The following is a 128,944-nucleotide window of genomic DNA, read 5'->3' on the forward strand; positions in this document are numbered from 1 at the left end:
TACTTTGCCAACAAAGGTCCATCTAATCAAGCTATGGTTTTTCCAGTGGTCATGTATGGATGTGAAATTCGGACTGTGAAGAAAGCTGAGTGCAGAAAAATTGATGCTTTCTAACTGTGGTGTTGGAGAAGACTCTTGAGAGTCCCTTGGACTGCAAGGGGATCCAACCAGTCCATTCTAAAGGAGATCTGTCCTGGGTGTTCTTTGGAAGGAATGATGCTGAAACTGAAACTCCAGTACTTTGGCCACTTCATGTGAAGAGTTGGCTCACTGGAAAAGACTCGGATGCTTGGAGGGATTAGGGGCAGGAGAAGAAGAGGCCAACAGAGGATGAGATGGCTGTATGGCATCACTGACTTGATGGACTTGAGTTTGGGTGAACGCTGGGAGTTGGTGATGGACAGGGAGGCCTAGCATGCTGCGATTCATGGGGTCACAAAGAGTTGAACGCGACTGAACTGAACTGAAGAGAAAGCAGCCTGGCGTATCCCCTTGAGTGTAGACAGGCTGAGGCTGGGAGAGGTGCCTCTGGACCTGGTTTACACTTCCCACCTTGCCACCTTGAGTAGACAGCTTACCAGTGTTTGTGGATTTCCCAAGCATAAGTCTGTTGGTAGAGTCCTTGTCTTGGTCCCTGACCTTTGAGGTTGCCATATGGCCCTTCAACTTACTTTTTCCCTTAATTGAGTTTACTGGTCCAAACCTTAGCTCTACCCCCCCATCCCATCTGCTTGAGGCATTGTAACGGTTTCAGGGGTCTGATCCCCATCTTGATTGAAATTACTGCCTTCCAGAATAACAAGCCACTTCCCCGGTGGCTCAGACAGTAAAGCATCTGCCTACAATGTGGGAGACCCGGGTTCAATCCCTGGGTCAGGAAGACTGGAGAAGGAAATGGCAACCCACTGCAGTATTCTTGCCTGGAAAATCCCATGGACGGAAGAGCCCTAGGCTACAGTCCATGGGGTCCCAAAGAGTTGGATACGACTGATCGACTTCACTTTCACTTTAACAAGTACAGTCCCCAGCTCAACCAGGGGAGAAACAACTGTGGGGTCCGACTGTGGGCAGTATTTCCTCCCATGCTCTTAATTTCCAGCTCCTTCTGTAAGCATCAGTTCCACTGCTTCTGCTTTTATTTTTCCCTATCTCATGCCATTCACTCATCTTTAATGCTTTCATTTATTCAATCACCACATTTTATTGAGTTCCTTTGATTGTCTTTATTTTTCAACAAACAGCATTACAGCAATACACCTAGATGTTGCCTAACTGTTAAGTCAGGAGGTGTGAGAGTGAAGATACAAGGCCCTTACCTTGTCTTTGAAGGTTTATCAGTGCAGTTAACTTTCGTGGTGCAGTTATTGAACTGATCTGCTTCAAAATGAAGGCGTGACTTGTTCCAGATGATTCCTTCTAATTGAATCCCAGTGTGCACACAAGTCCGAGCCCTGCCTGCCTTGCTCTTGCGTTCTCTCAGGACTATCCTGACTAAAAAGCCTCACCTCCCTGAGGGGCTCCTAGGATAAGCACCAAAGCTGGTTGGAGTTACTCACTGAGACTTGCCAAGAGTAAGGTGGGGGAGGGCTCCCTGAGCAATGAGAAAGGGACTCAGAGAGCTGGGAAGGCTGAGCACTAAAGAACTGATGCTCTCGAATTGTTCTGGAGAAGACTCTTGGGGCTTCCTGGTGGCTTAGATGGTAGAGAATCTGCCTGCAGTGCAGGAGACCCGAGTTCAATCCCTGGGTCAGGAAGATCCCCTGGAGAAGGGAATGGGAACCCACTCCAGTATTCTTGCCTGGAGAATTCCATGGGCAGAGGAGCCTCGTGGGCTACCCATGGAGTCACAAAGAGTCAGACACGACTGAAGTGATAGCACAGAAGACTATTTTGAGAGTCCCTTGGACAGCAAAGAGATCAAACGAGTCAGTTCTAAAGGAAATCACCCTGAATATTCATTGGAAAAACTGAAGTTTGAAGCTCCGATACTTTGACCACCTGATGCTGGGAAAGATTGAGGGCAGAAGGAGAAAGGGGCGATGGAGAATTAAATAGTGGGATGGCATCACCAACTCAACGGACATGAGTCTGAGAAAACATCAGGAGATGGTGACGGGCAGGGCAGCCTGGCGTGCTGCAGTCCATGGGGTGGCACAGAGAGAGACACAGCTAAGGGACTGTCAAGCCGCAACAGCGAGCTGGGAGAGGGGCCGGAAAGGCTGGGCGAATCCGACCTGATGACGCAGTGACCGCCGTCCGCACCTCTTCCCCTTCCCTGGATCATCACCCCAGTGCCATCTCGGCAGAATCCCACTAGCAAAACAGCAGGTCTTTCTGTCCCCATACTTCACATGCTGGGAATAGGGATGGGGTGATATTAGGCAACCAGTCCCAGTTTTTAATAAAAATTGTAAGTGGTAGCAGCACCATAGGCAAAGGTCTGCAAAGAATGTAGGAGAGAGCGTTCTGATCTGAGAGACTTTTGAGCACTGTTCATACAGATCTGGAAACTGTGTCAGGAAGGATGGGAGTGAGTGGTGCCAGCGGAGGAAACAGCAATGGGAGTTTTCTAGGGTCCAGAGGTTAGGACGCCACGCTTTCACTGCAGTGGCGAAGTCCTGCTAGCCAAGCAGCCAAAATAAAAGCAAGAAAAGAAACCGCGATGAGAACTGCCTGAGAGCAGGCCATGCTGAGGCAGCAGGAAAGGGTGTGGGCTTCCAGATAAGGTCAGAAAGTCGCGCAGAGCTGGACCAAAGGCTGCCGTCAAAGTTTGAATGTTTATCCTGAAGGTTTTCGTAACAACTCTCATTAATCAAGCAATTATGGTGTACCAAGCACTGTGCTGGAAGCAAACTGTAAGCTCATTCGGCCTCATTCTAGTTCTGTGAGGTAAGCCTTTCTTACCTCAACACAGCCAGTGAGTTGGAGGGGGGGGATTTGAAGCCAGCCCGACCCGACTGGGTGACAAACATTTTTCACTTTCACAACCTGGCTAGGAATCCCAATGCCACGGGTCAGTGGGGAGCTGGGAGACGCACTTCCTCCGGAGAAATTGCAGTGAGGAGAGTCACGTCGGGTTAGCAGGGCAGTGAGAATGGAGGCAGGCGGCATTTAGAAAGCCGAGGCAATGTGGGCCCCCGCCTCAGGACAGCGGTTTGGAAGAGAAATGAGCATGAAGAGGCACAGATGGCTTAGAAAACTACGCAAGAGACAAAATGGACGGGACTATTTTCTAAAGGTTCTTATTTGACCTCCACGTGCCAAAGGAAGAGTGTGTGTGCCCGTAGCCCTCAGAGCCCTCCAGCAGTGGGAGCCTGATGGCTCCTTACTGAAGGAAGGCCTTCAGCTGACCGTCAGGTTTGAACGCAAGTCCGGGAGGCTCGCCTAAGGAGCAGCGAGGTTCTGCAGTCACGTCTGACTCTGCGACCCCGTGGATGCCAGACTCACCTGTCCTTCACTGTCTCCCGCAGTTTGCTCAGACCCATGTCCACTGAGTCAATGATGCCATCCAACCATCTCATCCTCTGTCGTCCCCTTCTCCTCCCGCCTTCAGTCCTTCCCATCAGGGTCTTTTCCAGTGAGTCAGCGCGTCCTGTCAGGAGGCCACAGTACTGGAGCTTCAGCTTCAGCATCAGTCCTTCCGATGACTATTCAGGCTTCCTTGGTGGCTCAGATGGAAGAAAATCCACCTGCAGTGCAGGAGGCCAGAGCTCGGCCCCTGGGTTGGGAAGATCCCATTCCAGTAGCCATGGCTTCCCTCTCCAAGAGAACGGCTATCCACTCCAGTATTCTTGCCTAGAGAATTCCATGGACAGAAGAGCCCGGCGGGCCGCAGTCTATGGGGTCACAAAGAGTTGGACATGGCTGAGCGACTATCACATCTGGAAAGGATGCTTCAGTTCAGTTCAATTCAGTCGCTCAGTCGTGTTCGACTCTTTGCGACCCCATGAATTGCAGCACGCCAGGCCTCCCTGTCCATCACCAACTCCCGGAGTTCACTCAAACTCATGTCCATCAAGTCGGTGATGCCATGCAGCCATCTCATCCTCTGACATCCCCTTCTCCTCCTGCCCCCAATCCCTCCCAGCATCAGAGTCTTTTCCAATGAGTCAACTCTTTGCATGAGGTGGCCAAAGTACTGGAGTTTCAGCTTCAGCATCATTCCTTCCAAAGAACACACAGGACTGATCTCCTTTAGAATGGACTGGTTGGATCTCCTTGCAGTCCAAGAGACTCTCAAGAGTCTTCTCCAACACCACAGTTAGAAAGCATCAATTTTTCTGCACTCAGCTTTCTTCACAGTCCAACTCACATCCATACATGACCACTGGAAAAACCATAGCCTTGACTAGATGGACCTTTGTTGGCAAAGTAGTGTCTCTGCTTTTGAATATGCTATCTAGGTTGGTCCTAACTGTCCTTCCAAGGAGTAAGCGTCTTTTAATTTCATGGCTGCAATCACCATCTGCAGTGATTTTGGAGCCCCCCAAAATAGTCTGACACTGTTTCTTAACAGGTGTTAATCTCCGCGGAGGGTCTTTGGCGCCACCTGGTGAGCATGTTGCCCATGACGTCCTCCTGAATTTCCATGCTGGGTACTTTTGTGTCCACCCTTCCAGCTTTAGGTCTGTCTTTCCTGCTCACCTCCTCTACTTCAGCTCTTGAAAGATGAGCCTTCTCTTTTCTGACCCGGAGATCCTTGTCTCCCTGTGCGAGCTCTCAGCCTCCCTGGTCCCGGGTTCTCAGCACGCATCCTCGGTAGTCAGCCCTACTTGGTCGTTTTCTCCAGAGTCTCGGCTTCAGTTTCCACATGTTGTTGTCCATCCTGTTACTTCCCTTTCCCTCTTCTTACTGGTGCAGTATTTCTAAGCAATTTCCTCCATTCCTCTGGAGGCAACTCCCGCTCATAAAGTCTATCTCTGTCTAGACCTTGTTCCAGAGTTCCAAGTCTGTTTTTCAACAGCCTCATAGCAATGTCCCGTAGGCTCCTGGCACTCTACACACATCCAGAAAAGATCCTGTCTTTTCCCCAAACGTGTCTCTGTGAGTTACCCATTTATGTAACAAGCACTTTGTACAGAAGCCCCTTGTTAATGTGCCAGACACTTAAAATCCCTTTAAAATGAAGTCCTGAGGGGAGGGGGGAAGGGATAGATTCAGAGTTTGGGATTGACAGGTACACATATGTTATATTTAAAATAGGTAACCAGCCTTCCCTGGTGGTCCAGTGGTTAAGAATCTGTTTTGCAACACGGGGGACACCTGTTCAATCCCTGGTCCAGAAAGATCCCACATGCCGAGGGGCAGCCAGGCCCGTGCCCCACACCGCTGAGCCTGCTCTAGAGCCCGCGCTCCCCAACAAGACAAACCTCTGCAATGAGAAGCCTGCGCACCGTCACTAGGGTACCCCCACTCGCGGCAATACGAGAAAGCCCACGTGCAGCAATGAAGGCCCAGCACAGCCAAAAATAAATAAATATTTAAAAACAAATAAAATAGATAGCCAGAGATAACCAACAAGGACCTACCATATAGCATGGGGAACTGCTCAATATTCTGCAATAACCTAAGTGGGAAAAGAATTTGAAGAGTAGATTCATGTAATAAGTGAATCCCTTTGCTGTACACCTCCCAAAAGTAACACAACACTGTAAATCAACTATGTACGTCAATTAAAAAAAATAAATTTAGAAATAAAAATGAAGTCCTCAACTTTAATCACTATAAAGACCTGTATAGGAAAACAGTCTAGAAAAGAGTGGATGTATGTATATGAGCACCTGATTCACTCTGCTGTACAGCAGGAACTAACAGAACATGTACATCAACTATACAGTCAGTCTTTAAAAAATACGTAAATAAAATGAAGTCCTCACAATAATCCCACAAATTGATATGCATCAGCCTTTTACAAATGAGGAAACTGAGGCTCAGAGCCATTGAGTAGCCATCCTGCAGCAAGTCAATAGCCGAGTCAGTGTCACTAACGCGCTACACTCCCCGGGACGCTCCAGCCAGACCGAGCCTGGTGAGCGGCCTGCCGCCGCCCTGCTCTGTGCAGCCAGCGAGGCCTCCCGAGCCTCCCTCTGTCACTTCTCCCCTTTCGGTGCTCCTCCAGCTGGACTGTCACAACTCTCTCTTTCCTAGTTATATATTTTTTTTGGGGGGGGGGGGCTCCATGGTTTGCAGGATCTCAGTTCCTGGACCAAGGACGGAATCTCGGCCCTTGGCAGTGCGAGTTCTGACCTCTGGACCACCAGGGAAGTCCCTTCTTTCCAGTCTGCAGTCTCAGTCCTGTTGCCACTGAGTCCACCCCGCGTGGGCCCCCACCTGCCCGCCCTGCTGCTGCCAGGGAGATCGCTGAGGAAAGAAATCCGGTCGTGTTGCTTATTACCTCTAAGGTTTAAACTCCTTTGCAAGGCCTCGCTCCAGCCCTTGCTACATCCAGAAATTTATGTCCCTCATCCACCCTCCTCTGAACCCTGTGCTCAACTCAGCCAAAGAGAGACCTTCCCAGATTCTCCCCAGCTTTTTGCTGCCACTGGATCTTGGCACATGCTGTTCTCTCTGCCCAGAAGATGCCCTTTCCACCATCAGCAAGTCCTACACAATCTCCACAAACAGCTCGTCATCTCCACTGTGAAGGTAACGCTGCCTGTCCATCCCCCATGACACGTCCATCGGCACACGCCTTCCAAGGGGCCCCGCTGAGCTTGCAGCCCCGTCCAGGCCCCTCCTTCATGCACTTTGCAGACCCCAGCAGCAGCGTCGAGCTCTGTGGCTCCTCACACAGTGTCTACGTGGCTGTTCCCACCAGCCTTCGAGGGCTCTCTCGGTGCACAGACGGCCACTTCCTCTTTCACTTCACACCTAGCTTCCTTCCCCCTTAATTTTGCCCCCTTGGACACGTTTCCCACAGCTCCTTTGTGAAGTAGGAACTATGTCTTATTCTTTAGATCTTTAACTTGCCCAGTGCCTGGGGAAAGACCTGAAGCATGAACAAACCATAGGGAACTTCCCTTGTGGTCCAGTACCTAAGACTCCAAGCTGCCCATGCAGGGGGCCCGGGTTCGACCCCAGGTCAGGGAGCTGGATCCCACATTCAGCAACTAAGAGTTTGCACTTGGCAACTAAAGATCCCGCATGCTGCAATTAACACCCAGCACAGTCAAATATATAAATATTAAACAAATAATAACGGTGATGAGACCACCTTGGTATCCGCATCCATCCCCATGCCCCAGCATAGATCCCCAAACAGTCTCCCTGGCCCTGCCTTAGGGCTGGCAGGTGGGGAGCTGACATTAAGGTGGGGTAAAGGTAGGGTAGACAACCCTCCTGGGTTTGCCCAGGGTTGAGGAGTTTGGTGGACATGGAACTTTTAGCAATAAAACTGAGAAAGTCCTCTGGGCAAACTGGGATGGGTGATCACATCAGGAATGGGAGACGTGGTCATCACTTGGAAGTGAAGGAGACAGAACTGGTCGACACCAGGCTGGACCACTGTCCAGGTTCTGCGCTCGTCCCTTACAGACTCCATCTCATGATGTGCCTAGCATTCGACTCCTGGTCGTTAGAGTCTATTATACCCACTTTGTAGAAGAGAAAACAGGTTCAGAGAGGCCTATTAACGTGGCCTAAACCCCTGGTTCCGTACACGGTGTCCTTCTGCTAGACACGTTGTCTCCGGGGTCCTTCAGCCAACTCCTTCCCTGGTGCCTGCGCCCTCCTCTCCACAACAGTGGCCTCCCCTGGTGGGGTACTGGGCCGATCACCCCCAGGGGGGCCTCACCTCAACCGAAGATGGCCAAGATAAGACTAGCTTCTTGTCAAAGTAAGAGGAACCCACTGTCCTTGCTAAGCTTCAATTATTTGTGTGTCCTTGTATAGCAAGTAAATGTTGATATGCAATAAAATATTTCTCATATGCGTCTGCCAGATGAGGACAGAGCTATTCTTGTCAAGTCACTTTTCACTTTCACGCATTGGAGAAGGAAATGGCAACCCACTCCAGTGTTCTTGCCTGGAGAATCCCAGGGACGGGGGAGCCCGGTGGGTTGCCGTCTATGGGGTTGCAGAGTCAGACATGACTGAAGCGACTTAGCAGCAGCAGCAGCAGCAAGCTAATGTTTGATTAGAAGTTAGAGGAGAAAAGGGATTTACGTCTCCCGTAATAAGATTTTTCTGCCGGGTGTTCGTTTGAAAAACCAGAATTACTAAAATGCTATCAGCTGTACTCACAGAATCATTGCTCTTATAATTTCTGAGACTATGAGAACACAACACTGGCTAGCCACCAATACTTTCTTCTCTTCTGCCTCTGCAATGGGCTTCCCCAGAAAGGCAGGTTGTAGAGACACTGAGTTCCTCCCAAAATGATGATTTCCTGTCTTCCTGACTAGACTTTGCTTTTCAGACTTGGCTACAGAAAAAAAGGAGACAGTTTCATATTTTCTCTCATCCTTTTCTTCTCTTTCTTAAAACCAACCAAACAAACAAAACAATGGTTTTTTAAGCCTGCTTGTATGTTTCTAACTCTAAGTAACCCCAGGGAAACGAAAGCTGTAAAGGTAACTAATAGGATGATAGTTCTAAGTGGTCAGAAAGCCCTGTATCTCCATCCGAGTGAAACTTCCTGCTCTGTGATGGGAAGTGGGGGTGGCTGTTCTCCTGGGTTCCTGGCCACCACGACCTGCCGTTCTACATTCTTGATTTGAGAGAGAACAGGTGCCGTCCAACATGCCCCACCCCGACACACTCACACACGCACTCATACACACTCTCACACACACACACACACTCACACACACACACACACACACACACACTCTCACACACACACACTCTCACACACTCTCACACTCACACACGCACTCATACACACTCACACACACATATACACACTCACACACATACACACACACTCTCATACACACACTCTCTCACACACTCACACACACACTCACATACACTCACACATACTCACACACGCACTCATACACACTCACACACTCACACACACTCACACACATACACACACTCACACACTCATACACACACACTCTCTCACACACTCTCTCACACTCACACACACTCTCTCACACACTCTCACACACACTCACACTCACACACACTCACACACGCACTCATACACACTCTCACACACACTCACACACACACATACACACACTCACACACTCACACACATACACACACACACTCTCACACACTCATACACACACACTCTCTCACACACTCTCTCTCACCCTCACACACACTCACACACACATTCACACTCACACACACACACGTCTCTTGGTTCCTATACTGGATCGCTTGCTGCACCTTCTGTCTTCCATAAGGAATTCCCCTGACTTGGCCCCTAGGTCCCTGAGGTCTGGTCAGTGACTTGGTGCTGATACTGGCCGTGAACCTTTGCTTATATCTCCACTTAAAATTCTGCACCCCATTCCGGATCTGACCCCAACCACAATGACCCGACCCCCAGACATGCTGTTCTCAAGCCCACCTCCCACCCCTCAGGCTGGTCCCAGGATTAGGCTCTTCCATCATTGCCTTTGATCTCACAAATAGACCCTGCCAAGCCCCACCGTGATTTAGGCCATGATTTAGCCAGGAAGAAAAATCGAATGAAATAAAGAATGATGAGCAACCGAGGCAGCAGCTTGGGGTCGAGAAGCAGGTTCAGAGAGCAGCTCTGTGAGTGGGAATAGCGGTTCGGCCTTACTTCAGAGCAACGTGGAAAACCAAGCAGAAAGGGCCTTGTTTCTGCCAAGTCTGGGCAAGCTGAAAGAGAAGGAGAAAACCAGGGAAAAGGAATTGACGCTTAGCTGAGACAATGCTGTCAACCTTATTGTAGTGATCTCTTTAGTCCACAGAACATCCCTATTATATATGTTTTAGAGGAAATACTGACTTGATGTGTGTAAGATCATGGAATTGGTGAGACAGGGAAATGCTGATTTCAAAGACAGCATTTTATACCCTTTTTTCTATGCCCATTGTTTCTGGCCATATTATAGATACAAGCAAAAAAGGAATTCAGAAGCGAAACTTTGAAAAAAGAAATTCAGATATTGTTAACTCCGCCAACCAGAATGGAAGAACAAGGCTGGACATACACACGCACATCTGTCTGGCTGGCTATCTGTCTATCTGATACATCTACTGATGTATCAACATTTTTTAAACGTAGCTCCTGCCCAAGATTCCACCATGCAGTAGAAAATTAATCTTTTATCACCAAGCCCAACTATGCTGAGCTTAGCAGAGGAAATATCAGGACAAGTGAAAACGCAAGAGAAGTCAAACAACTTGGCTCCAACAGTGCAGCTGAGGGGATCCCCAACGCTGACTCTTGCTGTGTGGAAAGGAACCGGGCTGAGCAGGAATTACTCACTTTGAGTGCTGTTTACCCAGTGATGCCACTGACTAATATCTGAGTGGTGACTGTTCATACCCACCATCCCTCCTAACCATTCCTTCAGGCTTGACTTAGAGACTGGGAGCTTCTTGAAGGAAAAAGGCTCCCAGGGAATAGGCGATGGATGTGAGGGGGTGAAGCTGTGGCCAGATGGACAGGGTCCATGAGAAGAAAGTGGGGAGGGGTATAGCTCACCTCCTTTTGACCGTGTAAGAAGTAAAGGCATGACAAAAATATAGACCAGAAAAAGCAAAAACAAGCCCCCCAAGCCTCTCCAAAATTTAAAAAACAAAAATAAGTAAGAATAAAAATTATATGAACTTTGTAAGATTTTGAAAATTTTGCATAATTTTTCTTCCTATCTTTATTAATCTTCTCTCTTTTCTGGTTGGGATTGAAAATAAAAATTTCAAACATGGATAAAACTACAAAATTTCAACCCATCTTGATAGTTTCACAGATGAACTTATTCTTGGTGTTCCCGAGATGCACTGTGATAATAACTTCTGACCGCAGAGCATTTTTCCAAAGGAAAAAATGAGGAAGCAATTGTAGAGCTCCCATGACAAAATGGAGAGTGTGCTTCGAACCTGAAGGTGAAAAAGTTGCTGGAAGAAATGGTCAAACTTGACGTATGTATTTAATAACCAGGTAATGGAACCCCAACAAGGCATTACATCTTCCGTCTTTATTTTAATTTTAAAGAAAAAACAATAGATTAAAATTATTTATATGTAAATTACAAAATTCAATTATTATCGTCCAGTCACTAAGTCATGTCCAGCTCTTTGCGAGAGGAGTAATTATTCAATAAGTGGCAATATAGTAACTCATGCATTGAGGAATCCAACGATCTAGCCTTTAATTTCCTGATATTTTCAAGAACAGCGTGCAAACATAGACACACTCACAAACACGCACACTTTATGATGCAAATCCCAAATAAGAAAATCCAGAAAAAGCACAAAGAATACTTGACTACCTGTGCACTGGTTTAACAACTATTAAGATTTTCCCATATTTATTGCCACTGTGTGTGTGTGTGTATCTACATCCTATTCAAAATAAAGACATCATGGCATTTTACCTTTAAATACTTAAAACTGTCTTGCTACATAACCACAGGAAAGTAATCGTGCTGAACAAAGTTGAAAATAATTTCCTAATATCATTGATTATCCGGTCTATTTCTTCATCTATCTCGAAAGTATCTTTATATCTGTTTTCCCCCAAAAGTGTTGCCAAAAATCACCCTCTAAATTTGATTGTAATGTCTATGCAGTCTCTCTTAATCCCCCCTTCTCCTTTTTTATATGATTTTTCAAGAGGTCAAGCCAGTTGCCTTATAGAATATCTCATATTCTGTGTTTGTATGGCGGTTTTCTTCCTGGCTTCATTTGACTTATTCCTGTATCCAGTGTAATTTCTGTAAACTAGAACTTTGAGCAAAAGGCTTTATTAGATTCCGATTAAAGATTTTTCACAGTAATTCTGCATACGTGATGCCGTGCACTTTTCCTCTCATCAAGACGTGTGTGATGACGGTGCTCTTTTCTCGTTATTGGTGAAGGCACGCTAGACTGGCGAGCCGAGGCCGTGGCTACCAGGGGTCTCCACTAGAAACACACATTTCCATCCGCAGCAAGCAAGCTGCAGGCTCGACACTTTGGCGAGAGGGGACTCTCCCATTTCAGGCCTCTGTTTCTTAACATTTAGACACCTTCCCTGAGTCGATTCTCACATTAGGGTTACAAAATGCTTGTTCAATCATTCTGTTATTTCCTGGCTGGACTTCATCTGAAAGGAAGACATTTTCTCATCCAGTGAACTATATGGTTCTTTCTGAAAAAAATCAGGAAATCAGCTAGCTTCCTTTACGTATCACTTATCTTTTCTAGGAATAGAATATCACCCCCAGTGGTCACAGAAAAGTTCTATGGTTGTTGCTTGCTTTACCTTTATTTTGATTATTATTAGGGACTTGTGCATTTTTATCCATTTTGTGTGCTTACATTGGTTACAGAAAAAAAATTTTTAAATCGTCAAATTGCCCCAAATTTGGCCAGTTGGAGCTCCTTCAAGCTGGCTGCTATTTTCTTTCATTTTTTATAAATATATTTTTATTTTTGAACGTATATATTTTTATTTTTTAAACATATTTATTTTTATTTTGGTTGCACTGGGTTTTCATGCGGCATGCAGCTGAGTTGCCCTGTGGCATGTGGGATCTTAGCTCCCCGACCAGGGATCGAACCTACGTCCCCTACGTTGGAAGGCAGATTCTTTACCTCTGGACCACCAGAGAAGTCCCTACTCTTTTCTTTGGATGTGATTCCAGTAGTCTCTGAGTACTTTCTCGCTTTCTGAAACACGCTTGCTTTGCATATTCCGTAATCCAGGCCTGAAATAAGTCACTTCTCGGAGACCCTCCAGTTCCTTTTATTGGGTGATGCTATTAAGAAGTCACAATCTGCGTTCTAGGAACAACCATCACTCCTGAAGGACCATTGCCTCCAAGTTCTATCACTTGTTAGAGCTAGAAAATATATATACTTGTAAATCATTAGTTTAAATTGGCCATTTCCAGTTCAAATTTAATATTCGTGTTTTAATGTAGCTACTTTTTTCTTTCCTTTTATACACTAAAAATCATGCCTCCCAAATACATTACCTCAGTCATTCGTGCATTGCTTTATCCTGTAATATATATAAACATAGTTTCAAAATAATAACACAATATTATTACTAACGATAAAACTACTGAACGACTTTCAATGTTTTCAGTAGTTCTTTTTGCCCTTGGAATATAGTCCACTGGGAATATACAGTATTGTTTTCTAATAGGAGTTAAAATAATTCTTGTCTCTCTGGTTCAGTCGTTTATGTCTGTTTTAAATTTTAGGGGGTTTTGTTTCATGTTTATAAAAATTATAAAGTACTTATTTATTTCCAAAGTCAGTATCCAGTTTTATCCCTGTTTCCTCAAGTGCCTTCCCTCTTTTCTTCCTTCCCCTCCCCATTTTTAACAATTTCTGGTTTATCCTTTCAGTGCGGTTTTTTGCAAACATCTCCCCTCTTTCTTACCCCAAGGGTAGCACATACTGTATGCCTTCTTCTGTATTGATATCTTGCAATTTTTCCACTACATCCTAGGGATCCCTGCATATCAGCTCAAAGAGACCTTCCCCATTCTTTTTAACAGCTTTGTGTTTCTCCACTGCATGGATGTACCGTAACTCTTTCATCTAGGACATTCTTACTGGACGTGTTTCCAGTGTTTTGCTATTAGCAAACATGACGTGTCCTTTTTGAAAGGCAGAGTACTACAAACTAACAGCTACATGTCCGGCATTTCCTTACCCATATTAAAATATGCTTTAGAAGAAAAAGATTACTTACATTGCTTTACGTTATTAACATCCTTCAGAACATTTGAGTTTCATGGAACAGTTTAGGAAACACCGTGGTAGGTGTGCAGACTCATAGCTCTGACGGATATGTGTTTAGACTACTGCTTGGCACACTGCAAGTGATCAATATGTGAAAATCTTCCCTGGTAGCTCAGACGGTCAAGAGTCTGCCTGCAATGTGGGAGACATGCGTTTGATCCCTGGGTTGGGAAGATCCTCTGGAAAAGACAATAGGTACCCACTCCGGTACTCTCGCCTGGAGAATCCCCATGGACAGAGGAGTCTGGCGGGCTCCATGGGGTCGCAAAGTTGGACGTGACAGTGACTAACAATACATAAAGCTAATAGTATTCAGAAAAGCAATAGTATTGATAACAGCAGAAAGCTTTTAAAAGTTTCCTTTGTTTGGGCATGTCATCAAGGAATCTGAGAGCTGAGTGGGCTACGTCTTACTCTTAGGTCAGTCATTTGAGCAACACGGGTTGAGTAACTGCTGCGTTGCATTCAGGGCGACAGGGTAAGAACTCATACCTGGAGCCAGAGCATACAGTGCCGGCCTGTGGGAAGGAATGAAGGACTACAGGGAGTCAAGCCAGGTCTCGGGAGTGGCCCTGAGGACCCAGGGGCGAGGCAACAGAAAGTTTCCAGGGGGCAGAAAGGCCAGGGGGCCTTCTCTTGGGAAGAGGAAGTTGACTCAAATTCAGAGCCTCCACTGGAGTTGGGATCCAGCCACAAGACACAGTCAAATCACAGAATTAGTGGCAATAGCCAGAGACAGGGGAGGGGAGGAGAGGGGGGAGGAAGCGGCAGCTCCTCTGCAGGCCTGGCCACTCAGAAGAGGAAAGGAAGCCTGGGAGGAGAGGCTGCGTGCTAGGAGAAACGTCTGTCCATGGAGAGCAACAAGTCACGTGATCGAGAAGAGCGGAAATGGGTGGTTTATTCAGCAAAGCTCATCAGGGAAGACTGAATTTTTACCACGGGACTTATGAATGGCTGGTAAGTTGGAAGCACTGATGTTAAGGTCACAGGCAGGAGGATTCTCAGGCAAGAGAGTGTGGCTGTAGCGTCATGAAAAAAGGACGGCTGCAAGGAGGTGAGGTTGGAGAACCTTGGCCAGGAAGGAATCGAGAGTCTAAGTGAGAAAGAAAGTCTGATCAAGGGGATCTACGTGAATGGTTGGCAGATGTGACAGCTCTGCGGTAATTTCTAAACGTGGTCATTCTGCGAGCTGGATGCAAGAAACAGGAAATGCAAGTGTCAGTCGCTGAGTCGTGGCAGACTCTGCGACCGCATAGACTACAGGCTGCCAGGCTCCTCTGCCCATGGAATTCTCCAGGCAAGAATACTGGAGCGTAGCCATTTCTTTCTCCAGGGATCTTCAAACCTGGGTCTCCTGCATTGCAGGCAGATTCTTTACAGTCTGAGCCACCAGGGAAGTCAAGGTCCAACCCAAAAGACAAGGATGGTAAAGGGTGTTCCCCAGATGACAGCTGTCTCACTGAAGACACTAGTTAAGACTGAAGCCAACAGAAGGTTCTTAGAGGTGTTTTTTGGGGGGGTGGATTTTTGTTTTTCTTTGCCACGCCTTGCAGGATCTTAATTCTGTGCACAAGGATTGAGCGGGGCCCTCGTCAGCAAAAGCATGGATCAGGGGCGGTTCTGGAAGTTTTTATCTGACAATAAAATGGACAGAATACCTGAAGCAGCTGGTTGTATTAGTGAAACTTGTGATTCACTAATGCTAGGTACCAAGAAAACCAAGCAAAGAGAAAGTAAGGCAATTATTTATCCTAGGGAGAACAAAAAGCTGTATAAGAAAGGAAGTTTGGCTGTGAACAGCCTTTACAAATTAATAATAACAAACACTGAACCTGGTGAAAAGTTACAGTATAACTATATTAAAGGAAGGAGGGCATGTGTGTGGTGTGAAGATGAAAAAAAAAAAAATTAAGTCTTCTTCCATAGCGAGAAGTAAAAAGGCCTAAAGCTGAAAAATCAAGATGGAGCTAAACAAACATGCTACTTACAGACAGAAGGTCAGTACCAACAGAATTAGTTAAAAACAGTTGAAAAGGAATTCCCAGGTGGTCCAGTGGTTGAGAATCTCCTTTCAGTGTGGGGAATGCAGGTTGGATCCCTGGTCGGGGAACTAATATCCCACATTCCACAAGGCCACTGAACCCACAGGCCACAGCTGCTGAGCCTGCATACCACATATGAGATCCAATGAAGCCAAATAAATAAATAACTAAAGAAAAACATTTTTTTAAGTTGAAAGTTTTCAACTCTGGGCTTCCTTCATAGCTCAGTTGGTAAAGAATCCGCCTGCAATGCAGGAGACCCCGGTTCAATTCCTGGGTCGGGAAGATCCACTGGAGAAGGGATAGGCTATCCACTCCAGTATTCTCGGGCTTCCCTTGTGGCTCGGCTGGTAAAGAATCCACCTGCAACGTGGGAGCCCTGGGTTTGATCCCTGGGTTGGGAAGATCCCCTGGAGAAAGGAATGGCTACCCACTCCAGTATTCTGGCCTGGAGAATTCCCTGGACTGTGTAGTCCATGGGGTCGCAAAGAGTTGGACATGACTGAATGACTTTCACTTTCACTAATCAACTCTGGGGGCAAGGACAGGATCAGAAGGGAGACAGTGACTAGAACTTTTTAAAGCGAATCTGGCAGAACTATTGGACTCTCTAAACTGTGTGGTAAACTTAGTTAAAAATTAAAATTTTAAGAAAGAAAATCCATCAGAAGAGGAGATATGGAGGCAGCTGCTGCAGAATGCTCCTTCAGAGAGAGTGGCTGGGAGGAGCTTGCAGGAGGGGGTGGGGGTTACGGGACAGAGAGGAGGCTTCCTGTTCTCAATATATGAAAGCGGTGGTATTTTTATTATGTGTGGAGGGGAACCCTGCGAAGGAGCAGAGTTTGAAAATACAGAAAAGAAGTTGACTATCTACTCTAAAAGAGACTGAAAGAAGTCAGATCAAAAATGCATAACAATATTTTTTTTTTTCAGAGACCCAAAGAGAAAGACTTTGAGACTAGAAGAGAATAATGTGAGTGTAAGGTCAAAATACATAAGCCTTTGGAATTACTCCACATTCCTTCCAAATTGCTTCCAGTGACTCCTGGGTAGTATAGGCATAGTGAAGAGTCAGACGCAACTAAGCGACCCAGCAACAACAAAAACCGAGTATCGCTCCTTGTGCCATACAGTAAGTAGGACCTTGTTGTCTATTCCATATACAAAAGCTGACATCTGCTGACCCCAATCTCCCACTCCATCCCTTCCCCAACCACCTGCCCCCTTGGTGGCCACCTGTCTGTTCAAAAGAGGACACTTTTAACAACTTTATTAAACATCAGGACAGAGATCAGGGAAACACTTTTCCAAGGATGCATCAAGTTAAGTTTTAAGTAAAACAGAGATCAGGGCACAGTGGAGCCAGACATCTCTCATGGTGTCTTCCGAGACCCTCTTCTTTCTCTGAGGACAACCTGACTCCTCACCCTGGGGGTGGGCGCCAGGCATCGTGTTTGTACCGTGGGATCTGATCCCCGTGGGCCGGGGTGGACACTTTCCCTAAGTTTGGGGAATCATTTGTTGTTTCAAAAAGTTTAAATTGTGACTGAGACAGTCTCCGTGGGTGGCTAGGGCTGAGGTGACATACACACACAGGACCCACAAGACTGACAGGTCGGCTGAAAAGGACAGTCAGTCCACACAGAGAGAACACGGCTGACGTGCTCAGGGACCTAGAGAGCAGGGGGTCTGCGGCCCGGAGAGGGCTGGGCGCTGGGCTCTGCTGGCGCTTCAGCTCTGAGTTCTGCTCCCTGCGCCCCTGACTCAAACTCACCCTTGGGTTCTGGGTACCACTCTGGCGTCTTTATTGTAAATACTCTCTCTTGTGTCTGTGATTATTCTAATAGCATTTCCGGGACTGACAGACAAACAAAAATCACACCTAGGACAACCCTCCCTCACTCCCACCCAAGTCCTCTTCTGGCCTGTGACTCCCCACCTCACTCTCTCCCGGGAAGCCCACAGAGTCCCCATAATCTCTTGGTTTCTTTTTTTTCCCAGGACAAAACGCTCAAATTCCAAACCCCTACATACCTATCTTACCCCTACATACCTGTATTACGCTCAGCTTCTTCTTTTTTTTTGGTGGGGGGTGCTGTGCCACCTGGCACATGAGAGCTTAGTTCCCCAACCAGGGATCAAACCCACATCCCCTGCGTTGGAAGGGCAGAGTCTTAACCACGAGACCACCAGGGAAGTCCCTTGCTCAACTTCTACGCCCTAACTGGCCCAGGGTTTCCAGAAAGTCTTCCCGAATCACTCAGACCTCAGGGATCCGCTCTTCCAATGACCTCCGATGGCACCAGCCAGTCTCCGTTCCCAGACCCCAGCCTGGGGCCAGAATGACTTCATCAGCACCATCTGGAGCGTGTTAAAAATTACAAAGTCCCTGTCACCACTCTCTCCACCCCAGAGATACCGATTCAGTAGATCTTAGAGTAGCCTGTACTCATCAAGGCTCCCAAGTGGTTCTTCTGTGTATTCAGTTTGAAAACTACCAATCTGTACCACTCATTTGGTACCTGATATAATAGCTCAGTTGGGAAAGAATCCACCTGCAGTGTAGGAGACCCCGGTTCAATTCTTGGGTTGGGAAGATCCCCTGGAGAATGGAAAGGCTACCCACTCCAGTATTCTGGCCTGGAGAATTCCATGGATTGTATAGTCCCTGGGGTGGCAAAGAGAGCAACTTTTTGCTCACAACTAAGCAACTTTCACTTCACTTCATAAACTACTTTGTAGAGTTGGTTATTGCTTTGGGTGTATTTTAAATTTTGTTCACAGTAAGCTGAAACCTTCCGCGTGCGTGCAGTCGCTTCAGTCGTATCCAACTCTTTGTGACCCTGTGGACCATAGCCCGCCAAGCTCCTCTGTCCATGGGATTCTCCAGGCAAGAACACTGGAGTGGGTTGCCATGCCCTCCTCCAGGGGATCTTCCAGAGCCAGGAACTCAATCTGCGTCTCTTATGTCTCCTGCACTAGGCAGGCACATTCTTTATCACTAGCACCATCTGGGAAGCCCTAGGGCACAGATTTAAAGAGGATTCAGACAGATATCTCCTAGACCTCCCTTCTCACAGGTCCCTTGAGAAGTACTCGATCACTACTCTCTACCCTCCTACCTGATGTGATGGACCTCAGACGGAGGATGTGGTCATCCTACCCAAGCCTTGGCCTCTGTTTGCAGGGCATCGAACTCTGGTGAATGCAGAAAAAGGAGACAGTATCTGGGTCACAGCTGGATACCAATGGCCTCTTCATGATGGTAAATCTGGAAGTTTCCATGAATGTTCCCTTGCCTGGTGTCCTTCAGAACTGTCGTCGGCTAGGGGAGTTGCAATGAACAGAATATTCTGCATCCCTTTGGGGGCAAATCTGAATTCAGGATATAAATTTCATGACGTCCATGTGAAGTGGTCCGTTCACAAGTGACACACAAGGGGCCCCACGCTGACAAGTCAAATGAAGCAAGACATAGCTAGATTGGCCCGTGAATGAACGCCAGTCCCCAGCAGCACGTCACGCTCAATGGCCATCACCAGAAAGCCCCTCTTCCAGACCCTGGAGTCCTTTGCACGCAGGCTCAGTCCCTTCAGTCATATCCGACTCTTTGGGACCACACGGACTGTAGCCCACCAGGCTCCTCTGCCCATGGGGTTCTCCAGGCATGAATACTGAAGTGGTTGCCATGCCCTTCTCCAGGGGATCTTCCCGATTCAGGGATCAAACCCATATCTCCTGCATGACAGGCAGATTCTTTACCCACTGAGCCACCTGGGAGGCCCCCTAGTGTCCCTTACACCCTTAGAGAATTGGCTAAGGCCTGGGAAGATGGACACTGTGCAAACATTGTTTAAAATTTTACTGCTGCTGGCCAGAGCTTTGGGTAAACCAATAAAGTGTGTGTGTATGTGTGTGTGTCTGTGTGTGTGTGTGTTGGGGCTGGGAAAGGGAGCGTGTTGGTTCCCCACAAGTCCCTGCCATGAGTATGGGGGCCAAAAAGGAGACCTATGGGACAGGGGTTGATCCCATTCAAAGTCGGCATGATGAACTTGGTGGAGTCACATTGAGCAGGCAAGGGCCGTCAGAAACTTGCCAGGGAGCTGAATGGTGTCTCACACTTGCTTCTCTCAGAAGGGTCATCACCTAAAGTAGCAAAAACCACGTGATCAAGCTTCAAGCTCACAATTCTGGGTCCTTCTCTGCCCACCTCCCTCCAACCTGACCCCCTTGCCTCCCCTCTGCTTGTCCCTGCTCCCCTCCCAGAATCTCTCGTCCTCCACCCCCATCCTGTGCAGAGTCCCCACCTTCCTCCCCCGAGACCCCCAATGCACCTGGGGGCGCTGGACAGGCACATGCCTGTGATGATGAGGGTGATGCCCCCGAGGAAGCCCCCCAGGCCGAGGATCAGGCCAAGGGCACAGACCAGAGTCCCTGTGGTGTCAGGCAGCACGGTGGGCACCTGGGGCTCTGGGAGAGAAAGGGAAGGTCAGGGGGTCCTGCAAAGAGATTCAGGGTGAAGGATGCAAGGGTCTGAGGTGGGCAGCAGGGAGGGGGCTCCGTACCCCAGTGCTGAAAGAGCGGCTGGTCCAGGCCCCAGTGCTCCACCTTGCAGTCATAGAAGTCGTCCGCCAAGGGCACAAAGGTCAAGTAGTGGAACTTCCGGAACGAGTGGTCAGGCTGGGCGTAGAAGCTGGTCTGGGTCACGCCCTGGGTGACGGGCTGGCCGTTGCGCAGCCAGGTGACGTTGATGACCGGGGGGAAGATGTTGTCCACGATGCAGATGAGGACGTTGGGCTCGCCCAGCTGCACGCGAGACTTGGGCAGCACAGCCACTCTGGGGGGCACTAGGAAGAAGCAGGCCTTGAATCCCACAGGACCAGCCTCCAGCTGGGGCCTCATCAGGGATGGATTGAGGGGAGCTTCCTGGTATTAGCCTTCTGAGGGCAGTGGAGGCTCTGGGCTGGTGACACTGGGGCAGAAGCGGGGAACAGAAGGACAAGAGAATGAAGGGACAGGGGGTGCCCAGGGGGTGCCGTATCTGCCAGGCAGGAGGGGTCATTCCTATAGGAAGGGGCTGTGGAAGGAATCTGAGGAGATCTAGAACCTCCCGGGAAAGAAAGGGGTTGAGAACAACAGTCTCAGATTTTGAGAGTGGGGCCAGGGAGCCAACAGAGGCCTGAGGGGTGGGGCAGAGGCTTCTCTGGACCTCCCCTGCTTGCTGGGGGCCTGGGGGGGGGGGGGGCAAGGGAAGGGCCCGGTACCGTTGGGGGCTCTGGTGCCATTGGAGCGCTCCACCAAGACCTCCAGATGCGCTTTGATCATCGCGATACTGACCAGCCCGTTCTGCGGGTCGAAGTAGGCGAAGTTGCCAAATTCAGGCAGACGCCACACAGCCTCCCTCTTCTTCAGGTCCACAGAGAACAGCTGTTCTCCATCAAAATCATAGGTGAACTGACCTGCGCCGTCATAGGACTGATAGAAGGCTGGTCCATAGGAGCCCATGTGGTCAGCTGTGTTGGGTGAGTTCAGGGTCAGGGGGAGAAAAGAAAAGGTATCAGCTCTCATCCATCAGGTGTGATGGGTTGAGTTCTGAGCTATGCCCCATCCTGGGCTCTGTGTGGGGGAAGAGTCCTGTTCTGACACTGAGTTGGTCCCTGGAGAGCAGAGGAGTTGCTGAGGGTTGGAAGGGAGAGGATGGAGAGGCTGGCCAGCACACAGGCAACGGTTCAGCCCAGCACACTGCGCTGGAAGAAGAGAGGCCACCTAAACTCAGGCTTTTGGTCCCAGAGCTAAATCTTGACTCTGACCTCCAGTCCCAGTGGGGTCCTGTGTGCGAGATGAGAAGAGTAGAGGTGGGACGAGGAGAAACTAACTGAGGCTAAAAGCACCCATGGAATGCAAGGATTCTTCAATAAATATATGCAAATCGATCAGTGTGATGCACCATATTAACAAATTGAAAGATGAAAACCATACGCTCATCTCAATAGATGCAGAAAAAGCCTCTGACAAAATTCAGCACCCATTTATCATAAGAACGCTTCAAAAAATGGCATAGAAGGCACCTACCTCAACATAGCAAAGGCCATATATGATAAGCCCACAGCAAACATTATTCTCACTGGTGAAAAACTGAAAGCATTCCCTCTAAGATCAGGACCAAGACAAGGGTGTCCATTCTCACCACTATTATTGAACATAGTTTTGGAAGTCCTAGCTACATCAATTGGAGAAGAAAAAGAAATAAAAGGAATCCAGATCAGAAGAGAAGTAAAACTCTCACTGTTTGCAGATGACATGATACTATACACAGAAACCCCCAAAGAAACTATTAGAGCTGATCAGTGAATTCAGCAAAGTCACAGTATAAGGTCAGTGCACAGAAATCACTTGCATTTCTATATACTAACAAACAATGAAAAAATCAGAAAGAAAATTAAGGAATCAATCCCATTCACCACCGTAACAAAAAGAACAAAATATCTAGGAATAAACCTACCTAAGGAGACAAAAGAACTGTATATGAAAAAGTATAAGACACTGATGAAAGAAATCAAAGATGCCATAAACAGATGGAGAGATACTCCATGTCCCTGGGTAGGAAGAATCAATATTGTGAAAGTGACTATACTACCAGCTGCAATCTACAGATTCAGTCCAATGCCTATCAAATTACCAATGGCATTTTTCACAGAACTAGAACAAAAAGACATCTCAAAACTTGTATAGAGACACAAAAGACCCCAAATAGCCAAGGTACTCTTGAGAAAGAAGAATGGAGTTGGTAGAATCAATCTTTCTGACTTCAGACTATACTACAAAGCTACAGTCATCAAGACAGTATGGTACTGCCACAAAAACAGAAATATAGACCAATGGAACAAGATAGAAAGCTCAGAAATAAGCCCACGGACCTATGGGTACCTTATTTTTGACAAAGGAGGCAAGAATATACAATGGGGCAAAGATAGCCTCTTCAATAAGCGGTTCTGGGAAAACTGGACAGCTACATGCAAATGAATGAAATTAGAATGTTTCCTAATGCCATACACAAAGAGAAACTCAAAATGGATTAAAAGCCTAAATGTAAGACCAGAAGCTATAAAACTCTTAGAGGAAACCATAGGCAGAACACTTGATGACATAAATCAAAGCAAGATCTTCTATGACCCACCTCCCAGAGTAATGAAAATAAAAATAAACAAGTGAGACCTAATTACACATAAAAGCTTTCGCACAGCAAAGGAAACTACAAACAAGGTGAAAAGACAGCCCTCAGAATGGGAGAAAATAATAGCAAGTGAAACAGCTGACAAAGGATTAATTTCCAAAATATACAAGCAGCTCATACAACTCAACACCAGAAAAACAAACAACCCAATCAACAAGTGGGGAAAAGACCTAAACAGACCTTTCTCCAAAGAAGACATGCAGATGGCTAACAAACACGTGAAAAGATGCTCAACATCGCTCATTATTGGAGAAATGCAGATCAAAACTACAGTGAGATACCACCTCACACCAGTCAGAATGGCCATCATCAAAACGTCTACAAAAGATAAATGCTGGAGAGGGTGTGGAAAAAAAGGAACACTCTTGCACTGTTGGTGGGAATGTAAATTGATACAGCCACTATGGAAGATGGTATGGAGATTCCTTAAAAAGCTAGAAATAAAGCCACCATATGACCCATCAACTCCACTCCTAGGCATATACCCTGAGGAAACTGAAATTGAAAAGGACACATGTACCCCATTGTTCATTGCAGCGCTATTTACAATAGCTAGAGCATGGACACGACCCAGATGCCCGTCGACAGATGAATGGATAAAGACGTTGTGGCACATATACACAATGGAATATTACTCAGCCGTGAAAAGGAACAGATTTGAGTCAGTTCTAAAGAGGTGGACGAACCTAGAGCCTCTTATGCAGAGTGAAGTAAGTCAGAAAGAGAAATATAAATATTGTATATTGATGCACATATATGGAATCTAAAAAGATGGTACTGATAACTTTATTTTCAGGGCAGCAATGGAGAAACAGACATAGAGAGCAGACCTACGGACAAGGGGGGAGGGGAGAAGGGAGAGGTGAGATGCATGGAGAGTAACATGGAAACTTACAATAGCGTATGTACAATACATGGCTGGTGGGAATCTGCTCTATGACTCAGGGAACTCAAACAGGGGCCCTGTGACAATCTAGAAGGGTGGGGTGGGGAGGGAGATGGGGGGGAGTTTTGGGAGGGAGGGGACATGGGTGTACCCATGGCCGATTCTTGTTGATGAATGACAGAAAACCACAAAATTCTGTAAAGCAATTATCCTTCAACTGAGCAACTGAACTGAACTGAATTATCCTTCAATTTTTTAAAAAAGGCAAAAAAAAAAAAAAAGAGCATCCATGGAACTGTGGGCACAGAGATGCAGTGAAAGCGGGTGTGAGGGAAAACAGGAGATGGCTGTAGGAGTAAGAATTAAGAAGGGCAGAAAAAGGCAGCCCAAGGTATTGCAGAGAGCAATGGAAAGGGGATTCGAAGTTCAAAGTTCACGTCCCATCTCTTCTGCTCAGAGCATTATGACTAAATGTGTCTCTTAACATGAAGGAGGCTCAGCTTTCTAGAAATTAGGGTTTAGGTGACTGTGGATAAGATGGCTTGATAATCCTATGAAATTAATTGCACAGCAGTCATGAGAAACCGCCGTGTGGGTAACACAGTACAGGCCCCAGGGGAGCATAGACAAACCAGCTGTGGGCCCTGCAGACAAGGAGCTCATGAACAGAGCAGGATAAAGACATAAACAACTCTCTATTGACCTGGTAAAAAATATGGTACTAGAGCTGGAGGTGCATGGGCACATTTCAAACCAGGAATTCTACAGAAATCAGGATGCTGGGACTCCCTTGGCCGTCCAGTGGCTAAGACTCCATGCTTCCAACGCAGGGGAGGCGGGTTTGATCCTTGGGCAGGGAGCTAGGATAGCACATGCTGTGCATCTTGGCCCCAGAATTTTAAAAATATAAATTAGAAAAAGAGAGATGGAGTTCCTTGGTTGTACAGTGGATAAGAATCCACCTGCCGGTGCAGGGGACACGGGTCCGATCCCTGGCCTGGGGAAATTCCACACGCCGTGGAGCAGCTAAGCTGGTGCACTGCAGCTACCGAGCCCTGGCCCCCTCGAGCCTGCGCCCCACAACGAGGGAAGCCGGGGCGCCGCAGCTAGAGAGCCGCCTGGCTTGCTGCAGCTAGAGAAAGCCTACACACAGCAGTGAAGACCCAGCACAACCAAAAGGAAATAAATGCATGAAAGTTGTTTTTAAAAAATCAGGACGCTGGGCAGCAAGATGGAGGTTTGGGTCTCAGAGAGGGGGGTAAGGGGACTTTTTTGGTGGTCCAGTGGTTAAGACTTCACCTTTCAATGCAGGGGTTACAGGTTCGATCCCTGGCCAGGGGGTAGCTACTGCTGCTGCTGCTAAGTCGCTTCAGTCGTGTCCGACTCTGTGCGACCCCATAGATGGCAGCCCATCAGGCTCCACCGTTCCTGGGATTCTCCAGGCAAAGATCCTACAATGCCGTACATCCAAAAAACCGAAACAGAGAACAGAAGCAATGTTGTAGCAAATTCAGTGAAGACTTTAAAAATGGTCCACAGTTAAAAAAAAAATCTAAAAACGGAAAGGAAGGAGGGAGGAACAGGAGGCACCAGAACATGGCTGGTGTGGCCAGGCTGAGCCTGTATTTTAGGTTCAGGACAGACCTGATCGAGGTGAGAGGGATGGGGAGTCTCTTCGCAACGGAAGTTGCCGTAAACCAGCAGAGAGGAACCGCTCACACTCTGTACCATCACAAGGGTAACCCCACGCCCGTAATCTCCTCTCCTCGCCCAGCGCCCTCAGCACTCACCCTTGATGGCCCCAACTTCCTGGGGGCTCAGGAGGGTCATCAGGGTGTGCAGTCCCAGGACCAGCCTCCCCCTGAGGACCATTGCCCTCTGGTGCTTTAACCAGATAAGTCCCGCTTGGTGTGAGGGTAAAGGAAGAAGGTGGAGGTAAAGAGGAAGCAAACAGATTCTGGGATGGGGGGTGGGGAGCCCCCTGCTGTGTTCAGCCAATCAGAGAAATTCTCTCAGTTGGGGTAGCTGTTGCTGGGGGAAGATTCGAAGGAAAGCGCCTGGATGAGAAGATGGAAGAGGTCACTGGGCCCACCTGCCCCAGGGAGGCTTGTCCACAGGAAAGTCAGGAGGGGTGGGAGGGACTTAGACCCAGGGTTCCTACATCCTCCAAGGGGGACCCTCTGAAGGCAGAGAAAAGGCCATCTGAGCGCAAATCCTCTTTGATCTGTGGGGTAGGGGCTCCTACTTACCTTGGAAGTTTTTGTGGACCAATTTGGAGTTAAAAAATAGAATAAATATGGGGGCACCTTGACGGTCCAGTTGTTAGGACTCCAAGCTTCCACTGTAGGGGACATGGGTCCAATCCCTGGCAGGGGAACTAAGATCCCACAAGCCACCTGGCGCAGCCAAGAAAAAAAAATTGCTAAGAAAATTTAAAAGGGAAATGTCGGATACACAGTTGAGAAAAATATTTAGAGGCTTTAAGTCATGTTTAAAATTATTACTTTATTTCATTATGTGAGGGAAAACGTATCATTGTTAGAGATGTTTAGAGTACAAAAGAACTCCAGCCGGCTGTTCTGAGGAGGGCAGAGAGTGCTGGGTGGCCTCCATGAGTTCATCCAGGTCCCTTGTGCCCCCATCTCAGACTGAAGGTTGACCTGAATGGACCAAATCACCCTTATTTTTGGCTTCTAATTGGGCTAAGCCAACGGGAGGCATGGGGTCCCCAGGTGGCACATTAGCAAAGACTCTGCCTGCCAGTTCAGGAGACGCAAGAGACTCGAGTTCGATCCCTGGGTGGGGAACATCCCCTGGAGAAGGAAATGGCAACACACTCCAGTATCCTTGTCTGGAAAATTCCATGGACAGAGGAGCCTGGCAGGCTACAATCCATGGGGTTGCAAAGAGTCAGACACGACTGAGCATACACACACACTCAATGGGAGGCACTGGCAGAATTCAGTCTAATGTAAAACATATATAAAGTTAATTCTCTGTCCTGGTAAACAGAAGTCTAGCCAAATATCTGAAGGCAATGTGTCCAAAATGATGAAAGAAATAATTTTCCACTTGGAAGTGATCTGAGAAATCGTCTGTTTCCAAACCTGACCACACAGGAGAATCAGCCTTGGAGTGTATTAAAGATACAAATTCTTGGGTTCCATCCTGACCTGAGTTAAAGTAGCCTTTCCACAGGTAGGGCCAGGGGACCTGTGTGTTTAGCGTGCTCCCTGGGTGATTCTTGGGCAACAGGTCTATGGACTGCTTTCTGGCACAAACAAATGCCGGCTCTGGTGTTCTTTTCTGCACCAAGTGGAGTAGATAGAGACTTCTGACTTCAAACTAACCAAATTATGAGTACTGATGGATTTTGGTGACACAGTTTATGGGGAACCCTAGCCTTAGTTCTCTTTGTTTCCACTCCCCAAGATCTAGACCAATGCCGAGCACAGAGTGATGAGCAATAGATATTTTTATGTGAACAGTGGTCCTGCCCTACCTTTCTCCTTTGAAAAGAGTTAGAACCTTGAAACAGTGAGATGATAGACTGTCAAACCCAGGAATGCTTGTGATAAAGAATGCTGCTTCTTCATTTTATAGCAGTTGGGTGTTGAATGCTTTTTATTTCTAAATATATGAAGATTGACAAGCATAAGAGTTCTGTTGTTGCTGTTATTTTCTAATTTAATGACTTCATAATCCAAGAATCTTGTCACTCTGATGGGTCTTAGAAATTTACTGAAACTTGCTTACAGCTTGCAGCGTAGACACTTCTTGTCAGCGCTCCACATACACTCTACCTGTTGGGCGAAAAATTTTGTAAATGTTATTGGACCAAGAGTGTTGATTTTGTTGTTCTAATCTATCATATCTTTCCTTTTCTGGGGGCTGATCTGTTAATAACTAAGAGTGACGTATTTAAATCTCTAACTGTGGCTGTAGATTTTTCTATGTGTTTCTATTTGGGGAATCATTTCTGCCCTGTTTATGTTTAGACTATTAAATGCTTACTTTGGGGATTTATCGTGTTCTCAGTGAATTGAGCTGTTTCCCAGACGTACTGGCAACCTTTCTGTCTTACAGTCTGCCCTGTCTGATACTGATACACCACACAGCTTTCTTTTTGTCAGCATTTGTTTGATATATCTCTTTCTAACCTTCAGTTTTTACCCTTTCCGATGGAGCTGTCCTAAATATCGTATAGGTTTTGGGTTTTCCAGTCTGACAGTCTCTGTCTCCTAATTGGTGATTCAATTCATATATTATTAGTCAACGTGAGCAAACTTACTTTTGCAACAGAAAAACACAGAAACTTCCGTGGTTTGACAAAATATGGGTTTATTTTTTAACCCATGTGCTTGCTGTTCAAGGCAGGTGAGACATTCTGTACCTATGAAAGTGAAAGTATAGTCGCTCAGTCGTGTCCAACTCTTTCCGACCCCATGGACTGTAGCCTCCCAGGCTCCTCTGTCCATGGAATTCTCCAGGCAAGAATACTGGAGTGGATTGCTATTCCCTTCTCCAGGGGATCTTCCAGACCCAGGAACTGAACCTGGCTCTCCCGCATTGCAGGCAGATTCTTCACTGTCTGAGCCCCAAGGGAAGCCCTCTACATCTATAGCGTTTCTTAAAAAGTGCCTCATGAACCCAGGCTGGCTTCCTCTTGCGTCTCACTGTTGAAAAGCCCTTTGCTTCCAGCTTTGCAGACAGGAGAGGGCCTCAGGAAGGTGCATCTGCTTTTGTTGCTCTGGACCAGAAACCCCGCGTTGCGTCTGCTCACATCCCATTGGCAAGAATTAGACCATGACCCTGCCAGGGTGCAAGGGGGCTGGGAAATGCAGTTCAGCCGTGTGTTCCGGAAAATAGAATGGTTTGGTGAATACAGGCACTGTCTTTGCTCCATTTCAGCCATACTTATTGTGATTATTGCTGTGTTTTGACTTGTTTCTAATACTGTATTTATTTCAATATTCTAGTTTTTCCTTTTCTAGTCTTCATCATCTTTACTCGTAAATTAATTTTATTGAAGTATAGTTGATTTACAATGTTGTGTTCATTTCTGCTGTAAAGCAAAGTGAATCAGCTACACATGTAGATATATTCACTCCTTTTAGATTCTTTGTGCATCTAGGTCGTTACAGAGTATTGAACAGAGTTCCCTGTGCTATCGAGCGGGGCCTGATGAGTTATGTATTTTGCGTAGAGTAGTGTGTGTATATCAGTCTCAATTTCCCAATTTATCCTCCCTTTCTCTCCCTTGGTATCTGTAAGTTTGTTTTCTACATCTGTGACTACTTCTGCTTTATAAATAAGTTCTTTTGTACCACTTTTTTAAGATTCCACATACAAGCAATATCACATGATATTTGTCTTTGTCTGACTTACTTTACTCTGTATGATCATCTCTAGATCCATCCATGTTGCAGCAAATGGCATAATTTCATTTTCTATAGCTGAGTATTATTCCATTATGTATACACACACACACACACACACACACACACACACACACACACACACACACACCACACATCACATCCTCTTTATCCATTTACCCGTTGGTGGACATTCAAGCTGCTTCCATGTCCTCGCTGTTGTAAACAGTGTGGCGATGAGCATCGGGGTACACACACTCCATCTTTTTTTTCAAGCTTTCTCTATACCCCTGCCTTCTTCCCTCTAACCAGATAAGCACCTTAGCATACTTCCAAATACATTCAAATACTTCTCCTTCACCAAGGTTTTCGATCAGCCTTATATCCCATACCTTTTTGGCATCTCCTAACGTCTTATCTTGTAATACTTCCTCCCAAAGTATTTTAAACATGAGTACTTGTGTGGCAAACCTTCTGAAGCTTTGTATGCCTGAGAACATTTTTTATTATAACATTTTATTATAATAAAAAAATACAGCTACATAACATTTAGCTGATGTATTAAATCCTGTTTGACTTTCTTCCTGTACTATTTTAAGTACTATTATTCCAATGTCTTTCTGCATCCAGTGTTGATGTTAGGAAATCTGATGTCTGTCTGTCTAGAACCTTTTAGAATTTTCTCATTTTTCTGCGACTTTTAAAATAACTGTCCTCATTTCTTTGTTTTAATTGCTGGCTGTGCTGGGTTTTCCTGGATGTGCAGGCTCTTCTGCAGTTGCTGCGAGCGGAGGCTGCTCTCTGCTTGCGGTCTGTGGCCTTCCCGTTGCGGGGGCTTCTCTTGTTGCAGGGCACAGGCCCTGGGGCACACAGGCTTCAGCAGCTGAGGCACACGGGCCCCATAGTCGCAGCTCTCGGGCTCTAGAGCACAGGCTCAGTAGTTGTGGCTCGTGGGCCGAGCTGCTCCAAGGCATGTGGGATCCTCCCTGACCAGGGATCGAACCTGTATCTCCTGCGTCGGCAAGTGGATTCTTCATCACTGAGCAACTGATGAAGCCCTCACTGTCTGCTATTTTAAAATGTCATTTTATGCATCTAACATGGGCTTGGCCTAATCTTCCTGCAGGACATTATGGAGCCCCTTTCTCTATCAATCCTGAGAATTCTTCCCTTTTATTTCTGTAACTCTTTTCTCCTCTCTATTTTTATCAATTTTTAAAATATGTATTTATATTTAATTGGTTCATTTATTTAGTTGGCTGTGCCAAGGCTTGGTAACGGCCCACAGGATCTATCATCTTTGTTGCGACCTGTGAGACCCAGTTCCCTAACCAAGGATCCCACTAGGGCCCGCTACACTGGGCGCTTGGAGTCTCAGTCCCTGGACTACCAGGTAAGTCCCTCAATCTTTATTTTTATGAAATTCGTATTATCCATATTGGGCACTTCTCTCATTTTGCCTTTTGACTGTTCTATTTTCAGGTTCCTTATCCTTCCATCTTTTACTCTAGGAGAGTTCTTTAGTCCTCCAACTTACTAACTGGTTTCCAGCTGCATCTCTCCCACCAGTTATTCTCGTTAACATGGTTTTCCATTTGACCACTATATTTTTTACACCTAGAACGTCTATACAGTTTTCCCCATATCCCCTAGGTTTTTTGTTTTCATGTAGTAACTTTTCTTGCTTTCGTAAACACATTGCTCATGCTCATTTGAAGTGGTTAGTCTGTATTTACTAATACTTCTTCTTTTAAGGACACCACAGGCCTGTTTGCTGTTTTCCTTTGAAGGCAGTGGTGCTTCCTTGAAGGGAGGGGGTTGTTATTCTGGCCTGTGAACCAGGGCAGGCCAGAGAAGACGTGGGAAACAGGACGTGGCCTCCCCCTCCGGGCGCCCGGATCCGTAACTTGATGTTCTGACTTTCAGGTTCCTGTATCAAATCCTCATAACACCTCCTAATTTCTGGTTCCAACGCACCGCCAAGACCATGAGTAAGAGAACAGTGAACTAACTAGTTTATGTGAAAATTCCCCAAACCGAGACAGACACTCATTCATATCCCCACATCTTGCTCTGGACCCTGTGGGAGAGATACGACCTTGACCCATGTCTGTGATTCAGACATGCGAAAGCCAGTTAATACACTGGGGTCTCCAAAGGCGCTCACAGATGCCCCTGAAAGAAGCGGGGAGAATAAAGTCAAGCCGGGGGAGTGGGCGGGGCTGCCAGGGGAGTAGTGACTCCCGTACGAAGTGGCATCAAAATGACACTGAATCACTGAGGGCTTGACAACATTTCTATGGGAAACTCCTGTGAAACAGGAGGTCTACTGCAGAGAAAGATAAATATCCCATGATATCGCTTTTATGTGGGATCTAAAGAAAAGACACAAATGAATTTAGAGACTCATAGATGTAGAAATGGAGAAGGCGATGGCAACCAACTCCAGTACTCTTGCCTGGGAAATCCCGCGGGCGGAGGAGCCTGGTAGGCTGCAGTCCATGGGGTCGCTAAGAGTCGGACACGACTGAGCGACTTCACTTTCACTTTTCACTTTCATGCACTGGAGAAGGAAATGGCAACCCACTCCAGTGTTCTTGCCTGGAGAATCCCAGGGACGGGGGAGCCTGGTGGGCTGCCATCTGTGGGGTCGCACAGAGTCGGACACAACTGAAGAGATTTAGCAGTAGCAGACATAGAAAATCAACTTATGGCTACCAAAGAGGAGGGAAGAGGGATAAATTAGGAGTTTATGCTAATATATAATAGTTTACACTATTATACATAAAACCGATAGGGACTTTCCTGGTGGTCCAGTGGTAAAGAATCTGCCTGCCAATGTAGGAGGCATGGTTTCGATCCCTGGCCCAGGAGGATCCCACATGCCACCGAGCGACAAAGCCCATGCGCCACAACTCCTGAGCCGTGTTCTAGAGCCTCGGAGCCGAAGCTACCGAAGCCTGCTCACCCAGAGCCCGTGCTCTCCAACAAGAGAAGCCACTCAGTGAGAAGCCTGCTGCTAAGTCACTTCAGTCGTGTCCGACTCTGTGCAACCCCATAGATGGCAGCCCACCAGGCTCCCCCGTCCCTGGGATTCTCCAGGCAAGAACTCTGGAGTGGGTTGCCATTTCCTTCTCCAACGCAGGAAAGTGAAAAGTGAAAAGTGAAAGGGAAGTCGCTCAGTCGTATCCGACTCTTAGCGACCCCATGGACTGCAGCCTACCAGCCTCCTTGGTTCATAGGATTTTCCAGGCAAGAGTACTGGGTTGGGGTGCCATTGCCTTCTCCGGAGAAGCCTAAGCAACAAAATAAAATTTTAAAAAATAAAATAGATAACCAACAAGGACCTACAGGATAACTCAGGGCACTATACTCAGTATCTTGAAATAATGTTAGAGAACATAAAAAGTATACTTATAAATGTATAACTGAATATATTTATGTGTGTGTGTGTGTGTGTATACATAACTGAGTCACTTTGCTGCTGCTGCTGCTGCTAAGTCACTTCGGTCGTGTCCAACTCTGTGTGGCCCCATAGACGGAAGCCCACCAAGCTCCCCCATCCCTGAGATTCTCCAGGCAAGAACACTGGAGTGGGTTGCCATTTCCCTCTCCAATGCATGAAAGTGAAAAGTGAAAGGGAAGTCGCTCAGTCGTGTCCGACTCTTAGCAACCCCATGGACTGCAGCCTACCAGGCCCCTCCATCCATGGGATTTTCCAGGCAAGAGTACTGGAGTGGGGTGCCATTGCCTTCTCCGGAATCACTTTGCTATATACCTGAAACTAACACAGAATTGTAAAGCAGTTATATTTGTTCAGAGTAAATCAGCCCCATGGTGAACAGCAAACATCCTTATTCCCTCTGCCCCATGCTCTCGGTCACGAAGCCCCCAGGATGGAGCCAACATTGTCTAGACCAGCCGCGGTACCTGCACCCACATTCCGGGTGTATGATATGTGCTCTAGGAACTTGAAAGTTTAGAGAGACCAGGAACAGGCCCTGGAGTCTCCAGGAAGGCACCGGACATGTCCAGCTCTGACACATAGGTATTTACTGGTCTTGGAATTTCTCAGGAAGGATGCTGTGTAGGGAGAAGTCCCAGAGGAGACTGGGGCTTATAGATCAGTGTGGGGCTCACCGTGTCATCATACTTCAGTTTCTGACCTGCATTAAGTGCTTTCTTTGTGTCAGGACCTCTGCAGGGAGATAAGTAGAGAGGAATCACGGATGGGCAGGAATTGGAGGGGTCTTTGGGGACACCCATCACTGGTGCTAAGGAGCACAGAGATTCAAAGGGACTGGAGATTTAAAGATCTGATACAAAGAAAAAAAAAAAGGTGGGATTTCCTAGTGGCTCAGTACTAGGACTCAGCCAGTTCACTGTGGTAAGCCCTGGTTGGGGAACTAAGATCCTGCAAGCCAGGCAGTGCAGCCAATAAATAAATAAAGTAGATTTGATGCTGGACTCCCTTCTGAACTCTTCTGTCGCAGAAAGGTTGTCACCCACAGTAGGACAAACATAGAGGAGTTAGGACCCCCTTCATCCCTTCACACCTGTTCCCTCCAGTGCCTCCCCTCGCAGGCCCCTAAGAAGAAGGCGATCTTTCCAGCCAGTGGAGACCGGTGAGAGGTCAAGAAGCACCCTAAGGAGAGGTCACACCACTCTCTCCAGCTCTCCACCTGCCCGCATGCTTGGTTTCCTCTTAGACCTGAAGGTTCCCTAAGGCAGGGCTCTTTATAGTTAATGCTGGAAAGGACCGCAGAGATGATTTAGCTAAATCCCCCAACTGTGGAGAAGGGGAACTTTGGACCAGGGAGGGTCTGTGATTTCTCCAATATCATACAACTGAGTCTAAAAACTCTGAATATTCCATCATTTTGCCCTGGAAAGTGATGGGTTCAGGGGTAGTCGTCAAAACACTTTACATCAGCAGGAATAACCAATACTCTGTTGATGTGTCGATGCTTTGAGGGGGACTGCAAAGAGGCTGGAGATGAGGTGAGGAGATAGAAAGAAAACACAAAGTTGTATAGCTCTGCTCTCTCAGCGCTCCCTGGACACAGGGCAGAGGCAGCCCTCCATCCAGACATTCTGCCGGAAGGAGGATGGAGACTTAAGGGAAGAGGCAAAAGACAGGACCCACACGGCCCTGGGTGCAGCCACTCAGCATCACAAAGAAAGCGGGCAGAGTGTCTCGGGGGCGTGGGGGTCTCTCCCAGGGCAGCCCTGCACTGGTCTCTGTCTCCCGCAGAGCAATACACGCACAGAGGAGTGACTGCTGAATCCGACAAGATGGATCACTAAAAGCGACACTTTTACAACAGAAATTTGCATCCAGTTTGACAGTGCCATGGGGGTGTTTCTAGCTGTGACCAAGAAGGCCACAGCGGTGCGTGTTCATTGCAGTGCTTTTTATGGTAGCCAAGCCATGGAAGCAACCTAAGTGTCTGCCGACAGATGTGGTCCACATATGCAACAGAATATTACTCAGCCATGGAAAAGAACGGAACCATGCCATCCGCAGCAACGTGGTTGGACCTGCAGAATAATACAGAAAGACAAATACCCTGATAGAAATGAACTTATTTACAAAACAGAAACAGACTCACAGACTTAGAGAACTAATTTATGGTTACCGGGGGCGAAGGGTGGTGGAGGGAAGGGATAGAGTGGGAGTTTGGGATTGACACGTACACATGGCTATATTTAAAATAGCCAGTGGACTTCACCGGCAGGCCAGCGGTTAAGACCACGGACTTTCACAACAGGGGGCACAGCTTCCATCCGTGGTCAAGGGGCTTAGACCCTGCAAATTACATGGCACAGCCTAAACAAATAACAAAATAAAATAGATAACCACAAGGACTTAATGAATAGCACAGGGGACTCTGCTCAATATTCTATAATAATCTGAGACAAGAATTTGAAAAGTAATAGATACATGTATATGTATAACTCGGAAAAGGCAATGGCACCCCACTCCAGTACTCTTGCCTGGAGAATCCCATGAACGGAGGAGCCTGGTGGGCTACAGTCCACGGGGTCGCTAAGAGTCGGACACAACTGAGCGACTTCACTTTCGCTTTTCACTTTCATGCATTGGAGAAGGAAATGGCAACCCACTCCAGGGCTCTTGCCTGGAGATTCCCAGGGACAGGGGAGCCTGGTGGGCTGCCGTCTATAGGGTCACACAGAGTCGTATATGACTGAAGGGACTTAGCATAGCATAGTATAGCATGCTATGAAAAAAAAAAAAACATAATGGAAAAGAATATGAAAACAGATGTATATGTATAACTAAGTCACTTTGCTATGCAGCAGAAATTAACACATTATAAATCAACTACACTTAAAATCTTTTAAAAAAAAATTTTTTTTAAAGAAAAACTGCCCCAAATTGGAATATCCAGAGTGAGTTCCTGGGACTGAGACAGAGCAGGATGGTCAGAATGCACAGACCCCTGGACAAGGGCCCCACCCTGCAGCGCAGAGCCGAGAGGAGGGTGGGGGAGGGGAGCCCCGGGAGGCGTGGGCTTGGCGTCACAGGAGGGGCGGGCTCTCTGCCCCATCTCCACGCCCCAGGAGGTCCCAGGCTGAGCGGCCTGAACCCAGGAGGCGTCACAGGGCGGTGGGGGAGACCAGCAGGAGAAAGGGCCAGACTTCGTGCTCGTTAAACACAGAAGGAACACCGGGTTCCTGACTCTTGCTACAATCTCTTGTTGTTGTTTTGGAGTTGCAGGAGGAAACTAGGAACCACATTGAAAGAAGAATGAATCAAGCTACTTCTTTTCTCCTTCTCTTCTTCTAATGAGATCAAAAGAAGGCTGTTGGGCTGATAATAGTCTAATGTCAAGATCGTATCTGGCAGGATGATACATCCTTTTGAGCAAAATGGGGAAATGTCAATTTAGGTAGCTTCCTAACAGGTTCAACATTTCTGTTCAAAGAATATTACTTACCAGCCTAGACGTTTCTGGCAAAAGTGTTGTAAAGTGTTACAGGGCGCCAGCTTTGACCCTCTCCTGGTCCTCTCTGCTCTCTATTATGTCTGACAAGGTCTTTCTGGGGAAATTTGCATGTTTCTTCTGTTTTTCCAACTCTTTTCCCCACCTTCTGCCTTCAAGTAGCTCACTGATGATATATTTATCTTTAGCATCTAAATGTCAGTTTGGCTTAAAAATAGTCACTGTAATGTACACCTGTAACTTATATAATCATGCGCATCAACCATACTTCAATTTAATTTTTTTTTTTAAGTAAAAGTCAGTTTGGCAAGAAAATCACTTAACATGCGCTTTATCTGTCTCCTTTGTCATAACAGGATTCTTTCCCACACTCCTAGTCCAGGCTAAAGTGAGTGTCACCCCTCCAAGCTGGAGACCCTGCAGGAACACAATCTGCTCGTCTAACACATGACCGATTTCTATCTGGGCCTCATTCAAGCCCGCTGGTCAGCTGGGATTGTGTCCACCACCTGGTCCATCATGGGGCCTGGGCTGCCCAGCTCCTCGTGATGCTGAAAACGGCCCATCAGCAGGGAGGTGTCTACACTTGCCAGTGGAGCACCCCAACCTGGACAGACTGTCATCTTGGGGTGCAGTGAGTTACTCCCTGATGACCTTGTGGACTCCAGGCTCTGGGGTCCACTCACCATGTGTTGAGATCACACCATGCCGTGCTTTTTCTCCTCAACCCCCTGACTATGGTCTGGGCTGGCAGATTCATGCTAGATCTGGAGATTCTAGCATACGTTTATCCCTGCCCTGAGAGAGCCTAGAGACTCTGTCCTTGTTAGAAAACCTCAGAAAAGTATCCCCTTCGTGCCTGGCCCTCAGTCTCCCTTCAGCCCCTGAAGCTGGGACCTGACCATCTGGCATTGCTTCCCATGAAGTCTCCACTCTGAGATACAGATCTTTGAGAAGAATTCCTTGTGCTATATAGTAGGTCCTTAACCTAGTTCAGTTCAGTTCAGTTCAGTCGCTCAGTTGTGTCCAGCTCTTTGCAACCCCATGAACCACAGCACACTAGACCTCCCTGTCCATCACCAGCTCCCAGAGTCCACCCAAACCCATGTCCATTGAGTCAGTGATGCCATCCAACCATCTCATCTTCTGTCGTCCCATTCTCCTCCTGCCCTCAATCTTTCCCAGCATCAGGGTCTTTTCAAATGAGTCAGATCTCCGCATCAGGTGGCCAAAGTATTGAAGTTTCAGCTTCAACATCAGTTCCTCCAATGAACACCCACAGCTGATCTCCTTTAGAATGGATTGGTTGGAACTCCTTGCAGTACAAGGGACTCTCAAGAGTCTTCTCCAACACCACACTTCAAAAGCATCAATTCTTCGGGACTCAGCTTTCTTTATAGTCCAACTCTCATCCATACATGACTACTGGAAAACCATAGCCTTGACTAGACAGACCTTTGTTGGCAAAGTAATGTCTCTGCTTTTCAATACGCTGTTTAGGTTGGTCATAACTTTCCTTCCAAGGACCAAGCGTCTTTTAATTTCATGGCTGCAATCACCCTCTGCAGTGATTTTGGAGCCCCCAAATAAAGTCTGACACTGTTTCCACTGTTTCCCATCTATTTCCCATGAAGTGATGGGACCAAATGCCATGATCTTCATTTTCTGAATGTTGAGCTTTAAGCCAATTTTTTCACTCTCCTCTTTCACTTTCATCAAGAGGCTCTTTAGTTCCTCTTCACTTTCTGCCATAAGGGTGGTGTCATCTGCATATCTGAGGTTATCATTATTTCTCCTGGCAATCTTGATTCCAACTTGTACTTCCTCCGGCCCAGTGTTTCTCATGATGTATTCTGAATATGAGTTAAATAAGCAGGATTACAATATACAGCCTTGACGTACTCCTTTTCCTATTTGGAACCAGTCTGTTATTCCACGTCCAGTTCTAACTGTTGCTTCCTGACCTGCATGCAGGTTTCTCAAGAGGCAGGTCAGGTGGTCTGGTATTCCCATCTCTTTCAGAATTTTCCACAGCTAATTGTGATCCACACAGTCAAAGGCTTTGGCATAGTCAATAAAGCAGAAAGAGATGTTTTTCTGGAACTCTATTGCTTTTTCGATGATCCAGTGGATGTTCTCAGAGATCCAGCGTATCTCTGGTTCCTCTGCCTTTTCTAAAACCAGCTTGAACATCAGGAAGTTCATGGTTCACATATTGCTGAAACCTGGCTTGGAGAATTTTCAGCATTACTTTACTAGCGTGTGAGATGAGTGCAATTGTGCAGTAGTTTGACATTCTTTGGCATTGCCTTTTTTGGGATTGGAATGAAAACTGAACTTTTCCAGTCCTGTGGCCACTGCTGAGTTTTCCAAATGTGCTGGCATATTCAGTGCAGCACTTTCACAGCATCATCTTTCAGGATTTGAAATAGCTCCACTGAAATTCCATCACCTCCACTAGCTTTGTTCGTAGTGATGCTTCCTAAGGCCCACCTGACTTCACATTCCAGGATGTCCGGCTCTAGGTGAGTGATCACACCTTCATGATTATCTGGGTCCTGAAGATCTTTTTGTACAGTTCTTCTGTGTATTTTTGCTACTTCTTCTTAATATCTTCTGCTTCTGTTAGGTCCATAACATTTCTGTCCTTTATCAAGCCCGTCTTTGCATGAAATGTTCCCTTGGTATCTCTAATTTTCTTGAAGAGATCTCTAGTCTTTCCCATTCTATTGTTTTCCTCTATTTCTTTGCACTGATCTCTGAGGAAGGCTTTCTTATCTCTCCTTGCTATTCTTTGGAACTCTGCATTCAAATGGGTATATCTTTCCTTTTCTCCTTTGCTTTTCACTTCTCTTCTTTTCACAGCTATTTGAAAGGCCTCCTCAGACAGCCATTTTGCTTTTTTGCATTTATTTTTCTTGGGCATGGTCTTGCTCCCTGTCTCCTGTACGTCACGAACCTCTGTCCATAGTTCATCCGGCACTCTATCAGATCTAGTCCCTTAAATCTATTTCTCACTTCCACTGTATAGTCATAAGGGATTTGATTTAGGTCATAGCTGAATGGTCTAGTGGTTTTCCCCACTTTCTTCAGTTTAAGTCTGGTTTTGGCAATAAGGAGTTCACGATCTGAGCCACAGTCCACATGCGGTCTTGCTTTTGCTGACTGCACAGAGCTTCTCCATCTTTGGCTGCAAAGGATATAGTCAGTCTGACTTTGGTGCTGACCGTCTGGTGATGGCCACGTGTAGAGTCTTCTCTTAACCTAGACAGCATATTAAAAAGCAGACATTACTTTGCAGACAAAGGTCCGTCTAGTCAAAGCTATGATTTTTCCATGTCATGTATGGATGTAAAGAGATAGACCATAAAGAAGGCTGAGCACTGAAGAATTGATGCTTTTGAACTTTGGTGTTGGAGAAGACTCCTTGGACTTCAAGGAGATCAAACCAGTCAATCCTAGAGGAAATCAATACTGAATATTCATTGGGAGGACTGATGCTGAAGCTTCAATATTTTGGCCACCTGATGCAAAGTGCCAGCTCAAAAAAGACCCTGATGCTGGGAAAGATTGAAGGCGGGAAGAGAAGGGGACTACAGAGGGTGAGATGGTTGGATGGCATCACCAGCTCAATGGACATGGGTTTGAGTAAACTCCAGGAGATAGTGAAGGACAGGGAAGCTGCAGTCCTTGGGGTCACAGAGTCGGTCACGACTGAGAGACTGAACAACAATGAGTTTATGTCAATTCCAGTCTTCCAGCTTAGCCCTCCTCCTGTCCTTTCCCTCTTGGTAACCGCAAGTTTCTTCTCTGTATCTGTGACTTTATAACTACTTCGTAATCATAGTTTTTAATCTTAGTTTAAAAATCATTCTGGCTGTTACCTTAGAGTCCTGAACATCCCACCCTCTGCTTACGTTGCTGTTCAGTCGCTCAGTCGTGTCTGACTCTATGCGACCCCATGGACTGCGGCACGCCAGGCCTCCCTGTCCATCACCAACTCCCGGAGCTTGCTCAAACTCATGTCCATTGAGTTAGTGATGCCATCCAACCATGTCATCCTCTGTCGTCCCCTTGTCCTCCTGCCTTCAATCTTTCCCAGCATCACGGTCTTTTCTACTGTGTCAGCTCCTCTCATCAGGTGGCCAAAGTACTGGAGCTTCAGCTTCAGCATCAGTCCTTCTAATGAATATTCGGGGTTGATTTCCTTTAGGATTGACTGGTTTGATCTCCTTGCTCTCCAAGGGACTCTCAAGAGTCTTCTCCAGCACCACAGTTTGAAAGCATCAGTTCTTCAGCATTTTGACTTTCTGTTTGACCAAGAATTCATTCTAATGTGCTATCATCAGAACACAGTCATAAAAGTTGCGCGTCAACTCAGGATTTTAAGGATCAAATCAGGTTTTCAAATTTGCCCTCTTGGGGGTGGAAAATTATCACAAGGAAACATGGAAGATAAATTATTAAATGCTTCTTTTCCTTTCCCGTTTTTATTGGGCAACTATAGGAAATTAAACCTGCGGATGGGGGAGGGAAAGATTGGGGATTTGGGATTCGCAGATGTAAAGTATTACATACAGGATGGATAAAAAGCAAAGTCCTACCTTACAGCACGAAGGAACTATATTCAACATCCTATGATACAGCATGACGGAAAAGATAGCTTAAAAAAGAATGTCTCTTTGTGTATAATTAAGTCATTCCGCTGTATAGCAGAAATTGACACAATACTGTAAATCAAGTATACTGCAATTAAAATAAAATTTTAAAAATAAATAAACATAAAAAAGACAAATAAAACTGTGGGATGCTTGTAATTTTATGAGAAATAGTCTAAGATTTTTGAGAGAAAAGGTAAAATTATCCATTGCCAAGAATCTGATTTTACATGGTCTTTAGAGAATATTCAATAGGCTACCATCGCCCCCTCGTGGCCAATGGTGGAATTTAAACTTGGAACAAGAAACCAAGGGATGTGTGCACAATTTGTTGGAGTAATCCTACATTCACAGTGGAAAGGTTAGACGTATAAAAGTTAGAATAAATATGACCAAATGTAGAGGCTTTGGCAGCACCAGCACTTCTGTGGTTTGGCTGTGGCTTTGACACCCCCCATGGAAATAAGCTAATCATTGCTCTTTGCAATATTCATATTTTTTTAATCTTTTTTTTTTTTTTTTTTTGGCAGCATGGTATGTGGGAATCTTAGTTTCCTGACCAGGGATTGAACCTGCGCTCTCTGCATTTGGAAGCATGGAGTCTTAACCACTAGATCGCCAGGGAAGTCCCTATTTATATTTTTAAATAATTGCATATAAAGAATCATACCAACAGAAGGCAACCCTTCAAAATCAACTTTGGAAAGAAGAAAGTCTATGTAAGTAGAGTCCTAGTGCCCACAAAGCGAGTGGAATCAGCAGCAGCACTGCCCAGTAGAGCTTTCCTGATGGAGATGTTTACATCTGAGCTGCCCCGTAGGGTGCTGCCCGCCGCAAGTACTCTTGAGTACTGAAAATGCCAGCAGCTGGTGCAACAGGTGGGTTCAATTTTTCATTTAATTCTAAATTAGTTAAATTCAATTATTATAGCCACATGTGACTAGTGACTACCATATTGGACGGGCAGAGTTGAGTTTACAAGCATTCTCTTTAAAAAAATAGGCCCTCTTGGAATTTCCTGGTGGTCCAGTGGTTAGGACTTGGCACTTTCACTGCTGAGGCTGTCTTCAACCCCCAGTCAGGGAACTAAAATCCCACACAGCACAGCCAAAAAATATAAATAAAACAAACAAATAAATGAAGGCCTTCTCTTGTAGCCTTTAATGGAGGCAGGACCATCTGTAAGGTAAGTTGCTAGAAAGCTGAAAAATGGAAAAGAATCTGAGTAAGCCAGGGAAGGTAAAGATGAAGTCTTCTCTGACCATTGGATCGTTAGATATGGGGAGAGCAGAATCTCAAAACCCAAGAGGCCCACTAGCAACCTAATATCTTTACAAAAGAGATGAAGGGACAGTCCAGTTCTGGCAGATACAGAAGCTACCGCCACAGAAGGAATCTTGGCAAACCCTCAATTCACGTAGTTGGAAAATGCTGGGAATGAAGCCAAAGGGGATTACCATGACAGAAAGCTCACAGACTTTGAGAACACAGTACATACGGAAAGGGGGCGTTTCCAACACCTCCTCTGATTCACCTTCTGAGTCTAAAGAGCTTTGCCCTGAAGATCAAGCCAGACCCTCTCCCAGGACACACAAATGACTCCAATGTCCTTCCCTCCAGATCTGTGTGTAACAGGGTTAGTTCTGTCTGGAAACACTGCTGCTGCTAAGTCGCTTCAGTCGTGTCCAACTCTGTACGACCCCACAGACGGCAGCCCACCAGGCTCCCCCGTCCCTGGCACTCCGATATTCTTGGGCTTCCCTTGCGGCTCAGCTGGTAAAGAATCTGCCCGCAATGCAGGAGACCCAGGTTCGATCCCTAGGTTGGGAAGAAGGGAATTCTCTCTTCCCCTGGAGAAGGGAAAGGCTACCCACTCCAGTATTCTGGCCTGGAGAATTCCGTGGACTGTAGTCCATGGGGTTGTCAGAGTGAGTTTTAGGTTTACAATGAAGTGAGTCAGTTATACATATACATATATCCATCTTTTTTCTTTTTAGATTCTTTTCCCATGCAGCCTATTTCAGAGTCTTGAGTAAAGTTCCTGTGCTGTACAATATGTTGTTATCAGTCGTCTATTTTATTACAGTAGTGTGTGTATGTCAATCCCAATCACCCAATTTATCCTTCTCCAGCAGTCAGTTCAGTTCAGTCGCTCAGTCGTGTCTGACTCTGCGACCCCATGGACTGCAGCACACCAGGCCTCCCTGACCATCACCAACTCCCAGAGTCCACCCAAACCCATGTCCATCGAGTCAGTGATGCCGTCCAACCATCTCATCCTCTGTCGTCCCCTTCTCCTCCCACCTTCAATCTTTCCCATCATCAGGGTCCTTTCAAATGAGTCAGTTCTTCACATCAGGTGGCCAAAGTATTGGAGTTTCAGCTTCAACATCAGTCCCTCCAATGAATATTCAAGACTGATTTCCTTTAGAATTGACTGGTTGGATCTCCTTGCAGTCCAAGGGACTCTCAAGAGTCTTCTTCAACACCACAGTTCAAAATCATCAATTCTTCGGGACTCAGCTTTCTTTATAGTCCAACTCTCACATCCATACATGACCACTGGAAAAACCATCGCCTTGACTAGACAGACCTTTGTTGACAAAGTAATGTCTCTGCTTTTTAATATGCTGTCTAGGTTGGTCATAACTTTTCTTCCAAGGAATAAATGCCTTTCAATTTCATGGCTGCAGTCACCATCTGCAGTGATTTTGAAGCCCAAGAAAATAAAGTCTGACACTGTTTCCACTGTTTCCCCATCTATTTCCCATGAAGTGATGGGACCAAATGCCATGATCTTCATTTTCTGAATGTTGAGCTTTAAGCCAACTTTTTCACTCTCCTCTTTCACTTTCATCAAGAGGCTTTTTAGTTCCTCTTCCCTTTCTGCCATAAGGGTGGTGTCATCTGCATATCTGAGGTTATCATTATTTCTCCCAGCAATCTTGATTCCAACTTGTGCTTCTTGCAGCCCAGCGTTTCTCATGATGTACTCTGCATAGAAGTTAAATAAGCAGGATTACAATATACAGCCTTGACCTACTCCTTTTCCTATTTGGAACCACTCTGTTGTTCCATGTCCAGTTCTAACTGTTGCTTCCTGACCTGCAAACAGATCTCTCAAGAGGCAGGTCAGCTGGTCTGGTACCAGGACTCAGGGACCCCACAGAGACTGAGACAGGCTGTGTTTGAGCGTCTCCTGTGGGGTTCAGGTCAGCAGTGGCCTGCCGCAAGGTCAGGGGCTCTGGGTCCAGCAGACCTGGGTATGGCATAAGCCCTCTAGGAGGAGGTCGCCATTAACTCCACCATAGAGCTGCCAGAACTTACACAGGACTGGGAAATAGACTCTTGGAGGGCACAAACAGAAACTTGTGTGCACCAGGACCCAGGAGAAAGGAGCAGTGACCCCACAAGAGACTGACCCAGACTTTTCTGTGAGTGTCTCCAGCAATAGCTAATTCTTAATATTGTTGTTTAGTCGCTAAGTCATTTCCAACTCTTTTGTGACCCCATGGACTGTAGCCAGCCAGGCTCCTCTGTCCATGGGATTCTCCAGGCAAGAACACTGGAGTGGGTTGCCATGCCCTCCTCCAGGGGATCGTCCCTTTCCCAGGGATCTTCTGCACTGGCAGGCAGATTCTTTAACATTGAGCCACCTGGGAAGCCCAATTATTAATATTACTCAGTGATAAGAAAAAAAGAATGAATTGTTGGACAACAAGGTCCTACTTTATAGCACATGGAACTATATTTAATATCGTGGAAAAAACTATAATGGAACAGAATATAAAAATAATGTATATATATATATATAATAACTGAGTCACTGTAAACCAACTATACTTCAATTTTAAATGCTTAGAAAGTGAAAAAAAATTAATTAAAAAATAAAAAAGAATGAAGTATTGCCATTTCCAGCAACCTGGATGGACTTAGGGAAAATCATGCCTGGTGATGTCAGAGAAAGACGCACACTATATGGAAACACTTCTATGTGGAACCTAAAAATACCATAGATGAATCTGTACGCAAGACAGACCCACAGACACAAAAACAAATTAATGGTTCCCAAAGGGGAGGGGGACGGAGGGACAAATTCGGAGAAGGGAATCAACAGATACAAACCACTATTCATAAAGTCGATAAGCAAGGATTTGCTGTATAGGTCATGGAGTTATATTCAATATCTTGTAATAATCTCTAATACAATTTAACCTGAAATATATATATAACTGAGTCACTTTGTTGTATACTTGAAACAGACACAATAATATGAATCGACTATCACATTTTTTTAAAGAATAACAGCAAATTCTCTTTTAAATAAGTAGTTCTTAAATCATGCTCGCTAGATGCCAGGGACTGTTCTAAGTACCTTTTGAAACATTTATTTTATTCATTTACTTGGCTCTGCCAGGTCTTAGTTGCAGCGTGCATGCTCGGTCACTTAGTCGTGTCCAACTCTGTCCGAGCCCATGGACCGTACACAGCCCACCAGGCTCCCCCTGTCCATGGGATTTTCCAGACCAGAATACTGGAGTGGGTTGCCATTTCCTCTCCCAAGGGATCTTCCCAATAGCACGCAGGATCTTCAGCTGCGGCACATGGGATCTTGTTCCCTGACTAGGGCTCGAACCCAGGCCCCGTCTATTGGGAATTTAAAATCTTAGCCTGGATCACCAGGGAAGTCCCTAAGTACTTTTCAAATATTTCACTCATAGTGAATGAAATGTGGTGAGCATCGTACCTGGTATTATTTCCTTAGCGAAAGATCTCTCTAAATCAATCCTTGATTAGCATGTAGGCACTCATCTGGCTGATACTCTTCTCGAAACCGATGAGCTATGCCCACCACCAGGTTATTTTCCCTTGACTGCTCCAGCGAATCACATTCACTACAGGACTGCAGTAGATTTTTTCACCCTGAGGCTCAATCCAATGAAGCAGAAGTTAAAGAGATAACCTAAACCCAGTGCAAGGATTAAAACTGTTCATTAAATTTACGACACATTAACCAGGGGCGACTTGAAAACAATTATGTCATAGCCTTTATTTCGATAGAGGTGACGATTACACAATGGATATCCTTGTCAAAACTCACAGGGCAGGATAGTCCAAAAGGATGAAATGATTATACGTAAACAATATCTCAGTAAACCTGTTTTTTTTTTAAAAAAAAAACTGCACCCCAAAACTCTGTCTTCCCATATTGATTTTATTATGAAAAGAGAATGAACCATAAAACCACAAAATTTTCAGTAAATTTGGGAAGAAAATTTTGCCTAAGATCAGGCCCTTGAAATTCCCTACCCCCAAAAAGAAGAGCAGAAATTAATTGGCCTGTTTGAATTCTGAAATCTGAATCTCACACATCTGTATTAAACTACGATCTCTTCATCATATGACTAAGAATGGATCCAAACTCATGTGGATTTTTAAAAATTAATTTATTTATGTGAATTGGAGGCTAATTACAATATTGTGGTGGTTTTGCCATGCATTGACATGAATCATCCACGGGTCTCCATGTGTCCCCCATCCCGAACTCCCCCTGCCTCCCTCCCCACCCCTCGCCTCTGGGCTGTCCCAGTGCACCCGATTTGAGTGCCCTGCTTCATGCATCGAACTTATACTGGCCATCTGTTTCACGTATGGTAATACACATGTTTCAGTGCTGATATGGGTCTTCAAACAGTAAGATGCCTTAGGGCTACGCTGTCTGATACGGTAGCCTCTAGCTACATGCGGCCATTGAGATTAACTAAAATTTAATATAACTAAAAATAAAGTTCTTTAGGTGCACTAACCTGTTCTTTCAAGTGCCTGATAGCCACATGTGGCTAGTGGCCACCGTACTGGATTGCAGAGATGTAGAATGTATCTGTCATCACAGAAGGATCTAGTGGGCAGCCAAACAGGTGTACAGACCACTGGAGTTTAAGGACTGGGTGCTGAATACGTAACTGTGTGGCGCCGGTCTCTGAAAATTCTGTTTGGCTGGCATTTCTGATTGAAATCATCTTGAGGAGTTCCCTGGTGGCACATTGTCAGCCTACCAATGGAGGGGACACGGGTTCGATCCCTACTCCAGGAAGATCCCACATGCCACGGGGCGACTGCGCCCATGCACCACCACTACGGAGCCTGTGCCCTAGGGCAGCGAAGTCCCAGCACAGCCAGAAATAAACATAAATAAATTAAAAATCAATCATCTTGAGATGATACATATTATAGCTATTCCACTGGTACTCCAACAAAGTCAATGACCTTCTCGGACACTCAGAGGCAAGCACGCCAGTAGAGATAACTCATGGCGGAGTCGCAGAGAAAGCGTGACACACGCCTGCAGAACTGTGAGCAATCCCTAGAGGGAGGTTTGCCAGCAAAACAGGACGAATAGCCTATTTATATTTAAATTTCTGCTTAATGCATCGCCTAAAGCTGTTGGTTTTTAGGACACCACTCATGGGTAGGTTACCTTGGAACCCCCTGCCAAGGAGTCAAAAGTTAACTATTAAACAGCTGATTTTTAAGGAAGTTGCGGGACTGCTTTTTAAAAATTCTTTCTTTTTGAATTAAATTTTATGAGCGTACAGTTGTTTTACAATGTTGTGCTAGGCTCTACAACAAAGTGAAACAGCTATAGTTTGGCTTTCCTTCCCATTTAGGTCACCGCAGAGCACAGAGTAGAGTTCCCTGTGCTCCACAGGAGGTTCTCAGTACTCACCTATTTTATCCATAGTATCAATAGTGTCTGCGTATGTCCATCCCAGTCTCCCGGGTCATCCCACCCCTCCCTTTGCCCCCTCAGCGTCTGTATGTTTGTTCTCTATGTCTGTCTCTATTTCTCTTTTGCAAATAAGATCACCTGTACCATTTTTTCTAGATTCTACATAGATGTGTTAATTGTGGGACGGCTTCACTGGTAAAAGCAGCCACCTCACCGTTCTCCCTTTCTAGATTTTCTCGAGAAATTATTTAGAGACATGGCATGCAGAGAGTTGTGCTGCCCCCGTATCTTTAAACCACAATTCCCTGATGGAAATTGCCATTTTATTTGGGCTCATAGACTTCGAGAATGAGTCCTAGTTTTCCATCCTCCTTCCCATGACCTGTGGCCACGTGTGAGTTCTGGCCAACGCATTGTAAGCAGAACCGCTGTGTGCAGCTTCTAGAAGGTGGTCTTGGACCCTTCTTTCTGCTTCCTCTTTCCTATTGATGGAAGGCAACCATGAAAGCTGGAACTCCAGCAGTCCTATTGGACCTGAGAGGTAAGAACCATGTTGAGGCTACTGCAACAAGATGGGAAAAGTCTGAATCTCTGACACAGTTAAATACCATATCAGCTCTGGGTTTCAATGCAAAAGAGAAATAAAAGTTTGTCTTAGTGAAACCGCAATTGTTCTGAGTTTCCTGCTCCGCACAGCTCAGTCAATCCGAACCAATATATCCAGCATCTCTGGTTCACAATGAAAACATAACAAGAATAACTCATGGAAATATAAAACGGAGCTCTCGATGTATGTATTACCCCCAATAATCAGATACAGTCCCAAGGCAGAACCCTGACGAACGTCTGTCTCAGCAGCTTATCTGCGTGGTAATCACACCTCACTTGGTGCCTTGTCAGCATGACACCCTCCACGGTGCTTGTCAGTAAAGAGCAAGGGAGGGTCTGTGAGCCCTGAAACTGCAGCTGGCCGGATGGGGAGTGAATCTCAGATGCTGTTGTGTGGGTCTGTGCGCATCTATTGAGCTTGGTGCCATCTCAAAGGATTTCAGAAAGGATCCGGTGTAGATTTCTTTGTGGTAATAAATCAATAAGACCATTCAGCAACTGTTAGGCTTTCCAGTATTCCATGTTGCATCCTCATCTGCCAAATAGGAGACTTAGTATCTTCAAAGCATAAAATCAATCTTTAAAAACATAACAGGTGGAACTGGTTATTTCTACTGCTAAGTGGTGTCAGGCATGTCTAAGGCAGCTTTTCTTTCATTCAGCTGTTTGTTTTGGCTGTGGGGGGCTTTGTTGCTGCCCATGGGCTTCCTCTCCTTACAGCTAGGGGGCTTCTCTTGTTGCGGAGCACCAGCCCTCAGTGCAGGGCTTCAGTTGTTGCAGCACTGGGCTCAGTAGTTGCAGCACTGGGCTCAGTAGTTGCAGCACTGGGTTCAGTAGTGGCAGCACTGGGCTCAGTAGTTACAGCACTGGGCTCAGTAGTTACAGCACTGGGCTCAGTAGTGGCAGCACTGGGCTCAGTAGTGGCAGCACTGGGCTCAGTAGTTACAGCACTGGGCTCAGTAGTGGCAGCACTGGGCTCAGTAGTTACAGCACTGGGTTCAGTAGTGGCAGCACTGGGCTCAGTAGTTACAGCACTGGGCTCAGTAGTGGCAGTACCGGGCTCAGTAGTGGCAGCACTGGGCTCAGTAGTTGTGGCGCATGGGCTTAGTTGCTCCACAGCATGTGGGATCTTCCTGGGCCAGAGATTGAACTGGTGTCCCTTGCATTGGAAGGTAGATTCTTAACCTCTGGACCACCAGGGAAGTGCTAATGCAGCTTTTTTCGCCTAATGTCATGTTTGACAGTGATATTAACAAAAGCACAACAGCTATCACCAAAACATGTGTTATACTCGCCAAAGAAACTCGCCCAGTGACGCCACCTCTCGTTGACTTGATGACCAAGCAGAGCAGAGATAAGGAGCCCACAGCCTTCTGGGATAGGTATGCTCCCAAGTACAGTTATCTAAGTGGTCCAAATTTTACAGATTGTTTTTAGACCATAAGCCCCTGGTAGCTCAGTTGGTAAAGAATCTGCCTGCAATGCAGGAGACCCCAGTTCAATTCCTGGGTTGGGAAGATCCCCTGGAGAAGGGATAGGCTACCCACTCCACTGTTCTTGGGCTTCCCTGTGGATCAGCTGGTAGTAAAGAATCTGCCTGCAATGTGGGAGACCTGGGCTCAATCCCTGGGTTGGGAAGATCCCCTGGAGAAGGGGAAGGCTGCCCACTCCAGTATTCTGGCCTGGAGAATTCCATGGACTGTATAGTCCATGGGGTCACAGAGTTGGACAGGACTGAGCGACTTTCACTTTCACAGACGCCACAAATATCAGCTTAAGGCTAAGAAGCAGTCCAAAGTGCAGCAGACTAGAGGACCCACCCCCAGCATTCATACTGCAGTCTTACTGACTTCCCTACTCCAAGCCCCCCCCCCTCCTAAGCCTGCCAACCTGTTGTTGGCTGTGTGCCTGTGTCTGGACCCCTCACACCCTCCTCCAACCTGGGGGATGAGGGGAGTTGCCTGCAGACAACTCCATCAAAGCACGTACTGTTCCAAACGCCATCAGTGACTTCCTCTTCCTTGTTAGGTTCAAGTTAAACCCTTTTGAGAGGCAGCCAAGACATTTCAGAACCCAGGCCCTCCTACAAGAATTTACGTTCTGACTCAACCAAACCCAAATTCACTCCCCAGGTTTCTGTTTCCCTCCATATATCACCTCACCACCCCATTTAGAAGCCTCCACTGCCCACAAGCCACTGGAGGTGCCGCCAGCTCCCACATGTCCAGATGCCGGGACACTTGCCCCACCCACGCCCAGCCCCACCCCGAAACTTCCACCTCTGAGCCCTGCCCTCATCGGCCCCAGCTTTCTGCAGGGGCAGGAGAAGCCCCACCGTGAGCAGAGGGCTGTGGTCCTGGCGTCCTCGCCTGCAGCTTGGCACAGAATCGCTCATAAAACTGTTATACAGGGTTGCTTGGCATGCTAGTGAAAATAGGCTTTTGTGGATTGGCCTGGGGACCTAACCGCCGTGTATAAATGTTATTGGAGTAAATGCATAGCTTTGTTTCCTCGGAGAAAAGCCCTCTGAGCTCAGAGCATCTGACCAAAAGTGACCTTTGGGGACACTCCCCTTTGTGCTCCGAGGGCGACCTCTGCGGTTTGGCTCCAGCTGCAGAGAAAGCTCTGGAGAAACCTCGGCTCTGGCCCCGGCTTGGCTGGGAGTGGGTGCGGGCGGGTAGCGTGGGGAGTGTCTATTTAAGTCTGATCGCGTCTTCAGCCTGGGGTTCGGGGTGAGGGGCAGGGGAACAACGGTGTCTGAAGCCATTGAGATGGAGACGAGGGCGTGGGTGATCCCAGAAACCACATCCATCGCCTGGCCCCAAACAGACGACGTTCAAGGGCTTCCGCCCTTGTGCTGCGGGAGTGAGGGCTCCCCTGCTGACTCCGGAGGGGCGGCGGGCAGGGATGTTTTCGGGGCTGCGCTTGCGCGTTAACCGGGGGCGCCCTGGGCGCCGGCACCAGGGGGCAGCGGAAGCAGAGACGCGCGCCTCCCGGGCGCCCGCGCCGAAAGGGGTCTACACCTGCGCCCGGTTTTCCCGCGCGCCCGCCGCCGCGGCAAGGCGGGGCTTCCGCATGGGGGGCGCCCTGGGGCTGAGACCGAGTCAGCTCCGGCACTGCAGGGATTCAGGGATCCGGGCCGTGTCGGGGATCCCCGGAAGGAGGGGCGAGGGCGCTACCTCCTGGGACTCCGGCTCGGGGGTGCAAGGCGGCCCCTCTCCCGCTGGCTCCCTGGGGTCTGCGGACCGGAAGCCAGGACGCGCACACACGTGCACACACACGTGCAGACGCTCGTACGCGCGTGCCCCTCCCGCGCCCGCAGCCGGGCGTCCGGCGAGGAAAGCGGCCTCGCGACCCGGAGGCCCCGGAAGAAGCATTCGTCTCTCCTGCCCACACGGGCGGGAGGCGGGATGCGCATCCCGGGAGCCGCCAGGGATGCCCAGCGGTGCGGCCAGCCCTGAGCAGAGGGGACACCTGGCCCGGAAGGCTCGGAGCTGCCGAACAAGCCCCGGGATGCGGGGGAGGGCGCTGGGGGACGGCCCGGAGTCGGAGGAGACTCCGGCAGAGCCCTGTGCATCTTGCCGCGTCAGGAAGCTTCGAGGAGTGTGGACGCTGATACCCGAGAGCCTGGGTAGCCCCGGCCGCAGCCCTGGCTATGATGACGGGGCAGGCAAGCCTGCACCAAAGGCAGGGGCAGTAAATGCCGTCGTGAAAGTCAGCCTCGGTCTCCTCTTTCGCAAGGAGCTCAGACCAGGCATCGAAGGCCCCTTCCAGCCTCGAGGGCCCTAAAGGTCTGGAAGGGGTGTCAGTTAAAACCAGGGAGGGTCAGGAGCCCTCACCCTGAACCGCTCAGAGTCTGTTATGAACTCTCTGCACCCTAGCACCTCAACAGGACCAGTCCTCCAGGAAACGGATTAAGCCATCCATTTCTGGTAACAGCTCAGCCAGGAGTAAGTGGGGTGGGGGGAGGGGGGTCCGGTGAGGATTGAAATAACAACACAAGCAGCAGGCACACACACCCCAGGAGGAGACAATCACATTTTTTAACCACCAGTCAGAGTGGACGCAGGTCATAGTGCTGGACGAGGTCCTGGGAGTCCCTTCCATCCAGATCACACGATAACTGAAGGGTCAGGGAGGGTGGGGCATCCAGGGCAAGGATGGGGTTGGCCAGGATGTCTGTGGGATACTCAAGGGACTCAGGGCCACCGTGGTTTCCCAACTAATGTGGAAGAATCTCAATATTTCAACCGTCTGCTGACCACTGGCCCTGCACACGCCCCTCACTATTCCACGTCTCCCCTGGGGGAGTAGCCAGGTCCCCAAGTAACAGGCGTTCCTGCAAGACCCCAGACCGAGTGAAAGACAGCAGGCAGGCAGGTCAGGGAGCCAAACACCCAGTAGGTAGAGATGAGCGAGCCCCACCTGGGCAGAGAGAGGCAGAGCCCTGAGACAAAGGAGACGGTGTATTCCAGCGTTCACAGTGGGTGCTGCGGGTGGGTGTGAGGGAGGCAGGGGTCGGCCCCCAGCCCCGCACAGTCACTGAGGAAAGCCCTGAGGCGAGGAGGAGGGTGCTGGGGCTCGCCCCTGGAGAGCCCGTCTCCAAAGTCCGCTGGTTTTTGTTGGGATTTCTCTCTTTATCTTTTTTGTCATTTTGCTTTCCATGGTTTAAATAATTAATATAATCACTTTTAAATACAAAATACACAGTGTCCTCTCTCTTCTCTTCCACGTGTTTGGGGTCACTGGGAGGTAAATTTTAAATAAGGGTCTCGGCTGTTGAGCAGGGCCCAGGGGGAGGGGGCGGGCCCAGGGGGAGGGGCGCCGCGAGGCCCCGGGGCCCCCCTCCCCTGCTTTGCCCCTGACGGGGGACTCTCAGTGCCCTGGCCGGAGGCCCCCTAGAGGGGGAGAAGCCCTCCTTTGAGGTGGCACAGAGCCGACGCTGTGGGACTCCAGGTGGGCCTGGCGTCGGCGGACAGGGTCAGACGGAGGAGAAGGTCCTAGCCCATGAAGCAGACAGGCCCCAGCAGCACCCCGCCCCGCCTCGGAGGGGCCCCCAGGTCTGAGAAGGAGGCGTCCAGCACCGGCAGCTGCTCCAGCACAGGCGTGCGAACCTCCAGCACCGTCCGGCCTTGCTGGGTCTTGAGGAGGGGGAGAGACACAAAAGCAAGAGGAGTGAGTGTGGGAAAGGCACGCGGGAGCCTTGGGCCACCCAACCGCAGGCCCAGGTCCCCGCTCCTTTGAGCACCGTGAGACGCTGATCCCCTCATCTGCGTCACAAGTTCAAACTGTGCTAAATTTCCTATCTAAAATTTCTTCCAGAGAGCCAGGACTGGGAAAGCTCTGTGTGTGTGTGTGTGTGTGGGTGGGTGGGTGGGTGGGTGGGTGTCCTCCCTGGGGAGCGAGCAGTGTTAACAGCCCCGTGTGTGCAAAGGGGAACCCATGTAAATATGCTTATGAGCCTGCATGCCGGGCTTTGAGTGGACCCGTCCTCCACCGTCCAGCCTTCCTGCCCTTCCCGACACCAGAAGCAGGCTTCCTCCTGCTCAGCCCAGCGCCCCTGCCCGGGGGTCTTCCTGCCTCCTCCAGCCTGAGTCCAGGGCCTGCCCCAACCCAGCTCTCCCTGGTGCCCACCTGGCAGCCGTCCCGGATCTGCTTGACGTAGGGGCTGGTCTCCGGGCTCAGCTCGTCCTCATTGGCCCCACGGAGCTTCAGGGGGCCGTCCTGGGCCTCCCCAGAGCACGGGTAGGAGATGTTCTGGCGGGCTGAGACGCTGAGCAGCCGCAGGAAGGTGAGCTGCACCACGCCCACCGGGGCGCCCTCGGAGTCCACGTAGGAGAACTGGGGCAGAGCAGGGGGCTACAGTCACAGGCAGGGCCGGGGCCAGGGTCACGAGATCGGAGTGAACAGGGAAGGGCCGGGAGAGACATGCGGAGCAGGGATCAAACAGGGCAAACGTTTGCGCAGGTGGTCAGGGGCAGGAGACGAGTTAGCAGCAGGAGACTGCTGAGAAAGAACAGAAGCGTCAGCCGGCTCCACGAGGTCAAAGGCCAGGGGACGTCAGAAACCCGGGAGCCTCTAGGCCCAGAGGGGGACTGCACAGGGTCAGGGCGGCCAGGGGCCAGCTCTCACCTGCGTGACATCGTCCCTGGGCGTCACACAGGTTTCCCCTCCAGCCGTAAAGTTGCAGAAAACCCGGAAGGCATCCCGAGCACAGCCCTGGTTGGGGTCGACCCAGTACTCTCCTGTCAAGCGAGGAGGGGCGGTCAGGGCGCCTGGGCCTTGTACCCAAGAGGGCTCTGCCCCACAGGTCCCCCTGTGGCTCCCACCGGCCGCCCCCAGGCCTCTGTTCCACCCCCAGGCCCCCAGAGCATAGCCGGCCCCACTTCAGTCTCCCTCCTCACTCTATGCCCCTTCCCACCGCTGCCACCCCTCCCCTGGGCAGCACCCCAGGCTGGCGGCTGGGGTCTGCAGGAGCGCTGACATCCGCACTCTGGCACCATGTGTGGCCACAGGCTTGCACACGTGTCTGTGTGTGTGAATGCCAGCATGTTCCACGGGTATATGTTTATCTATTCCTGTAGACATTGGGGAGATGGTGAGCTGATGACCCCGGGAGGGGAGAGAGAGAGAGAGAGTGTGTGTGTGTGTGTGTGTGTGTGTGTGTGCGCGCGTGCGTGTGCGTGCACTCAGCCGTGTCTGATTCTGTGACCCCGTGGACTGTGGCCTGCCAGGTTCCTCTGTCTGTGAAATTTTCCAGGCGAGAATACTGGAGTGGGCTGCCATTTCCCACTACAAGGGATCCTCCCAACCCAGGGATTGAACCTGCATCTGCTGTGTCTCCTGACTTGGCAGGCTGATTCTCTATCACTACCACCTGGGAAGCTCTTTAAAAGCCGTTTCTAACAGTAGCCCACGACTGAATGAGCTATTCCACGTGTCTGTGATCAGTCACTCAGTCCTGTCCTACTCTTTCCCTTCCTGAGGACTGCAGCCTGCCAGGCTCCTCTGTCCATGGGATTCTTCAGGCAAGAATACTGGAGTGGGCTGCCATTTCTTCCTTCAGGGGATCTTCCTGACCCAGGGATCAAGCCTGTGACTCTTGTATCGCCTGCCTTGCAGGCAGAGTCTTTACCCACTGAGACATCACACCAGTTGCTAATACTGCAATGCTTCTGATCTGGTTGGTAAGAGCTGCCGCCCCAAGCTGCCCCCCGCCGGCCTCACCCCCACCCCGACAGCTTCCCCAGGCCTCCTCGACATCCATCCTGCTTGTTCACATCGGCGCTGTGGTTCACAAGCTGAGCTCCTGAGGCTGGCACTGACCATCGGGCAGCTCCGGGTGGCAGAGCTTCAGGTCCTGGCAGGTGCGAGCAGGGCTGTCCTGGGTCCCCGTGGGCCGCCTCATTTGCTCGATCTCCTCTCGCAGGGAGTCCAGGGAGCCAAAGATCTCCTCCAGGCCCCCAGGACTGCCCGGGGCACCCCCAGTCGGCACAGCTTCATCTTCCTGCATCAGGCGGCTCCCATCCACTGAGCGCCGTGTCTTCTTGGGCATCTGGATGGGCAGGGGCTGGATCACCTCTCCCGGGGGCCCCTGGGTGAGAGACGAGGTCAGGGTGAGGGAGATGCAGAGAAACACCCAGACAGAGCAGGCCAACAGAGACGCGGGCCCTGCCTCGTGACTCACCGGGTGTCCCGGAGGGCCCTGGACGCCCTTCTCTCCCTTAGGTCCAGCAGGGCCCTGAAAAAGGAGGCAATGAGGTCATGGAGGGGTCAAGAGGTCAAGTAGGTGATTAAGGTTGCAGAGGATGAAATCGGTCAGGGCCTGGGGATGGGGGGATGGGTGGGATGTCCCTCCTGGAGAGACAGTGTCAAGTTCAGCTGTGTGTGCGCCGAGGGGGCGGTCAGAGCTGCTGGGGTCACTCACTGTGGCTCCTTTGGCTCCTTTGGGCCCAGCAGGTCCCTGTGAAATGAGGATCGAGAAAGAGGCGGTCACCACAAGGGAGGGTCGGGACATGGAGAACCGCAGAGGCGAGGTCACGAGTCCACGGGACCCTGGGCCACCCAGGAGAGGCAGGCGGGGGAGACAAGGGGACACTGGGGAGGCGCTGGGAGGACAGGTTGGAAACTCTGCAGGTGCAGGAACATATGGGGGACACGGGGGCCTCTGCGTGTTAGGCTGGCGGTTGCCGTGGAAACCAGGGGGGATTATGGGGGCCGCGGGGTTTGGAGGATTGAGGGGAGGAACAGATGGGATACTCACAGGGAGGCCGGGGGGCCCTCCAGGACCAATGGGGCCAGATGCTCCCGGAATGCCCTAGGAAGGGGGGGCCTGGTTCAGCTGCGTCCTCCTCAGCGCCCCACCGCCCACCGCCACCCCGCCCACAGCACGCCCCCTGAATCCCCAACCTCCATCTGCCCAGACCTCCCAGCACCACGCCCCGCACTCACGGTCTCTCCCTTTTGCCCTGTGGAGCCCTGAGGACCGGGAAGCCCGCGATCACCCTTCTCCCCCTGCTCCCCAGGGGGGCCGATGAGTCCAATGAGACCTGGGTGACCCTGGCAAAGCGGACAGGTGGTGAGGGGGAGCCACAGAAGAGACCCGAGATGGGGAGAAGGAGGACCAGAGGGGTCGGAGCACAGAAGGCAGGAGGGACTCAGGCCAGGCTGCGGGAAGCCCAGGGCTGCCACAGCCCTGACTGAGGAGGGAACCCCGAGAACGTGGGGTCCCCACAGGCTTCAGGGAGGAGGCTGATTCCTGGTTGCACGTGGTCACTCACCTTCTCGCCCTTGGCCCCAGTGTCGCCCCGGAGGCCAGGTAGCCCTGGGGGTCCCTGTGGGGAGACAGGAAGTCACTCTCTCCTGCGGGAGGTGGGACCACCACTCCAACTTCCTCCAAGGCAGGATGCCCACTGCCCCGGGGGCCCCACCCCACCCCACCCCATCCACAGTCACTCACCACAGGGCCTGGAGGCCCAGCCTGGCCTGTGGCCCCGGGACGGCCTTGCTGACCCTGCAGATTTGAGGGGACCGCAGAGATCAGGAGCCGTGTCCCCCGCACCACACCCCTCCCAGCCCAGCCGAGCCTCTGCATCAAGACTTACCACTGAGCCAGGGAGACCTCTCAGGCCATCAGGACCAGGCTTTCCTGCTGGGCCTGCAGGACCCACAGGGCCTGTCTTCCCTGGGGCGCCCACAGCGCCAGGGTCCCCCTGAAACACACCAAAGAAGTGTCCCGAATGGCAGAGGATGGTGTGGTAGGAGCAGCGGATCCAAGGTGGGTGGGGGGGGACAGAGGGGAGGGGTCGAACCGAGACCGCTGGGGTAGGGAGGACAGGGAACGCCGCCTGGAGGAGGGGGCGTGGGGGAGGCGTCTGGGGGCCGGAGGGTGAGGACGGGGAGGGGCGGGGCAGGGCAGGGCGGTGCAATGGGCGTCCCAGCATCCAGGAGGCTCTCCCCACCTTGGCGCCCTTCTCTCCTTGTCGCCCTTCAGGACCAGGTGTGCCTGCAGGTCCCTGCAGGTGGAGGAGGGGAGGGGGTGTAGGCGGCCATGAGCAGCCAGGCTCACCTCCCACCCCCGAGCATCCTCCTGGTACACACACACACACACCTGTGCACGCGCACACCTTCACACACACAGTCACAGAGGCTGACTCATCTCCCTCCCAAAGCAGTCCTCCTGGTACACACACAGACACAATCACAGAGGCTCACTCACTGATATGAGAGCTGCTACAACGGTACCAGTTGTCAAAATACTGTGCATTAGGTGAAAAGCCTCTTGCCCACATACCACCAGTAAACAAAGGGTTCATCCCCTGCCAGCCCTTTTCCTCCTAACCCCTAGACCAAGGATCAAACTTGTGCCTGCCCTCCGCAGTGGGATCAAAGAGCCGCAACCACTGGGCCACCAGGAAATCTCCCCCCACATCTATTCTGATTGGTTAGTACACACACCACCACCCCTGGCAAGATCAGACAGGATATACAGGAGCAAAGATACCCAAATCTGCACAGCACACTCGCAAACACACGTGATCACACACACCTCCCCCAAGGATGGCTGGGACACCAGGCCTCTCCACATCCTGCCCCCCATCGCCCCAGCAGCCATCCAGCCTCCCCCAGGACTGCCCGCAAGGTCCACCTCACTTACCCTCTTTCCAAGCGGTCCAGGAGGTCCATTCTCCCCCGTGGGACCGGGGGACCCCTGTGGAGGGAGGGAGAGTGGTGGTGAGGGAGCCCCTCAGGTGTGGGCACAGCGGAGGGGACTGGGCCTGCGGGTGGGGGGTCACAGGTACTCACAGGCTGTCCTGGCTCCCCGTCCTCTCCACGGTCACCCTTGGCACCATCCTGGCCCTGCAGAGATGCAGCACTGTCAGAGGGGGCCCCCGGCCTAGCTGACCTCACCCTCAAACCCGCCGATCCTCCCATTCTTCCATCTGCCCCCCACACCCCCAGTTCCCACCTGCCACGCAGAGTGCCTCCAGAGCAGACCACCCTCCTCTCCCACCCTCCCTGGGTAAGACTCACCCGAGGGCCAACTTCTCCAGGAGGGCCAGGGTCACCAGGAAAACCAACAGGACCCTGATCCGGAGGGAATCCAAGGGTCAGGGTCACAGCTCCTAAGCCCACCCAGCGCCAACACGACCCCCATTGGCACAGGGCGCGCGCTCTCTCTCTACAGGCAACGCCCACCCGCACTGCCCTAGGAAGAGGGCCTCCGGTAGCCCTTCTCCCCACCTCATGCACGGCCTGCCCTCCAAGGCTTTCAGGTCAAGTTTCATTTTCTCTCTGGATCCCAAACTCCATAATCCCTCCCAGGAGACCCTGTTCCCCCCACAAGTCCCCCACACTCTTGCCCCCCCCACTCCAAGATCCTCACACGCATTCCTAGGTCTCCACACACAGGGCCCTCCTCCAAGCCCCCTCCCCAAACTCACGGGGTTCCCTTTGGGACCGTCGTCGCCGGTGGGGCCCTTAGGCCCGGGTGGTCCCGCCTCTCCCGCCTGCCCAGTCTCTCCTTTCTCCCCGCGCTCCCCACGTGGACCCTGAAGGATGGGTGGAGGTTACAGACGGTCCCAAAGGAGGATTCAGCCCCCCCCACCCCCGCTTCCGAGACGCCTTCAGCCTCCCCCTCATCCCCCCGCCCCCACTGACACCAGGGTGCACACAGAAGTCGAGCCCATGGAGGGAGTCTGGGCCCCTCTTCCTTTCGAGGAAAGGGGGGTGGAGCCCCCTCGGATCCAGGGACCAGGCCCCCTGAGAACGGCTGGGAGCTGCAGCTCCAGGAGGTCACAGGAAAGGTGGGGGTGGGAACAAGGGGGTGGAGGGGCTTGGGGAGCCAGCTCCAGAGCCACCGCTCACCTTGACCCCTGGCTCGCCCTGGACTCCCGGAGACCCCGACTCTCCTGGCTCCCCCTGCAAGGAGATGGGGGTCAAGAGCCTTCATTCCCCCGCGCCTCCAAAAGCCTGGCACTCCCGTCTTTCTCTCTGTCTCTCTCTCGGTCACACTGCGCAGTTCCTCTGACGACTGAGCACAGGCCGCGGCAGTGAAAGCACTGACTCCTGGCATGGGACCACCGGCGGCCCGTCCCCATCGCTCTCCTTTGAGGCCCCCACCGGAAATGGCGGAAACTCACCCCCCAAGGCCCTCCCTGTACCCTTTCCCAGTACCTTCTCTCCAGGGGGACCCAAGTTCCCAACACCTCCTGGGGGGCCTTGTGGACCCTGAAAGAGAACCAGAAATAAAGGGGAGGGGTTGCCCCGTGGGCTCAGAGGCTGGACGAGGCCTGAGGTCACCGCCACGAGTCGTGAGACGGCGGGAGGCCTTCCCGGGGCCAGCGGTGTCTCTCGGCATCTGAGATGAGACCAGAGGTTACAGCCTAGGGGGAGGGAGGCAGGGCACCGGCTACACCGGGGCCGGAGGACTCACATCCGCTCCATTGGGTCCAGCTGGGCCTCGAGGTCCTGGGGGGCCAGGTGGTCCCTGGAGAGAAGCAGACGCCAGGAGGTGAGAGAAGGTGAGCCAAGGATGCCCGGAGCGGCGGGGCCAGGGAAGCGGGCGCGGAGGGAGGCGGCCGGGCCAGGGCAGGGTGGGCGCTGGAAGCCGGGGGACTAGCAGGTGAGGCTGGGGTCAGGAGGGGCCCTCCCCGTCAAGGGGGCCACACTCACCATCGGGCCCACATCTCCTGTTTCTCCCTTCTCCCCCGAGGGGCCTGGTAGACCCTGCGCAGGTGTACACAACAGACCCAGGTGACCAACCCACCTGGAGCATGCCCTCCCCCGGCCCCTCCCCCAAGACCCCAGACCCCCACCCCCCAGCCCTCCTTCCCTAGCAGGGGCTGGCGAGGGTCTGGGGCAGACACCAGCCCCACTGTGACCCCCCACCTCTCAGCCCCTGCCTCCTCTCCCCAGCTCACCTGCAGACCAATGGGTCCCGGGGGTCCATTGAATCCTCTTGTTCCTTCGTCACCTTTGGCTCCGAAATGTCCCTGGGGACCCCGAGCTCCAGGCTCCCCGTCTGCCCCCTGAGGTCGGGGAGGGCAGGGACGAGGACTCAGAGATGGTCCTGGGTCCGGGGTTTTCTAGCCCTGCCCAGAACTGGGCAGCAGGCCCAGAGCCCCCCATCCCCACCCCCAACTCCAAGGGCAGAATCGGGGCACCGGTCACTCACCGCAGCGCCAGGCTGCCCCACAGGCCCGATGGGTCCGGGGGGCCCAGGGGGGCCCTGGGGGAGAAAGCAGAGTCAGAGACGCCAAGACAAGGGGCAGGGCTGGGAGGGGCTGAGGTTCAGGGGCAGAGAGGAGAAGTCAGAGGGATGAACACTCACGTGCTCCCCCTTGTTGCCTTTGGCGCCCTTCTGTCCAGGGTCTCCCACCTCACCCTGGGGGAGGGCAAGGGGAACGTTAGAGGAAGCAGAGGGCAGGAGGGCAGAAGGAGCCACGGGCCCGGGGGCCACCCCCAGCCCAGCGAGCTGTCGCGCAGAAGCTGAGCCCGGGGCCTGGGGCTCTCTCACCTTGTCTCCATCCTCTCCGGCCCCACCCGGGGGCCCGGCGGGGCCAGGAAGCCCCACGGGACCCTGCACCCCATCGCGGCCGGTCGGACCGATGGGGCCCTTCTCGCCCTGTGGGAAAGGAAGGCAGGCGTCGTGACCCACAGATGCTGTTACCCTGGAGGCCCCTTGAGGCCCAGCAGCTCCCAGACCCCCCACAGTGCTTCCCAGGGACCCCGCACTCACCGGGACTCCTTTCTCTCCTGCTGCTCCAGGCGGACCCTGTGGTCCCGGGCGCCCTGGAGGGCCAATGGGTCCCCCGGATCCTGCCGAACCTCGCTCACCAGGGGATCCCTGCGACAGGAGCAAGCATCAGACCCGCTAAAGGGGAGACCACAGCCCCTGACACCAGAGTACACCCAGCCACGGTTCCCAGGAGAAAAGCCCAGCATCGGAGGCCTCATGCTGACCCCAGCCTCCCTCTGCCAGGTCCTGCAGCCCCACCGGAATCCAGATGCTGCCCCGCACCCTTCCTCCCACCACCCCCCAAGGGCCCCAGACTCACCGCAGGGCCAGGGGGACCAGCCGGGCCTTCATTCCCCTTCAGACCAGGCCCACCCTGTGAGCCAGAGATTGGGGACAACAGACGTGAGACGGGAGAGGGGGACCTCACAGGCTGGAAGCTTAGGAGACACACGGGGAAGGATGGGGGCTGGGACGTGGGCGTGGGGTGACGCTGGGTGCCAGGAGGTGCGGGGCCTTGTTACGGGCATCCAGGTTGGGGTCACACTCACAGCAGTGCCAGGGAGGCCTCTCTCTCCCGGAAAGCCCCTCAGACCAGCGGGACCATCCTTCCCCGGGGCCCCAGGGGGTCCAGGATCACCCTAAAAGGAAACGAAGGTGATGAACCACTGCCAGGCTCCCCAGTTGGGCAGAGACCTCTGCCCCTTCAAACCCCCAACGGGCTGCCCCCTTAGGCACCCGAACCCCATTCTCCCAAGCGCCCCCTCCCAGGCCCTCTGCTGACCTTCGTGCCTTCTTTTCCAGCTGTTCCAGTCAGTCCCTGCTCGCCAGGGGGGCCGGGGGGGCCTGGGTGGCCTCGCTCCCCCATGGGCCCGGTTTCCCCTGTGGCTCCCTGGGAAGGAGGCAGACAGACCCCAGTCTCAGCCCCCGCCTCACTCTGGTCACCTTGCGGTGCCCCGAGTACCCCTTCCTGTCTGCCTCAGGGTTCCCCTAGGCCTCCACGCTGGTCCCCCTTCCCCCCCTGCCCACACCGCCCGGTGTCCCTGTCGGGGCCCTTCCTCTGCTCCAAGATGCATGAAGAGGAGAACTGGTCCCGGAAACAGATGGAACTCTGGGATCCCTGCTCCAAACCCAGCCCCCACCACGCACCCCAGTCCCAGGGGCCCCGCAGGCAAAGCAGGGTCAGGGGCCCAGGATCAGGAGAAGGGGGAAGAGAGGCAGACGTCCCAACCCCCAGGGTCTGGGATGCTTTGTCTCTGCAGGGGGTGGGGGGCAAGCGTACCTGGGGTCCCACCACTCCTGGGGGGCCAGGGGGCCCGGTCTTCCCTTGGAAGCCCTGAGAGAGAAAGAGAGGAGAGGGGATCAGAGCACACAGTCTGGCCTGGACACGGCACAGTCCCCAGGCTCCCGGGTCACCACCGAGTCCTTGGCTGCGGTCTGAGCAGCATTGGGATGGGGGGCACTCCCAGGAGACCCTTCCTTGGGGGCCTTCCAGACAGGACGGCAGGGTGGGGGCACTCTGTGGGTGCCGGGGTGCCACTCACCACTTCTCCTCTCTGGCCTGGGTGTCCCGGCAGCCCGTCCTTCCCGGGGGGGCCCTGGAAGGGGTTCAGAGGTCAGGTGAGCTCTAGACTGGGCAGGGGGTGAGGAGGAGGGGCACTCAGAGCCAAGGCAGGTCAGAGGGCAGCTTACCGGAGGTCCTTTGGGGCCAGGAAATCCGTTGGGGCCCTGAGGCCCAGGGAGACCCTAGAGACGGAGCTGGTTGTCAGGAGAACGGGGAGCCGGCACCACTGGCCCCGGGACAGCGCCAGGGCGCAGGGGGCTCGAGCACACTCACCCTCTCTCCGGGAGGTCCGTGGGGGCCGTCTCCACCCGAGGTTCCCTGTGGGGGAGACAGGGGAAGAGAGGCTGACTTCTAGCCAGCCCCAAGGTCGGAGAAGGGGACGCAGCTGGGCGCCGGGGCGGAGGGGAGACGGAGCCCCGCGGAGACCACCAACCTTGGCTCCAGACTTCCCGGTGGCACCTCGAGGTCCCCGCTGACCACGCGGACCCTAGACAGAGGACAGGGGAGTTATCAGAAAGACCCCCAAAGCACCCCCTTGGGCTCCCGAGCCACAAGCCTCTTCCACTGCACTCACCGTGGGGCCGCGCTCTCCCCGAGGCCCTGATTTCCCTGACAGGCCCTGGTGGGGGCAAAGTGAAGGCAACGCATCAGCCCTGAGCCCCCCAGAGCCACCCCTCCCCCCACAGCCCCCCTTCCCCAGCTTACCCGGGCTCCCTTCTCTCCACTGGCTCCAGGAAAACCTGGAAATCCCAGCGACCCCTGGTGAGGATGGAAAAGGGGGAAAACCGAAAAGTCAAGAAGAGGGCAGGCTGGGGAAAGGCCAAGGGGGGTCAGGAGAGGTGATGGAAGCAACGGGTGGAGACTCGGGCTCTGCCAATAGCTTGGTGGCCTTAGACAAGCCCTGGTACTTTCTGGGCCTCCGTTTCTCCATCTGTAGAATGGGCGTGGACTAAATTCTGTCTAGGGTCCCCTCACTGCTCTGTCTGTCTGCTTCCTGCAATTAGAGGTCAGGGAAGGGAGAGGGAGCAGGGGTTCAGTGGGGCATCAAATCACCTTGGGGCCCTGGCGTCCGGGGTAGCCAGGCAGACCAGGAACACCCAGCTTGCCCTGTGGACAGACAGGGGGCCATCAGGAGCAAGTGGGACCACGGATCCCACTCCATCCTGGAGACCCAGCCCCCAAACAGCAAACATCTAGCGTGCCCCCAACCCCCACCGCCCTCATCCCCCACCAACCCCACCCCAGGCTGCCTGGCATTTACAAAAGGGGACTCTCCTTCCTGAGAGTGGATTTTACCCAAACTCCAGGGCTGGAATCTCATCTCCTCTGTATCTTAAAATCACCAGCTCACGCCCTGCAGGCGCTGAGATCCCCTGCCTGCCCGGCACCTCTGCTCCCTCCTCCCCGGCACACACAACCAAGACCAGCCCCCTTGCAGCCCCCCGCTCTGCCTTGCTGCAGGCTCAGCTCTGCAGCCCCCACCGCCAGCCCTCCATGCCCTGCCCCCTGAGGCCTCAGGACCTGTCTTGCCGAAGAGTGGATGTGGGGAGCAGGGATCTGGTCGCCTGACTCCAGGGGCTCCAACCCTGGTTCTACCCTGCACTGGCTGTGTAACGAACAAGCCCCCAAACCTCTTGGTGTTTCAGGACCGTAGTAGTGCCCACCCCATGGGGCTGACAGGACACGGCAGCCAGGTTAGCCGTGAAGATGGCAGAGCTCACCGCCTCGCCAGCTCGGTCCCTTCTCGGAGTTCCTACTGGTCTGAGTCTGCACACACTTTCCCTCTGCCTGGCACCCCCAGGAACCCTGTGACAGCCTCTCTGCGTGTCCCCACAAATCTGTTGTGAACTCTTTATGACGGGGACTTTCCTAGGTTTCTTACGTAGCCCCTCTCAACCCGTCAGTGTCTAGGGGGTGCCAGACACAGAGAGGAGCATGATTAACGCACGCTCATCTTTGACTGACTTTCCGGCTTCAGCCATTGGTGTCCCCGCACCCACTCTGACCCCAGCACCCCAGGCCTCACACCCTCCATGTCCCACAGCACGTAGACATTGACCCCCTCGCCCCCATCACCTTCTCGCCCATGAGCCCCGGGGGCCCAGGGTCCCCCGTGGGTCCAGTGCGCCCCTTCGGCCCCTCAGGACCATCCTCACCCCTGGAGCCGGGGACTCCAACCTCGCCCTGGGGGAGAGGAATAGAGGTGAGAGATCGGGACTCGGGGTGGGAGCTGAGCCCCGAGATGGGGGACAGGCCCCAGTGAGGCTGGTGGGGTCGGTGGGGGTCCCTGGAGTTCCTGCAAGACGAGGAGCCCCAAGGGGCAGGGAGAGGGCGGCGATCAGCCAGCCGGTAGGTCACAGAGAGCAGGGCTGGGTCCTGCTTGAATCGGGCTCTAAAGGGAGGTCAGATCCTCAAGGGAGCCTGGAGATGGGCAGTCCAGGGGTGTTGGAGTGAGGCTGGTAACTGGGGGCTCAAAGAGGAGGGTCACCAGCGCTTGGAGTTGGGGGGCAATGAGGAGGTCTCTACTCACCCTGTCACCTTTCACACCCATGTCCCCTTTGAAGCCAGGAAAGCCATCCTCGCCCTGAGAAATATGAGTAAGTGAGAGGACATCACGGATGATGGAAGGAGGGGTGGGCAGAGGCAGGCAGGAGAGGGGGCGGAAGGCAGAGGGGAGCTGGGGCTGAGAAGCATTGCTCACCTTTTCACCCTTGTGACCCTTCAGACCCCGAATTCCATCCACGCCCTGGAATTGGAGGGGGGACAGACGGAGCGGTCAGAAGGGGCAGTGGGGCTGGCAGGACCAAGCTCTGGGCCCGGCTGGCCGCCCCGACCTCAGCCTTCCTCTCCCAGCCGGCTGGTCTCTTACCTTGATGCCCCGAGGTCCTGGGTACCCCAGAGGACCCTGAGGTCCGGATGGCCCCTGCAAGAGGACAGAGAGGGTCGATAAAGGGTCTTGGGGTCACTGAGGGTGCCCCAGGGTGGGAGAAAGGGAAGTGAGCAATCGGAGTCTGGAGAGGGTTGCAGGGGGTGGACTGTCAGAGCCACGTGAAGATACGAGGAGATCCCAAGGACTTGGACGCCCGGGTCTGGGTGGCAACCCCGCCAGGGGATGCGAGGGGCATGGAAGAGCTTACCTGGTTTCCTTTGGTTCCAGGAGGGCCTTCCTTGCCCGGGTGACCCTGGGGGTAGGGGAAGGAGAGCGTGACCACTGGTCCCTGACACTTCCTGCATCCCTCTCTACACTTCTTGGACCCAAATGCCCCCGGGACCTAATGAAGCTGACTGACCATTGGCAGCATCACCAGTGACCTCCCAGGGCAAGGGACACTCCATAAGGATACTCACTGAGGTGCCTGCAAGTCACTCCCTGGGGTGGAGGGTCAAGGGGGATTTGTATGAAGAGGTGGGGGCACTCACCGGGGGTCCATCTGAGCCGGGCATGCCAGGCAGCCCTGGTTTCCCTCGAGGACCCTGCAGGGAGACGAGGACACTCAGTCCCAGCCAGACATTTGGGGGCTCCCTGCAACCCGCCTCAGCACACCCACCGTCCCCCAGATCCCTTAGTCACTTACCTTCTCTCCATGAGGGCCGATGGCACCCTGGGGCCCGGGGAGACCCTAGACACCGGAGAGAAATGTCACAGGGGCCCCCAGGGGTGGGCCCCACTTTCTCCCCCAGCCAGCAGCCCTAGTTCACAGCACAAGCGGCAAAGACTTGAGGCCCTTCATTTCCAGTCCCCACGCAGCGTCTGACCCACTGTGGGAGCGCAGGGGAAGCCCCTTAGGTTGGGGGGCAGACAGGACCACTCACCTGGGTCCCAGGGGTCCCCTGCTGTCCGGGAGGTCCTGGTTCTCCCTGGGGTCCCTGGAAACAGGCAGCCAGGCAGGGGTCAGAAGGAAATGGTGACAGAACAAACTGGGCAGAGGAGCTGAGTCCCAGGAGGGACAGACGAGGGGGCAAGCGCCGGAAGCAGGAGGGGGTCAAAGGGGCAAAGGGACGAGGACCTTGGCAGAGACGCGGGGGGCGGAGGGTCGGGGGGGTCTCCATGCCCGTCACTTACCAAGCTACCTTTGGGACCGTGGGGGCCATCCATGCCTCGGACTCCCTGAAACATAAGAGGGGCGTGAGTCCGGGACAGACCTGTGGTTTCTGAAGCCAGGCCATCCCCACAGGACAGGGCAGGCGCGTGGCAGCTGCCCTCCAGTTCATCCCAAACCTAAGCAAACACGGCCGCCCGGATCCACAGGGCATGGGGCTCTGGTCTGTGGGTTTGTGGGGCTTTGTTTTGTTTCTCTTGAGGACCTTTTTTTTTTGCTATGCCCAAAGTGTTTGATGCACTACAGGATATGGGCCCATGTGGGCACCTTCGGGTGCAGGCTCAAGGGGCAGTGGGGGCGGGGCGGGGAGGCATTCAGGGAAGGTGGAGAGGGCAGGGTCAGAGTCAGGGACAGTCACTCACCGGGGGTCCAGGAATCCCAGGAGGGCCTTTGGGGCCAAGGAGACCTCGAGGTCCCTGCGTTCAGGTGAGGGGAAGACAGGACCACGTGGGTGAGAGAGCATGTCCCTTTCATGCCCACGCCCCTCCTCTGGGGTCTGAGCCACACTCCCCCCCCCCCCGACACTCACCGACTCCCCAGGCAGCCCCCGAGGCCCGATCTCTCCATCGTCTCCCTGGAGGAGGACATGTGAAGCAGCCTCACCTTCCAGAACCCCCCACCCCCAGCCCCAGCACCCCCTGGCCCCCACCGCGCCTGCCCATGCAGGCTGCAACACTTACCCTCTCTCCATCCTCACCAGGGGGCCCAGGAAGGCCCTGGGCACCAGTATCACCCTGAAAAATGGGCCACCAGGTAAGAGGGGTACAGAGTCCCCAACACAGACAGACATAGGCCGTCTTCAGGGTCCAAGGAAGTTCTTTCTCTCAGCTCCTGCTGGGACCATCAGCCTCCTTCCCTGGCCTCGAGATCCCTCCCTCCCTTCCCCTCCAGGGAAGATCTGCCCCCATCACGACACCCTACGGACCCCATACTCACTCTGTGTCCCTTCTCCCCAGGCAGCCCTGGGAGGCCGTCAAATCCTCGGTCACCCTAAGGAGGAGAGGGGCAGCCCAGGTGAGGTGCCAGCCCCTCTCCCATCATGTCCTGAGTGGGGCGGCGCTATCCCCAGGAAATAGATGAGCTCAGGAGTTCTGGGTGGGCATCAGAGAGGGGCCCAGGCCTGTTACCTTCACTCCAGGTTCCCCAGGCATCCCTCGGGCTCCGTCAGCACCCGCTCGGCCCTGGGGGTGCAGGGGAGGTGTCAGAGCAAGCAGGGGCCCAGCCCTCCACCCCCTGCACCCTGTCTCCATCCCCCACCCCCTCCCATCCTACCCCAGTCACTCACCCTTCGCCCCGCCTTGCCAGGAGGGCCCATGAGGCCCTGAGGTCCTCTGGGGCCCTAGAAGGGAGAGACAGGAGCAGGGTTAGTGGGCACAGGTTGACGGGGGGCAGCACTGAGCTGGGGACCAGGTAGGGGGAGGCTGCCACCTGAGGTCCCAGGTCTCCAGACTCTCCTTTCATGCCAGGGCTCCCGGGTTGTCCCTGTGAGGAGAGAGGGGGGCTTGCTGAAGGACACACCCATCGGTGGCTGCAGAGCCTTCCCCCAATGCAGCAAAGTAACTCTCAACTTGGTCCTCTTCCAGGACTGTCCATACCCCTACAACATGGATAAAGGACCCCCTATCACAACACCCCAAGCACTCACCAGGGGGCCAGGGCGGCCTGTGTATCCCATAGGGCCGGGGGGTCCTCGGAGGGCCATCTAGGGGGGCAGAGCAGACGGCAGAGCTGAGCACAGGCAGCAGGAGAACCCCGGACCCCGGGTCACCTCCCAGATTCACCCTTCTTCCCTGACCTTCATTCCACTGCCCTGATCGTCGTCAACCTCGCTGTCAGCCCCCAAGCCAACCCAGACCTCTCCCTGCCTACAGTCACACCGACCTACCTTTCCAACCCCTCCTAGTGCCTTCCTCCGCCTACCACACCCCTCCCGCCCCCCTCGCAGGACCCCTGGCCCTACTCACCCGTGCCTGCTGCAGAATCGCCTGGGCCTGGGCCTCCTGGGCCGCCACCACGGGGCCCTTGTCACCCCCACCACTGCCGAACCGGAACTGTGGGGCAAGGAGAAAAAAGTCTAGATTCTTCCAGGAAGTCCACGAGAGCCCCGAAACCAAAGGCATCACCCAGCACGTGGGCCTCCATCTCCCAGGTTCCAGATACCCTAAGCCCTCCTCCGGTGTCTCCCCTGGGCTCCGGGTCATCATTCAGAGGTTTCCAGAAATGTAGCTCCTGTCTCCCTCCCTCACTCTCAGCCTCTTCCTCCTAGATTCCCTGAAATCTAGGATTTTCTGCCCAATTCTAGATGCTCCATGTTTGGTTCTAGGTCATCAATGAGGCCTGAAACCCTCCACCCCGATGATCACATTCTTTGGGTGGATCATCCCGAGAGACTCCTCCTAGGTTTTCCTCCCCTTTTGGTTCCCTGCCCTCTCCTCAGCCTGTTCCACAAAGCCCAGAAGACCACTCACAGGGAGCATGAGGGATGTTCCAGGAGGGCCAGGGGCGCCGTCTGATCCAGGGAGGCCGGCTCTGCCTGGGGGGCCCTGGAGAAAGACGGAGTGACAGCATGTTGTTAGGCCCCGGCATCATCTTGAAACCCTCCTCAATGGAATAGATGCAGACTTCCCTAATCTCCCCACACCCCATGGAGAAACACGTCATGGAGAAAATCAACAGTGAGACACCAGACTGCTCCCCCGCCAACCACACGCTGCCTTCTTTTCTGGGTGCTGAGGGCACAGCAGCCCCTCCATCAGTAATCAACCAGCTGATGAGAAATCACCGAGAATGGCACCCCCCTGGATACCAGCGGCTCCTTTGCAGCCCTCCCCGCCCCGCAGGATGCTCTCATACCCTCTCGCCTGGGTCTCCAACTGGGCCTGGGTTGCCTTGGATACCAGGGGGACCAGGAAATCCCTGAAGAACACAAGAAGAGGGGGTCAGATGTGGGTGGTCAGATGGAAGAGGGGTATGTGGCTGGGGGTGGTCTCCGCAGAAGAAATCTGGGGATCTGGGAAGCTCTGATTGGAAGGATGCTCCAAGTTCTAAGGAGGAGGCCTGGGCCAATGCTGGGAAGGCCCAGGTGAACAGGTAGGAGGCATTTCTGCAAAAAGAATGGAGGCTGGCGGGGCGGGGGTGGGGTCACAGCTAGAACTCACCGCAGGGCCTTCTGGACCAGGGGGCCCCTCCACTAGCATGCCCTGTGGAGCCAAAGGTTAAAAGTCAAAGGCTATAGGGCTAGCACCCCACCTCCTTCCCTTCTTCCCACTGCCCTCTGCTCAGTGACCAGAGTGACTTACAGGTTCCAGCACCGCAGGCTCCCCCTTCTCTCCCTTCAGCCCCCGGGGGCCGCGGGCAGCCTGAGGGAGACACACATGTAACCCCCAGTGGGGCCCGTGAGCAGCCCCGACTGGGACTGCCCCCACCAGGACTGCCCTCAACCCGGTGCAGTCACAGGTCCTCTGGAGACCTCCCTGACCTAACCCCCCAAACTCCCTTGTCCTCCTCCAAGACTCCCTCTTCACAGACCTCCCAGGTCTGCCAAGGGAGATCTCGGGGTTCCCCACCCAAACACACCCTCCCCGTCTCCCTGAGAACCTCTCTCAGGAAGGTCCCCAGACAGTTCCTGGGACACCAGACCCCCAATCTTCCCAGACCCTCTCCTGGAGGACTGCACCTTATCCCCCACACTCCCTTAGGACCTTAAGAAATCATCAACTTCCTCACCTTTAACTCAACTCGCCAAGTAAGATTCTAAGATTTTGATAGATTTTTACTTGGGTTTGGGGAAGGTCATGCATCCATATGAGAATCTGACATAATCTACAGTGTCTTTCTCCAGAAAAGAAAAAGGGTATGCCCTTATGCACATAATTTTACTTAGAATTTCAAGGGGTTCACAAGTTTAAAACTCCCCAGAGATTAGACATTCATACTCTAAGTATATTTGGAGAGCAGTCCCCACTGATACTTCCAACTTGGAGCTTATAACTGGATTTTGAAAAAATACAACTTGGGCTCAGTTACTCAAGCCCCGGCACAGAGCCCCTCAGCTCCTTCCAGCGCCGCTCCCAGCATGGAGGCGAGACCCTTCCTCTAACCCTCATTTAAACTTCAAGCCTACCAGCAGCCTCTCTTCCACACTTCCAGTCAAATGCCCACCCCTAGCTCTGGGGCCACAACCAAGATAAGGACAGGGAGAATGGGGGATATTTATTTACCACGTCCCCCGACTCTCTCCACAAAGATCTTCAAAATGTCCCCTCTACCTCCATCCTGACCGAACAGTAACGATCATTTTCCAAACTCTCCCATATCCCAGATCAATCCTAAGTTTCCGGCATAAGGGAAAGGCAGCAGAGGGTCAAGGGTGGCAATATTAGAGCACGGAGGGTGGAATGAGGCAGCAGGGTTGGGGAGAGAGCTCTGACGGCAAGGCAGGCAGAAGCTGAAGTGAGCACAGGAAATACCCCACTGACAGGGAGTGGCTGAAGACACAGGACACAATTAAGGGAGACAGAACAAAGGGACAAACTCTTGGAAGCAAGAATGATACCAGGGCCAAAAAAAATCAAACATGGCCAAGATGGTTAGAAAATGAACCAGATAAACAGGAAGTGGTGGGAAAGACAGGAAGCAGCCAAGGAAAGAGGATCCAGGAAGTGGACCTTCAATAACAATATGGCTGCCACAACCAAGAAAGAAAAGAAATTCACAAAACAAGACAGAAAGTGAGAAAGTGACTCTGGGAAACGGATTACGACAAAGAAAGACAATTCTCCCAGAAAACACACATCTTTCAGAAAACAGATACACAGCAAGTGGCCATGATAAATATTTAGACCCACAATGGAAACTTTGTGATTTGGATGACTGGAGATACATACGAAGTGGCTTATTATCAAAGGATAAAACAGCATGAAAAACTAGAGCAGAAACACAAAGAATTAGTCCCCTCCAGTCCAATCTGACATAGTCACCTGAATGGATGTCATGACTGGGACCAGAGGGGACAGACAGGAAGTGGCCTGTAGGTTAGAAAATGTGACAGAGAAAGTCAGATTGTTTGGCAGCAACATGGATAAAAAATGGTTTTGATCAAGAAGAAATGACGGAGACAGACTGAAAATGGACATATGACAGGGGCTTATGACCGAAAGCCTGTGAAATCCAGCTTGATGGAGATAGGAAGGGACCGAGAAAGATAGCAAGTGGCCAGAGGATTGAAAAAAAAAAATGCTTCAGACAGAAGGAACCATAAGGAGTCACAGAGTAAGACATTTGACAAGGGAAGGCAGGAAGTAATCTTTTCAAGCAACAGATACAATCCACGTGAACAAAAAACGGCAAATCACCACCGGTGGGAAGTAGCTCTCAGAGGACAAACAACAAAAGGCAACAGGAAGTGATTCCCGCTGGAGGTCAAGAGTGGAAGAGGAGCTTCTTGGACTTACGGCTCCCGAGTGGGCTGTCTCCGCAGACAGGGCAGGGCCAAGCTCCGTCTCCTCGCGGTAATCGTCCCCATAGGCATAGGTGTAATCGTAGGGCCCTGCTGGGGGCTCTGCGCCACCCTCCCCATACTCCTCTGTCAGGAACCTGTCGGCTGTGGGGGGGACCTGGAGATCTGTCTGCTCCTTCCCGGGGGTGGGGAGGGAGAGGGGTAGATGGGGGCATTAGGGCTAAGAGGAGGTCTCCCCTGCACCCCAGGGTGTGACAACTTTCAGCTCAAAGGGTACTGAGGGTGATGGGGGCCAATTTTCCTCCCAAGAAGAGCAAGGGGAGCCATTGAAGAGAAGGGGGACAGCCACCAAAGGCCCCCAGCGAGGAGAGAGGTCCAGAAAGTGGGCGTGGCTGGAAGAAGTGAGGGGTAATGAGAAGGGTGGCCAGAGGGCTGGACACAGAGTGGACAGTCCATGGACATAATGATGGAAGAAGGGGTCCAAGGAATGACCAAAGAAATTGGTGGAAAACGACCAAAGAAATTGGTGGAAAGACAGACAGTAACAGGGTTGGACAGAAAATGGCTCCTGGGAACGGAAATGTGAGAGAAGTACAACCGTTGACAACGTGGAAGGGGACGACCCTGCCAGAGCCAAAGAATAAAGGCAGGGACACGGATGCTGCGGAAGAACGGCTGTCCCAAGAGACAGCAGACCCAGAGATCCAGAGCAGCCAGGAGACAGCATCGCGGACCAGAGGCAAAGAGCCTCTGGCCAGAAGAGGGGCTGGTTCATCAAGACGCCCTAGGGCAAGGGGGGCAGGCCACAGACGCCCACCAGCCCTAGCTGGGGCGAGGGTGGGGATGGAGTTACCTCCGCAGGGGGCGGCAAAGGGCTTGACTCCAGGATTCCTTCCTCTTCACCTGGGGTGGGCTCCTACCCCCAAGGGGAAGGGAGGGGAGAGGAGCAGAGGGCGGGAGGGAGGAGAGAGGTTAGCGGCAAAGGAGGCCAAGCAGCAGCCCGTCCTGGCCCGTCCCGAGGGCAGCATCTGTCTGTGCTGGGGGTGGGGGCAGTCTCAGATCTTGCAGCCCCTTTGGAGGGGGTACAGTTCAGGGAGAGTGAATCTCTGAGGTCAGAGAGGTTCGGGGGCAGAGATCTGGATGCCCCGGCTCTACCTGCCGGTAACCGCTGCCTCTGGTCCTGGGGGGGCCCCGGGCAGTGGGGGGAGCTGCCTGCTGAGCCGGGTGCCGGGAGAGGGGAGGCTGGCCCCGGGCTGGGCTGGAACCTTCACTTCGAGAGGGCTTCTGGTGTGGTGAGGGGGACGCCTGCCGGGCCGCTGACCTCTTGGCAGGAGGGGCAGGCTTTCGGGGAGGGGTCCGACGCCCCCTGGGGGGAGGGGGAGCCCTGTGGTTGGGGCTTGGAGGTCGCTGCAGTGGAGAGACACGGGAGGCGCAGTGAGCACACGCCCTTAATCTAGATACAACGTGGCTCTCCCCAAAGTGGGAAGGGGAGGACAGTGTCTTAGACGTTTGCAAGGGGTTGGTGGGGAGAACGGGGGAAGGGAAGGGGTCCCTCAAGTTTACCTGATAATCAGGGGTGGTGCCCGTAGTCATCACATCATAATAGGGGGGCTCGTAGTCATAGTAGAGAGACTCAGTGGACTGGGGTTGGGGGAGGGGCAGTGGAACAGGTGGGAAGGGGGTGAGGGGGGAAGAGGAGGTGGATGGGAGTTGGGGATGATGGAGGGATAGGAGTCAGGAGAGAGATGGGGTGGGAAGGGGGGTGGGGAAGGGGGGTGAGTCCCAAACATGGGACAGAAGCAGACATGATTAAGAGATTGAGCCTCCAACCTCCAGGCCACTGACCCCAGATCACACTTGTCACTCTGGCTATCAGGACTCCACCCCACTCAGGGCCTCCCCGCCCTTCCCCCCACCCCCACCAACAGCCCCCGATCCTGCCCCTCCCGGGGCAAGCAGGGGCCAGAGACGGCCCTGCACGCTCACCTGCACAGGCCTCTGCCTCCTACTCCTTCCCCACATCTCTTCCTGGGTCTCCCCAGCTCAACTTCTCCTGTCTCTGTCTCTCCCTCCTCAGCTCTCCCAACCTCTGCCCACACCCCCCAGTTCTCACCCCCACCCTCCATGGCCTCCCAATCTCTTAATTCAAGGAAGAGATGGAAAACCCAAGGACAGCTCCAGGAAGACTAGCAGAGGAGACACAAGCCAGGGACACAGTTCCCAGCCATAAATTCTTCATAACGACTTTTTATTTTTACATGAAAATAAAAAGGTTGATGAATGAGGACTGGGAGAAGGGTGGGGTGATGGGAATAGAGGGGATGGTTGGGGAGGGGGTACTGGGGGGGTGAACAGGAGCCCAACATTGGACGGGCCATTGGGGGAATTCCCCTGGGGCACTGTGGTGGCGGCTTCCCTCCCCGGGGCGTGCTGCAGTTTGGGGTGCGCCCAGCTCCCTCACCTGTGCCTGGGGTTCCTGGTTTTGTGGCCTGTGAAGTCTTGGCGGTTGCTGCTTCGGAGATCTCTGCGTTCTGTGAGATGGCTGTCTCTGGGGCCTCTCCCTCCAACCCCCCTCACACTCCAGCTCCTTCTGGTCACAGGATTCGTAGGCAGCTTGCACTCCCGGGATGATGGAGAGCTCCTGAATATCACCCTGCAAAAAGGAAGGGACAGGAAGGGAGGCAGGCGGAGAGGGCTTCAGAGAGATGCAGCATAGAGTCTGGGACGTGGGTCAGAGGTTAGACTACATGATGGAGACGGCCGGCACCAGCCCGCCCACACGCAGTTTCTTTGCAGGTTTCAAAGGACCTTCTCTTTCATAACCCCCTTGAACCATCCCAACAACTAGACAGCTGGACAAGGATCAGAGTCAGCAGGACAAGGGTCTTCATGCTCATTTTCCAAGCACAGTGCATTCATAAAAGTTCCAAGAGACGATGACTGGCCCAAGGTCATGCCAAGTAGTAGAATCAGGACTAGAATTCAAGCCTTCGACCCCAAGTTCAGCTCTTGGCCTATACCCTGCCCATGTGATCATGCATGAGCCTGTTTATAGGGGCTTCTGGAGACCTAAGGTTGGAGACCCAACCTTAGTTGCTTTGACCTTCCAATGCAGTGTTGATAAGAATTCTCTGGACCTCTGGAAACGGGACGAAGTCAATTCTGATTTCCAATGGCATATACTTGCGCCCACATGTGGTACTGAGCAAACCCCTGTATGGGCGTGGGTTATAGCTTGGGAATACTGTCTCAACTCCAGAGCAGAACTTGGGATGATAGAGATCTGATGATATTCTTTGGCGTTCCCCTTGGCTCTAAGCCAGCAGGTATTCAGAAAACATTGGCTGGCTGGGTGGGTGCATGGATGGATGGACGGGTAGATGGATAGATGGCTGGGTGGGTGAATGGGGGCTCAGACGCTTGACTGAAGGAGAGGGTGGATGGATGGTGAGTGAGTGAGTGTATGTGTGGGTAGACTGATACAGAGGAAAATGAGAGGCACACAGTAGACAGAAATGGAAGTAGATGGAAGAAGTGGAGAAATGGCTGGATGGAGAGTCGGGGGCTGAAGAGATGGGTGGGTAAATGGGATGCACATATCCTTCCATGCACATGCAGACAGGGTGGAGGAGCAGCTGGATGGGTGGGTAAACGGATGGGTGACTTAGAGAGGATGGATGGATGGATGGAAGGACAGATGAACAGATGGGTGGCCTCAAGGAAGGAGTGGCTAAGCAGGGGAAGAATAGGCAGGTGGGAGAATACAAGCCCAAATGCTTGAGTAGGTGGGTGAGTGTGTAAATGAACAGTGGGGTGGATGGATGGGTGGATGGGTCAGTCAAGGGGGTGGATGGATGGGTGGACTAATGAAAACTGCCTGACGGAATAAATGACTATGGACAACCCTGCCATATAAACGGGCATTTAATTCTTCTACAAAAAAAAAAAAAAAATGTAGTCCTGAAGATGGGAAGTAGAAATAGACATTTATGAAAGGAAAAGTGAAGGGTCAAGACACAGGAAGATGGAGTACTGAGGTCAGGAGGGGAGCGAACAGATGCAGGACCAGCACCCTCTCTCTAGTTGCCGCGGTTACCTCAAAGACTTCCTCATCCAGGATCCGAGCACCGAAGATGATCACGCCCCGGGTGTCCAGAACTGGACGGGCACTCCGGGGGAGGGGCCGAGTGACTCGCTTCTTACAGTCAATTATCAGGGTGACAGACTGGCCCTTCACAGCCACAGCCACACGGTGCCACCTGGTCGTGAGAGCAGGAGAGGGTCCAGTGACCGACTGAAGGGAGGAAAGTCAGGAGGGCCAGGGAGCTGTTGACGAACAGGCTGACAAGCCAATGGTAACACAGTAGCAGTCACAGCAGCTACCATTCACTGAGTGCTCACAATACCCCAGGCACCACGCAATCACTTTCCCATTTGATTCTCATGATTCTAGTATCCCTACTTTTCAGACATAGAAACCAAGTCTCAAAAGAGTCAAGCAGATAGGTATGGCTGAGTCCCTTTGCTGTCCACCAGAAACTATCACAACATTGTAAATTGGCTACACTCCAATATAAAATCAAAAGTTTTTTTATTAATAAAAATAAATAAAAGAAAAAAAAACACTCAAGTAACTTGCCCAAGGTACAAGGTAGTCCTATGCACAAGGATTTAATCTCTGAAGCCCAAACTCTGGGCTAGAAGAGACTTGACTAAAGTTTGGGCAGTGGGTAAGCAAGTGGTAGCCCAAAGGGATTTTCTAGATTAGGGGGGGAAATTGAAGGCAGGATGAGAAGGGGGTGACAGAGGATGAGATGGTTGGATGGCATCACCGACTCAATGGACATGAGTTTGAGCAAACTCCAGGGGATGGTGAAGGACAGGGAAGCCTGGCGTGCTGCAGTCAAGGGGTCACAAAGAGTCAGACACGATTTAGCAACTGAACAACAACAAGGATTAGGGCGTGGGCATTCTGGGGGCAGGAACCAGAGGGGAGCTCCTAAGAGACAGGCCGGACAGGCCAGAGGAGCACACTGACTTACTTGCCATCCGCCAGGCTGAGGCCTCTGAAGACAGGCTGAGCCGGTGGTTGCGGCCGCCCAGTCTGGTCCTCGTACAGGAAGCGGACTGGTCGGCCAAGCTCCAGGCCCAGCTGCCGGACACCCTGGGCACTGTAGAGGGTCAGGAGGGGCGCCTGGAGGCCCGGGCGGGTCCGGACCACAGTCAGCAGAGAGAAATCTTTGGGAAAGCCTCCTGGGACACAGACAGACAGAAGGAGGAAGAGGCAAGGTGAGCCATCAACCCCTTCCCCCCTGACCCCACCCCCCATGGCCTTGCCCGAGGCTCTCCCTGCTCTGGCAGGCCACCCATACCTGGAAAGAGCTGACGGGTGGGTGCGCTGAGCTGGGCAGGTCGGGACACTCGGTAGGCCACATCAGCTGGACAGATGCCTCTCGCCCTCCGGACACCATCAGGGAGGGCGGGGAACCTCAGGGCCCGAAGTACGTCCACGGGGGCTGCACCTGGGAGAGTTTGCGAGGGTCAGGGGAAGGCACACACTCCCAGGGGGGCATGCACAGGGGACTTTGGGAATCTAGAGATCAGGTTCCTGGGGCTCAAACTCCCTGCAGGATATAAGTCACCTCGCCCTTCCACGCTTCTGAACAGAGCATGCACGGATGCACAAAGTCACCTGGAAAAAGGCATCGTTGGGCCTGTACTCAGCTCCATGCCCACCACCACCCCTCCTCCCAGCCTCGGCCTCTGTCACGCCCTCCCTGTCTCCATCTCTCAGCCTATGAATCTCTATTCTCTTTCTTTTTTTTTTAAAGAAAGCCCGAGTAACTATTTTAATCAGTTTATTATTTACTTTCTGGCTGTGCTGCTTGGCATGTAGGACCCTATTTGCCCAGCGGGGATCAAACCCTGCCCCTTAACCACGGGATCACCAGGGAAATCTCTCTATTCATCTCTCTCTTCCAACTCTCCACCTGCCTCCCCTTCACGTGCTGTCTCTGACTCTGTCGGTCTCTCTCTCCCTGGCTCTTCCATCTTCCTCCGCTTCCCTCGCCCTCTACCCGTCTTTTCCTTTCTCCAGCTCTTCCTTCCTCTCAGTCTCTGGGTCTCTGGCCTCTGTCCAGTGTCTCCAGCATAAACAACATCTGGGCAAGCCATCATCCTGGGCACAGGAGGGGATGGGGGCCACCAGGGAGGGAGTAGACAGGCAGCTCTACGGAGAGGGGGCGTCAAGCTGCTGAAGGCCCCGTGTTTGGGGGAGGCGGGGGCCACTCTGACCATGCAGAGAAAGGAGATACAAGAAGGAGCCAGCCCCGGAGCCAGTGCCCGTGGCTGGGGAGATGAGCTGGGGGGCGGGGGCACGTGGGGAGCCTGAAGCTGCCACGCAGAGCCGGAGCAGATCCAGGGCCCGGAGCCAGACATCTGCGGATCCCATCAGAGTCCTCTGCCCAAAACCCGGGCAAGCTCCCCACACCTGGAACTTCGACCCTGCCCCACCACCCCCGCCACCCATGGCCCAAAGATTCTAGAGCCAGGCCACCAGCCCTGTCTGCCTAGAACTTGGCTTCCGAGGGCTCAAACTCCCCAGGAGACAGAGGTTGCCTCTTTCTCCCTCACTCCCCCAAACACACGCTGCTCACACCATCAGTTCCAGATTGGAAGAAAACCAAAGAAAGTTCCAGCAAAACTTTCAGAGAAGTGTGGGGCAGGGCAGGGGCCAGAGAGATCAGGAGCGCAGAGCTGGGTGGGGTGGGTGAGGTGAGGCGGGCAGGCAGAGAAAAGGCCCTTTGAGTCCAGAAGCCGGGAAACCACGGCCTTGCCCCCTCCCACCTCCCTGCCCTAGCCCGGCCCCCGCGTGTGGCAGCTCCGCAAACATCAACACACAAGGGCCGCTTTGAGAGACGAAGGGTAAGTAAGACATTGACACAGAGACTCACAGAGACCCCAGGCCAAGGAGACCTCAGGGGCCCCCACCCTCTACCAAACCCCAGGAGAGTCCAGCTCAACCCTATAGACGGCCTAGCTACACCCGACTTTCTACTTCAAGTCACACAGGGGGCCCCTGGCTCTGGCCTCAGTCTGCCCCAGTCTCCCCACTGGTGACCCCATCACCCCCACCACTCTGCGTGGTTCTGAGGAATTCCACACTAATCCACTTCCCTCCAGAGTCCCACCTCTACCCACTCAGCCCCCAAATAAGAGACAGTCATCTCAGCCACCTCCCTGTCTCCACGTTAAAGGATCCCTTTTCTCCCTAAAAAAGGCTCCTAGTGTCTACAGACATCCCGTACTTCAATTTTCTGTCCCTGAGCTCCTCCCTGTCTTGAAAGTTCTTCCTTCCATAATCTAATCTAAATCCTTGATGCTGCTTTTCTGACCAGAAGAAATAAATAGTCAAGTTATATACAGATCAGTCTCCAAGGTTTGGGGTGGGGGGGCTAATTCCAGCCTGCCTACTACCCAGGTACTCTCAGCCTCCTCCTCGTCCACATCAAACCCCCTTTCCCCAGAGCCAGGACTTCTGGATCCTGGGGAAAAGAAGGAAAAGGTTGGGATTGTGGAGGCCAGGGTCCCAGGGGAGCCCGGCTGGGCAGAGGGGGAGGGGCGGGGCAGGAATGCAGAGAGTTGGCTCCTGCCTCAGACACCTGATCCTGGCCTGTCCAGCGGCCGTCCTGTTGGCAGTCAGCCCCACGGCTCCCCAGAGCCAGCCGCGTGGCAAGATCGAGGGCACGGAGGGGGAAGGGGATCCTGTCGGGGGAGCCAGTGAGACAAACAGTCCAGGCATCCCTTCTTTCTCTACCTACCTACCGGGCTCTGTTCTGACCCAAGGATGCTCGCCCTCTCACCCCAAAGATGTGGACAGAAAGAAGACAGACATGCACCTCCCATCCATCAACACTCGCATCTGCCCCTGACTCCAGCACCTGGCTGGACCACACTGGCCCTGCTGGAGTACCCCAGCATCCATCCCCACTCACGTGACCTTCCACCATTCAGCCTTACCTGCCCTCCCCTGGTCACTTCAGAGAAGAAAACAAATCTCCATTCTGGCTCCAAGGGACCCAGGTGTCCTGCCCTCCTGCCTGGACCCTTGACCGCCCCAAATCCCATTCTCAGACCCAGAAGCATCCCCCCGTCCCTAGGTATCCGCTGTCCCCTGTACCGAGGACATGCGGACCTCCAGCCTGATTCCGATGACCCAGGCGTTGGGACTCCGCTTACCTGCCCAGGCGGGGGCGGTGCTCAGCCCCAGCAACAGCGGCACCAGCAGCAGGAGGTGATGGCAGCGGCTGCACCGCTCCATGGCTGGCGCCCGGAACTCCCGGTCCCGGGGACCAGGGGACGCCGGCGGCGCTGGGCACCCCGAGGCTGCAAGAGAGAGCGAGGACGCCGGGCTCCTGGGGAAGTCGGAGGCTGCCGGGTAGCGACGGCTCTCAGGGACCCAGCTCCATGCAGTGGGGCGCCGTCGGGGCTCCGGCGCTGTTCCCTCCTCGGTGGCCGCCGCTCCTGTGTGTCCCAGGCCACCCCAGCAGCCCAGAGCCCCCAGCTCGCTCCCGCCCCCGGCCCAGCCCCCGCCTCCAACCGCCCGCCCACAGCCACCGAGGGAAACCCCACCCCCGATCTCCACCTGGCTGGGGGGGGCGCGAACGGGAACCCTCCCTCGCGGCTCTCGGGCTGCTCTCCTCTGCTTCTCGCAGGGACTCAGTGGCCTGTACCTTAGGATGCTCTTTTCGGGGAACCCCAATATCTCTTCCCCAGTCTATTTTGGGGGGACCCAGAGGTCCAGTCACAAGACCCCTCCCCTGCTCCTCCCCCTTGGAGACCCAGAGCCCCCTTTCAACAAAGTCCAGGGCGGAATGTAGTGGGAGGGGACAGGCGGGCCCGGGGGTCGCTACCTCCCCTCACCCCATCGGATCTCCATAATTATTTCCCCTCGGCCCGGCCCGCCCGCTGTAATTACAGAGCCCGGCCCGGAGCGCGGTATTTATAGGCACCGCTATAGATAGCGACTGGGGACCTGCAACCCGACGGCCGCGGGGAGCGTGGGGGGGGGGGCGGTTGAGGCGGGGCGGGGGGCCCTAGAGGGGAGGCCAGAGACTGGACAGACGCACATACAGGCTGATCGGGTCCCAGGGGATGGAGGGGGGGGCCACCACGTAAGGGCATCCTGGAGCCCAGGTGGAGAGGCATCCAGTCGCGGAGGGGGGCGGCGGGGGGCGGCCACGCGGGTTGGCAGAGTCCGGGAATCGGGGTCACTTGGGGACGAGGCCGCCTCCAGGCGGGCAACGCCGGGGAAGGCCGCGGCGCTCCGCGCCCAGGGCGCCCCCACGGGCGGGCACGGCGCCGGGTCTGCCCGGAGCCCGTGGCGCGGCCGAAGGGCCGCCCGGAGCGAGCCGAGGCGCCGCCGCCCGCTGGCGCTGGGAGGGCGCCGGCGAACAAGGCGCCTTTGAGAGCCGGCCGCCCTCCTCCACGGCCGCCCCGGCCCGGCCCGGCGCACCCTCGGCCCCCTCCCTCACCACAAAGCGCGCCTTGTGTCCACCCCCCCGCCGCCCCTCCTCGCCCGCCTCCCAGCCCCAAGGAACTACGGCGGCAGCCGCGGCGTCCAGGGAGCGCGCCCCACCGGATACCCTCCCACCCGCGGCCCGGGGCGGCGCTCCTCCCCACCCCCAAGGCAGTCACCTCAGTCCAGAAAACAGCGATTTTAATTTGAAAGCAATTTTATGTGAGTGAAAGATAGGGGAAGGGAACCCCGGAGAGAAGAGCCGCAGGGCAGAAGTCATGCAGCCCCAGCACCTCACCTCCGCAGGCCGGCCATCTCCCCTCAGTCAGGCCAGGACACTCAGTGCCCCAGGCTCTGCGGGGTGAGCCCGGGGCTGCAGGGGGAGCTGAGACGGGAAAGGCCTGAGGACTACTCACCACCCCGGCCCTGACCTCAGCCCAGGCCCCTTCCCCAACACAGACAGAAGAGCCGCAGAGAACCCAGAGCACCCCAGGCCCTGCCTTTCCCAGACACCACCTCCACCACTGGCATCTCTTAGTCAACCTGGGGAAGTACAGTACTTCTTTGAGTCTAACTGCAAGTCTCTGTCCTCGAGGAAATTAAAAATAGCAGATGGGTTCCCACCACCCCTTCACCACCAACACCACCACCTTTCTCTGCAGCCCCAGGCTCACCCGGCAGAGCCTGGGACCTTCTCAGTCTGACTGCCGGAGGTGGGGAAGTGTGAGACGGGACTCTGGCCAGGAGACAGTGACAGGGTCCCCTCCTTCCAGAGAAGCCCCATCTGCCAGGCTGGGTTAGAGGAAGGCCTGGCAGAGCTTTCCTCCCATGTCCATCAGTTTGGGGGGCCTGCCCCCCAATATCCATCTCTGCGGGAGTTCTCTTTCCATTCTTCAGATGGGGATGCCGAGTGAGGCAAGAGGAGCAGCAAGGACCTGGGAGCAAGGACGGGGCTTTGTGCTGGGGGAGGAGAGGCCACTCCAGGCTGGAGTTCTGAAAGCCCCCCAGACCATGGCAGAGCCAGACAAACTCGGAGACTCGAGGCCGCCGCAGGGAGAGGCCCACCAGTGGTCTGGGTCCCTCTGACTTGGGACCTCAAGCAAACCCTTACAGGGTTTAGGGACACCCCCTGGAGGCATCAGTTCTGCCCTGTGCTCCTCCATCCCATCAAGATTCTAGGAACACAGTCCCTCCCCACCCTGCCCCAAGGCCCAGAGTCCCTTGCCGCTGTGCCCTCCCCCAGCGTGAGGAACAGCACATCTGCGTGTGGGCTCAGGCCAGCTGGTGGGGAGCCTCAAGCATCTCCATGAGGAAGGTGTCGATGGGGGTGTCACCGATGAGCTTGAAGAAAAACAGATGCTCTAGACACTTAAGGCCTATGGACCTGAGAGCAGGAAGACGAAGCAGCAGCTTGGCAAACCTGAGGGCACGGGAGATGCTGAGTAAGAGCTGGGGCCCCGCGGGCCCTGAACACGCCCTGGTGGCACCCCCACCCCGGGGCCGGCCCGGGGCCCCTCAGCGCCGTCTCACCGGCCCTGTTGCTCAGGGTACTTCTGTTTACAGTAGGTCTCCAGGGATGCATATACTTTCTCTCGCAGGACCTCGACCTCGCTGGGGTTGGAGAGGCCCTTGGCATCTGGGATGGCAGGAAGAGAGGAGGAAGAGGAAGGAGGACCAATCAAACCAGGACAAATGAGGAGACATGGCCCACACGATGTTCCTTCTGGGCACCACCTACACACCCTTCACCAAATGCCTGGCCAGGGAAGCGGGGCGCAAAGGGTCTGGGGGATGGGATCGGAAAGGGAATGTTTTTCAACGAATGTGGGTTCCTCTTGGTCAGCTGGGAGATTTCTAGGTTGAGGGGGGCAGCTGGGTAACTGAGGAGTCTCCGAAGAAGAGGCGGCTGCAAGGCTGCCTGGGTCTTGAGGAACAGGGGCAGCCCTCCTCTTACCTGGATTGAACAGAATGATTGCCCGCAGGCAGCCAAGTTCTGTCTTGTCCATCCTCATGTCCCGCATTTTGGACACTAGCTCTGTCAGCACCCTGGAGAGGGACCTGCAGGTCACTCAAAGGTCACAGCTCAGCCAGCCTTGGACACGGACCAGCCTATAGCCCCGCCCCCGCGACCACCAGGCCAGCCCAGCTGAGGGCCACTGACCTATCAAAGATGGCTCCCACGCCTGCGGAATGGGCCGAGTTGCGGTGCACATGGAGACCTGTAGCGAGGAGGATGCCATCTCGGACATCGATGGATCGGTGAGAGAAGGAGGCGATCAGCAGCTCGTTCCAGCCTGGGGGGGGCGGGGGGGTGCCCACAAGGGTCAGGGGCCAGGGACGAGGCCACAGGGTGGAGAGCACATTGAAGGAAGGGGAGAAGAGGGGGTGAGGTCAACGAGACTGGCTCCCTGAAAACGTAAGGTAAGGTCACTGGGGTCCCTGAAGGTCAGGAGGTCCAAGAGGGGTCCAAAGACAAGAGGTCCGAGGGGTCCAAGGTCACTGACCTGCCCGTAGCAATATGACCTGGTCATCCAGAGGCAAGGAGGAAAAGTGGGGGATCCTCTTCGCCCACTCAACAAGCGTGAAGAGCTGTTTGTCAGCTGCCTGGCAGATGTTGGTCACGGGGTCATTTGGCTGCAGGGATGAGGGCTCAGAGTTACAGGAGGTTTGGAAGCACACTGGGAAACCCCCAATCATAAAATACTTCGGACAGTTCCCTGGTGGCTCATTCAGTAAAGAATCCACCTGCAAAGCAGGAGACCCAGGTTCAATCCCTGGGTGGGGAAGATCCTCTGGAGAAGGAAATGACAACCCACTCCAGTACCCTTGCTTGGAAAATCCCATGGACAGAAGAGCCTGGTGGGCTACAGCCCATGGGGTCACAAAGTCGGACACAACTTAGCGACTAAACCAGCACCTTATCTGCAGTCTCTTCAAGCCCCATCTGAACCCACTCCTGCTCTTCTGGCATTCAGGAAGACAACTGTTACTTTGGGACTTGCCTGTGGCTGTTTTGGGAGTGAGGACAGAGGACGCTACTGCGCCCACCTCAGATGTGAGACTGTGTCTGGGGGCACTTCCAGCCCCCGGCAGTGTGAAGGGTGGTGAGGGGAAGGGACGGGAGTGGGACATAGCACAGCCCTAGCCCGTGGCGCCCCCACCCCAGCAGGAAGGAGAGCACTCACGCTGCTGCCGCTGCCCCCAGTCCCCCCAGGACCCTCCACGCCCTGGTCACTCTTCTGCTCCACAGCAAGCTCCGCCTCCAGGATCCTGTCCACAGGCATCTCCTCGGGGGCTCCCCCGGCACCCTCCCCATCCCCGTCTTTGTCCTTCCCCCGCTGACGCTCCTCCTGTACAGCTAAGGGGGAGGGGGAAGGAGAAGAGAAAAATGGAGAGTCAGCAGCCAGCCATGAGGAGATTCCAAAGTGTCCTTAGGGCCATACTGGGGTCTCCTGGCCTAACTCAGAAGATGTTTATAGAAACTGGGGAAGTCACTTGAAACCACAGCATATTTGTGGCAGTCTAGACACAGGGGTTATGAAAGAACAGATGACTACTCCAAGAAGTAAAAGAGGTGGACAGAGAAATTAGACAGAAAGCTAACATTTAAACAGAAGGCCTACTACATATGAAGAAACACGCCAAGCGTGCTTCAACATTCACTCCAGTATTACAGCCACCCTGTGAGCTTCTGACCCCATTTTTAAAGAGAACAATTTTGAGGCAGTTCCTTAAAGCACTCTGTCCAAGTTCACACGATACACGGCACAGCAGACATCTAAACCCAAGTGTTCCTAACTGCAAATCTGGTGTTCTTCTGACTCAGCCACGCGGCAGGAGGAGGTGCCCTGGGCCTGGGTCTTCAGGGACATGGGTTCTGCTCCCAGGCCTCTCACTCTTTTGTTGCATGACCTTGGGAAAGCCAGGCTTCAGGCTCATCTTCTCTAAAATGAGGCAGGTGACCAATATAAGCTCCCTAAAGCATCTCTCTCAGGATTTCAGAATCAGACTTAAAACAGAGAGAAAAAAGAGGGAAAGATGTTTTGGGGGTCTTTTAGTAAAGGCTGCAGTTTAAGAGAGCACCATCCCAGAGTCTGGAGAAGCCAACACAGATACCACGGAGACAAGAGGCCAGAGTGGAAGGCAGGCTCAAAGAGAAGAAAAGCCAATTCGGTTAGAGAGGGGGAGCTAGAGAAACCATCCTGGGGAAGGAAAAGTGATCCTAGCACCAGCCCGGGGTGAGGGGGTGGGTGGTGGTCAGAGGTTCAGGCCCGAGTGGCAGAACCATTAAGAAGGAAACTCAAGGGACCAGATCAGGGTACCAGGGAGGAGAGCGGATGTGCATGGGAGAGAGGAATGAAACAGCGCCCTCTGGAGGAGAGAGAGGGGCCCCGCCTTCCAGAGAGGGCGGTCCCGGAACTGCTCCCTCCCCTCCTCCCACAGGGCACAAGGGGAGGCCCCTTACCCTCCCTCTTCATGCCAGTAGCCAGGCACTTCTGGTAGCGGCAGTACTGACAGCGGTTCCGCTGGCGCTTGTCCACCGTGCAGTCCTTGTTGTCCCGGCACGAGTAGGTCAGGTCCTTACGGATGGTGCGCTTGAAGAAGCCTTTGCAGCCCTCGCAGCTGTAAACCCCGTAGTGTTTGCCTGCGAGACGAGAGGAAGGGCAGTGAGACTGCACGCACACCCTGGGCCCCGAGGGCTCCTGTCCACTCCCTCCTGCCCACACGACCCCAGCAAACTTAGCGAACCAGGACGTGAGGGATGATACAGTTCCATTCTTCTCAGGGTTCAAAAACCCTAGACCAGTCCCCTCCCCCCTCTGACCAACCCCCCACCCCAAATCTAAGCCGGAGGTTCCTCAATTCTCATCACGCCTCTCCCAGTTCACTAGCTCAAACAAAACCTCACGAGCCCCTGGGAATCCCCCAGATGACGGTACGTGGTACACACACTCTCTTCCTCCCTGCTAGTCCTCTGAGCCCCATACCTGAGCTTCGGTCCCCGCAGATTGCACATAGCCGTTTGCCAGCCCCAGGGCCACCTGGAGGGGGTGGACAGTGCAGGCCCCGGACCCCTAAGACTGGTGGCTTCACATCTTCAGGGGGGGCAGACCCACCCCCAGGGAGCGACACTGTTGAGTTAATCTGGGATGGGGGAAATAGGGAAGTCACAGGGAGACTCATTGGGAAGGATAATCTCTCAGAGGGGCCGGACATCATTCTCTACCACCTAGGCGGGGCCCTGCACTGCACGTTACAAAGAACACTACGCTGCCGTGCCTGGGAAGGGCCACCCCTGGAGCACAACCCCGAGGAGATGAGACATAACGGTCCCCTGAAACTGTGCAACACAGTGGCCCCAAAGGGCTTTTATCTTAGAAGGGCAGATGGGACCAAAAAGGCAAAAAAACCACTGATAGACAAAAGGGACCTCAAGAATAATAGGTTCTTTTATAGTACTGGGGAGGAGGCGTGCACTGAAAGCTCAGTGGCACCTCAGGAAGGGCCAGGGGTTTCACAAGGACCACAAGCCTGCCAAGACTAGAAGTTCAGGGGACCAGGGAAGTTCATACAAGGATCTGGAGTCAGGAGGAAAACAAGGAAACGAAAGCGGAGCGGCAGTTAAGTGGGTCACAACCTCTCACCTGGGGACTGCTGACAGGCCCGGAGAATCCTGGGGGAGCTGGAGGGGGCAGGCCGGGGGACCCCATGGAAGAGCTGATAACTGGGAAGGGGGAGCCCAGTGGTGGGGGTGGCATCGAGGGTGGGGGTGGAGCCCCAGAACCTCCAAGGGACGCAGCTGCTGAAGGGGGTAAGGGTGGTCCGGGAGGAGAAGGGGGAGCGGCCCCCTGGGGAAGGGGATTTGGGGAGGAACTGTCTGGGCTCCGCGAGTCTGGGGGGGGTGGTGAGGGAGGGTACACACAGGCACAGACACACAGAGACAGGAGAGACAAAAAGAGAAAATGAGTCTTGGATCGCCCAACGGGAGACTTCCATTCTTTCTCTCTGATTTCCCCACCGCGCCCCCATTCCACCCGTTCCCAAGTCCAGAGGCAGCCTACTGCCAAACAAGGGCTGAACCCCTAATCGTGGTGGGAGGAGGGGGCTGATAAACAAGAGGAGAGCTGAGGGGAGGCAAGCTCCAAATAGTGAATTTGGCCACCCCAGGCCGGAGGCGTCTCGTGTGGGTGGGGCAGCACGTGGGGGGAACCCGCCAGCCTCTGCACTCCCAGCTCGCCGCCCGAACGTGCAGGGGAGAGAGACCCCGCCGAGGGCGCGGAACTCGCCTCCCAATGTCCAGGGTCCTCAGGCTCGAGGACCGGGGCCCTGCGCCGGGGACAGCGGGGCAGCCGGGCCTCCGGCGGCCGCCGCTGGGAGAGCGGAAGCGCCCCCTGGCCGCCCCGCCCCGGGGGCAGGGCACTGCGGCCCCCGGGAGGAGGGGACGCGTGTTTACAAACAAGGGGGCGGGGGCGCCCGGGAGAGCGCCCGGGAGGGGGAAGGGGCCGCCGGTGTCGGGGTCTCGGCGCCCGGGCCCGTCTGCGGGCTCACTCACCCCGCCCGCTGTCGCCCATCCCGTCCCGTCCAGCCTCCCCCGGCTCCGGCTCCGGGGCCTGCTGTCCTCCGGCCGCCGCCGCCGCCGCCGCCGCCGCGGGATCCAGCCAGGGCCGCCGCCGCCGCCACCGGGACGCGACCCCACAATGCATTTCTTTTCGCACCCCCACCGGCCCACACTGCCCTGCGGCATGCCGCTGGGGGAGGAAGGGCGGGCGCGCAGCCCAAGACATGACTCCCAGCTGAGTGTAGGGACGCCGAGCGGCACCAGGGGTTGCCGAGGACCGCTCGGGGGGACGAGCCGAGCACGAGGAAGCCCCAGAGGAAACGACTCTGGCTTCAACCGGGTCAAACTAAGCGCTTCGCCCGGCCCTGTACCAAAATGACAGCGCCAGTGTGGCAGCCATCTTGGTATAGACGGGAAGTCTTCGCGCTAGTTCCCGCCCCCTCGTCTAGTTGGAAACGGAGGAGGCGGTCTTCTCCAGCCTGTTAGCCAGTCTCGCCAGGCATCCCCTTAAATAACCTCCACGTCCGCGCATGCGCGCCAAGGCTGGTCCGCATCCCCGCCACCCGGAGTGCGGCCATATTGGTAAAGGTGCTGGGACCGAGGTAGAACGGGACTCCCAAGTTCTCGCGGGAGCTAGGGGCGGGACTGCCACGTCCGAGTAAACCGGGAAAGGAGAGGATCCCGGAGCCGGTGAGAATTCCCTGCTTTTCTCTACTGTCCTTTCCAGGCCCTTTTCCTCACCTTGCGGGTCATAGAGACGAGAGCCCAGAGAGTCCATAAAGTGGAGGATCGAAGCCTAGAGCGGAGTCCCGGGGGCCCTGTATCAGGGAAGGGGTTCGGGATAGAGTCTCGGGAACAATGTGGGTGGGGACAGAACGGAATGGGGGAGCGGCCCATAGAAGTGGACGGTGGGCGCGAACGGAGTAAAGCGGACCCCTCATGGGTGTAGAAGTGAGGGCCAAGTGGAGTCACTGTCTCTGTCCCTCTGGTCAGCGTGATGGCCAGAGGCCTGGGGGGCCCCCGCTGGGTGGCCGTGGGACTGCTGACCTGGGCGGCCTTGGGGCTGCTAGTGGCCGGACACGGGGGTCATGGAGACCTTTACGAAGACCTGCACGAGGACTTCCACGGCCACAGCCACAGGCACTCACATGAGGATTTCCACCACGGACACAGCCATGCCCATGGCCACGGCCACACTCACGAGAGCATCTGGCATGGGCATACCCACGCTCACGACCACGGACATGCACACGAGGATTTGCACCATGGCCATAGTCACGGCCACTCCCATGAGAGCCTCCACCACCGAGGACACGGACATGACCATGAGCACAGTCATGGAGGCTATGGGGAGTCTGGGGCTCTAGGCGTCAAGCAGGACCTGGACACTGTCACTCTCTGGGCCTATGTGAGTCCCCTGGGGATGGGGCAGAGGGAGGCTGATGCTGTATTGTTGGGAAACCCCACACCTCTTAACCCCTGACTCTCCCTCACCAGGCACTGGGGGCCACGGTGCTGATCTCTGCAGCTCCATTTTTCGTCCTCTTTCTTATCCCTGTGGAGTCAAACTCCGCTCGCCACCGCTCTTTGCTCCAGATCTTGCTGAGTTTTGCTTCTGGTGGGCTCTTGGGAGATGCTTTCCTGCACCTCATTCCTCATGCTTTGGGTAAGTGATCTTTAGCTTCTACCTCAAATCTTAATGAATTTTAGTCTTTGGGCAAGACTGTTCTTTCCCCTTTGTGACCCTTCACCTTCTAGTGTTCCTGCAAATACACACCCCTTGCTTGGTTCCCTCATCTGGCCTTTTCTCCCTCTTCTTCCAGAACCTCATTCTCACCACCCTCTGGAGCAGCCAGGACATGGACATTCCCACAGTGGTGAGGAAGGGGCGGGTGGAGACACGGGTTGGGGTGCTGGAGAAGGTCTATCTCTCCTGTTCTTCTCCTATGCGTGGGGAGGAAGAGTCCAGAATCCACATCTCCCTTAATGTCTCAATGCATCTATTCCCAGGCCAGGGCCCCATTCTCTCTGTAGGACTGTGGGTCCTCAGTGGAATTGTCGCCTTTCTTGTGGTGGAGAAATTTGTGAGACATGTAAAAGGAGGACATGGACACAGTCACGGACATGGACATGCTCATGGTCACACACATGAAAGTCATGAACATGGAAGACAGGGTGAGCCCAGGAACAATTTTTCTGAAAGCCACATTGCCTACCTTTGGATCTCCTCATTTGAAGGTTCTGAAGTGGGAGGAGACTAGCCTTGTGAGGATATATTGGCAGATCTTTGTTCTCCGCTTACACCAATTCCTTTTTTCACGTACAGAGCGTTCTTCGAAGGAGAAACAGAGCTCAGAGGAAGAAGAAAAGGAGGCAGGGGCATTGAGGAAGAGGAGAGGGGGGAGTACAAGGCCCAAAGATGGGCCAGTGAGACCTCAGAACGCTGAAGAGGAGAAAGCAGGGTCAGGTGAGAGCCAGGGTTCCATAGGCTTGGGCCAGAGACATAGTTGTGAATTGCTGGAAATAGCGCTGTGGGTGATGGCAGGTGTCTGGGAAATACTAGGGCTGGATATGAACTGGTCTCTCGGGGAGATGTGATAATGGTTGATCACGGCTGGGACTAGGGGTGATGAATGCCTCTAACTCTTTCATCTTCCCTTTCTCCTATAAAAGACCTACGTGTATCAGGGTACCTGAACTTGGCTGCAGACCTGGCACACAACTTCACGGATGGTCTAGCCATTGGTGCTTCATTTCGAGGGGGCCGGGGGCTGGGGATCCTGACCACAATGACTGTTCTGCTACATGAGGTGCCCCATGAAGTCGGAGACTTTGCCATCTTGGTCCAGTCTGGCTGCAGCAAAAAGCAGGTTGGTGATGGTGTACACCAAACATGGTTACCTCAAGCCCTTTACCCTCTGCTCACCTAGCCCCAAACCAGACTGCCACTCATGAGTTTGAAACAAATTGTACTACAGGCATACTTTGTTTTATTGTGTTTCTGTATTGCACTTAGCAGATACTGCATTTTTTACAAATTTGTAGCAACACTCTGTTGAGCAAGTCTTTTGATACCTTTCTTCCAACACTGTTTGTTTACTTCACATCTGAGTCACAGTTTGGTAGTTCTTGCAACATTTCAAGCATTTTCATTACTGTTACCTTGATCTGTGATCTTTGCTGTTACTATAGCAAAAAGATTGCAACTTGCTGAAGGCTTAGGTGATGGTTAGCCTTTTTTAATCGGTATTTTTTAATTAAGCTCTTACATTGTAGGTATAATGCTACTGCACACTTACAGGATAGTGTAAATATAACTTACATGCACTGGGAAGCTAAAAAATTCATGTGACTTGCTTTATTGTGATGGTCTGGGACTGAACTCACAGTATCTCTGAGGTATGCCTGTATTGGTGACAGTGGATCCTCTAGTAGTGAAAAGGAAGAAGTTATGTTTGTCTTGCAGTTCAGTAGTTCTTGAGCTGTAATCCAGAAACCATCTGAATAGTATAGGGGTCTTTCACACCGTGCCCCCTACCGTGACCTGTTGAGTCAGAAGGTCTGTGGAAAGGGAACTCTAAGATCTTTCAGAAAGTGTCTATTCTAGCCCCCCCCTCTTTTTGCTTTACTCTTTAGTTTCCAAGGACATGCACCCTATTCATGCACTCCTAGACCATTCCAGCCATGTCTAAACCACCCATAACCTTCAGACGTTGATGAGTGCCTCTCTCTCTTTTCTGCCCACCAGGCGATGCGTCTACAACTACTGACGGCAGTAGGGGCACTGGCAGGCACAGCCTGTGCCCTTCTAACTGAAGGAGGGGCAGTGGGCAGTGAAGTTGCCGGCGGCGCAGGTCCTGGCTGGATTCTGCCATTCACTGCTGGTGGCTTTATCTATGTAGCAACAGTGTCGGTGTTGCCTGAGCTGCTGAGGGAGGCATCACCATTGCAGTCACTTCTGGAGGTGCTGGGGCTGTTGGGGGGAGTTGTCATGATGGTGTTGATTGCCCACCTCGAGTGAGAGATGGGGTAAACCAGCCCCAAACCTCTAGCCTCTAAGCCCTCCAGGTCAGGGGTCTGTGGAGGCTGGGGGTCCTGGCCTAGGACATCTGCCGAAGGAGAGAGTTGTATCCTAGGGAAATGGTGACTTTGGCTTGAGGGCTGTCAAGATCGGGCAGTCATGCAGGGGCTGCAGAGGTGAGGATGAAGTCCAGAGGGTCCCTAGTGTTGGGCACGTGCTGACCATGTTGCTGGGTTTGAGGACTAGAGCCGGAAGGCCGAAGGAGAGGAGTCCTACCCCACGTCCCCCAACCTGCCTGTTCACAGAGGACCAAGCCGCCACGCACAGGCTTCTCCAGGGCCCACCTCCCTCTCTCCCGCCTGTTGGTGGAGGCTCCAGGGAAGACCAGAGCCCTCCACAAAGGGAGTAGCAGAAGTCGGGGATAAACGTCAATCGTGTGACCTGATTTGGGAGTGATTGGGGGGCGGGGCGGGAATGGCTAGTTGCTAATCTCATGGCCTGATTTTTTTGTTTGTTTCTATTCTTTTATATTACTTTGAATAGAGGAGGGGTGGGGACCGGAAATAAAACCCTCGGACCTTGCGTTCTGCGCGCAGTCTTTGTCTTTTTCGGGGGGTTGGGGCCCCCTTCCCTCGGCTCCCCAGGCCCCCCAGCGGCGGCGCCTGGTCACGCCCCCGCGGCTGGGGGCCGGCCCCGCCTGTGGCCGCCGGCCGGGCTTCGATTGGCTCGGCTCCGCGCTAGCCGCGCCCCCTCTGCGCTCGGAGTGGCCCAGCGTGGGGCCCCGCCCGGCCGCTGGCTGTCATGGCGTCTCCGCTCCGACTGCGCTCCGCGCTGGCCCTGGTTACAGGTGGGGGGCTCCTCTCTCGGGCGGATTGGGGTGCCACCGTGACGTCCGGGGCGCGCCGTCGGGCCGCGCAGTCGCCCTGATCTCCGGCCCGGGTCTTACTACCTCTGCGCCCCGCTGACCTCTGACCCCGCGCCCGCTTGTCCTCTCCCGTCCCAGGTGCGGGCGGCGGCATCGGCCGCGCCGTCAGCGTGCGCCTCGCCGCCGAGGGTGCCGCCGTAGCCGCTTGCGACCTGGACGAGGCAGCGGCGCGGCAGACGGTGCAGCTGCTGGGAGGGCCGGGGAGCGAGGAGCGGGCGCCCCGCGGAGTCCACGCCGCCTTCCAGGCTGACGTGTCCGAGGCAGGGGCCGCCAGGCGCCTACTGGAGCAAGTGCAGGTGAAAGCCAGACGCCCTCGCCCCTTTAAAGCCCTATAATGTTGCCTCCACGGCCCTCGGCTCTGCACGGTTTCTCGGTGTGTAACCCCCGCCCCACCCCCCGCCACAGGCCTGCTTTTCTCGCCCGCCGTCTGTCGTTGTGTCCTGTGCGGGCATCACCAGGGATGAATTTCTACTCCACTTGTCTGAGGACAACTGGGACAAAGTCATAGCTGTCAACCTCAAGGTGGTGACCTCTGAACCCGTGACTTCTGGGTCCTCTAGCCTGGGGAGAGAGTTGGAGGACCGTCACCCCAACTGATCCTTCCTGCCTTGTGACTTTCCCGCTCCACCCACAGGGCATCTTTCTAGTCACTCAGGCTGCAGCCCAAGCCCTGGTGTCCAGCGGCTGTCCTGGCTCCATCATCAACATCAGTAGCATCATAGGCAAGGTCAGGCTGAGCTGGGAGGAGGTGAGCCAGTCAAGTGGGCACAGAGAGGAGAGCCCTTCCTTGTGACCCCTGACTCATCCCACGTCTCCGGCGCACCCATAGGTGGGGAACATGGGACAGACAAACTATGCTGCATCCAAGGCTGGAGTGATTGGGCTGACCCAGTCTGCAGCCCGGGAACTTGGACGGTTGGTCAGACGCCTGGGGGCATGTGAAAAATCAGAGGAAGGGGTCAGTGTTCAGTCCTCTCTGGAGTCAGCAGACACTCACCTTTCCACAGACACGGGATCCGCTGCAACAGTGTCCTCCCGGGGTTCATTAGAACACCCATGACCCAGAAAGTGCCACAGAAAGTGCTGGACAAGGTAGGAGACTGTGGGTGGAGGGCAGAATGATTCAGAGGCCAGCCTCTCCCGGCTTCAGAGAGAGGCTGCTGGGCCCAGTGCAACGCAAACAGCAGACAGTCAACAACTGCACAGGGAACCCACAAAAGAAACTTTCAGTCACATGAGTTTTTCCTTACAGGTGACTGGAATGATCCCAATGGCACATATGGGGAATCCTGAGGGTGAGCACTGAATGAAGAGACCCGAAAGTCTATGGTATCTGAGGGGGGTCTCACCAAGATTGGTAGTGGGGGGTGGGGAGGATTCTGGTGGGAGGTGACAGCTACTTTGGGCCTGTGAGAGTGAGGATTCTGCTCTCTCCTCTCCACTCCCATAGATGTGGCAGATGTCGTCGCATTCTTGGCATCTGAAGACAGTGGATACATCACAGGGGCATCAGTGGAAGTCACTGGTATGAGGCCATCGTGGGGAGGAAGAGGGCAGAGAAGTCGAACCCAGACGATAGGAGAAAGCTAATGAGAGGAGTCTGGAGCCACCGAGGGAAGGGCAGGAGTTCCCAGAGGCCAGGGACAGAAGTGGGCGCCTCCCCTGCAGCCGGTTTGTCTCCACCTACACATCTGTCCAAATGTTTCTGCCCCTCCCAGGAGGTCTTTTCATGTAACTGCCTCAAGGACCCTGGACTCTGCTCACTCCCCCACTGCTCTGCTGGCCTCCTGCTGATGAGGACTCGGAGTTCCCAGGCTACAAAAGGGGTGGCTGTGTATGGCTCAGGAATGCTGAATATGGGAGGCAGGGGTGCTTGTGACCCTAATAAATTCCAAAACCTCTTCCCTGCCACCTCCGGTTCTTCTTGTGTCCAAGTCCTCAGACCCTTCCCCACCTCCCCCTCCTTTCCCTTTTGCGAAGGATTGTTCCCTTTCACTGCCTGGTCTCCCAGGGCAACCCCCGCCGCCGGGTGTGAGAGGCGAGAGTGTGTGTCACTGTGTGTGCGTGACACTCTGGGTCTTTTGGAGGGAGGGGTCTCTGCCCCACCCCCTGCCACTGATCCTTAGCCCTAGTCCCTTCCCCCCAATTCCCTGGGTCCTTACAGTCCCCAAGGGTGATTTGTTCATGGTCACATCCTGGTGTCCAGTCTAGCCCTGAGAGGGGGTCTTGGAACAGGTGGCCCTCCCCCACCCCTCTCCTTTCTCTGAGTCCCCCCTCCCCTTTCTCTCCACCTTACAATAGCTGCAGCCGGCCAGGGGTCGGATGGGGGGATTAGGGGAGGGGGCCAGGATTAGGGGAGTGGGCCAGCCGATGAAAGGGGCTGGAGGAGAGCAGAAGGAAGGGAGGGGGCTGGGAGGAGGAGGAAGGGGAGGGGGTCCGCGCTAATCGACTCTGGAGCCCACATAAGGACTGGCCACGGACTGAAGGAGAGGACAGGGAAGTAGAGGGAACCGGGGGAGGGGGTGAGGGGACCCACTGCGGCATTGCCCCAGAGACAGGCCACCCCCTGGCAGTTGCAACCCAAGTCCTGGCACCCCAGTTCAGGCTGGAGGAGACAGGACGCCCATCAGGATCTCTCCCTCCACCCCGCCCCCCGTACCCCCTCTCATCCCCTGCCCTCAATGGGGATGGTCTGCCCCTTCCTCTTCTCTTCCTTCCCCGACCCTTCCTTTACTGGGAAGTCCTGGAGGAGGCTTATGCCCGCTTCCCGCTCCGGACATTCGGCCCCTGGCGGGCCCCCCGCCCCCGCCACGACACGCGCACACGCGGTCCCCGAGAGGGGCCCCACCTCGTGCGGGTGCGTGTGTGTCCCTGCTTCCGCGTGGTGCCTTCATCCCCCCGTACCTCCCGGGCGCCTTCCTCCCCCGCCCCGGGCCGCGGCTCCTGATTGTCCAAACGCAATTCTCGAGTCTTTAGCTCTGGCCGAGAGTTGAGTCTGGACGTCCCGAGCCGTCGCCCCCAAACCTCGAGGGGGAGAGCGGGTCGGAGGGTGTAGGGAGAGCCAAGGCGGAGGGCGGCGCAGGTCCCCCGGGTGGGGAGGGGATCCCGGGCACGTCGGGACTCGGCCGTGTTCACGGGGCCGGAGGACGGCAGCGGCAGAGACTCCTCTGCGGCTTTCCCCCCCTCCGCCCTGGGATCCCGGGCTGGGACTGCGGAGAAGCCGTGCGGGGGAAGCGGGCATGCAGGCCCCCAGAGCCGCCGGGGGCACGGGCCGGGGGGAGGCGGCTCCTCCCCGGGGTCCGGCGACGCCGGGCCCCGCCCTGCGGAGCGGAGGACCCCACGGGGCCTTCGGGGAGGGGACGGCGGCAGCCCGGGGACAGGAGCGCGGCCCCCGGGGGCGGGGAACCGGCGTCCACGGCGCTGCCACCCGCGCGCGCCTCCGGGTGACGTCCCCGCCGCCGGGGGAGGGGGCCGCGGGCGGGCGGAAGTGACGCAGGGCCCAGCGCCCGGGCCATGGCGGCGGCGGTGGCGGGGGACCGGCGTCCACGGCGCTGCCACCCGCGCGCGCCTCCGGGTGACGTCCCCGCCGCCGGGGGGGGGCGCGGGCGGGCGGAAGTGACGCAGGGCCCAGCGCCCGGGCCATGGCGGCGGCGGCGGCGGCGGTGCGAGCTGCTGTCTGAGCGGCGGCTGGGGACCGGACGGCCTCGGCCGGAGAGCCCGGTCCCGGGAGCGGCGCTGCGGCGGCTGGGGCGCCGACGGCGGGACCCGGGTGAGGGGCCGCGCGGGGGCGCGGTGCGGGGAGCCCCGGAGGGCGGGGTCCGCGCGAGGGCCGGGCCCCCTGACACCCTTCCCCCATCCGCCAGCCCACCTCTCCGGCGCGGCGGCGGGGCAGCCGTGGTGCGGTCACCATGACGACGCCGGCGAACGCCCAGAACGCCAGCAAAACGTGGGAACTGAGCCTGTATGAGCTCCACCGGACCCCGCAGGTGACAGGGGCTCTCCGACTGCAACTTACTGCCTTTCACTAGACGGCTCCATCCGCAGACTCCCTTCTCACAGCCGCTTTTCCACTTTTGGCCCCTTTTCCACCCAGCTTCTCACTCCCTTACCCTGCTTTGGAATCACTTTTCACATTTAGCTCGTTTAATCCTCAAAACTGACGTGCCAGAGAGGTAGAGCCAAGTATTATTGTCTTCACTTGAAAGATAGTAAACAGGCTGAAATGAACTTCCCTGGTCTTCAGTTCCGCATCATAAGTGTGTGCATTTAAGACTCCCCTTGGGAGTGCATTAAAAATGGAATTCTGGGCCGGATCTCACACACACACCGTCCCCACACACACACACTAACAGTAATGGGATGGGACCCCAGACTCTGCATTTGTAGCATGCACCATAAGGGATTCTGATATAGGCAGTCCCAGGACCGCACTGGAAGAAATTCTGTTGACTAAAGTCTTCCCCAGAAGGAAAATCTGTGCCGTGCCCATCTCCAGGCCTATCGCCAAACCTCAGATCATCCTATTTCAAAGCACCTACTCTTAGGATTTCTCTCTTCCTCAAGTGGCCAAATGGGGTACCCAGATTCTGCCATCTCACTGCATTTCTCAAGACTCCAGTTTCATGGACTGCTTGTTTCTAAGATCCCTTTTACCTCTTTCCACCACCGCCTTTCCACTCGTCACCGTCTCCAGGAAGCCATCATGGATGGCACCGAGATTGCGGTTTCCCCCCGGTCGCTGCACTCAGAGCTCATGTGCCCCATCTGCCTGGACATGCTGAAGAACACGATGACAACCAAGGAGTGCCTCCACCGGTTCTGCTCTGACTGCATCGTCACAGCCCTGCGCAGCGGGTAACAGGAGGGACGTGTTTGAGGTGGGGGCAGGGGGAGAGAGCGGGCCCTCCGTCCCCAGTGACTGAAGGCTCAGGGCCACCTTTCTCCCACCCCAGGAATAAGGAGTGCCCTACCTGCCGAAAGAAGCTGGTATCCAAGCGGTCTCTGCGGCCAGACCCCAACTTCGATGCTCTGATCTCTAAGATCTACCCCAGCCGGGAGGAGTACGAGGCCCACCAAGACCGGGTGCTCATCCGCCTCAGCCGCCTGCACAACCAGCAGGCGCTGAGCTCTAGCATCGAGGAGGGGCTGCGCATGCAGGCCATGCACAGGTTTGGGGGCCACAGGGAGGTGGACGCGGGGCGATGGGAGGAGCCACGGGTCAGACACCTGGGGGTCTCTGCTGCTAGGCCCCAGCCTCGTGAGCGCCCACCACCATCTGACTGCATGCCTGGAGGTCGTGGATGTGAACAGAGCTTTTTAGTTAGTAACTAGCACTACTATTGGGTTTTTTTTCTTAATACTTATTTATTTGGCTACAGAGGGTCTTAGTTATAGCATGTGGAATCTAGTTCCCTGACTAGGGATCAGCCCAGGTCCCCTGCAGTGAGAGTGCAGAGTCTTAGCCGCTGGACCACCAGAGAAGTCCCTGGCACTGTTATTCTTAATGAATACCTCGCCTTCTGACTTTCTAGAAGTTAGAGCAGTAGAGTGACTTTTGAGCATAAGCTTTGGGGTCACACTGCCGGGAAGTAAATCACCTCCTAGGGCAGCATCGCTCAGTCTTCAACGTGTATTTGAATTACCTGAGTTTTGTTTAACATGTACGTTCTAATTCGGTAGGTCAGAAGTTGGGCCCAGATTCTGTGCTTCTTCAAGCCTGTGCTACTGGGTCTTAGACCACACTTTGAGAGGCAAAGCGACTATGATCTCAGACTAATGATTTAACCTCTCTAAGCCTCAGTTTCGTCAGCCATTAAAAAAATGGTATAATTACCTGCATCTGTAGGATTTGTGTAATTTGAGGCAATCAGTGCAAACACCAACGTGCTTGGCACATAATTAGTATGGAATAAATATTAGGAATCATCGTTGAGATTTCCCTGGTTTCTTAATTCTCTGAAGTTTAAAGTCGAAAGCCCTTATCCTTGGTGCTTTCTAATCTCGACCACTTGCTCCCACAGGGCCCAGCGTGTGAGGCGGCCGATGCCCGGGTCAGATCAGACCACGACGATGAGTGGGGGCGAAGGAGAGCCCGGGGAGGGAGAGGGGGATGGAGAGGACGTGAGCTCAGACTCGGCCCCGGACTCTGCCCCAGGCCCTGCTCCCAAGCGACCCCGAGGAGGGGGCGCAGGGGGCAGCAGTGTAGGGACAGGGGGGGGTGGCACTGGTGGGGTGGGTGGGGGCGCCGGCTCTGAAGACTCGGGTGACCGGGGAGGAACCCTGGGAGGGGGGACCCTGGGCCCCCCAAGCCCTCCCGGGGCTCCCAGCCCCCCAGAGCCAGGTGGAGAAATCGAGCTCGTGTTCCGGCCGCACCCCCTGCTCGTGGAGAAGGGAGAATACTGCCAGACTAGGTGAGAGCCTCGTCCTCCCCAGACCACTGAGAAACCAAGGGCCATGGTCTGCATCACAAGTGGGCCTCGCCCAGACCCAGAAAGAGCCCCCAGCCCAGCGGCCCTGTGCCCATCTCCCACTTGGCGGCTCCATTTGAGGCGTCTGTGCCCTCAGTCTGCCCCCTTTCCTACCCAGGTATGTGAAGACCACTGGGAATGCCACAGTGGACCATCTCTCCAAGTACTTGGCCCTGCGCATTGCTCTCGAGCGGAGGCAGCAGCAAGAGGCGGGGGAGCCGGGAGGGCCTGGAGGGGGCACCTCTGATGCCACCGCGGGACCTGATGGGGGTGGAGGGGAGGGTGGGGGTGCCGGAGGAGCCGACGGCCCTGAGGAGCCTGCCTTGCCCAGTCTGGAGGGCGTCAGCGAGAAGCAGTACACCATCTACATCGCTCCCGGGGGCGGGGCTTTCACGGTGAGCGCCCCTGAGTGTCGGGGGCGGGGAGGATAGGGGGGGTGCGCAGCCGCAGACGCGACAGCCTCAGCGACCCGCCCTCTCCGCTGCATCTCGGTCTCCTTTCCGTGTCCGTCCTTCTTCCCCATCGCCCGTGTCCTCGCTGTGCCCCGTTTATTGTTTCTTTGTCTTTCCTCTCCCTTTGGTCACTTTTCCTCTCATCTTACCATCTTTTCCAACTCACTTTTCTGCTCCCCCTTCCGTCACCTCTGTAGACGCTGAATGGCTCCCTGACCCTGGAGCTGGTGAATGAGAAGTTCTGGAAGGTGTCCCGACCACTGGAGCTCTGCTATGCCCCCACCAAGGATCCAAAGTGACCCCACAAGGGACGGCCAGAGAATGGGGCCATGGGGTGTCCTGGAGTCCTGGCCCACCCCCTGCCTGGCTTCTTTGTCCCCCAGAGCCCCCCAGCCTGACCAGCCAGCAAGAGACACAAACAGGACGAGTGGCTTTTATACAAAGTATCTATATCAGATTCTTCTATATTGTACAGAGTGGGGCTTGGCCCCTGTCTGCTGCCTTTTCTATTGCCCTCAACCTCCCGTCCACAAGATGCTGGGGAGAGTGAAAAGCCCTCCCCTCCGTGCCCTCCTACCAACAACAACAAATTTGCTTTTTTTTCCTCTTTGAAACCTGCGGTTCTGTGTCTCTTTATCAGGGGTGTACTAGAAGGAGATGGAAACAAAGATTGGGGAGAGAACCCTAGAAATCATGGAGAGTCAGTCTTGGAAATGGGGAGGAGATGTCAAAGGCTATTCATGGTGTGTAGGGCCCGTTTTCCTGAATCTTCAAATCAGCAAATACGTAGGAAAATAGGAACCATCTGTGAAGCTGGAAGAGTGGAGAGGTGTGAAGTCAGTTCCCAAGCTTGCCCCTGTGACCTGAATGCCCAGGCTGGGATCAGGGGTATAAGTACCACAGCTTAAAAGTAGCTTAAGAGGAAGGTGTGTCTGTAGACATGGCGGGCCTTGATGTTTGGAAGGGGGATGATTCCTTGACCGTGCCTGAGAAGCTGGGGAGAAAAGGCGCGGAGGTGGGGAGGGCTGCGAGGAACTGCCTGCAGACGTGCTGCGACCCCGCCTCCCTGCCCAGGATTGTAGCTCCGCACCGTCCCGGAGGCGGTTGAGAGCAGAGGGCTGGGGGTGTTCGGTGAAGCTCTCGCTGCCCGCCCACCTCGAGAGGGGCTGCATCTGGGCAGTGTGGCGCCGGGCTGCGGAGGAGTCCCTCTCCAGAAGGGACCAAAGCTGCCCCCGGGCCGCGCTTCGACCTCTCTGCCCCTCACACTTCCTGTTTCCGTCGCCTTATGCGCCCCCAACTCCGGCGGCTGGCTCAGCCTCGGCCCTCCTAGCGGAGGGGTCAGCCTGGGGGTCTGACCTGCCGACCCAAAGGGCACCCCACTGCACACTTAGCATTTCTCGATGACGCCCTCTCGTGCCCACCACCCTCTGTGCGGCGGACGCGGGGAGTCCTCTGCAGCCCTGGTGACCGGGCGCCCACCCCTGAAACCGCTCACCCTGCAGAAACGGAAAACACCCGCTTCCCCCTCCAGGGAGGAGCCCCTTCTCCCCTCTCCTGGCGCCTCCATCCTGGCTCCCTTTCTCTCCTGCTTCAGGCATCCTGGGGGGAGACGCCCCCGGGACATGAGGGCGACGGGAAGGTAGGCATCTCTCCCGGTGTTTCAAAGGAGAGAAACCGATGGGGAGCAGTCGAGGGAGTACTGAGGTGGGAGCCGAAGAATCTGGAGTGAAGCCGGCTTCTTTTTGGTTCCAGAGGCTGCCTGGAGCGACTGCCCCCCCCCCCCCCCCCTACCCCCACCACTCCCAGCCAGCCCGGCAGCCTGCTCCCCGCCCTCTTGCTTCTCCCAGGAGTCGCAGCGGGCCGCCCGGTCCCTTCCCTCCTCGGGCCCCAGGCCGCACCGCCCCACCCTCGCCCTCTGCCTCTCCCGCTCCCCTCGCCCGCCCTGCTGCCGCGTTCCTTCGCCGCCCCCCGCCCTTGAGACAACTTCACAGGCCTCCCTTTTCTGATGACTCCATGTGAGTGCCGCGCAGAGCTGTCGCCCCAGGGACACCTTCCTTGCCCACAACAAAGAAAAAGTGACTCCCAGCCCGGACCGACGCCTCTCTTCCCCAGTACGGGCCGAAGCGGGTACAGGAGACGCCAGTTCCGTCCCTCCCACCCCCTAGGCTAGTGCCCCAAGTCCTTTGGCCTCTCCCAGTTTGGCCCGCACCTGTGGGTGAGGCAGAGTGAGACACCAAGTATACAAAAGGGAGCTTGACTTTTGCTGAAGGACAAGATACAGAGGAAAGGAGGTGAATTAACAAATTGTGCAGATCTCTGACAGCTGCTTACAAACCATGCAACCTTGCTTCAGAAAGGGCCTTGTGAGGTGGGACCCGCATGTGTACAAGGAGAGACCCTCCTTGTCCAGTCTGATGTGCACGGGGTGTGTGGGGCGGGGTACAGAACCGCTGCGGTAGATTGCTCTGGTCCTTAGAGGATGAATGACAAGCGGTCCCTGCAGGAGGGGTCCCAGACATGGTGCGGAGTGATTAAGAAGCGCTAGAAACTGCAGGGTGGTTAAGGAGAGCTTCACAGAGAAGGTGCCTCCAAGGAGGGGAGCTGGAGGGAACGGAGGAACAAGGGGAGTCTCTCTCTCCCCTCTACTTCCTCTCATTTTATCGTTTCCAGGCTCCTTGATCCCCAGACCTTAGCAGATTTGTGTCTATGTGCATAAGCTGAGCCCCCGAGCCCAGGGCTGCAGGAGATCCCTGCCCAGCTGAGGCCTAACCCTGAGGCCTCTGCTGTTGCCTGGCTACCACCCGAACCCTGGCAAACTCCTCACAGGAACCCGGGCTCCTCGGGGAGAAGGCAGGAGTCACTGAGGCCCTCAGCCACCGGTTTGGTGGGGGGCAGGGCTCAGCCTGCCTGTACCACCTCTGTCCCTCTGGCTCCCCCCCCCCCACCGCAAGCGGCTACTCTCACCATCACCCCCCTCCCCAACATGTGGGGGGCCCAGGCAGAGGAGGAGGACGCAGGACAAACACCCGGCCCCCCATCTGCCGTCACCCCCCTGCTGACCCTGCTCCACCACGAGGCCCTGTCCAGCCTGGCCTGCGGACCTCCTCTTCGCTTGCCCCCAGCCCTCCCAGCACTGCCTGGTGCATGTGAGTGAGCGGCCCTTTCCCTGTCCGCCTCCTCCAAACACCCTTCTGCCTTGACAACCATCCACGCCCAGTGGGAAGGACAGAGGAGGGCCCTGGGGACAGACTCCCCCCACAGTGGGAGCGACTGCCTCCTGGTGGGAGGCAGGATGGAGCACGCTCCCCACCGCACCCCACTCTGGACAGAGCCGCCACATCAGGCGACTGACTCGGAACTGCAGCGGCCCAGTCCACCTCACTTCTAGTTCACAATCTAATCCCCCGGGAAAAGCTTTCCTTAGGAAGGAATCTGTACTTTCAATCCCTTGTCCTCCACCTGAGAAGTTTAACCAGGCTGCCTGGGACCTGCTGTCATCTGGGATGGATTCGATTCCCTGTGGGTTTTTTGAAAGCGTCACTTTATAGAAACAACTGAATCCCCAGAGATCTCCATGACAACCCCCACCATCAAAATCCTAGTCACCCAAAAAAACTCCCACCCAGCCCCGTCACTCCCCCCAGAGGCTGCTGGGTGCTTCTTGCTCCACCCAGCACCCCATCGGATGAGGCCACCTCCCTGTGCCTGCTCCTGGCCCCACAGGCCATGGCAGGGTTTTCTGTGGGCTTCACCACACTTCTCGCTAAGAATAGAGCCCAGACGAAGGCTGCTCTTTCCAGCAGCACCGGGGGCTTCTTATTAAAAGGTGAAAACAGGCACATATCCAGGGAGGCAGCAGGGAAATGGAGGAGATGGAGACCAGAGGAGGAAGGAGCCAAGTGAGACTGGAGGACAAAGTGGGAGGTTCTGGATGCGGAAAAAGTAGAGCAGGGCTGGGTAGAAGCCCAGCAAGAGACCGCTGGCCAATGCAAGCACTTCCTGGCATTTGTACTTCTTCCACAAGACTGCTCGCTTACTGTCTTGTTCATGTGCCGGGAAACTGGTTTTGAACAAGAATCAGCAGGGAGTCCCAGGAGCATCCCTCAAGATGGGCACCCTTGGGCCCAGCCTAGCCCTGAGAAGGGCACCATCATCACTGACTTGTTTTTGTTTAAATATTCATTTATTTATTTTTGGCTGCGCTGGGTCTTCGTTGCTGCGCTCCGGTTTTCTCTATTTGCGGCGATCAAGGGCTGCTCTAGCGGCAGCGCACTCTGAGGTGACTTCTCGTTTCCAAGCACAGGCTCTAGGCTCGAGGGCGTCAGTAGCCCAGGCTCTAAAGCGCTGGGTCAGTAGTTGCGGCACGTGGGGTTAGTTACTGCGAGGTGTGTGGGATCTTCTCGGGCCAGGGATCGAACCTCTGTCCCCTGTATTAGCAGGTGGGTTCTTAACCACTAGACCGCTCAGGAAGCGGCGTCATCACTGACACTTGTAAAAGTTTCTGCTGGGGGAGTTACCCCTTGGACCCTTGGACGGCACCTTCAATAAATGTATTGTTCTTGTTCATGTTCTAGGATAAGGTAGACCTTCATTCTTGTATTAACTTCCCCTTTATAAAGAATACTCTTTAGACCTTGGCAGATTTCTCCCAGTGCTGTATCAGAGAAGCTGGTTGTTGCCACACATAAGAAGGGATTGAAGAACCTTAGCGGTGAAAGGATCGCTTGAGAGGCTGCGGGTCAGTTCCACCATTTCAGGAATTATGTGTTGAGTCCACCACATGTCACAACCTGCGTACCACGTGTTCTAGGACCTGGGTACCACAGACAGGTGTGTGATGTGGTCCCTGCCTTCAAAAGATTTGATCTCAGGGGTTTATGGGACTGTCTCGGTATTGAATCTAGCATCAAGTCCTATCGGGGGTAGCCATTATAATATCTCTCAAGTCTGTTCACTCTTCTCCATCCCTCCCCCTCCCTGATCCATCCGCCCCCTGGACTCTTCTTTGAATCACGGAGATCGCTGGAGAGGCTGGGAAAGGCCTTCAATAAACAAGCAGAGGGCTGTGTGAGACAGACCTTTCTGAAATGCAAATCTGATGATTTGGGGCTCCTTGCTGAAGCACAGACAATGGTTTCCCACTGACCTTAGGTTAAAGACCCAGGTCGTTAACCTGGCCTCTAAGGCACTGGGAGGTCCGCCCCGCCGGCCTCCGCTCAACCCGCCTTCACTCCTTAGCGCTTCACTCTGCCGCGTCCTGCTTTCTCCAGCTGCCTGGACCCTCTGCCTGAAAGTCTCCTTCCATTTCTCTTTTAAGTTAGCTCCTGTTCGTTCTTAAGTCTCCGCTCGTTTACCTTTACCATAACCTCAGGGAAGGTACCCAGACCCTCCTTTCGGGTCAAATTCCCCTCTTCGGAGCGCCCAAGCCGAGGCGCGCTCCTCCTCCAAGGCGCTGGGCGAGGTCGCAGGTCTACGTGTTGGGGGGATTGTTTGACTGGAGTCTGGCTCCCCTGGAACGTAAGGTCCCTTAGGGCAGGAGCCGTGACTGCGCCTGCTCCTTCTCAGCATTCCTGGGACCCGGGACTTGACAGTTGAAATGCTGGTTGGAAGGATGCATGCGCGCCTGAGTCTGGGGCAGGGGCTTGCATATTTCAGAATCTCAGAACGGACTGAGGCAGTGATTCTCCAGCAGCTGCAGCCCAGAAGTCTCATGGGTCATTTCCCCAACACCTTTCCTTCCTGCGTGTTTCCTGGCATCATCCATCTCCACCCTGGTGTCCCCGTTCCAGCCTTCTCCACCTTGCCCGTGAGATCCCTTCCTCCTTTGACTTACAAAAAAAATTATTACTGGAGTATGATTGCTTTAGTGTTGTGTTACTTTCTGCTGTACAACAAAGTGAATCAGCTGTGTTCTCGTGTGTGTATGCTCACTTAGTCTAGCCCACTCTGCAATTTCATGGGCTGTATGTGTACATATATCCACGCCCCCTTCAGCCTCTCTCCCACCCCCCACCGCGTTGACTTTCTACTGCCCCTTCCTGGTTTTGCCTGGTTGGCTTCAGTGTAATGTGGCAACAGCAGAGGATTCAGAACCAGAAATCCGGGTTCAATAACTAGGTAAAAGTATTACTTTTAAACCACTTTGAACCCTAGCTTTCTTATCTGTAAAATGGGAACAACATCAGAATCAAGCAAGATGGAGAAACTGGAAAATCTGAAAGCACCATCACCTAGAAATACTAGATAAAAAGAAAAAAAAATTAAATGTATGACTGAGTTCTCAAAGGGAAAGTAAAATCCTTGGTCTAAAAACAAAGAGGAAACTCAAAACCAGACAATGAGCTGCCTGTAGCTACAGTTCCAAGGAGGGGGCAGAGAAGGAACTGGTTCTGTTAACTAAGGGCTGTTTATCAGCCCCCCAGGACGGAGGCAGGGAAATTAGATAAAAGGCAGCCAAAGTTGACCCAAGAAGAAATAGAAAGCCTAACAAACCTATGCGGCTGCTAAGTCACTTCAGTCGTGTTCGACTCTGTGCAAACCCATAGACGGCAGCCCACTAGGCTCCTCTGTCCCTGGGATTCTCAAACCTATAAATCCTAATAAATTGAATGGGAAATTTTACATATATACACACACAAGCGCATGCGCGCGCGCACGCGCGCGCGCACACACACACACACACACACACACACACGCTACCCAAATGGTTTGTATAAGTAGTATTCTGCTAACTCTTGAAGGAACTGTGTATTTATTTACATAGGCTGTCTTAGATAATGGAAAAAGAGGACCAACTGAACTTATAGGAGTGAAAATCCTAAATAAAATATTAGCATACCGAGTCCAGCGGAGTTTATGCAAGTACGTGTATGTATGCGTGCGTGTATATGTGACTAAGCAGTGTTTATTCCAGGAGTACAAGGATGGTCTGCTTAAAAATCTGTTAATGATATTTACAATATTGACTTATTAAAAGGAACAAATATGATTATCTCAATAGGTACAGAGAATGCACAGGAAAATGTTTAATACTAGTGATTTAAAAAATAAGTCTAGCTAACTAGGAATAGAAAATAACTTCCAACATTAATACACAGATATTAGTTTTACTGTTTTTACTCAACTTATGCTGGCGAGATGGGGTATCTGAACTGACACAATAAGAAAAAAAAAAGAAATCCATCACTGTACACAGATGATTGCCTATCTACAAAGAAAACTTATGAGAACCCTCAAACAAAATTAACACATCGCTTTCTGGAGGCAAGATGAATAGTCAAACACCAATATGCCTATACAGCAGTAGTAAACAGAAGATTGTGTTTTAAGAAAATAGCATTTGTAATAGCCACAAAATTTATTATACTTAGAAATAAATATAACAAGATATGTGCATGATCTTTATGAATAAAATTATAAAACTCTTTTGGAGAACATGAAAATAAGACCCCCCCCAAAAAAAAGAACAGAAAAGTACGCCATGCTCATGAAGAGGAAACTTCAATATAAAATTGATAATTTTCCTCAGGTTTGTAAATCTAGTACAGTTCTATTTGTACTAGATAGATATTTTATTTAACAAGCTGTTCTTAAAATTTTTGTAGAAGGGTAAATGGCCAAAAAAGAGTCAAACCAAGTTTGAAGTGGGAGAATACTTGAGTGTTTGCCTCACTGTATATCACAGCTTTAAAACGAGAGTGATTTTTGTTAATATATTTGTTTATTTATTTGACTGCACTGGGTCTTAGTTGTGGGATGCAGGAACTTTCAGTTGTGGGCTGTGGGATCTAGTTCCCTGACCAGGGATCGAACCTGGGCGGAAGTCCCATAACGTTGGTGTGATTTAAAGCAGTGTTGTCCTGGCATATGGACAAATTAGACCTTCAAAGCTATGAGGACTTGGTACATGAGCTTTCCACATAACTGACATGTGGAAAAGGAGGGACTGTTTCTTAACTTGTCTGCGGTTAATTGCCTGTCCCAGTAAAAAACAAAATAGGTTCCTGCATTACAACACATCCAAAAATAAATATCAGATAACAATATGTGACAAATAAAACTTGAAATTCTTAGAAGACAATACAAGAGAATATATGGACAGTATCAGCATAGGGCAGGATTTCTTAAGACCAAATTGCACAGGCAATAAAAGATGGACACATAAGCTACTTTAAAACAAATTTAAACTTTGATGAGACCAGAAACAACATAACAAATGAAAATACAAGCCACAGACTTAGAGACTATTTACAATCTACATGGCCAGTGCAGGATGAGTATTCAGGATTTATAAAGTACTCTTGCAGGGAATTCCCTAACAGTCCAGCGGTGAGGAACCTCCACTGTATCTGCCATGGGCCTGGGTTCGATCCCTGGTTTGGGGAACTAATATCCTTGCAAGCCACACGATATGGTAAAAAATAAAGCTGAAAGAATTCCCTCATACCAAGCAAAGTCAATGAAAGGGGAATTAAAAAGAGAAAGAAAAATCCCTTGTAGATCAACAAGAAAAGGACAAGGCAGGGAGAAATGAGCAAAAGCTGTGACCAGGCAGATCGCCAAAGAGGAAGACCAGATGGCCAGTAAACGTGAAAAGATGCTCAGCGTCCCTAACCCAAACTGTGTACTGCTTCACTGAAGCAATAACGTCAAAGTAACTCTGATAACAACAAGTGTTGACAAAAATGTGGGATAATAGGAACTCAGCCATTTTGGATCGAAGCGTGAACAACGATAACAGATTTGAAGGGAGATTTGGCAACACTTCAGGCTATAAATACACATACCCTAAAACCTAGCGACCCGGCTTCTAGATGTATTCCTTAGGAAAACATTGCTCCATATGCACAAGGAAGCAAGGGTAAGAATGGGCATGGCAGTATCATTTGATGGTCCAGAAAATGTGGAAACAGTCTAATCTATCCTTAAGATAAAGGAATGCATAAATAAAGTACAGTTTATTCTTACAATGCACTGCTACACAGCAGTTAAAATAAATGAATTATAGCTATGTTTACTAATATTTGAGTAAAGGAAAGTTGCAAAAGTGGATGTTACAATTTATTTTATAACAAACTGGATGTTGTATGACATTTATGAGTTTAAAAATACACAAACAGGGACATCTCTGTTGGTCCAGTGGCTAAGACTCCATGCTTCGATTGTAGGGGGCCTGGGTTCGATCCCTGGTTAGGGAACGAGATCCCACATGCTGCAACCAAGCACTCACATAGCACAGCTAAAGACCCCAAGTGCTGCAACTAAGGCCCAGCACAGCCAAATAAATAACATATACCAACAATGATACATGTTTTAAAAAGCATATTTTTAATGTTTTCTTTATTTTCTTATCGGTGAGTTCTAAACTTGATTTACTCAGGAGAGATTTTTAAGCTTCCTTCCAGATCTAAAAATAAAATTTTTTTTTTTTTTACCATTTTAACTGTTTATTTTATTGGAGTATAGCTGTTTAACAATGTGATAGTTTCAGGTGGACAGTGAAGGGACACTGCGTGTACATGTATCCATTCTCCCCCAAACTTGCAACAAACATATTTGTTAAAGCACAGAATATGCGTGGGAATAATTTCTAATGACTTCAGAATGATAATTACCACCCAGGAACGAGAGAAATGGGATGCATTTTGGCTGTTACTATAAGGCTTTTAAAAATTATTTTGAAAGAAAAAGATAGGAACAGAGACGATGGGAAAATGAGGGTTTGCTTAATTGGGTTGCTGATTAAATTCTCCCCACCCTCCAGAAGTGTGTGCTTGGGAATCTAGCAGAGGCTCAAGCTCAGCCTTGCACAGGCTTCGATTGTAGTCATCTTTTGTTTCCAGGATATAGAGCAAGAGATTGCAGAAGCATTTCCCTGGGGCCAGAAGAGTGTTAGCTATGAGCAGATGTTCGGGGTTTCAGGGTGTGCTGTGCCGGAACTGAGAGCCGGATCCCAAGTGACAGAGGTGCCCACGTTTGTCTCATAAATGCTGTATGTGATAGAGGAGGTCCTCTGAAGTCTGTGGACCAGGGCAGGACCTCTAAGGTCCAGATCTGAGGATGACACTGTTTGTGATCATATTCATATTCACTTTGAATTCATTTTCACATTTTCACATGCTAAGTTTCTGGGACCTTTGAGACATCCACGTAGGGATGTCAGGTAGGAAATCAGATCCACAAGTCTGGAGACCAGAGGAAAGACATACATTTGAGAGTGATCAGCTGATAGCAACTGAAACCAAGGATCGGTTGTGATGGATCCCCTGGAGGGAGAATGTAGCGTGAGAAGAGGGGGGAGTCCAGGGTGCACGACCCTTGAGCATCTCCAGGATGGCCAGAGAGGGCAGGATGAGCACACAAAGGTGCCAGGAGCAGCCAGGGGGAGAGGAGAAACACAGGAGAGCTCTCAGTCCTGAACACCAAGGAAAGACCAGGCTGTGCTTCAGTAAAGAAATGGTCCAAAGTGTTGAATACTGGTGAGTGGTCAAGCAGAAGACAACTGAAAAATGGATTTAATGACATGAGGTTCACAGAAAATGCACTTGCTTGACTTGGGAGGGCAGATACCAGCCCAAGCATGTTAAGGAAAGGGTGGGCATGAGGCACGAGAGAGAGAATTTTCCCCCAGCTTTTTATTAAAAAGTTTAAATATGTTCAGTTCAGTCGCTCAGTCATGTCTGACTCTGCGACCCCATGGACTGCAGCACACCAGGCCTCCCTGTCCATCACCAGCTCCCGGAGCTTGCTCAAACTCATGTCCATTGAGTTGGTGATGCCATCCAGCCATCTCATCCTCTGCCGTCCTCTTCTCCTGCCTTCAACCTTTCCTGGCATCAGAGTCTTTTCCAATTAAATATGTGGAAATGTTGAAACTATAGCACAATGATCAGTTGTAAATTCGCCACTGCACTTAATGTGACAACTGTCATCATTTATACATACGTGTGTGTGTGCGTGCTCACTCTCTTTGGTCGTGTCCGACCCTTTGCAACCCTATGGACTGTAGCCCGCCAGGCTCTTCTGTCCAAGGGATTCTCCAGGAAAGAATACCAGAGTGGGTTACCAGGCCCTCCTCCAGGGGATCTTCCCAACCCAGGCACTGAACCCGAGTCTCCGGTGTCTCCTGCAATGCAGGCAGATTCTTTACCGAATATTCTTTACAGAATATACTCAGTATACTTTAGCGTATTCTTTATACTAAAAAAAAAAAACCCAACCCAAATTTCTTTTATATATGTCTTTTTCAAATCAAGATCTGATCAAGGTACACATGCTGTAAATGTGAGAGTGAGGCTGAATGATGTACCAGGAACAGTCAGAGGAGGAGGAGACGAGGCAGAGGAGGGTTTGGCTTTGGGAGTTTTATTTTGGGAGGGAGAGGGCGAGGATTCAGGAGGGGGAGTGGGGTTAATCAGGAAGATGAGGGACGGTCACAGGGAGAACTGGCTTTGAGGAGGAGGCCAATGCCTCTGCTCCAGGGGTTCTCAAAGTGGGGTCCCCAGCCAGTAGCATCGAGCATCACATGGAAACTAGTCACAAATGAAAATTCTAGCCCCACCCACCCAACACTGAATAGGAAACGTGGGTTTTTTTCTTTCTTTTTTCTTTTCTAAATTATGAAAGTATGATAACACATTTACAGGAGACCTGGAAAATACAGAACAAAGTTACATATGGTTCCAATATATATTACCATTATTTTTTAGGTAGATAAATTAAGAATTTTTAGTTGGCATTTCAATATTAAACTCTCAAAAATTAATAGAATGAATAGACAGAGAATCAGAAGGACACAGTAGACCTGAAAAGCACTATGAACCAATTCAACATACTGAAGATGTATACGATTTTCACACAACAGCAGGATACATATTCTATTCAAGTTTCCATAGGCTGTAAAACAGGAGACACTGGAATATGTCCAGGGACATAAAACAAGGTGCAAACTTTCGTGGTCTAAAGATATTGAAATCATACAGAGTCTGTCCTCTTAACACTGTGGAATTATGTTAGAAATCAATATCAAAAGATATTTGAAAGTAACCCATATATTTTCAAGTGCAATCCAAGAGAGATCTTTGACATAGCCATCAAAAGACTAAATAAAGTTAAAAGACAGAAAAACACAGAAGGTGACTACAGAGAAGAAATCATTTAAATGAAAAATTAATATCAAAATGAGAAATTAATATCAAAGATACTTTAAAAATCCTGTATGTTTGGAAATTAAATGTTTACTTTTAAATGATGGGTGTATCTAAGAAGCCATAACAGGGAAAATTAGAAAATATTCATAACAGAATAAAAATGAGAACACAATTTCACAGAATTTGCTGTATGCAGTTGAAGCTGCTCAATGCAATTAATACAATGTGGAATCTTGACTAGGGCCTGAAAACAAATTGTGGAAACCAGTGTAAAATTTTGTGAAATTTGAACAAAATCTGTACTGTACTTAATAATACATGTTCATTTACTGTTTTTTTTTTAAATTGTAAACAACATCATTGTTGTTGTTCAGTTGCTCAGTCAAATCTGACTCTGTGACCCCGTGGACTGCAGCATGCCAGGTTTCTCTGTCCTTCACTATCTCCTGGAGTTTCCTCAAATTCACGTCCATTGAATCAGTGATGCTATCTAACCATCACATCCTCTGCCACCCTCCTCCTCTTGCCTTCAATCTTCCCCAGCATCAGGCTCTTTTCCAATGAGCTGGCTCTTTGCATCAGGTGGCCAAAGTATTGGAGCTTCCCAATTAGTCCTTTCAATGAAAATTCAGGGTTGATTTCCTTTAGGATTGACTGGTTTGATCTCCTTGCAGTCCGAGGGACTCTCAGGAGTCTTCCCCAGCACTACAATTCAAAAGCATCAATTCTTCAGTGCTCAGCCTTCGTTATGGTCCAACTCTCACATCTGTGTATGACTACTGGAAAAACCACAGCTTTGACTATACGGACTTTTGTTGGTAAAGAGATGTCTCTGCTTTTTAATATGCTGTCCAGGTTTGTCATAGCTTTTTTCCCAAGGAGCAAGAATCCTTTAATTACATGGTGGCATTCCCATCCACAGTGATTTTGGAGCCCAAGAAAATAAAATCTGTAACTGCTTCCACTTTTTCCCCTTCTATTTGCCATGAAGTGATGGGACCGGATACCATGATCTCAGTTGTTCCCACACTGAGTTTTAAGTCAGCTCTTTCACTCTCCTCTTTCACCGTCATCTCTTGACTTTTTAGCTCCTCTTCACTTTCTGCCATTACAGTGGTATCATGAAGTTGTTATTTCTCTCCCAGCAATCTTGATTCTGGTTTGTGTCTTATCCAGCTGGGCATTTCACATGATATACTCTAGATATAAGTTAAATAAACAGAGTGACGATATACAGCTTTGTCTTTTTCCTTTCCCAATTTTGAACCAGTCAGTTGTTCCATGTAAGGTTCTAACTATTGTTTCTTGAACTGCATACGGGTTTTTCAGGAGACATGTAAGGCGATCTGGTATTCCCATCTCTTTAAGAATTTTCCATAGTTTGTTGTGATCCACACAGTCAAAGGCTTTCGTGTAGTCAATAAAACAGAAGTAGATGTCTTTCTAAAATTCCCTTGCTTCCTCTCTGATCCAACAAATGTTGACAATTTGATCCCTGGTTCCTCTGCCTTTTCTCAACCCTGCTTATATATCTGGAAGTTCTCCGTTCACGTACTGCTAAAGCCTAGCTTGAAGAATTTTGAGCATAAACTTACTAGCATGCAAAATGAGTGCAATTGTATGGTAGCTTGAACATTCTTTGGTATGGCCCTTCTTTGGGATTTGAATGAAAAGTGACCTTCTCCAGTCCTGTGGCCACTGCTGAGTTTTCCAAATTTGCTGACGTATTTAGTTCAGCACTTTAACAGCATCATCCTTTAGGATTTTAAAAAGCTCAACTGGAATTCTCTCACCTTCACTAGCTTTGTCTTTAGTAATGCTTCCTAAGGCCCACTTGACTTCACACTTTAGGATGACTGGCTGTAGGTGAGTGATCACAAACATCACGGTTATCTGGGTCATTAAGATCTTTTCTATATCGTTCTTCTGTGTTTTCTTGTCACCTTTTCTTAATCTCTTCTGCTTCTGTTAGGTCCTTACCATTTCTGTCCTTTATTGTGCCCATGCTTGCTTGAAATGCTCCCTTGATATCTCCAAGTTTCTTGAAGAGATCTCTCATCTTTCCCATTCTATTATTTTCCTCTGTTTATTTGCATTGTTCATTTAAGAAAGACTTCTTATCTCTTCCTGCTATTCTCTGAAACTCTGCATCCAGTTGAGTATATCTTTCCCTTTCTCCTTTGCTTTTCACTTCTCCTCTTTCCTCAGCTATTTGTAAAGCCTCCTCAGATAACCACTTGCCTTCTTGCATTTCTTTTTAGCAGTAATGCCAGAATAAATGGAACTATATCAAAATTTGAGTGAATATAAATTAGAAATCTAGCATTCTATTCATACTTAGTCAAACAAGTGGAACCAAAATGTCATTGATTCTTTAGCTAAGAAAAAATCGTGTTTTCTAAAATATATAAATTATATTCTATACTATTTATCAATATATATGCATACAAAAGCTTTTCTACTACACTTCATAAAGGTTTAAGAACCAAAAAAAAAAAAGAGAGATGAAAAAACTGGAAAACGTAAACTAAGAGAAATGGAAACACTGAATATGAAATAGAAAAAGGGAGTCAAACCAGATAAAAGTAAAAGATTGTCATATAGTATGGTTGTTTTTAAACATGGCTGCTCATTAGACTCGCATCTGGAGCTCTGGAGAAAAAAACAATATCTGGACATTAGTATTTTTCAAAAAATTCCAAGATACTTAATAAGCATCTGGATTTTAAAAAGTGATTTCAGGTTTTTATATTAAAGGGTAGTTTTAGTGAAACAGAATTCTATTATTTTCTGAGCAATCATGATATGATGGTATGAAAATGAATAATAGTTACATAGTTCAGTCACTCAGTCATGTCTGATTCTTTGTGACCCCATGAACTGCAGCACACCAGGCCTCCCTGTCCATCACCAGCTGCTGGAGTTTACCCAAACTCATGTCCATTGAGTCAGTGATGCCATCCAACCATCTCATCCTCTGTTGTCCCATTCTCCTCCTGCCTTCAATCTTTCCCAGCATCAGGGTCTTTTCAAATGAGTCAGCTCTTCACATCAGGTGGTCAAAGTATTGGAGTTTCAGCTTCAACATCAGTCCCTCCAATGAACACTCAGGACTGATCTCCCTTAGGATGGACTGATTGGATTTCCTTGCAGTCTAAGGGACTCTCAAGAGTCTTCTCCAGCACCACAGTTTAAAAGCATCAATTCTTCAGCAGGCAGCTTTCTTTATAGTCCAACTCTCACATCCATACACGACTATTGGAAAAACCATAGCCTTGAATAGATGGACCTTTGTTGACTAATAGCTCTGCTTTTCAATATGCTGTCTAAGTTGGTCATAACTTTCCTTCCAAGGAGTAAGCGTCTTTTAATTTCATGGCTGCAGTCACCATCTGCAGTGATTTGGGAGCCCAGAAAAATAAAGTCAGCCACTGTTTCCACTATTTCCCCATCTATTTGCCATGAAATGATGGGCCCAAATGCCATGATCTTCTTTTTCTGAATGTTGAGCTTTAAGCCAACCTTTTCACTCTCCTCTTTCACTTTCATCAAGAGGCTTTTAGTTCCTCTTCACTTTCTGCCATAAAGGTGGTGTCATCTGCATATCTGAGGTTATTGATATTTCTCCCGGCAATCTTGATTCCAGCTTGTGCTTCCTCTGGCCCAGCGTTTCTCATGATGTACTCTGCATAGAAGTTAAATAAGCTGGGTGACAGTATACAGCCTTGACGTACTCCTTTTCCTATTTGGAACCAGTCTGTTGTTCCACGTCCAGTTCTAACTGTTGCTTCCTGACCTGCACACAGGTTTCTCAAGAGGCAGGTCAGGTGGTCTGGTATTCCCATCTCTTTCAGAATTTTCCACAGTTTATTGTGATCCACACAGTCAAAGGCTTTGGCATAGTCAATAAAGCAGAAATAGATGTTTTTCTGGAACTCTCTTGCTTTTTCCATGATCCAGCGGATGTTGGCAATTTGATCTCTGGTTCCTCTGCCTTTTCTAAAACCGGCTTGAACATCAGGAAGTTCACGGTTCACATATTGCTGAAACCTGGCTTGGAGAATTTTGAGCATTACTTTACTAGCATGTGAGATGAGTGGAACTGTGCGGTAGTTTGAGCATCCTTTGGCATTGCCTTTCTTTGGGATTGGAATGAAAACTGACCTTCTCCAGTTCTGTGGCCACTGCTGAGTTTTCCAAATTTGCTGGCATATTGAGTGCAGCACTTCCACAGCATCATCTTTTAGGATTCGAAATAGCTCTACTGGAATTCCATCACCTCCACTAGCTTTGTTTGTAGTGATGCTTCCTAAGGCCCACTTGACTTCACATTCCAGGATGTCTGGCTCTAGGTGAGTGATCACACCATTGTGATTATCTGGGTCGTGAAGATCTTTTTTGTACAGTTCTTCTGTGTATTCTTGCCGCCTCTTCTTAATATCTTCTGCTTCTGTTAGGTCCATACCATTTCTGTCCTTTATCGAGCCCATCTTTGCATGAAATGTTCCCTTGGTATCTCTAATTTTCTTGAAGAGATCTCTAGTCTTTCCCATTTTATTGTTTTCCTCTATTTCTTTGCATTGATCACTCAGGAAGGCTTTCTTATCTCTCCTTGCTGTTCTTTGGAACTCTGCATTCAATTCTTTTCTCCTTTGCTTTTCACTTCTTTTCACAACCATTTGTAAGGGCTCCTCAGACAGCCATTTTGCTTTTTTTGCATTTCTTTTTCTTGGAGGTGGTCTTGATCCCTGTCTCCTGTACAATGTCACAAACCTCATTCCATAGTTCATCAGGCACTCTGTCTATCAGATCTAGGCCCTTAAATCTATTTCTCACTTCCACTGTATAGTCATAAGGGATTTGATTTAGGTCATACCTGAATGGTCTAGTGGTTTTCCCCACTTTCTTCAGTTTAAGTCTGAATTTGGCAATAAGGAGTTCATGATCTGAGCCACAGTCATCTCCCAGTCTTGGTTTTGCTGACTGTATAGAGCTTCTCTGTCTTTGGCTGCAAAGAATATAATCAATCTGATTTCGGTGTTGACCATCTGGTGATGTCCATGTGTAGTCTTCTCTTGTGTTGTTGGAAAAGGGTGTTTGCTATGACCAGTGCATTCTCTTGGCAAAACTCTATTAGCCTTTGCCCTGCTTCATTCCATACTCCAGGGCCAAATTTGCCTCTTACAGGTGTTTCTTGACTTCCTACTGTTGCATTCCAGTCCCCTAAAATGAAAAGGACATCTTTTTGGGGTGTTAGTTCTAAAAGGTTTTGTGGGTCTTCATAGAACTGTTCAACTTCAGCTTCTTCAGTGTTACTGGTTGGGGCATAGACTTGGATTACTGTGATATTGAATGGTTTGCCTTGGAAATGAACAGAGATCATACTGTCATTTTTGAGATTGCATCCAAGTACTGCATTTTGGACTCTTCTGTTGACCATGATGGCTACTCCATTTCTTCTGAGGAATTCCTGCCCACAGTAGCAGGTATAATGGTCATCTGGGTAAAAGTCACCCATTCCAGTCCATTTTAGTTCGCTGATTCCTAGAATGTCGATGTTCACTCTTGCCATCTCCTGTTTGACCACTTCCAATTTGCCTTGATTCATGGACCTGACATTCCAGGTTCCTATGCAATATTGCTCTTTACAGCATCGGACCTTGCTTCTGTCACCAGTCACATCCACAGCTGGGTATTGTTTTTGCTTTGGCTCCATCCCTTCATTCTTTCTGGAGTTATTTCTCCGCTGATCTCCAGTAGCATATTGGGCACCTACTGACCTGGGGAGTTTCTCTTTCAGTATCCTATCTTTTTGCCTTTTCATACTGTTCATGGTGTTCTCAAGGCAAGAATACTGAAGTGGTTTGCCATTCCTTTCTCCAGTGGACCACATTCTGTCAGACCTCTCCACCAAGACCCATCTGTCTTGGGTGGCCCCACAGGGCATAGCTTAGTTTCATTGAGTTAGACAATGCTGTGGTCCATGTGGTCCATATTATTGCAATGAGAAAAGATGCTTATCAAGTTTTACAATCAATAGCCAGACAAAACAATGATAGTTACGACTATCAGGTTGTAACTTGTAACTATCAAGTTGATAGTTGTAACTAGTTTATATTTATAGCTATCAAGTTAATGGGAAGATGATTAACCTAACAATGTAAAATAACTATGTGCAGCTTGGGAGATTAAGTAATGTGTTAAGCAGAAGTGCATACATGCGCATGTTTTCATCCACTTAGCCAGTCTATGTCTTTTGGTTGGTGCATTTAATCCATTTACATTTAAGGTAGTTATTGATATGTATGATTCTATTACCATTTTCCTAATTCTTTTGGGTTTATTTTTTATTGGTCTTTTTCGTCTCTTGTTCACGAAAAGATGGGCTCGATAAAGGACAGAAATGGTATGGACCTAACAGAAGCAGAAGATATTAAGAAGAGGTGGCAAGAATACACAGAAGAACTGTACAAAAAAGATCTTCATGACCCGGATAATCCCGATGGTGTGATCACTCATCTAGAGCCAGACATCCTGGAATGTGAAGTCAAGTGGGCCTTAGGAAGCATCACTACAAACAAAGCTAGTGGAGGTGATGGAATTCCAGTAGAGCTATTTCGAATCCTAAAAGATGATGCTGTGGAAGTGCTGCACTCAATATGCCAGCAAATTTGGAAAACTCAGCAGTGGCCACAGAACTGGAGAAGGTCAGTTTTCATTCCAATCCCAAAGAAAGGCAATGCCAAAGAATGCTCAAACTACCGCACAATTGCACTCATCTCACATGCTAGTAAAGTAATGCTCAAAATTCTTCCAGACAGGTTTCAGCAATATGTGAACCGTGAACTTCCTGATGTTCAAGCCGGTTTTAGAAAAGGCAGAGGAACCAGAGATCAAATTGCCAACATCTGCTGGATCATGGAAAAAGCAAGAGAGTTCCAGAAAAACATCTATTTCTGCTTTATTGACTATGCCAAAGCCTTTGACTGTGTGGATCACAATAAACTGTGGAAAATTCTGAAAGAGATGGGAATACCAGACCACCTGACCTGCCTCTTGAGAAACCTGTGTGCAGGTCAGGAAGCAACAGTTAGAACTGGACATGGAACAACAGACTGGTTCCAAATAGGAAAAGGAGTACGTCAAGGCTGTATACTGTCACCCAGCTTATTTAACTTCTATGCAGAGTACATCATGAGAAACGCTGGGCCGGAGGAAGCACAAGCTGGAATCAAGATTGCCGGGAGAAATATCAATAACCTCAGATATGCAGATGACACCACCCTTATGGCAGAAAGTGAAGAGGAACTAAAAAGCCTCTTGATGAAAGTAAAAGAGGAGAGTGAAAAAGTTGGCTTAAAGCTCAACATTCAGAAAACGAAGATCATGGCATCCAGTCCCATCACTTCAAGGGAAATAGATGGGGAAACAGTGAAAACAGTGTCAGACTTTATTTTTCTGGGCTCCAAAATCACTGCAGATGGTGATTGCAGCCATGAAATTAAAAGACACTTACTCCTTGGAAGAAAAGTTATGAGCAACCTAGATAGCATATTCAAAAGCAGAGACATTACTTTGCCGACTAAGGTCCGTCTAGTCAAGGCTATGGTTTTCCAGTAGTCATGTATGGATGTGAGAGTTGGACTGTGAAGAAGGCTGAGCGCCGAAGAATTGATTCTTTTGAACTGTGGTGTTGGAGAAGACTCTTGAGAGTCCCTTGCACTGCAAGGAGATCCAACCAGTCCATTCTGAAGGAGATCAACCTTGGGATTTCTTTGGAAGGAATGATGCTAAAGCTGAAACTCCAGTACTTTGGCCACCTCGTGCGAAGAGTTGACTCATTGGAAAAGACTTTGATGCTGGGAGGGATTGGGGGCAGGAGAAGAAGGGGATGACAGAGGATGAGATGGCTGAATGGCATCACCGACTCAATGGACACGAGTCTGAGTGAACTCCGGGAGTTGGTGATGGACAGGGAGGCCTGGCGTGCCGCGATTCATGGGGTCGCAAAGAGTCGGACACGACTGAACGACTGAACTGAACTGAACTGAACTTCCTGCCTAGAGAAATTCCTTTAGCATTTGTTGGAAAGCTGGTTCGGTGGTGCTGAATTCTCTTAACTTTTTCTTGTCTGTGTAGCTTTTGATTTCTCTGCCAAATTCAACAAGAGTCTTGCTGGGTAGAGTATTCTTGGTTGTAGATTTTTCTTTTTCGTCACTTTAAATATATCATGTCATTCACTTCTGGCTGGTAGAGTTGCTGTTGAGAAATCAGCTGATAACCTTAAAGGAGTTCCCATGTATGTTATTATTTGTCATTTTCCCTTGTTGTTTTTAATATTTTGCCTGTGTCTTTAATTTTTGTCAGCTTGATTCCTGTCTGTCCCAGTGTGTTCCTCCTCAGGTTTATCCTGCCTGGGACTCTGTGCTTTCTGGACTTGGCTGACTATTTCCTTTCCCATGTTAGGGAAGTTTTCAGCTCTTACCTCTTGAAATATTTTCTCAGGTCCTTTCTCTCTTCTCCTTCTGGGACGCCTATAAGTGAATGTTGGTGCCTTTAATGTTGTCTCAGTGGTCTCTTAAGCTGTTTTCTTTTTTTTTTCATTCTTTTTTCTATATTCTGTTTTGCAGCAGTGATTTCTACCATTCTGTCTTGCAGGTAACTTATCCATTCTTCTGCTTTAGTTATTCTGTGATCGATTCCTTCTAGCGTATTGTCCATCTGTTTCTTTGCTCTTTAGTTCTTCTGGGTCTTTGAAAAGTGAAAGTTGTTCAGTGAGTATCTGACTCTTTGCGACCCCATGGACCGTAAAGTCCCTGGAATTCTCCAGGCCAGAATACTGGAGTGGATAGCCTTCCCCTTCTCCAGGGGATCTTCCCAACCCAGGGATTGAATCCAGGTCTCCCTCATTGCAGGAAGATTCTTTACCAGCTGAGCCACAAGGGAAGCCCAAGAATACTGGAATGGGTAGCCCATCCCTTCTCCAGCAGATCTTCCCCACCCAGGAATCGAACCAGGGGCTCCTGCACTGCAGGCGGATTATTTACCAACTGAGCCATCAGGGAAGCCCATTTCTGGGTCTTTGCTCAACGTTTTTTGCATCTTCTCCATTCTTTTTCCAAGATCCTGGATCACCTTCACTGCCATTATTCTGAATTCTTTTTCGGGAAGGTTGCTTATCTCCACTTCATTTCGTTATTTTTCTTGGATTTTATCTTACCCCTTCATAATCCTCTACCCTTTCATTTTGGTTAACTTTCTGTGGTGGTGGTTTTCATTTTGGCTGCTGCAGGATTGTAGTTCTTGCTTCTTCTGTCTGCCCTCTGGTGGAGGAGGCTAAGAGGCTTGTGTAAGCTTCCTGAGGGGAGAGACTGCAGTGGGAAAAACTGGGTCTTGTTCTGGCAGGCAGGGCTTGCTCAGTAAAACTTAAAAATTTTACTCAGTAAAACAATAAAATCTGATTTTCTGCGAATGGGTGGGGCTGCATTCGCTCCCTCGTTAGTTGTTGGGCCTGAGGTAACCCAGCCCTGGAGGCTACAGGCTCTACAGCAGGGCTAATGGTGGCCTCCAAGAGGGCTCATGCCAAAGGACGCCCCCTGGGACTGCCACTGCCGGCGCCGGCATCCCTGCAGCAGGTCCCTGCAGGCCCGCACTGCCACAGGGGCCCCTCAACACGGGCGGGGGGGGGGGGCCAGCTTCAGTCCCCTGTGGGGTCGCTGCTCTTCTCCCCTGGGTCCTGGAGCACATGAGATTGTGTTTGTGCCCTCCAAGAGCAGAGCCTCTGTTTCCTCCAGTCCTGTGGAAGTCCTGCAATTAACCCCCTCTGGCCTTCAGTCAGATTCCCTGGGGATCCCTAATCCCTTTGCTGGATCCCTCGGCTGGGAAGCTTGACATGGGTTCAGAACCTTCACAACAGTGGGAGACCTTCTTTGGTATTACTGTTCTCCAGTTTGTGGGTCACCGACACAGCAGGCATGGGATTTTATTTCATCGTGATTGTGCCCCGCCTCCCATCTCCTCATGGCTTCGCCTTTGCGTTTGGATGTGGGGGCATCTTTTTAGGGGGGTTCCAGGCTCCTCCTGGTGATAGTTGTCCAACAGCTAGTTGCAACTCTGGTGCTCTCAGAAGAGGTAATGGGTACATGTCCTTCCTCTCCACCGTCTCGACCCAATCTCAAAACATGCTTTTTATACTTATTGACTTTTCAAATATCTATATGAATGCACCTTATGTAGCATTGTAGGTGTGTGTGTATGTATATATGTATACTTGTTAGAGGGACCAGAGTGTAGTTTTAGGACAATAACAGAAGCAATGCCAACCTTAAGAGAATATCATTTAAATCTGCAAACAGTCCATATCTACTAAAAATTCTCTGACTTTTAAAGGTCAGAAGCCCAGAATCCGCATTTAATGATATTTTCTAAAGGGATTGTTATCATTTTCTGTTGCTATAATTTTGTCGGTATTTCTGCTTGCTAATCATTTTGTTCTGTTCATAGGACCAAGAATTCCATGTGTTCTCTCACTTTTTCCAGCATTTGAAGTGGTGTCTCTCGAACCACGTCCTTGATTGGATGGCCATGTTCCTCCTCAGGGATCCTGAAATTCCCTCATGTAATAGTTAGCACTCTGGATTCCGAATCCAGGAAACATGTTTTAACATGCCCTCCAGGCAATTCTGATGCACCAGGTTGGAGAACCCTCACTCTTTTCTGAAGGAAGAGGGAAAGATGAGCACAGGTCATTGTGAATTTGGTGACAGGTGGTCGAAGGAGTCCACCTCTAATGGCTCCAGCTTTCTCTGTGATGTAAAAGTAAGATCACCACATGAATATGAGGTGAGAGACAGAGAGGCACCTCCTAGGCTCCAGGTTCAGGGAGTTTAAAGTGGTCAGTGACCAGCCTGGTGCAGCTGGGTCACTAGGCAATGTCTCGTAGGGACCACGAATGAGGAGTGGTGACCGTTTCCTGGCTGGAGACTTCCTCCGTTTCTTGACTTGCAGAGTAAAATCTTGGAGAAAGGAGATCATTAGGCTCAGCAGGGTTGAGATTTTTGCCTGAGAAGTGTGAAGGATGAAAATACACTAGCGTGAGGGAGTTCAGGATCCTGGCAAGGGAGCTGATGAAATGAAGACCCTGCATGAGGCAGGGCTGATGGGAGAAGGCACGCTCCGTTGACCTGGAGGTCCTAGGAGACTGGAAAATGGTCATGAGAGGAGCCGAGACAGATGGGAGGAAGGATGGATGGGAGCTGAGTGATTCTGGAAGAGCTGCTTCAGATCACAAAGGCCAGGGTGTGACAGTGTGAAGCGGTGGCTGAGCTGAAGTGGAGACGGTCCAGGTCATGAAGTCACCAACGTGCTGAGGAGCTAGGTGGGGAATGGGTCCTCTCCTCGGATGATGAGACGGAAAGAGGCAGTCTGCCGAGTGCCAGTGGCCCCCTGAGTGAGGCAGTGAGGCAGACGGTAGTCAAAAGGAAGGAAAATGGCAATTTAGCCCAACAGTTGGGCCTCAGAGGCAGTGAGTTATTTTATACTAGAAACTGGGGGTGGAGGATGAGGGTCTGGAGGCAGCCATCTGGGGGGGAAGAAAGGACCCTCACGTATGAGAAAACAAACATCTCTCATTTTAGAAGCTTGCAGAGGAGGTGGTACCCTCCAGGGAGAGTTCAATTTCAGTGGAAGTCAGGAAGTAAAGGAGCACTCCAAGGAGAAGTGAGGGGTAGGAGGAGGCTCCCAGCTTATTAGAGCGCGTGTCAGGGCGGGCAGGGGGTGGATCGGAGCCAAAAAGCATAGAGTCTTGTGGAAACAGTAACGCCGTAGAGTAGGTGGGTCAGGGAACGCACAGGCAGGCTGGATATCATCTCATCAGTCTCTGGGAAACTGTGAGAAGTGGTGGTTCAGGATGCGGAGCAGACCTCCTAATTCAAATCCCAGCCTTGCCATGCAAGACTTTGGTCAAGGGCTCTAGACCCTCATTTTCACATCTGTAAAATGGGGATGACAATAGTTCCACCCTCACAGGGTTGCTGTGAGCCAACCTGTGATTCAGTGACTTAGTGCGTTAAACACTGAGAACAGGGTCTGAACAGTTGCCTCAGATAACTAGGTCGTGGCTCCCAAGCCTGCTGGAGCAGGCTCTTGGCTGTCCTGGCCCCTGCCCTGTGCTAGGTAGGATAGCGACGCTTGGATGGAAACAAGGAGTTTGATGAGCAGCTGCAAATGCAAAAATGACTTAAAGATCGAAGACACCCAAGAAAATTCTGGTAGAAAAAATGGTCTCTTTGGGGCCAGCAGCCTGGGGACACTGCCCACACAGGGTCTGGATGGAAGACTTGGTTCCTCAGGACCACAGAAGGTTTCACTGCTACATATCAGGCCAGTTATGGCTTCTCTAAAGATATTGTGTCTAGCTGTACCACAAATGGCACCCCACTCCAGTACTCTTGCCTGGAAAATCCCCTGGATGGAGGAGCCTGGTGGGCTGCAATCCATGGGGTTGCTGAGGGTCAGACACGACTGAGCGACTTCACTTTCACTTTTCACTTTCATGCATTGGAGAAGGACATGGCAACCCACTCCAGTGTTCTTGCCTGGAGAATCCCAGGGACGGGGGAGCCTGGTGGGCTGCCGTCTATGGGATCGCACAGAGTCGGACACGACTGAAGTGACTTGGCAGCAGCAGCAGCAGCTACCACAAAAATACAAGACGTCAATCAATGCTGGAGATGTAGAGGAACTTCTGCCAAGAAAAAAAACCAAAACCTCAAACCCACTGATCCTCAAAAGAGGGGAGATAAAAGAAAGAATCGAGATGGTTTCATGTTGATAAAGATAGCAATACAAATGCATGATATATCTGACTTGCCTCCAGACGTTATAGTGTGTGAATTTACACAGCTGACATCCAGATTTTGCATTATTTTGAGAGATCCTCAGAAAAATTTAAGGTCAAGTTTTTTTTTTTGTTTTTTGTTTTTTTAACAAAGATAACCAAAGAAATCTTAAAGGAGACGGGCTATGCTGTTATGTGAAGAAGGAATCTTTGGATCTTGCATTAAAGCTCTTTGATGAAGATAAAATTAGAAGCTACAGGGAGGGACGGACTGGGAGCTTGGGGTTAGTAGATGCAACCTGGTATATGTAGAATGTATAAATAAGGTCCTACTGTATAGCACAGGGGACTACACTCAATATCCTGTGATAACCCATGACGGAAAAGGATATGAGAAAGAATGTGTATGTATGTGTAACTGAATCACCTTGCTGCAAGCAACATGGTAACCAACTATGCTATCTCAATAAAAAGCACAAAGTGGCAAAGTTCCAGCCGAAGGAGTGACATGGTGCTTCAAAAAAGAAGTACAAAATCTAAGAGTAGAAACTGTCTCTGCGACAGAAGCAATTAGACTGGAGACCTGAGAGGCGATGGGCCGTCCGGAACGTACCAGGAGTGAGTTGTCAGCATCGAAAATACATGTCATCCAGTGGATCTGGAGGATGTTCCACTGGTGCTGAAGGAGATCAGAGAACACCTTTGAATAGAGTGTTCAAAGGTCGGATGAGGTAGGAAGCTCCTTTTCTTTACTAGGCACGCAGCTGGTACGGACTTCCTGTCCTTGAGGAATGCAGAGGAAGCTGGCTGTTGTATTCAAACCCCTGATGGAAGGGGGTCGGATGGCCATCAGAGCACTGCAGCAGGCGGGATTACAGACCATGAGGTTGGGGAGACCTCAGGAGAGAGGGGGAGTTGAGGGTAAAGGCAACTCTCCACAGACTGTGTGTGTTTATGTGACTGCAGGTGGTTCATTCCCCTGTGTGTGGCGATACGCCAAGCCAGGTGGAGTGGGAGGGGGCTGCACTGTGGGAAGGAATGTTTTGTTACCATCCTTGTATTATTGCTGGTGTGTGGTAACCATAAAAGTCTATTTTAGTATTATTTTAAAATTTTCTACAGACAGCTGCCTTGGAAGAAATACTGAATTTCACTGTGAGGTTGGTGGAAATAAAATATACTCTTCCCCATCCTCATTCACAGATTCTTTGGGAAGCTGGCTAAGAGCCTTGTCTTAGAGCCAGGAATGCCTTGGAGTGGAAAGGAAGTCAGGTCAGGAGAGCATATTGCTTCCTGCCCACCAGCCTTCTTCCCCTTGGTCCCTAAATCCTGGAACTGTCATGGCTTCAGTCCTCCCCAAATCCTGCCTGTTCAGCGTTCCTCTGGAAGGTCCTTCAATAATTTCTTCTTACTTCTTAGAGTTATGGCTTCCCTGATAGCTCAGTTAGTAAAGAATCTGCCTGCAATGCAGGAGACCTGTGTTTGATCCCTGTGTTGGGAAGATTCTCTGGAGAAGGGAACGGCTACCCATTCCAGTATTCTGGCCTGGAGAATTCCATGGACTACAAAGAGTCAGACACGACTGAGCGACTTCCAGTCACGCTTAGAGGTAATGCGATATTTCTCTCCTGACAGCTGCTTTTTCAGCTCCAGGACTCCCAGCCTGGAGTCATGGCGCAAGAGGGAATCTGGGGTACGGAAGGTTCAAACCACCGAGAGGCTGTGTGTGTTGGGTTCATTACTTAGTCCAGCACAGAACACAGGAAGAACACTTCCGGGGGCAGGGGTGTGAATTCAGTGAGACGACACGTCTGCTTTGTGATTTCGGGGACCTTGACTTATTGTTGGCTGAATCCACGGTAGCTGGCAGAGAACACAGGGAGCAAGATGAATGGATAAAGAAGATACGGTACCTATCCTCAGCCACTAAAAGCAACAAAACTGGGTAATTCGTAAAGATGCGGATGGACCTAGAGACTGTCATATAGAATGAAGTAAGTCAGAAAGAGAAAAACAAATAGTGTGTATTAATGCAAAACGAAGATCATGGCATCTGGTCCCATCACTTCATGGGAAATAGATGGGGAAACAGTGGAAACAGTGTCAGACTTTATTTTGGGGGGCTCCAAAATCACTGCAGATGGTGACTGCAGCCATGAAATTAAAAGACACTTACTCCTTGGAAGGAAAGTTATGACCAACCTAAACAGCATATTCGAAAGCAGAGACATTACTTTGCCAACAAAGGTCTGTCTAGTCAAGGCTATGGTTTTTTCCAGTGGTCATGTATGGATGTGAGAGTTGGACTGTGAAGAAAGCTGAGCGCCAAAGAATTGATGCTTTTGAACTGTGGTGTTGGAGAAAACTCTTGAGAGTCCCTTGGACTGCAAGGAGGTCCAACCAGTCCCTCCTAAAGGAGATCAGTCCTGGGTGTTCATTGGAAGGACTGATGCTAAAGCTGAAACTCCAGTACTTTGGCCACCTCATGTGAAGAGTTGACTCATTGGAAAAGACTCTGATGCTGGGAGGGATTGGGGGCAGGAGGAGAAGGGGATGACAGAGGATGAGATGGCTGGATGGCATCACTGACTCGATGGACGTGAGTCTGAGTGAACTCCGGGAGTTGGTGATGGACAGGGAGGCCTGGCGTGCTGCGATTCATGGGGTCACAGAGTAGGGCACGACTGAGCAACTGAACTGAACTGAACTGAATGCATATATGTGGAATCTAGAAAAAATGGTACAGATGAACCTATTTGCAGGGCAGGAATAGAAACACAGACACAGAGAGTGGGCATGTGGACATGGGGGCGAAGGGGAGGGTGGGACGAATTGGGAGACTGGGATTGACGTATGTTCACTGCCATGTGTAGCTAGCTAGTGGGGACCTGCCATGTAGCGCAGGGAGCTCAGCTCGGTGCCCTGAGATGACCTGGCGGGGTGGGATAGTGGGCAGGGAGGTCCAAGAGGGAGGGGATATATGTACACATACGGCTGATTCACTTCGTTGTATAGCAAAAACCAACACATTATTGTAAAGCAACTATTCCCCAGTTTTAAAAATACATATGCCTTGGTTTCATGAACATTTTCCAAAACCCCCTGCAAATTGAAATGCAACATGAATGGCAGTATCCATTTTCTCTAGGGTGGAGAGAGCTGATTTCAAAGTTGTCTCAATCTTGCTTTCTCCTTCTTTCCTTGGATCTTTACCCTAAATCTGTGTTGGAACCCAGGGAATTTGCCTGCTTCCCCTCAT

At 51.8% G+C, this 128,944-nt stretch overlaps 6 protein-coding genes across 13 annotated transcripts; 3 read left to right on the top strand and 3 right to left on the bottom strand.

Moving 5' to 3' along the window:
- Positions 1-17,190: 17,190 nt before the first annotated feature.
- On the bottom strand, positions 17,191-25,984 carry LOC101110545 (HLA class II histocompatibility antigen, DO alpha chain). Of its 2 annotated transcripts, XR_009597699.1 has the most exons (6): positions 25,846-25,984; positions 21,200-21,448; positions 20,501-20,782; positions 20,270-20,405; positions 19,058-20,081; positions 17,191-18,296 (listed from the first exon to the last, which is right to left on the bottom strand). XR_009597699.1 is itself a non-coding variant. In XM_004018742.6 (5 exons), exons 1-5 carry the CDS (start codon positions 25,925-25,927, stop codon positions 20,078-20,080), a joined length of 753 nt encoding a protein of 250 aa, XP_004018791.2. In that variant the 5' UTR covers positions 25,928-25,984; the 3' UTR covers positions 17,191-20,077. The 2 variants fall into 2 exon arrangements, 1 of the variants encoding a protein (XP_004018791.2); XM_004018742.6 differs by having other exon boundaries at positions 17,191-20,081.
- A 26,860-nt stretch (positions 25,985-52,844) lies between these two features.
- On the bottom strand, positions 52,845-81,286 carry COL11A2 (collagen type XI alpha 2 chain). 5 transcript variants are annotated; one of them, XM_027958638.3, is made up of 66 exons: positions 80,996-81,286; positions 78,130-78,279; positions 77,800-78,010; positions 76,854-77,016; positions 75,219-75,410; positions 74,321-74,398; positions 73,611-73,673; positions 72,753-72,932; positions 70,599-70,658; positions 70,458-70,499; positions 70,153-70,215; positions 69,768-69,842; positions 69,264-69,350; positions 68,945-69,001; positions 68,728-68,781; positions 68,585-68,638; positions 68,427-68,480; positions 68,236-68,289; positions 67,980-68,033; positions 67,829-67,873; positions 67,662-67,715; positions 67,263-67,307; positions 67,013-67,066; positions 66,775-66,819; positions 66,620-66,673; positions 66,337-66,381; positions 66,069-66,122; positions 65,901-65,945; positions 65,730-65,783; positions 65,276-65,383; positions 64,253-64,306; positions 63,905-63,958; positions 63,774-63,818; positions 63,633-63,686; positions 63,473-63,517; positions 63,328-63,381; positions 63,180-63,233; positions 62,918-62,971; positions 62,420-62,527; positions 62,187-62,276; positions 61,958-62,011; positions 61,639-61,746; positions 61,417-61,524; positions 61,231-61,284; positions 61,075-61,128; positions 60,821-60,928; positions 60,573-60,626; positions 60,334-60,387; positions 60,075-60,128; positions 59,766-59,819; positions 59,342-59,449; positions 58,932-58,985; positions 58,704-58,757; positions 58,555-58,608; positions 57,860-57,913; positions 57,503-57,610; positions 57,358-57,411; positions 57,179-57,232; positions 56,850-56,957; positions 56,662-56,715; positions 56,326-56,361; positions 56,086-56,139; positions 55,725-55,992; positions 54,531-54,643; positions 54,033-54,239; positions 52,845-53,539 (listed from the first exon to the last, which is right to left on the bottom strand). In XM_027958638.3, the coding sequence occupies exons 1-66, from the start codon at positions 81,075-81,077 to the stop codon at positions 53,399-53,401; spliced, it is 5,211 nt and encodes a 1,736-aa protein (XP_027814439.1). In that variant the 5' UTR covers positions 81,078-81,286; the 3' UTR covers positions 52,845-53,398. The 5 variants fall into 5 exon arrangements, with proteins under 5 accessions (XP_027814439.1, XP_027814440.1, XP_027814441.1 ...); XM_027958639.3 differs by lacking the exon at positions 74,321-74,398; XM_027958640.3 differs by lacking the exon at positions 72,753-72,932.
- Positions 81,287-82,458: 1,172 nt separating this feature from the next.
- RXRB (retinoid X receptor beta) lies at positions 82,459-89,245 on the bottom strand. 2 transcript variants are annotated; one of them, XM_027958659.3, is made up of 10 exons: positions 88,828-89,245; positions 87,920-88,167; positions 87,263-87,419; positions 86,740-86,919; positions 85,460-85,632; positions 84,779-84,908; positions 84,436-84,568; positions 84,229-84,320; positions 83,805-83,910; positions 82,459-83,694 (listed from the first exon to the last, which is right to left on the bottom strand). In XM_027958659.3, exons 1-10 carry the CDS (start codon positions 89,057-89,059, stop codon positions 83,547-83,549), a joined length of 1,599 nt encoding a protein of 532 aa, XP_027814460.1. In that variant the 5' UTR covers positions 89,060-89,245; the 3' UTR covers positions 82,459-83,546. The 2 variants fall into 2 exon arrangements, with proteins under 2 accessions (XP_027814460.1, XP_027814459.1); XM_027958658.3 differs by having other exon boundaries at positions 84,229-84,332.
- Positions 89,246-89,474: 229 nt separating this feature from the next.
- On the top strand, positions 89,475-93,436 carry SLC39A7 (solute carrier family 39 member 7). 2 transcript variants are annotated; one of them, XM_012100424.4, is made up of 8 exons: positions 89,475-89,523; positions 89,827-90,241; positions 90,331-90,499; positions 90,657-90,710; positions 90,844-91,008; positions 91,160-91,300; positions 91,507-91,703; positions 92,582-93,436. In XM_012100424.4, exons 2-8 carry the CDS (start codon positions 89,831-89,833, stop codon positions 92,852-92,854), a joined length of 1,410 nt encoding a protein of 469 aa, XP_011955814.2. In that variant the 5' UTR covers positions 89,475-89,523; positions 89,827-89,830; the 3' UTR covers positions 92,855-93,436.
- Positions 89,475-95,690, top strand: HSD17B8 (hydroxysteroid 17-beta dehydrogenase 8). The gene is made up of 10 exons (XM_027958663.3): positions 89,475-89,523; positions 89,827-93,701; positions 93,858-94,075; positions 94,185-94,301; positions 94,414-94,506; positions 94,609-94,694; positions 94,787-94,871; positions 95,032-95,074; positions 95,230-95,304; positions 95,498-95,690. Exons 2-10 carry the CDS (start codon positions 93,656-93,658, stop codon positions 95,512-95,514), a joined length of 780 nt encoding a protein of 259 aa, XP_027814464.1. The 5' UTR covers positions 89,475-89,523; positions 89,827-93,655; the 3' UTR covers positions 95,515-95,690.
- A 1,583-nt stretch (positions 95,691-97,273) lies between these two features.
- RING1 (ring finger protein 1) lies at positions 97,274-101,312 on the top strand. Its single transcript, XM_015102650.4, has 7 exons — positions 97,274-97,548; positions 97,643-97,765; positions 98,473-98,633; positions 98,732-98,947; positions 99,800-100,189; positions 100,365-100,641; positions 100,896-101,312. The coding sequence occupies exons 2-7, from the start codon at positions 97,688-97,690 to the stop codon at positions 100,995-100,997; spliced, it is 1,224 nt and encodes a 407-aa protein (XP_014958136.2). The 5' UTR covers positions 97,274-97,548; positions 97,643-97,687; the 3' UTR covers positions 100,998-101,312.
- Positions 101,313-128,944: the final 27,632 nt, after the last annotated feature.

This window comes from Ovis aries, chromosome 20 (genome assembly GCF_016772045.2).
Source record: "Ovis aries strain OAR_USU_Benz2616 breed Rambouillet chromosome 20, ARS-UI_Ramb_v3.0, whole genome shotgun sequence".
NCBI lineage: Eukaryota > Metazoa > Chordata > Mammalia > Artiodactyla > Bovidae > Ovis > Ovis aries.

Coding starts and splice junctions, on each gene's coding strand:
- RXRB (XM_027958658.3), bottom strand. CDS start 89,059: ATGTCTTGGGCTGCGCGCCCGCCCTTCCTCCCCCAGCGGCATGCCGCA. Junction 84,333..84,435: donor GTGGGAGCCATCTTTGATAG/GTCAGTGGCCCT, acceptor AGTGACCTGCAG/GTCCCTCTCCAGGGTGCTGA. Junction 83,911..84,228: donor AATCATTCTGTTCAATCCAG/GTAAGAGGAGGG, acceptor CTGCCATCCCAG/ATGCCAAGGGCCTCTCCAAC.
- RING1 (XM_015102650.4), top strand. CDS start 97,688: ATGACGACGCCGGCGAACGCCCAGAACGCCAGCAAAACGTGGGAACTG. Junction 97,766..98,472: donor AGCTCCACCGGACCCCGCAG/GTGACAGGGGCT, acceptor CACCGTCTCCAG/GAAGCCATCATGGATGGCAC. Junction 98,634..98,731: donor GTCACAGCCCTGCGCAGCGG/GTAACAGGAGGG, acceptor CTCCCACCCCAG/GAATAAGGAGTGCCCTACCT.
- HSD17B8 (XM_027958663.3), top strand. CDS start 93,656: ATGGCGTCTCCGCTCCGACTGCGCTCCGCGCTGGCCCTGGTTACAG. Junction 93,702..93,857: donor CGCGCTGGCCCTGGTTACAG/GTGGGGGGCTCC, acceptor CTCCCGTCCCAG/GTGCGGGCGGCGGCATCGGC. Junction 95,075..95,229: donor ACATATGGGGAATCCTGAGG/GTGAGCACTGAA, acceptor CCACTCCCATAG/ATGTGGCAGATGTCGTCGCA.
- SLC39A7 (XM_012100424.4), top strand. CDS start 89,831: ATGGCCAGAGGCCTGGGGGGCCCCCGCTGGGTGGCCGTGGGACTGCTG. Junction 90,242..90,330: donor CTGTCACTCTCTGGGCCTAT/GTGAGTCCCCTG, acceptor CTCCCTCACCAG/GCACTGGGGGCCACGGTGCT. Junction 91,704..92,581: donor CTGGCTGCAGCAAAAAGCAG/GTTGGTGATGGT, acceptor TCTGCCCACCAG/GCGATGCGTCTACAACTACT.
- COL11A2 (XM_027958638.3), bottom strand. CDS start 81,077: ATGGAGCGGTGCAGCCGCTGCCATCACCTCCTGCTGCTGGTGCCGCTG. Junction 67,067..67,262: donor ACGGTCCCAAAGGTAGCTTG/GTAAGTGACGGG, acceptor GCCTGTTTCCAG/GGACCCCAGGGAGAACCAGG. Junction 59,820..60,074: donor TGGGTCCCCCTGGAGAGAAG/GTACTGGGAAAG, acceptor ATCTCCTTGCAG/GGGGAGCCAGGAGAGTCGGG.
- LOC101110545 (XM_004018742.6), bottom strand. CDS start 25,927: ATGGTCCTCAGGGGGAGGCTGGTCCTGGGACTGCACACCCTGATGACC. Junction 21,449..25,845: donor GGAAGTTGGGGCCATCAAGG/GTGAGTGCTGAG, acceptor CACCCAACACAG/CTGACCACATGGGCTCCTAT. Junction 20,406..20,500: donor GCCGCTCTTTCAGCACTGGG/GTACGGAGCCCC, acceptor TTTCTCTCCCAG/AGCCCCAGGTGCCCACCGTG.